Source organism: Xyrauchen texanus, chromosome 36 (assembly GCF_025860055.1).
Source record: "Xyrauchen texanus isolate HMW12.3.18 chromosome 36, RBS_HiC_50CHRs, whole genome shotgun sequence".
Classification (NCBI taxonomy): domain Eukaryota; kingdom Metazoa; phylum Chordata; class Actinopteri; order Cypriniformes; family Catostomidae; genus Xyrauchen; species Xyrauchen texanus.
This window is the reverse complement of record NC_068311.1, coordinates 30,636,868-30,758,763: the sequence shown is the minus strand read 5'-3', so window position 1 is coordinate 30,758,763 and position 121,896 is coordinate 30,636,868. Positions and strand designations below refer to the sequence as shown.

At 39.6% G+C, this 121,896-nt stretch overlaps 3 protein-coding genes across 7 annotated transcripts; 1 reads left to right on the top strand and 2 right to left on the bottom strand.

Moving 5' to 3' along the window:
- Positions 1–13,028: 13,028 nt before the first annotated feature.
- On the bottom strand, positions 13,029–66,713 carry LOC127629867 (E3 ubiquitin-protein ligase rififylin-like). 2 transcript variants are annotated; one of them, XM_052107145.1, is made up of 8 exons: positions 66,485–66,713; positions 65,348–65,419; positions 44,588–44,776; positions 34,917–35,297; positions 32,512–32,583; positions 28,154–28,364; positions 18,800–18,823; positions 13,029–18,578 (listed from the first exon to the last, which is right to left on the bottom strand). In XM_052107145.1, the coding sequence occupies exons 3-8, from the start codon at positions 44,762–44,764 to the stop codon at positions 18,397–18,399; spliced, it is 1,047 nt and encodes a 348-aa protein (XP_051963105.1). In that variant the 5' UTR covers positions 44,765–44,776; positions 65,348–65,419; positions 66,485–66,713; the 3' UTR covers positions 13,029–18,396. The 2 variants fall into 2 exon arrangements, with proteins under 2 accessions (XP_051963105.1, XP_051963106.1); XM_052107146.1 differs by lacking the exon at positions 32,512–32,583.
- Positions 66,714–75,323: 8,610 nt separating this feature from the next.
- On the bottom strand, positions 75,324–95,676 carry LOC127630024 (eukaryotic translation initiation factor 4H-like). Of its 4 annotated transcripts, XM_052107396.1 has the most exons (8): positions 95,580–95,676; positions 84,568–84,755; positions 84,402–84,466; positions 83,157–83,250; positions 81,787–81,882; positions 79,303–79,449; positions 77,429–77,544; positions 75,324–76,447 (listed from the first exon to the last, which is right to left on the bottom strand). In XM_052107396.1, exons 1-8 carry the CDS (start codon positions 95,642–95,644, stop codon positions 76,442–76,444), a joined length of 777 nt encoding a protein of 258 aa, XP_051963356.1. In that variant the 5' UTR covers positions 95,645–95,676; the 3' UTR covers positions 75,324–76,441. The 4 variants fall into 4 exon arrangements, with proteins under 4 accessions (XP_051963356.1, XP_051963354.1, XP_051963355.1 ...); XM_052107394.1 differs by having other exon boundaries at positions 75,324–77,544; XM_052107395.1 differs by having other exon boundaries at positions 75,324–77,544; positions 81,805–81,882.
- Positions 95,677–114,909: 19,233 nt separating this feature from the next.
- On the top strand, positions 114,910–118,049 carry LOC127630293 (uncharacterized protein C11orf87 homolog). Its single transcript, XM_052107799.1, has 2 exons — positions 114,910–115,158; positions 115,687–118,049. Exon 2 carries the CDS (start codon positions 115,826–115,828, stop codon positions 116,273–116,275), a length of 450 nt encoding a protein of 149 aa, XP_051963759.1. The 5' UTR covers positions 114,910–115,158; positions 115,687–115,825; the 3' UTR covers positions 116,276–118,049.
- The last annotated feature ends 3,847 nt before the right edge of the window (positions 118,050–121,896 follow it).

Sequence of the window (121,896 nt, the reverse complement as noted above, 5' to 3'; positions counted from 1 at the left end):
AATGCAAGTGAATGGTGACCAAAATTTTGAAGCTCCAAAAAAAATGCATAAAGGCAGCATAACAGTAATTAGCCCATCTGGCACCAACAATCATGCTACAGTCTAAATCGCCACGGTCTAAATTGCCCCATACTGATGGTTGATGTGAACATTAACTGAAGCTCCTGACCCATATCTGCTTGATTTTATACATTACAATGCTGCCACACGATTGGCTGATTAGATAATCGCATGAATAAATTGATGTACAGGTGTATGTTTAAAACAATTATAATCTAAACAAGAGTGAAATTAACACAAACCATTCCAATATTTACTGAATTTTTCAAAATTTACTACCGTCCAACAGTTGTGGCGTCATTATTCTCAGGAATTCTATCTAATCTGTAACAAGATTCCTCATGATGGAAAGCATCTTGATCCTCAGATGTCTTCGATATAATGCCAAAATGGCATTCAGACAATGTGTGACTTGCAGTGAACTAATCCAGAAAAAAGAATTGGATAAAGTAGGTCACATCACATTCACAAAAAGTTTATGATGTGTTTATTTTCGTTACATGTAAAACCATGTTCTACTGATAGTGTTGTACTTGGGATGCAAAGGACTGGTTTATATCAAAACACCACAAAATGGCATGGTTGCTTTAGCAATTGTGTTTTTCATCTTTCTTTTTACTTTTGCAAGATACATACCCTCTGCTCCCAATGAAACTACATTAAACAAACTCTTTGATGGTAAGCGTTATTATGCAGGTGCAAAAGCTTTACAGTTCATGCTACTGTTACCTAGTTATCTGCAAGGGAGGAACAATTAAGACAGGAAGTGAGATGAGACGAGAGACACCCCAACAGATATGTGCAAACAAAAAGACAGAAATAGTTTTTGTAATGGTCTACATTACCTGTCCTATTAAGAACAGCATAATGGCACAAATGCTAGTATACTGTACAGTATAGATGCATAAAAATAGACCAACTCACATTTCACCACTATCATTGCATGTAATGCTATAAATATATTCATGGGATTATGGTAATGTGTAAATATAAGATAATGATATTTATGTCATACCTAACCCCAAATTTAGACCATCTATCATGGTAAAAAGCATTTGGATTTTTAAGACACACTTAAAATGCTTGACTTGTGTTGCATTGGACAATATAATATACATAAACATGGCTAAGAAAAGTCAAGTTAGAAGTTTCAGACATTCAGGCAAATAATTTGGGCCCACTGTATTGACATTAGATAGATTTGGTTCAAAAACAGCCATATATTATGTGTGCGGGTGCCATTTATTTGGCTAAACAAAAAATGATTTAGATATAATTTGAAGCTTAATTTAAATAGGTTAATTTTCTTGAAAACTGTTCTGTGTTTGTGTTGAGAGACCCGCTTAGGGACTATCTCTTTGTTTGATTATCGGTATATGGGGGCGTATTCCTAATGCTGTAAACACATTTTTTGTTTGTTTGTTTTGTTTCTTGCCATTTCGTTTGGTAGCGCTAGTGGTGCAGAAATGACATACTTCAGGTTTAAATTAAATTTGACAATTTAAGAGGGGACAATTCAATCCAGTCAACAGCAAGGGTAATTAATTATGTCAAAAAAAGTTGCTGAACTGCAGAAGCTAAATATCATATCAGAAATATTTCATAAAATCAAAAACGTTTTTTTTTATATACTTCCTGTTACATCCTTTAGAATTTAATGAACATTTAACTTTTGATTATGAAATGATTTCTTGAAGGGTTGCTTTTCATCAGAACAGAATAAACTATCCATGTATGGTAGATAAAAAAAAAAAAAAAAGATATGCATACACAAATAATTTACATACTTGATGATGCTTATCCATACTAAATACGTTAAAAGATATTTGCATCATTGATTAGATTTAAATTTCGAAATAAATTTGGGCAAAATGGGTTAATGAGCAAGAGACAAGGGATAGTTCACCCCAAAATGTAAATCATTTACTCATCTTCGTGCCATCCAAGATGTGTATGACTTTCTTTTTCTGCTGAACAAAAACAAAGATTTTTAGAAGAATATCTCAGCTCTGTAGGTCCTCACAATACAATTGAATGGTGGCAAGAACATTGAACGTCCAAAAATATTTAAAGGCAGCATAAAAGTGATCCATAAGACTCCAGTTGTTAAATCAATATCTTCAGAAGTGATTGGTGTGGGTAAGAAATAAATCAATGTTTAAGTCAATGTTTTAAGTTTTTACTATAATTCTCCACATTCACTTCCACATTCTTCTTTTGTTTTTGCCAATTCACATTCTTCGTGCGTATCGCCACCTACTGGGCAGGGAGGAGGATTTATAGGAAAAAGGACTTAAATATTGAACTGTTCCTAACCCAAAACAATCACTTCTGAAGATCTTGATTTAACCACTGGAGTCTTATGGATCACTTATATGCTGCCTTTATATGCTTTTTAGTCCTTCTGGGAGTTCTGGCCACAATTAACTTGCATTGCATGGACCAACAGAGCTGAGATATTCTTCTAAAATCTTAGTTTGTGTTCAGGAGAAGAAAGTCATACACATCTGGGATGGCACGAGGGTGAGTAAATGATGAGAGAATTTTTGTTTTTAGGTGAACAATCCCTTTAACATTTAACTGAACTTTTGCTTCTTAAATGTGGCCTTGGTTGAAGTTAGATGTATTGTATTTTTGGTAAATGCATATTTTACCAAAATATAATACAAATAATATAAAAAAAAGTTTGAAATCAAACAATAATTGGTATATCTCTAAAGGGTTACGAACTCCCTGTTTAAGAACCTTTGGTAGATAATATATTTCCACAGAAATATTATTTGACACCTATTTTTTTGTTTTGTTTGAGACCTACATATAATAAATAGAAAATTATTAAACATAGATATAGGGATTAAAAAAATAAATAAAATATATATATATTCATCTCTTATACACTGGGGGTCACTGTTGACTAATAAGCCAGGAATATTTTTCACAGAATCTGAAAAAGTATGTATGAATGTTATAGAGCTAGATATACTTCCTGGCCAAAAAAAGTTGCTGTTTGGATTTAAATAAGCAGATCGAAGAGTCTATGATTGGATCATTATTGCAGTGATTAATATGTTTCAGCTGGCAACAATTCTTTTTACCCTAACTGATGCAGTGTGTAGCTCCTCATTTCTTAAACAACCATGTCAGAAAATATATCCCATGGTCGAGTAAAAGATGTTACTGTGTTTCAGAAGGGGCAACTTATTGGCCTGCATCAAGGACACAACTAAGGAGATTGGTGAAATTCCTGGAGTTGGGTTAAGAACTGTCCAACACATTATTAAAACCTGGAAGGATAGCGGTGAACTGTCAGCTTTGCAGAAGAAATGTGGTCGAAAAAAATCTTGAACGATCGTGACCGGAGATCAAAAAAAAGTGCTTTGTCACATGGTAAAAAATCTAAGTAGAACTCACAGCTATGTTTAATAGTGAAAGTAAGAGCATTTCCACATGCACAATGCAAAAAGAACTTACAGCATTGGGACTAAACAGCTGTGTAGCCACAAGAAAGCCACTTGCTATTGAGGCTAATCGGAAAAAAACCGACTTCAGTTTGCTAGGGAGCATAAAGATTGGACTTTTGAGCAATGGAAAAAGGTCATGTGGTCTGATGAGTCCAAAGCGATGGGCATGTCAGGTTAAGTAGGGAAGCTCATGAAGCGATGCATCCGTCATGCATAGTACCCATTGTACAAGTCTCTGGAGAAAGTGATCTGGGGTTGCTTCAATTGATCAGGTCTAGGCTCAGCAACTATGCTGCAATAAAATGAAGTCAGCTGACTACCTTAATGTACTGAATGACCAGGTTCTCCCATTAATGGATTTTTTCTTCTCTGATGGCACGGTTATATTCTAGAATGACAATGCCAAGATTCACTGGGCTGAAATTGTGAATGAGTAGTTCAGGAAGCACGAGGAATCGTTTTCACTCATAAATTGGCCACCACAGATTCCTGATCTTTACCCCATTGAAAGTCTGGGATGTGCTGGAGAAGACTTTACGGAGTGGTTCGACTATCCTGTCATCAGTATAAGATCTCGGCCAAAAATGTATGCAACTCATGATGGAAATAAATGTTGTGACGGTGCATAAAGTTGTTGAAACAATGTCACGACAAACTGCACCGTAATTAAAACTAAAGGCGGTCCAATGAAATATTAGAGTATGCAGTTTTTTTTGGTACATGCGTGTTCATAAAATAACATGACTAAAGTGACAAATCTCTTAAAGTACCATTCAATGTCAGGGTTTCCCGCAGAAAATGAGTTAGTTAAGGTGGGGGTGGGGGGTGGGCGGGACGGGGGTGTATTTGGAATTGCATAACTCCTGACACAAATTAAGACAAATACTGGAACTTGAGTCATATCTTTTTAATGATGTATTAGTTTGTCAAGGTAATAACATTACATCTAATAGTCCGTCAAAATGTGCAAAGCTTATTACAATCACTGCTTATGGCAGAGCTGACACCTAGCATCGCTACAGGCTATCCTCCTTGGTTTAGAAAAAAACAATTCAAGGGCCCTTCGGTAATTGCACTCTTTTACGAGTGGACCATTTATGCATATTTTGATGCAGGCTGTCAGACTGTTCCCCTGCAGTCTGTTCCGCAAGTCTGTCTTGATCTATACATGGAAAGTGAATGAAGTTTAGATTAGCGTCGAGTCGCTCCTTTACTGTCGAGTCGCTCTGCTAAAATTCGCGCTGTGAACATAAAGCCCGCCTACTTTGATTTGATTGGTCATCTCAAATATTCTGACATTGACGAGCAGTGACAGACCAATGAGGCTCAGATGAACACACACACGCTCGGCGCCGCTGCGGAAGAACGCGCTGATAACAAAACTGAAGCGAACACGAAGGCTTATCACATATTTAAAGATGGAAAGGGAGAAAATAGGACAGAGTAACACGGCGAATATCGCTCATATATATTTTTTTGACGACGTAGTTAAGGTGGCAGGCGTGTGTTGCTTAGGCGGCCGCCTTAGTTTCAAAGTGCTGCGGGAAACCCTGAATGTAGTTGCCGGATGCCAGACTGAGCTAACAATGGATGACATTGAGAAGATGGAGGATGTTCTGAGACAAAACACAACAAAGCTGGGAGATCTTCGAGCCAAAGCACTGGACACACAGTTCAACAAGGAGTCCTTTGAAAAAAACTAAGACAAGACAATGTTCTACACGGGGCTCCCCAACTTCTTAGTTTTAATTCAGATTTTTGAGCTGTGCAAACCCTACATCAGCTGTGGTCCTATGTCTGTGCTGTCTAAATTTGAACAGTTCATTTTAGTTTTGATGAAGCTGAGACTAAATCTCCCGCTGAAAGATTTAGCTTTCAGGTTCAAGATCTCTCTGCCAACTGCTTCTAGAGTTTGGCATAAAGTAATTGACATACTTCATGAAAGGTTGGAATTTCAAATTGAGTGGCCAGAGCGACATGTTTAAACTACAAGCATCACCATACTGTAAAAGTTCTGATTGGTGTTGCACCCCAAGGCTATGTCACTTACATATCTTGTGCCTGGGGAGGGAGAGTCAGCGATAAACAGATCACAATAGAGAGTGGCCTCCCAAAAAACCTGTTACCTGGAGATATTGTCCTAGCAGACCGTGGGTTCAATATTGGTGATAGTGTGGGATTTTACTGTGCTTCACTACAGATACCTGCATTTACCAAGGGGAGAAAACAGCTGTCAGCGTATGAGGTGGCAGACACAAGAAAAATAGCGAATTTGCGTATTCATGTTGAGAGAGTTATCGGTTTAGTCAGAAGAAAATATCAGATTCTGCAAAGCAGGGCTATGCCCATAGAGCACATGGCAACAAAACAAGGTGAGGCACTAGCATTGATTGACAAGATTGGGGTTATTTGCTGTGTCTTGTCTAATCTTTCGGAGTCTATTGTCCCATTGGAGTAAGGAGGAGGGAGGGATAGGGATAATAATCAGTCAGTCCAGTACCTGATCCCTCACATATGTAGTGTCCAATACCTGATCCCTACTTCTTGGCTCTGATGATGATAAGTAAGAGGACATGGAGTAGTAGTACCTGAGCCCCGACCCATATCAGTCTGTTAATATGTTTTCAACAAGTGTAATACTTTTTTATCCACTAGTCCAATTGTACTGGCTATATGTATTATATGTAATGAAATGGATTCTAATCTGTTATTGCACACCATGTTCTTGTTATTATAACAATTGTTGAAAAATCTAATCTTGTAAATAAACCACCATGTATAATTCTGTCTTCTCAATGGCATTTAATCTTTTCATTTAAATTATACAACAGCCAGAACTCACAAAGACCACACTCATAACAATAGTCAAAATGTAATCTTGTCTCATACAACCGTATTGATATAACAGCAATATCACACAGCCCACTTTCAAGAGTGCCTGGATCCTTTCATTACATTACACATGTGAGTTTGTAACTTGCTGTCCCAGAATTTCTGGAAGTATACCGTTTCTAAAAAAGCACTCAACTTTAGGGATAACATTATCCCAAAGTTCAAGATCAGGCAAAATCCTTTCAACAAAAATGTCATTGTGGTTCCACACAACAAAATCACAGTACTCAGCGTCTACAATGTGAAGCTGTCCCCAGGGGCGTAGCACCAAATTTTGGGCCCTGGGTACAAACCATCTTGCTGGGCCCCCGTACCAAATATGTATGTATAGAAAACTGACTTCTAAGGGGCCCCCCCTGCCTCGGGCCCTGGGTACTCGGTACCCTTTACCCCCCCAGTCCGACGCCCCTGACTGTCCCTGAACTTGGTAGTAGTAGTCATGAGTCCGGTCCAGCATGACATTATCCCCATCATTGATGAGGCAGAAGCCCTTTTCCTCAGCACACAAGCGCAGATTGGCTTCATCTTGGTGAGAGTGTGGACACTAAAATCACAGAGAGAAGGACACGTGAACAATAGATTAACAAATATATTTTCTGCCTTTTTGCTCAGTTTAGGACTTGAGACACGACTCAGACTCGAGATTTAGGGACTTTACTACAACAGAGACTGTAATATTACCTTAATCTCGCAGATGCCAGTTCCGTGACAGTCACAAGCAACAATCCCGTCACGTCCAACATATGCGTTTACTAAATCCTTGTATCTATTTCTTGAAACTGGTTCTAAATTCGTACAATACGGACTCTCCGCAACGGTTTCCTCCACAGACGTATTCTCCATGTTTACTTCCTGCCCTCCATCTGAAAGCGCTCCGCCTTCGCGCGTCATCATAATCACGTGACTGAAACCCAAGAATTCACTTTATCTCACATGTGGAGTCACATGTACAGTGCCAATGCAAAAATGATACCTTGGGAAATTCTTGTTCACCTCAGAATTCCCATAGCTACCATTTAACTACTTGTTAGCATAACGACCCAAAACAGACACATGTAAGCTGACAAGATGCTGTTAAAATTATAGTTTATAAAATTATAGGTGCTGTTATATTTAAATTAAGGCAGTGAGAGACAGACTTGCTGTTTCTTCAATGACATGCACTAGATAAAGCTATCACAAAGCTCCTAGAACACATCTGATTTACAACTTACAAGTTGAGTTTTTTTTGTCTACCAAAACTTGCATATTATAACATAAACACTGTTATTAAAAAAACATTTTCTCATTCTAAGGTTGCAGAAGACTGCTGGCGTGATGGCTCACTTTCTACATTTGAAGCCAGCTTGTCCAATTATGAGTACAGTGTTCAATTATTTTTGAAAATGGAATTGCTGAAAATGTACCAACATATTATATTCATATTGTAAAGGTTGTAGAAGGCTGCTATTAGATATGCTTATTTACTCTAGGTGAGATTTTCCCAGGATGTGGAATTATACATATACAGTATTCAACTGTTTTTTTTAATAATAATAATAATAAAACAACAACATCAAAACAATGTAAGTTAGTCATTCACACACTGGCAGCCTGCTAGAACCTTTGTAATGTCCATCCATCCATCCATCGTCAACCGCTTATCCTGTGTACAGGGTCGCGGGGGGCTGGAGCCTATCCCAGCTAACATTGGGCGAAAGGCGGGGGACACCCTGAACAGGTCGCCAGTCCATCGCAGGGCCCCTTTGTAATGTAAAAATTACATTTTTAGTGGTGTTTTTTCAAAAATATTTGAATACTGTATCCATATAATTAGACTTGGAAAATCTATCCATTGGCAGCAACCTGAACCTTTATCATTTTGATAAAATCTTTTTAAACAGTATTTTTTTTTTTTTTAAAGTTAATTGAAAGAATGCTTAAACACCACCAACATTTTAGTGCAGTTTGATAAACCACAAGACCATACATGAACATCATACCTAAAAAGACATTTTCCCGCTCAATGTTTTTACTCTGTGTTTTAAAGTTCCAGAGAGAGAAAACACTCCAAAATGATTTCGTTTTTCAGTCAGTGACCTTTTGGCATGGATTTTGATATAATCAGTGAACCAATCCTGAAGAAAGTACTAGGTCTCACTCACACAGCCAGTCAGGTGAGAAGCTATGGTACTGTCATGTTCATTGGTGTCTTTTGTCTTCGTGCTTTTATTTTGAAGTTCAGTTTAGTCCTTGTTTCCTGGTTCCTGTTTCCTGTTTGGTTTCTGTCATGTTCATTGGTGTCTTTTGTTGTTGTGCTCTTATGTTGAAGTTTAGTTTAGCCCCTGTTTCCTGGTTCCTGTTTGGTTTTTTGTAGTCCTTTGTAGTTTGTTATTATGATTGGTGTTCCCTTGATTGTTTCTTCCAGGTGTCCCTCATTCCCTTGTTTGTTCCTCTTGTATTTAAACCCTGGTTTCTTGTTCAGTCCTTGTCGATCGTTGTTTGATGTATGTGCATGAATGTTTGCTGCCCTAGTTCTCTGTTTATTTTTGCCCTGGTTCTCCGTTTAAGTTTATTTCACCCTTGTGGGTTTTTCCTTTGTTTATTCGTTTGTTCATTTAATAAAAGTCTAAACTGCATTTGGATCCTCTCTCCTCGTCTGCCTTGCTGCTCAAACGTAACAGAACGATCGACCGCATATGGATCCAGCAGTACTACAGGCGAACTTCAGAATCCTCTGCCTGAAACAAGAGGACAGTCCTGTGGAGGACCACATCCGCGACTTCCTCGAGCTGGCGAGTGTCGCGGACTTCCCCGACTCCTCCCTGGTGGCTTTCTTCAGGGGCAATCTGAACAGTTCGCTTAAGGAGCGGTTGCCACCGCCGACGCGCGGCTGGACTCTCCTGGAATTCGTGGAGGAGACTTTGCTGGTCTGCGGCTCGTCACTCACTGTGGGCGTTGTTGAGGAGGACCCTGCCTCTCCTCCCGCAGTGGTGACCCTCCAGTCGTCCATGGCTCGTCCTTTCGCGCCTGCCCCACCTGCCAGCAAGCCAACCTCCTGCCTTAATCCACGAACCAGCATCGCCAGCTTGGTCCGCTCCAGAGCCGGTGTGCCCAGCTTCCTCTGCTCCTGCGCCAGCGCGCTCAACCTCGTCAGCCCGAAGGAGGAGGAGGAGGGCAGAAGCTTCTGCTCGCTACGCCACACCTTCCACAGCCAGCGAGCCAGAGCCCACGGTGAGCGAGCCAGAGCCCTCGTCAGCCACGGTCAACCAGCCAGAGCCCTTAGCCCCAGAGGTCAGTGAGCCAGAGCCTGTCGCTTCAGAGGTCAGTGAGCCAGCGCCTGTCGCCTCAGAGGTCAGTGAGCCAGCGCCTGTCGCCTCTGATGTCAGTGAGCCTGCGCCTGTCGCCTCCGATGTCAGTGAGCCTGCGCCTGTCGCCTCCGATGTCAGTGAGCCAGCGCCTGTCGCCTCCGATGTCAGTGAGCCAGCGCCTGTCGCCTCCGATGTCCCTGAGCCAGCGCCTGTCGCCTCCGATGTCCCTGAGCCAGCGCCTGTCGCCTCCGATGTCCCTGAGCCAGCGCCTGTCGCCTCCGATGTCCATGAGCCAGTACCTCCCGAGCTTCCCAGAGCTCCGCCTCCGGAGCTTCCCAGGGCTCCGCCTCCTGAGCCTTCCATGGCTCCGCCTCCCAAGTCTCTCGTCTTCCAGGGCTCCTCCTCCCGAGCCTCCCAGGGCTCCGCCTCCTGAGCCTTCCATGGCTCCGCCTCCCAAGTCTCTCGTCTTCCAGGGCTCCTCCTCCCGAGCCTCCTGGGGCTCCGCCCCTCAAGTCTCTCGAGCCTCCCAAGGCTCCACCCCTCAAGTCTCTCGAGCCTCCCAGGGCTCCGCCTCTCGAGCCTTCCAGGACTCCGCCTCTCGAGCATTCCAGGGCTCCGCCTCTCGAGCCTTCCAGGGCTCTGCCCCTCAAGTCTCTCGAGCCTCCCAAGGCTCCACCCCTCAAGTCTCTCGAGCCTCCCAAGGCTCCACCCCTCAATTCACTTGAGCCTTCCAGGGCTCCGCCTCTCGAGCCTTCCAGGGCTCCGCCTCTCGAGCCTTCCAGGGCTTCGCCTCTCGAGTCTTCCAGGGCTCCTCCTCCCGAGCCTCCCAAGGCTCCACCCCTCAAGTCACTTGAGCCTTACAGGGCTCCGCCTCTCGAGTCTTCCAGGGCTCCTCCTCCCGAGCCTCCCAGGGCTCCGCCCCTCAAGTCTCTCGAGCCTCCCAAGGCTCCACCCTTCAAGTCACTCGAGCCTTCCAGGGCTCCGCCTCTCGAGCCTTCCAGGGCTCTGCCTCTCGAGCCTTCCAGGGCTCCTCCTCCTGAGCCTCCCAAGGCTCCACCCCTCAAGTCACTTGAGCCTTCCTGGGCTCCACCTCTCGAGCCTTCCTGGGCTCCACCTCCCGAGCCTCCCAGGGCTCTGCCCCTCAAGTCTCTCGAGCCTCCCAGGGCTCTGCCCCTCAAGTCTCTCGAGCCTCCCAAGGCTCCACCCCTCAAGTCACTTGAGCCTTCCAGGGCTCCGCCCCTTGAGCCTTCCAGGGCTCCGCCCCTCGAGCCTTCCAGGGCTCTGCCTCTCACGCCTCTCGAGCCACCCAGGGCTCTGCCCCCAGAGCCTCCTACGGCTCTGCCTCCCGAGCCTCCTACGGCTCTGCTCCCAGAGACTCCAGAGCCTTCCAGGGCTCCGCCTCTGAAACCTCCTACGGCGCCACCTCCCTCGGCTCCGCCTCCTGAGGTACCCTTAGCTGCACCTCCTGAACTTCCCTTGGCTCCGCCTTCAGAGCCTCCTTCAGTTCCACCTCCTGAACCTTCCTCGGCTCCGCCTCCAGTGGCTCCCCCAGCTCTGCCATCGCCTCCCTTGGCTCCGCCCAACGCTGATTCGCCGCCTTCGGCGCCGCCACCCAAGGCCATGACTGCTCCGCCTCAGAAGTCCACCTTGGCTCCACCAGCTTCCCCAGTGGCCACTCCTTCTCCCAGGCCCCCTGAACCGGTCTTTGCCTTGTGGACGCCTCCCTGGCCTCCTAAGCTTGTCCCTACCCAGTGGATGTCCCCCAGGCCACCTGACCCTGGCCCCTTGACACACCCCCATAGACTGCTTGCCTGCCCTCTCGGCCTCCCTGGTCTGCCTGTCTTCCCTCTCCACCTCCCTGGACTGCCTAATTGCCCCCGTGGACTGTCTCTGTGCCCCTTGTACCCCCGTGAACTGTCTCTGTGCCCCTTGTGCCCCCTTGAACTGTCTGTTTGCCCCTGGTGCCCTCATTTTGTTTTTTCTTTGTGGGTCTTTTTGTCTTTTTGTTTTTTTTTTGTTTTGGATCGTCTGGAATCCGATCCTTTGAGGGGGGGTTCTGTCATGTTCATTGGTGTCTTTTGTCTTCGTGCTTTTATTTTGAAGTTCAGTTTAGTCCTTGTTTCCTGGTTCCTGTTTGGTTTCTGTCATGTTCATTGGTGTCTTTTGTTGTTGTGCTCTTATGTTGAAGTTTAGTTTAGCCCCTGTTTCCTGTTTGGTTTTTTTGTAGTCCTTTGTAGTTTGTTATTATGATTGGTGTTCCCTTGATTGTTTCTTCCAGGTGTCCCTCATTCCCTTGTTTGTTCCTCTTGTATTTAAACCCTGGTTTCTTGTTCAGTCCTTGTCGATCGTTGTTTGATGTATGTGCATGAATGTTTGCTGCCCTGGTTCTTAAGTTTATTTCCCCCTTGTGGGTTTTTCCTTTGTTTATTCGTTTGTTCATTTAATAAAAGTCTAAACTGCATTTGGATCCTCTCTCCTCGTCTGCCTCGCTGCTCAAACGTAATGTACCTAGCCTTTCCGTTTCGACTGAATTGCCGTTTTCTGATTTATTGATGTGTTTCTGGATTGCTCTTGTCTTTGCCGTTGTTTTTCGATTTGTTGTTTTGTTTTGCACTTTATGGCCACCGTAAAAAACACTTAAAACATGTGTACAGCACATTGAAGAGCTATCCCTCACAGCCTCGTTGTAATGCTCGCCAAAATTCAAAGATGGCGCTTCTGTGAATAAAGGTCTATAAAATCAATTATACAACAGCTTGATCCGGCACCAATTTGACTGGAAAAGCCGTTCGTAGAATGTCTGAATTGTCATTTAATCGACTTTATCATGACTATAACTGGTGTATACTATGTGTACAACATCACACAAGTGCTAATGTGCTGAACAGGCTATATGTGTTACTTGCTAAGGCCCTATATGGGGACTCAATGTACAATATGTAAAGATCTTTTCTTTTTTAAGTTGTGTAACTGCTGTTATCAAATAGCAATGTCATGCTTCCCTTTATAAAATGTTTATTTGCTTTATTATGAAATGGGAGTTTGAACCCAGGAGAGGAACGGTCAATTGTCTGGGGGAATGAGCTAACAATAACCTGTAACTCAGTAACAATACTCCACCCTCATGAGAATACTTTGTTCTTTACAAATTAGACAATCTGATCGGTTTAACGCACTCTGAACTAGCAGCACACGCACTTGCACGCGAACCAGCAGAACTTGTTTAACCGCCTCACGGATGTCTTTGAACTATTAACATACTGTTCTTAAAACAAACACAATCAAACACAAACATTGTAAATATATTTTAATACAAAAATTCCTAAACAACAAAGCACACCAATCTAGTTTGGTGTCAGTACAGATTTGATCAAATCTTTAAAATATATTGGATCTGGTTAAGAAAATAAGTCATTTGGTTCACACTGTTACCATTCAAACTTGAAAATGAAAGCATTCACTCTTCATATTTTATACATCAAATACCATCAGGAGATGACATTGTTGTTTGCTGATACATTAAATAACTTCCAAAGATACGCTGTTATACAGTTTCACAGTTACATTAAATCAATTAAGTAATCCAGTGTTTAATGTAAGCTCGTCAGTCTGCATTAAAAACATTGTGTTAATCATGAAAATAATTGAGAATTGAAAGTAAAACATTCCTATGCATTACGGTTATAACAACTGGGTGAAAATAAGCTTGGTGGTCAAGAAAATAACAGCATTTTCATATTGCTACGGACCACTGATATTGAACGTTTCATTCGGAAGAAAAAAACACTCTCTGATTGGATGCCTTTTCTCGAATGTGAAATATTGCTTGGGTAGAGGAAAAAATGTCTATGCAATCCTTAAGCGTGGATTGTTGTGCATGTGCACCTGGTGTGTTGGTAAAAGAAGCCTCTGTTGTATGACAGTCATTCAGTCAAAGTGCTGTCAGACTTATAGGCCTTGAACAACACTGTGTTAGCATTTAAGACAACCAATGATCAGTTTCAAGGTGTTGTTACAGTGCAGCCTATGGTAGACCTCCTGCAGGAATTGTATTAGCACCACTTTAGCCTTCTGTTCCCGTTAATGGAGGAAATATCAGGTGAACATGCCTGAACACTCATGCTATATTTATGTGGTGCCTCACAGATCATAGGACGAGTAAAGGCCTGTTTTTTACTGCAGCTCCTCCCTCCCCTCAAGCCTTCACAATTCAGTTAGCATTGACTCGCTCCTAACTATTCTTAGAAAACAGTGTGGATGGATAGCATAACATAAGGGAAAAAAAACCTTGGAACATTCTACTAATGAGAAAGCAGAGCAATAGGCCAAAATAAATGTAAATAGTTATTCACTTAAAGACAAATTCTAGGTTCAATACAAGTTAAACTCAAACATCATTTGTGGCATAATATTGAGTACAACAAAAAAAAATATTTGACTTGACCTTCCTTAAAAAAAAAAGAGAGAAAAAAAAAGAATCTGGGTTCCAGTGAGGCACTTACAATGGAAGTGAATGGGGCCAATCCGTACACATTAAAATACTCACTATTTAAAGAAATATAGTCACAAAATGTAAACAATATGAGTATTAACATGATTTTAGTATGATACAATCACTTCCTAACCTTTTCTGTGTTAAGTTAAAGGCAATTGTACAACTTTGTAAAAAAAAAAAAATGAAATGACTGGAAAAACGACGATTTAAACAACTTTAAAGCTGAAATAAATAAGTTTTAACATAAGAATTCATTTAAGTGCTTTTATAAAACTATACGGTCACACTTCTGCCTTCTTAAACCATCCAAAAATCCCCATTCACCTCCACTGTAAGTGTCTCACTGTAACCTCGATTTCGGCTTCGAGGGAAAAAATGTTTTGCTGTAATAAACAATATGCTGTCGGCTAAGCTTAATTTGTACTGAACATGGAGTATTCCTTTAACATGTACCTAAAAGGGGAGTTCGGATATTCTGCCTGAAATGAAAATAATACAGGGTTTGATGACCGAGGGTGGATAAAATATGAACATTTTGGGGTGAAATATTTTTTTATAAAAAAGGGACAATAGTTTGAGAATGCAAAAGGGGTTGTTCAGAACTCCAGTGTATCGAAACACACTTTTTAAATTTGACTTTCTTCTTAACTTGACATGGCCTGTAAATAATGCGGCACTGCACTGGTCATAAACGTCCCTCTAGTCTAGCTCATGTTTCTATTGGAATAACTGCACAGATGGATGCAAAAACTCATTTTGGTGTGAATAGCCCCTTAGTTCTCTTTGGACAATTTCTTGTTTTTTTCACAAAAAATCTTGACATCTGCAGTCTCCTTGGAGTGTTCATAAGAGAAGCTTGTTCACACTTCTTTATGCATGCAAAGAGCATGTACAGCACGTGTAAATGTGCATTAATGCTGCCTTAATGTCCTTTTTGGAGCTTAACATTTTTGGACCCCATTGATTTGCACTGGATGGAGAAAAACTCTTCATATATCCTCCGATATCTCTTTGTGTTCCACAGAAGAAAAAAGTAATATGACGTTGAGACTACATAAGGGTGTTTAAATGATGAGAGACAGATCATTTTTCGGTGGCCAACCGGTTTTGAGATTCATCCTGTAATCTTCCCAACTTCTAAACAGAGGGAAGGAAGCTCATGCCATTTTTATTTGCTAAACAAAGAGAAATCATTTAGATTAGTTGAGCTAAATGAGCCTTTAGTCAAAGTAATAAAGGCATGATGGTGGTATTAACTGCGGTCTGTGCACACAAGCCGGATGGTAGTACAAACACAAGTGCTTTTTGTTGGCGGTGAAGTTAGACAAAGCTGTAATGAGAGTTTGCTTAAAATGAAGTTACACCCTTAACTGTCTTGAGGTTATGCATGTGCTGTTTCTCAGCAGTTTACACTATTTGCAGTTTCTCATGTGAGATGAATCAACAAAAGGGAGCAATTCCGGTTTGAAAATTTGTCAGCCTGGTTGGTGATGGAATCTTATAATTTATCCAGAATACACACACACACACACACCAAAAGTTTGGAATAATGTACAGATTTAACTCTTTATGGAACGAAATTGGTACTTTTATTCACCAAAGTGACATTCAACAGATTTAAATGTATAGTCAGGACATTAACAACATGAAAAATTACTATTACAATTTGAAAAAAATTCAGAACTTCTTAACTACTTCAAAGAGTTTTTATCAACAAATCTTCCACGTGCAGCAATGACAGCTTTGCAGATCCTTGTTATTCTAGCTGTCAGTTTGTCCAGATACTCAGGTGACATTTCACTCCATACTTCCTGTAACACTTGCCATAGATGTGGCTGTCTTGCCTGGCACTTCTCACGCACCTTACTGTCTAGCTGATCCCACAAAAGCTTAATGGGGTTAAGATCCATAACACTCTTTTCCAATTATCTGTTGTCAAATGCCAAAAGTTCAAAAATGGCTTTTTCTTTGCAATTCTTCCCATAAGGCCTGAACCCCTGAGTCTTCTCTTTACTGTTGTACATGAAACTGGTGTCGAGCAGGTAGAATTCAATGAAGCTGTCAGCTGAGGACATGTGAGGCATCCATTTCTCAAACTAGAGACTCTGATGTACTTATCCTCTTGTTTAGTTGTACATCTGGCCTTCCACATCTCTTTCTGCCCTTGTTAGAGCCAGTTGTTCTGCATAACTATATATTATTTATTAAAAACAGCCTTACATAAAAGAACAGGTTTTTGTGTTGATAAAGAGTAATAATAATAATAATAATAAAAACATTCAGTCCAAATGTTATATAACAAAGAGAGATAAGCTACTATTCTTTTTTAAATGGCTTACTCAAAGTAATACTGGATTTTGAGGGTGACAAAGCAGCAGACCCAAAAGGGCAACCAAGGCAAATATACCAGAGGACTACATATAAGGCACTTGAAGACCCGTAAAAGCATGTGACCTCAAAATGGCTCAAAAACAGTAGAAAAATAATCAGATGGCTTCCAGACTTACTGGATGGCATCACTGTCAGATTCAACAGAGGCACAGGAATAATCATTTCATAATGTCTCAGAAAGCAGTGATAAAGGAGCAGTCAGTAACTTCCAAAGGACCTTTTATTACTTCAACAGTAGCAAAAGAATGGCAAAATACTATAAGGCTGTAATGATACTATAGAGAGGAGATTAGGTATGCACCCAGGTGCGGGAGCTTTATTCAAAGAGTACAGGACAACTGGGCAAACAGGATACAGTCTTTAGAATAGTTCATAAGTTTAACAGGCATGTCCACAGGAGATTCTCAAAAGTCAACTCAGCATTCATCCATAACAGTCATCAAGGTAATTTCAGGAACCAGTAGGTAAACCAAAACTCATGATAGGTAAGTATTCACTGGCTAGTATCATCAACATCTCCTCGGATTAGAACAGAACTCAGGACAGGCAAGCATCACTGGTAAGCATAACATTTCTTCAGAAGCAGGGATAACGAAAACCTAAAATGAGGAATGAATCTCAAACAGATATTCATACTCAGGCTAGGTACTCTGTGGGTCTCTTTGCCCACAACTGAAATGGATGGTCCACTAACAAGCATCTGGTGTGGCTCTTTAATGCTCTGGAAAGCGAGCAAGCAAACGAGGTTGATGTTTCCAATTTATGCAAGGAATACAAAAGCCCTGACATGGAGTGGATAGATTTAGTAGAAAGATATATAGAGAGAAAATTACCCCTCAAAAAAGTCAGTAAGAAGATTTCTCTTCTCAACTGCAAGTGGAGGTTTATTATTATCCATTTTATAGCTAAAGTTAGTTTCACCGGAGCGGCGCCAAGCAAGCAGTCATGTCAATGATGTTATGTGCTTAGCGGCCTTTAGATGTGGGGCGGGGCATTTACATTTTAAAGAGACATGACAACTAGCCTATAAACAAACTTAATATAAATTATTGTAAATAATTAATTCACTAAATTCGCCGTATCCACTGCATGAATTTAATCAGCTTGGGGACCCCCCTAAGTCTATTTTTTACTTCTTATGGGGGGTCCCTAATGCCTTATGGGGGTCCCAGATCCCCCCAGCCCCCCTCAATTTGAGCAATGATTGCATGCCACTTTGGTGAATTAAAGTACCAATTTCCTTCCAGAAGATGTCACTGTGATATATATAATATATATTTAATTTATATATAGAAAAATAAAAGTTTGAGAGAAAGGAACCATTACAGTTACAGGCAAGGCACAGTTATCCACCTTAAGAAGATCCTGTCTGTATTTATTACAACACTACACACAGCATGTGTGCATTAATAAAGTTATCTCTAAACATATGTCGACATACGTTTACTAATACGGGCACAAAAAAATTGTTTATGATGTGATGACTTGGCGTCATTGGCATTGTCAACAGAACATTCCATGATCAAAACATTCCATGATCAAAAATAAGTCTCCACTTCTGGCAATTTCAGAAGGCACACTTTGAAAAGTTATTTCGGTAAGATATACCGGATACCAGTACTGTTATTGCTTAGAGATTTTAGCGTCTCTGACATTGTTTTAATTGCCACAAGATAATTGTGCAAGAATTACAGGCCACCTGACTGTTCTAGTTTTATTGTATATTAATTCCATTGTTTGGGGTAAGGACTATATAATCTGAGAGATGTTGGTCATGAGAACAAGCTTTGTAGATAGAAAATGCCATTCAGGATCTGAACACGTGCACTGCCCGCACCACATACTGTCGGCAGATGGGACATTCATTCATGCGCTTGCCACACTTGGTGCATGTGACCATGTGTCCGCACTCCAAAAGAACACAGTCAATGGGTGAGTCCATACAGATCTTACAGAGATTCTCCTCTACGGCTGTCCCAGAGCCAGTGTCTGTATGCAACACAGAAAAGAAACATAATTCACACTTTACACATATAATGTTAGCGAATTACACCAGCAAGTTTGACAGACATGTGAATTCATGGTAGACACTTGCCAGAAAGCTACTTTAACATCTTTGAAGCGCTATTATTTAGTGTCATAATGAAAAATAGAATTTTGGACATTTCAAAAAGGTAAGGTTAGTGTATAAGTCATAAGCTTAAACTCACCTGTACCCTCTGTGGTGCTTGTCACTGTAAAATACAATTATAGTTCATGTTAGTGATGTATGTGTGATGTATGTGATCAACATGCACAATATATTAGGTTTTAACATTTTCTGAAGATATTGTAAGTAGAGATGTTCAAAACGAAACGATTTTCATAATTGACTAGTCAGTTGGTTGTATGAACGACTAGTTGACTATTCGGACTTAAGGATAATAATGTATAATTAGGCTCCGTAAGAGGGATATACAGGTGTAAAGTAAAGCACTTTAACATGGTAACTAATGGATATTCAACAAATAAATTGGCTACATTAAAACTACCACCACTAAAAATGTTAATAATAGTCAACCCTACTAATCGAATAGTCAGTTGTAAGACAACTAGTCGATTACCCTGGAACATCCCCGAGTGCAAGTAGCCCATGCCAGTGCAAACGTCTCTAACCTCAATGCCAGGGTTTTGCTACATGGTTGTTAAGATGTTGTGAGTTGTTTTACCACATTGTTATGATGTGAGTGGTTCTCTTACGAGAGGTTCTCTCGTATTGCGTAAGCTAGCTTACGCTACGGGAAAGATGAATCTTTTCTGAGATATTGAAGCCAAAAAATTATCCTTAATTTTGTATCATTTGTCAACGCAGTGCAGCAACTGCAGACCTTGAGCGGGCTAGCTAGCGAGCTCATTGGTTGCTCTGCGGCAACTGCTGCAGCCTATAGACGAACTTGGGCGAACTCTTGTCCAATGAGAGGCGTCCGCGCGCTTACTGCATCAAAGCCCTCAAAAAGGGCGTGACTAGAGTGCATATAAGCGTAGTTCGTAGGCTGGAACCCTGATTTTCATCTCTTTAGCGAAGATCTTCGCATCTCTGAACTGGAAGCCGCGTCGCCATTCGAGGGGCATCTAGCAAGCTTGGACAGCTCTCGAAGAAGCCGGCCGTCTCGGCCACCTTCAGCCATCCTGCGAGCTACGCCATCCGGCGACGTATCCTTTTAGAGCAAGCTAGTTCTTAACGTCACAAAAGCGAGCCTCTTTTTAAGACGCCTCGCACCACTTGCGCTTCATGCGCGCCCCTCTCAGCGCCGGAGACCGCCACATCATCTGCGCTCTCTGCCTGGGACTGGGGCATGCAGAACTCGCCCTCGCTGAAGGCGGATGCGACCTCTGCGAGGAGCTTCGATGTCGACCCTGCGGGCTCGACTCGGCGCTCAGAACCGAAGCCGCCAGCGCCTTCAGTTCCGCCGCGCAGGAAAAAGCGCCGCTCCCAAAAGCTGCCAGAACCGGTGATAGAAGCGACTTCCTCGCCGGAGCCTCTCCCTCGAGCATCGCTCTCACCCTCCCCGCCCCCCCGGGACGCGCAGTTGCTGCCCAGCGGCCGCACTGCGGCCATCTCGGAGGACGAGGCGGAGGATAAGGGCTGTTCCATCATTCGGACAGCGAGGAGTGGTCAGGCTCCCACGCCTCCTCCTCGGCCCAGGAATCCAGCAGGACCCGCGCCGGAGTCGAAGGGGAACTAACACGCCTCCTCACACAGGCTTTCTTCAGAGCCGTCGCCGCGCAACACCCGCGGCCCGGGCCACTCCCTTCCTGCCGGAACTCCACACTGAGCTTGCAAAGTCGTGGAACGCGCCTTTCTCGGCCAGGATCCGTTCCCACGTCTCCACCCCTCTCGATTCGGTGGACCGCGCCACCAAGAAGGGCTACTCCTCCATCCCCCCGGTCGAGGATTCGGTAGCAGCACACCTTTGCCCGCCCTCCGCGAGATGGCGGTCTAAGCCAGTGCTCCCGTCTAAGGCCTGCAGAGCGACTTCCGCCTATGTTGGCCGCGCCTATTCCGCCGCCGGCCAAGCCGCATCTGCTCTGCACTCCATGGCCGTCTTACAGATCCTCCAAGCGGACCTTCTTCGGGAGTGGGATGAGAAGGCAGGCACCCAGAGGCTGTTACAGATCTAAGAAGCGCGACGGACCTCGCCCTTCACGCCACCAAAGCTGCAGCCCAAGCTCTAGGGAAGTGCATGGCCTTGCTGATTGTGACCGAGAGACACCTGTGGCTAACGCTAGCCAACATGGGAGAAGCAGAGCGCTCCACGTTCCTCAACGCACCGCTCTCTCCGACCGGTCTCTTCGGCTCCGCGGTGAGTGGCATTGTTGACCGCTTTTCAGAAGTCCAGAAAGCCACCCAAGCCATGAACCTCTTCCTGCCGCGTCGCGCTAAGCTCCTCTGCAGGCCGCCCACGTGACCAGCCTCCTGCACGAGCCTCTTCACAGCGCCCAGCTCAACAAAGTCAGACTTCTCAGCGTCGACAGGGCGGCCGCCCTCGATCAGCGCTCAGACGGCCGCCGCAGACCGCCGCCCCAGCGGGCCTCAGTCTAAGGTTGCGCTGAAACCTGAGCAACAGAAGTCCTCCTAGCCTTGTTGAAAAAGCGGCGGCTCAGTCCGCCGCGGCGGACCACCGTCAAAGCTTAGCCCCCTGTCAGTCCCCCTCTCTCAGGCTACTACAGTGGTGGATTCAGCAGCCAACAAGCCGGTGATACTGCCCGCTTGCCTGCACTCAAACGCCGTTTTCACGGCGACCCAAAGAAATCTTGTAAAGAGCAAACATGCCTTATGTGTAGAAAATGTGCCCGCAATCCAGTGTTCACCCCTACACACTCACATAAAGCGGACACAGCCCGCTCGAGTGTTAGAGTCAATAAACGCGCCCACGAATCCATGCGCGCGTCCCTTCTCTGGCCGCTCTGTCACACGACAAGCCTTATGTGTAGAAAATGTGCCCACAATCCAGTGTTCACCTCTACACACAAGCATTACACTTCCCGTGTCCCGATCAGAGCCCACTCACATAAAGCGGACACAGCCAGCTCGAGTGTTAGAGTCAATAAGCGCGCTCACGAATACGTCGCGTGCCCATTCTCTGCCAGCTCTGTCACACGGCCAGCAAACACTTCTCTGTATGTAAGTCCCGTGCCCGTGACTATGCTTGCGCATCACTTAACAGATGTGACTCTTTCCCCATTCACCTCAATCGGAAGTCACTCACAGAACAGCCTGTCCCTGCTGTCTGTGAGCAGTCATGCATAAGCACAGTAAGCGCTCACACATTCTGTTCAGCGGCTGTGTGCAGCAATCAGGGCGATTTGGCCATTCACCCTCTAGAGTTACGCTTCAAAGCGTGGGAAGCTATCCCAGGGATATCCAAATGGGTGTTAAGCACAATAAAACAGGGCTATTTGCTACAGTTCGATCGCCGCCCTCCCGCTTCAGAGCTGGCTCGAAACTATTGTGAACACGGAAGCAGCCTGCATGCTTCGTTCAGAAATAGCAAACCTTCTGTGCAAAAGGGCCATAGAGAAATGCCGCCTTCAGCTGAGCGAGTCGGGGTTTTACAGCCGTTATTTTCTTGTTCCCAAGAAAGGCGGCGACCTCAGACCAATATTAGATCTCAAGGGTTTGAACAAGGTGCTTGCAAAAGACCGTTCAAAATGCTTAAAATCAGGAAACTCCTCGCGCATACGCGCCAGGGGACTGGTTTATCTCTCTCGATCTGAAAGATGCCTACTTTCAGATTCAGATAAATCCCGTCACAGGCCATTCTTGAGATTAGCCTCGGCGGCCAGGTTTATCAATACACCGTCCTTCCGTTCGGCCTGTCTTTAGCACCCGTACTTTCACGAAGTGCATGGATGCAGCGCTCGCACCCCTCGCGGAGTCAGGGCTTGCAATTCTGAACTATTTGGACGACTGGCTGATTATGGCACAGTCACATACGGAGCTTCTGTCTCACAGAACAGTTCTCCTCAGCCATCTGAACAGTTTGGGTCTTGCAGTCAATTGGACCAAGAGCTCACTACAGCCCAGTCAGGCAATTTCCTTCCTTGGAATAGAACTAGACTCCGTGGCAATGGCGGCTTGCTTATCTACATAGCCGCGCCGTGTTCAGCGACTAGCCGCGTCCTTTCAGATGAACAGCCTCACGCCTCTGAAAAAATTTCAGAGAGTGCTAGGTTACATGGCCTCAGCCGCAGCAGTACTTCAGCTGGGTTTACTGCGCATCGCCCGCTTCAGCATTGGCTAAACACCGCGCGTCTCGCCGGGCTTGGGCCATGAGCCGCCAGCCGATCAAGGTGACTCAGACCTGTATTTCAGCTCTGCAGCCCTGGACAGTGGCCGAATGGTATCAGCGGGGAGTGGCGATGGGAGCTGTATCTCGCCGAAAAGTCATCTCGACAGGCGCGTCCAACACAGGTTGGGGCGCGGTGTCGCGAGGGCTCTCTGGTTTTTGGCCTATGGTCAGTTCAGGAAAAGCTCCTTCACATAAATTGTCTGGAAATGATAGCGGTCGAGTGCGGCGCATGCGCTTCTCCCGGTCATTCAGGGTCACCACGTCCTGGTCCGTTCGGACAACAGATCTGTGGTATCCTACCTAAACCGTCAGGGCGGTGTCAGATCCAGGAACCTCTTCCATCTGACGAAACGCATACTGAGTTGGTCCCAGTGCCACCTGCGCTCGCTGAGGGCGATGCACGTGCCAGGCCACCTGAACGACGGCCCAGACAGACTGTCCAGAGACAATATTCCTCCAGGGGAATGGTCCCTGCACGCTCAAACAGTCCAGAAGTTATGGCGCATATTCGGCAGAGCAGAGATAGACCTCTTTGCGTCAGAAGAGAACTCTCACTGCCCAATATTTTTCTCGAGAAGCGAGAACGCGCTGGCCCAGCACTGGCCCAACCGCCCGCTTTACGCCTTCCCTCCTGTCTCGCTATTGCCACAGGTAATGCAGAGGATCAGGGAAACGTGTCACTCGGTGCTCCTCATAGCCCCGCGTTGGGAGAATCAGACATGGTTCCAGGAGCTTACGCAGCTGTCACTGACAGCGCCGTGACCCATCCCAGTGAGAGCAGATCTCCTCTCTCAAGCTTGCGGCACGATCTGGCATCCCCACCCAGAGCGCTGGGCGCTGCACGCGTGGGTGATCAATGACTACCCGTCGCTCTGCAGAGTAGTAAGGGGTAATAAACACCATCATACACGCTAGAGCCCCTTCCACGAGAAGACTCTATGCGTCAAAATGGTCTGTGTTTTCAAAATGGTGCACTGACAGAGACCTGGACCCACGGACATGTGGGGTGTCGTCGCTGCTCGTGTTTTTACAAGAGCTGCTGGATAAGGGCAGATCCCCATCTACGTTCAAAGTGTATGTGGCGGCCGTCGCGGCGTTCGCTGAGTCAGTCACTGGGAAAAAACGAGCTGGTCATCCGCTTCCTCAAGGGAGCTAGAAGGATGAACCCCCCGCGCCCCCCATCGGTTCCTATCTGGGATCTTTCTATAGTTCTCGAAACTATGAAAGCCCCCCCTTTCGAACCGCTTCTATCCGTGGATTTGAAATACCTTTCACTCAAAACCGTTTTTCTGACTGCCCTGTCATCAGTCTAACGTGTGGGAGACCTTCACGCGCTGTCTGTCAGCGCTGCGTGTCTTGAGTTTGGACCAAGTGACTCCAAGGTCATTTTAAAGCCTAGACACGGCTATGTTCCCAAGGTGATCAGTACTCCTTTCAGAGCACAGGTCATTTCCCTATCGGCGCTGCCAGCATCCGATAGCGAACGCGACGCCAATCTCCTTTGCCCAGTCAGAGCACTGAGATTGTATACTGTGCGCTCCGCCTCTTTCAGATGCGCTGAGCAGCTTTTCGTTTCGTTCGGAGGGCGCACCAAAGGTCTCGCCGCCTCGAAACAGACACTGTCTAGATGGATGGTGGACGCTATTGCTGCCGCATACGCGTCAAAAGACCTGCCATGCCCGTTGGGCATTAGGGCTCACTCCACTAGAGGCATGGCCTCATCGTGGGCATGGTCCAGCGGGATTTCCATTCACGACATGTGTGGCAGCGGGCTGGGCTTCCCCCTCCACCTTTGTCAGATTTTACAATCTGGAAGTGCCCGCCCTGCAGGCAAAACTACTAGCAGTTTAATACGCTACAGCTCCCCTGGTGAGCTGCACTGATGGGACTCATTCCACACAGACCGGCACCGCCGCTCTGTCATTCCCTTCCCACTATGTGCTTATGTATTACACACACACTGGCCCACACTCTTGCCGGTCAAATATTATTTCCCCACTCACAAGGGCTCCCCCGGGTCCCCCCACCCCCGGGGCTCATGCAGTGGATGCTTGGCGCCGCGGCGTTGACAATGGGTTCCCGTAGCGTAAGCTAGTTTACGCAATACGAGAGAACCTCTCGTAAGAGAACGATCGGTTACCTAACGTAACCTCGGTTCTCTCTAGATGAGGGAACGAGTATTGCGTAACGGCCGTGCTTCACGCCACTAGTGACTTTCAGCTTCATTCAATGAAAACCAGGGTTCCAGCCTCACGAACTACGCTTATATGCACTCTAGCCAGGCCCATTTTGGCGGGCTTTGATGCAGTAGCGCGGACGCTTCCTCATTGGACGCGAGTTCGTCCAAGTTCGTCTATAAGCTGCAGCAGTTGCCGCAGAGCAACCAATGAGCTCGCTAGCTAGCCCGCTCAAGGTCTACAGTTGCTGCACTGCGTTGACAAATGATACAAAATTAAGGATAATTTTTTGGCTTCAATATCTCAGAAAAGATTAATCTTTCCCATAGCGTAAGCTAGCTTACGCAATACTCGTTCCCTCATCTAGAGAGAACCGAGGTTACGTTAGGTAACCAATTCGTTTTGCCAAATTGGTATGTTATGGGTGGTTTTAGCACATAGTGGTTTCTAGTCAACAGTGTCCACCCCAAACCTTTATGATATAGAGTGCAATGGTCTGGTTCTGGAAGTAAAAATCTCATTCATTTTCTCAAGATAATTAATTGATCATTTATAAAACTTATAGAGAGAGTTACCGTGAGCTCTGAGGTTGTAAATCGATGGTATATGCTTCTTTTGAAGCCATCAGTCAACATTAATTTAACTTCATTTAAAAAAAAAAAAAAAAAGTATGTTTACTTGAGTAATTTCTGGTGAAGAATAACAATACCCATGAATCCTGAAAAGAACAATCCACCAATCAAAGAACTGCCACCAACAAAGGGCACCAAACAAACCCGGCAGTGACCTCCCTTCCAATGACACACTTTGTTAATGACGCAATAAAGTCAGTTTCTCTATACTAAAAAGCTACTTGAATATTTGCTAAATACTTTAAATATATTAATACTATACTTACAATCAACAGTTTTATTTCCAGTGTTTTAAATTCAATTAGGTCATTGGCAATCCTTCATGGAATTGTAGTCGATGCCCTCATTAAAGAGAAAGTACTTGTACCTTTGTCTTTTTGTCTGATTTTCAAATACTTTTTTACTTTTATGTTGTGATTCACATTTTTATCATGGCTTAGAATTCTTTTATGAAGAATTTATGAAATCCCAATGAATTGGGAAAAATACTCAAGAACGGCTGAAAAAGTGGACAGGCACTGTTGCGCTCTATTTTGGTACCTAGATAGGGCCCTTACTGTAATCTATGGGATTTTTGGCCCATTTTATATTGTATCATTAAACCAGATCGCTTATAAAAGAAATACCACACCTCAACAAAAACTTTGAAAAAACAAAACAAAAACGAACTTACACGTGAACAAAATAAATAGTGATGCATACCTCGGCAAATACTAAGAATTAATGCTCATTTGTAGGGTTGCAACGGTATGAGATTTTCACACTATGATAACCATCTCAATAAATATCATAGTTTCATGGTATCACATTATATGGTATTACAAAAGTATTATCATCAGTTACAATGACCCTTTTTTTTGCTTGAGCAAACACTCGAAACAAATGTTTAAAAAACACATTTGAAACCATTTTTTAAATTGAAGTATGTGTAAAAAAGACTCTCTTTTGAAAATAAAATAAATAGAATAAATAAGAAAGCTAACAGAATTGTAATAAACCAAATTATAAACATAATAAAAAATTGCATGTAACTATAACATGATATATAACTAAAGCATGTTAGTTTACATGTTAGCATAACATGTTAAAATAACTACTAAATGAAAAATAACATCTGTGTCAGCTTTTAAAGTAATGTCCTCTGATTATTAATAATTAGCATATACTGTAGGTGGGTGACTGCTCCTGTCTGTACCTTTAACTCAGTTGTTCTCAACTGGTTTTGCTTCAGGACCCAGATTGGAAATCAAGTGGCAACCCACCATAGTAAAAACATAACCTGTATTTAATGTATCCTGGGTTGCATTTCATTTTATGTTGCATAGATTTTTCATGGTTTTCAAATACAAGGACATGCATCAATGGCATTATTTTTGTTGTTAATGTCAACAACAAAAGCTACAGGAAGTATTCTCTCCCCCTTTTTAAAAATTGAAGAGCACATTTACTTATATGAGCCCATTATTATCCAGTTTTTTTCTAATTTCAAAAATAATTCATACAGAACACACATATTACACAGGAGGAAAGGCTCCTCGTTACCACAGTTAGGTCAGTGTAGCTATTATAACAATATAGTAAAGGTGATGATGTGTAGTTATACATTTTTTTGGTGCATTTCACAGTGTTGCTTTTTTCCTCAGTGCTGTTTGGCAAGTCAGGGCTGCCTACTGTTTGAGAGGTTCGATTTAATTTCCTCCGTAACACTTTAAACTAGAGAAATCTCACTAGAATTGAAATTGGTCCCTCCGCATCCCAGTCCGAATATAACTATGACCCACCAGTTGAGAAAGACTGCTTTAACTCACACATACACACACACACACACACACACACACACACACACACACACACACACACACACACACGTCAGACCCCCTCGCTTAGCTTCTCTCTGACATTTTCTACACTGTGTGTGTGGGACAGTAGAGGAGGAAAGGAGATGCGCACGTATCTGTCTCGTTGAATTTATTTTCAATACCATAGATTAGCAAATGTACATGGTATGATAACCGTACATTTTCAAACCGTGATATACCGTTGCAACCCTACCCATGTGGAAATTCACAACCATCCATTTCCCACCCATAGCTTACTTTTTTGCTCCACTTAAATAGTCTGATTCTCATTTTGCTAATTTTCATTGGTAAGGTCTTTTTTTGCACGTCAAAAAAAGGCACCAAGCTAAAATGGCAAAAAAAAAGAAAGAAAAAAAAAAAGAAAAAAAAAAAAGGGCCATTGAAAACCACTCACAAACAAAATTACCCCTAATGAGCATGATTAAAGAAATGGCACCATCCACACAATAAACTTCAGCAACAGCACAGAATGAGGCTAATTTAAGCTTATGCTTATAGCATATGACTAGATACATAAGCAACGTATTAAGGGCTGAATTCACTCAATCAATTAAAAATGTTTACCCATGTTCTGCAGGTCCTTCTGGTCATGATACAGGCGCGTTACTCTCTCCATCAGCTCCCATTTTTCACAGCAGCCCTTATAGTTGACAAAGTTCCTTGCCAGGATCTCCTTTAGCTGCCGGACGCTCAGAGCCTCAATATCCTCTACTGATCTGAGGTCTGAGAGAGACGCCCGCCGCCCAGGGGCCAACACCTCCTCAGAGTCTGACAACTGACATAAAGAGACAGAAAGAAAGTATGCAAACAATTGTTGCATCAGTGCATCTCTTCATAAACCTTTTGGAATCCCCAGAGTTCAGTATGCAAGACATTTGGCATGCAAACACAAGCAGATCAAGTTCCACTGAAAGTGAAAGCAAACTTTAGAAAAAAAGAATCTGGCAAATCATGAGGTCAACAGACATAGAAAATGAAAGAGTGCCAAAGTCTTTTACTTTCCATTTACTGATTGGGAGCATGATTATCGAAATCTAGTTTTGAACTCACCAAAAGCCCCAACCACAACTAGATTAGGTTAGCCAGGAAAAGTTTGGCCAGTGTCATGCAAGATTCAAACCTCCGCAGAATTCAATCCCCCTTGTACACCAAGGTGTAGCTGTTTGTAATGCCTGGTAAGAGGTGTCTGCCATTTTTTATGTTGTTGCCAATCATGTTAATGGCAAAGAAGGAACAGAGCACGTTGTTAAATCATTCACTCTCCCAGAGAATGTTAAACCAGGAAAAAATGAATTGCTAAGCAGCCTCTTTTTAAATCTGTTAAAAAGAAGCTTTGCCTTAAAATGATATACTTGTCCATTTTGAATATTCAGTGTAGCTGTGTATGAAGCACCACCCACACAGAGGTAACTGCCAAACCAAGCAAGTTCCTATTGGTCAACACGGCGAACTTCACCTGTCAAAGTTCAGCAAACTTGAATTACACGCAAAATTAACGTGTGGATTCCCATTGAGATGACTGCATTTCGCCCCTGGATTTTTGCAGTGCGAAGTAAATTTGATCATGCTTTAATTCACGGTCTTGGAAAATAAATAATTGTTTACCATATCCATTGGTAAATATCCATTTACATAAAAAAAAAATTCATTGGGCAGATGCTTTTATCCAAAGCGACTCATCTTAAGGAAACAGTGGTACGAAAAAAAAACATGTTACAAAGTTTCACTAGCATCAGAAGAGTATATCCTTTTATCATCTAGCATGAAATGTAATGTTTTAATATGATTACGTAATGTAACTTGTGCTTTATATGTTCGCTAAGCAGGCGTATTGATTAGCATGCTAACTGTAGTATTATTGAGTTTCCCCATGTAATCCTGTCCTACTTCGACTCTTGAGTGATTTATTTGGGGGGTGGGGGTATTCTATTCAGTGCTTGTTTGAAAATCCTAAAGTATTACATAATATAATATGTAATGCTAATCATGAAAACACTTAAATTAAATTAATACAAGATATATATGATATTACATGATTAAACCAAAGCAGCAAATGGTTGAATAAAACATTTCTCTTTCCATTTTCAGTTAGCAAGCCTGACATGCTAGCATTCCATTATGCAATCAATGCATCAAAACGTTATTTTTGTTGCTATATTGTGAATCAATGGATATGGTAATACTGTATTTACTATCTGTATTTACATGATAAGCTACAACAGGAATAAGTAGCAGACATTTATGGAATCAGGCATTATAAACAACTACCCAAGAGGGACAGGATTTCATGTGTGAACTCAATCAGTTAGCATGCTAGCTGAAAACACAAAGTGAAAATGAAATGTTTAATTTGACAATGTGTTGCTACGGTTATTGACAGTAATTGACACTTCCATTGTTAAAATTACATAAATCAAATTATATTGAAGGATTTCTGATCAGGCACCAAATAAAAGACACAAGTTCTTTTAACCAATGGAATTATTTTGGGGTCCAAGAGGGATCAAATAATTGCACAACACCGGCATAGCTCAAACATACTCATGACATCACACGCAACATGTGACATGGAGAGATAGATTCAAAGGGAGATAAGAAAGGTTTTAGATTATGAATTGGAGCAAAACACTCTGCCTAACTCTACATTCTGTATTGGCCATCCTCTGTTGTTATTCAAATATAATATCCTACTGGTAGGGTACAGGACACTGAGTGGTTCATTAACATCTAGGGCAGTGTTTCCCAAGCTGGGGTACGTGAGGTGACAATGGGGTACCCGAATGACATTCTGAGATTTACCGTTCTTTCAATTTCATCACAGTCTAAAATAACATTCAAACCCAGTTCATATATTTGTCACTGACAAAAAATATTTTGTGTGCCCTCTAGTGTAGAAACACCAAAATGGTTGTGTCATAAAGGTCAGAAAAATAGGTAATGAAAAAAACAGATAATTTGCGGTTAAAAAAATGCTTCTACTAATGTGTCGTGGATCACACAAGTATCTTTTTTCATCAGCCCAGCCCAATGCTAGGTGACGTAGCTTAGTGATAGCAAGTAAAATACTTCACTGTTTTACCAGACTCACACATGTTAGTCGTCCACGATTTTAGTTTATTTATTTTTTCGCAGTTAAAAACGTAATTTGTATTCAAGGTTAGATGCATAGGGAGTTTTAATTCTGATGGTATAAGTTCATAAGCTTTGATGACAGGTGTCAGATATTCAGCAGCACAAAATAATTTTCCATATTCACACGCAGTACTTTTCAATCACATTTGTTTGCATGGTAGAGACCTGTGTTTACTTTGTTGCATGATGTTTTTTCAGCAAATGAGCTAAACCTTGCTAACAGTGTCAAATGTGATATAAAAAGCCCCTTGAGCTGACTGTGCAATTGCCCAGTTTCCCACAATGCTCGAATTCGGCCATCAATGCCGTACCTGGAATGATGCGCAATTCCAGGCACAGATCCAAATGCTATTCTTGCATACCGCGACATGATGAGGGGGGAGTTTTCAAGTTATGAAGTTATATCATATCTAGCATTCCCATCTCAATCGGTAAGCCATTTATTCAGTATACGTATATGATTAATATAAAATGTACAAAACATGTACAAATATAACATGTTTAATATAAGGGAGTTGTTTTACAAAGATAATTGTGTTAAATAGACATTTTCAAATTACCTTGTGTGAATTGTATCTATGCGTTAGAAAGGGGTACGCGAAAGGATGTAAAATGTTTGAAGAGGTACACCACTGTAAAAAGTTTGGGAGCCACTGATCTAAGGTTTAAAGGTCATGTTTAGATGATAACACTTTAGCCTACTTTACTATGCAAAGGTGCAGTTGCATGTGTCATAATGTTGGCATTCTACCAAATGTTCAAACTGCACCCAAATCGGACACCTGGACATACCTGGACATCCCTACATAAAATAATACAAAAACATGTTCACCTTGAACCTAAAATTGAGTTCAATTTCATTTTCTTTAGGCGGTATTAATGAAAAGCAATACAAACATAAATTCAATAAGAACACAGTGGAAATTATTATGCAGCATTAATTGGGGAACACAAGGGAATTTATTAAGTTTACACCAAATAGGAAAAATTGTGTTTTCTATTTGTTTACAGACTAATTACAGTCTAAGTGAAGTAAAAAACTATTGTAGCTGTTTTATGCAAGTAGAAATTGTGGGTTGTGTTGAACTTTCTAGAGGTAATGGTTTATTTATATTTCAATATTATTATTATCATCATTATTTTGCTTACATTTATAGTTGTCTTTAGATCTTAATTTGTATTAGCAATTTTGCACCCGTTACCATAGACGGATACTTTCATGAAGGAAAACGTTGTTAAACTGTTAAAGCAAAATCAATAAAGCAAAAATAATCACCAATCCCTTGGCAGTGTGGTTGACAAAAATATTTCTTGCATATTCCCCGACCCTACAGGAATTATTCAAGCCGCACACCAAAAAGACCTGACTGAACAATAGACGACACAGCAAAAAGGCAAAATTCTCATTTAAATGCAAAAACTGTAGCCATACCATGCCTTCAACAAGCAAATTTGGGATCAGATTCAAGATAGATTGATGTGATAAGTGTATTTGGCAAAAGACTTTAACAAAGCAGTGCTTCATCACAGCTTGTAGCAAAGCTTTTTAACAGACACAAAGAGGACATTCTCCAAGCAGATTACAGAGAACTGAATCAATTCCAGAGACCATATTGTCTCATTACAACAAGAAGACTGAAAAACAAAGATTCTCAAACATTATCAAGCAAGACAGATTAAGTCATACTGCTATCACCTTATTTGCTTTCCATACATCCCTTTGCCCATATTTAACACTGGCAATATTATAGCAGCAGAAAAAAGGAGAGGTGAGTAACATCAGAAGATACCTGCAAGTCTTGCTCCACCTGTAGGTCTGTGTCCATCTCGCTTTCAGCTGTCGGTTCTGCCACTGACAAGCTCTAGAGGTCATAGGTTACACCACCAATTTAAGGTTAACAGCTGAGCACCTGATCTGCTTTACCTCAAGGAATAACTACTATCTCACATTCTTTTGTCTACTTAAGAGATAGTCCATGTCAGAAGTGAGTTACACAGAGCTCTATGTGAGCGAAATGGAGAAGATAAGTACTACCCTCAAGGTGATGTTAGCATTGATAAATGACTAGAAAATTGTTTGATTAATGGTGCTGTATGTATTTTATTTTCATGATAAAATACTTTCTCCTATCCCAGTTTAATGTGCAGACAAATATAAATCAAATATATATTCAACTCTGTGGTTTGGTGGCACTTTCAAAACATTACTTTATTTTAGTCCATTGAGATGCCAACTACTGGTTTAACCAATGCTGTGAGTTTGGTGTGGGCCTACCTGTTTGTTCAACCAATGGCAGATGGGGGGGGTTTACACACTTGATCTCAAAGGTCAAAGTATAGTCTGTTTATCGTGTTCTAGTAAATCTCACACACAGCGCGCATGATGCAACTTTATCATTATTGCACGTTCTTACCGTCTGATGTATTTAGCACTAAATTGTAAAGCGCTTTCTCAATCCACGCAGCGTAAATCTGATTAGCTGGTTAGATGAAACTTCTGCAAGTAAAAGGACTTTTTATCAATCACCTTTTAAGTTAGACAGCTCTTCCTGTCTAAATGGGCATTCTTGGCCAATTTAAGCTGCTATATGGCCCAGACCTTTTGCATTTTAGACAAAGGTCTGGCTGTGAGACACTAAGGGTGCTTTTATTCTTGGCTCGATTGCTTGGACCGAACCAGGGTTCATTTCTTCCCCTCCCGCTGGTCTCTGTACACATCATATTATTTGGGTCCGAACCACGGCCCGATTGCATCATCATTGTGAGTACAAGCGGCAACAGTTTACCACTGTAACTAGGTAAAAACTCTAGAAGACGTCAATGTGTTAAGTGAAGTATTGAAATTTGTCTCTTTGGATTTACCAGGAAAACACCACTTGTGTTTGTTTGCCGTGGATGCATTGAATAATAGCATTATACCACAGTAATTGCGATCGCGAGCCTGCAAAGTCAGGAATTATACATCATCACAAGTGGTTCACTTCCGCAGTTTGGTACAGCTGCGTTCATATCAGCAGCAAACTGTACCAGAGTTCAAATGAACCGTACCCCAGACCACCATTTCAAGCGGACCCGGGAGCGGTCTGTATGGGCTCGTGGTCAAAAAAGTACACTTTAAAAGGCTGAGCTCTAGACCGTGCGTGAGAGGGAACGGCATGCGGAAAAACAAATTATACCCTAGCCTTTAGGCACAAACCATACACTTCATGTAAGCAAGTAGCTATGCAAGCTTAATGTTACATAACGTAGCAATCTTAAAGGAGCAATATGTAACATTGTCATCAAGCGTTTAAAATGGTACTGCAGTCCAAATTCTAAATATTTGAGATAGTTGTCTACCCCGCCCCCTCCTCCCGAGACAAGAAGCTCATTCAGGTTGCCAGGCTGATGACACGCGACAGGAACGAGCAAACTGACGATGGCAAGCAACGAGCCTTACACTGTAATTTGATCAGCCAATTTATATGTTTGCAATGTTTTTATTGTTTGCAAATTATAAACCAGCTCATGTGGATTTTTTATAACTCTGTCAATGTTAGCTAGATGTAATGCTGGCTTCCATGGCTACAGTGTGCTGTGCCTGCTTGCCTGCTAATTTGTTTCAAATCTGGCAACCCAGGGTGTCAAAAATTGGGAAATGGGCAGTGGGTGTGATCACACAGGCCAAAACACAAACAGAAATTCCGGCCCGGAACCGACATTTCAAAGTAGAATATATTGGCTGTAACACTGTTTTCGGAGAAGCCAGTATTTCAACTTTGCATGTTTCCTAAATCTCTGATAACATATTATGATAATTTTATGCTTTAGTACAGTAAATATATTACATATTGCACCTTTAAATCTGTCATAAACTGACACCAACATAACGGTCTTCTACAGTCAGTTTTCTCTTTCAGGTTAACAGGAGCAACAGTTTGAAGACAATCTTTCTGAGCAAGTTAAACTGTCATCATGTTAATTGCTAGCTACCTGAATAACAGAATTGCTTTTAATAGTGCAAACATTTGAAGGCAACTCTATCACCCCCTTTGAGTACTGAAGTTTGTTACCACCACAGCAATGCAATTTGCATCTGCGTTTGCGTATTTGCATCGATCATGTTTCTGGCCTCAATTTGACTGAAGGTGCTTAACCAAAGGGGGTGACAACTGGCATATAAAAAGCAAATATGAACCTTGATTTTTATTTATACCTGTTCATCCTCCATTGCTTGAGTCTGGGGTCCCAGATCTAAAGCAGCATTGTTCTCTGAGGGGCTCGCTGTTATGATTGGAGTGTTAGGGGCTTCCTGGTCTGTGTCTGTGTTCATTGGGGGTGAAATGTGCGTTTCAGATGTAGGTGTCTGCTGGCCAAGAACCAGCTCGACCAGCTCCTCCTTCTCACGGCACGTCTGAGTGGGGACCCCATGCAGGTGGAGGTAATCCCTCAGGTCCTTCACCTTAAGCTTCATCAGCTCTGCTGGTGCAAATAAAATGCCTTGGAAACGCTGGCAAGTATGGCACAGCCATGGCTGGAGGTCCTGCTGAGTCGAGCACTGGCTGCAGTAACTTTTCTTGCAGTCCATGCACATGTACTGCAATGCAAGATAGGAGGGAGTTTAGCCAAAAATGAAAATTCGTCATAATTTAATCATCCTCATTTTGTTCCAAACCATTATGACTTACTCTCTACTGTGGGACACAAAAAATGCTGGGCACTTTTAGATTGGAACACAATGTCTAATCTGGCAAGTAAAGTTTGTTAATCCATTAAGAAAGCGGTATATTTAGCAGATATGGTCTAAAATGAAAAAGATTATCTAGGTGTAAACTTAACTCAATTAATCATGCAGCATTAACAGATATCATACCATGTCTCAAAAGTCAAAGTCTGTGGATTGCAGATGGTTTAGGAAAACATGTTGAAAATGCACTATAAACTTATTTATCAACACAATCTTTTACAATAAAGGCTCTTATGACTCAACATAGAATACTGTACTGCAGTGGTTCTCAAAGGGTGTGCCGCAGCACACTGGTGTACCGTGGCAGGTGTGCCGGTGTGCCATGGAATTTGCAGAGCATGAAAATTACTGTGTGCGAATTTGGACAATTATTTGGATGCAGCGGTGCGAGTTATGAACTTATTATTGCAACCTACAATCAGATGGAAAAACTCCCTGATGAATCTTGCATCATATACCAATTACTTTTGAAAGAGGCACATTAGTTAATTTTGCATTCAAAGGGCCATTTTCTCAGTCTCACATGGCTGTGAGTGCTATCCTCTTCTCTCTTTCACGTGAATGCATAGACAGAGAGAAAGTGAAGATATACAACGTCAAGTCAAGTGGTTTTTATTGTCGTTCAACCATATAGAGTTAGTACAGTACACAGTGAAATGAGACATCATTCCTCCAGGACCATGGTGCTACACAAAAACAACATAGGACAAACACAGAACCACATGAGACTACACAGACTAAATAACATACATATACTTCCTTTAAAAAAGGACTATCAGATTTTCTGCCGGTCCGTTGCACATGTTGACCCCTTTATTATAAATTAATATTTAATTTATCTCTGCTCTAGTTGCTTTTTTTTTTTCTCTCTCTCTCGATAACAACTTGATGCCTTTACTATAGATTATATTTCACTAATTGTTTATATACCGACACTGTCTATTTTATTGCCCAGAAAACTTGTATTTTACTTAAAATTTTGTTCCTTGTGTATTTAATGTTTAATTTGTATAATTTCATGTGTAACTATTTGTATGTCTTGCACCTTCGCTTTATCTTGGCCAGGTTGCCGTTTCAATTGAGAATGTGTTCTCTACGTGCTCACCTGGTTAAATAAAGGTAAAATAAAATAAATATAAAGTGCACATGCAAATGTGTGCAAAAAGTACGGGACAGTACAATAAATTACCAAAAATTAACAGGACAATGGGCACAGTGAGAGACCAGTACACTTTAGTGCAAGAAACTGGCAAATGTAAACATAACATACTATGAGATAGTGTTCTATGCACATAGCAGTTATTGAGGTAGCAGCCAGGTATAAAGTGACAATAAATAAAGTGCAACTCAGGACAAGTGTGTGTGTTTGTGTGTGTGTGTGTGTGTGTGTGTGTGTGTGTGTGTCAGTCCAGTCTCTGAGTACTGAGGAGTCTGATGGCTTGAGGGAAGAATCTGTTACACAGTCTGGCCATGAGGGCCAGAATACTTCGGTACCTTTTGCCAGACGACAGGAGGGTGAAAAGTTTGTCTGAGGGGTGTGTGGGGTCATCCACAATGCTGGGTACTTTGCGGATGCAGTGTTTTTTGTAAATGTCTTTGATGAAGGGAAGAGAGACCCCGATGATTTTCTCAGCTGTCCTCACTATCCTCTGCAGGGCTTTGCGGTCCGAAACGGTGCAAGTCCCAAACCAGGCAGTGATGCAGCTGCTCAGGATGCTCTCAATAGTCCCTCTATAGAATGTAGTGAGGATGGGGGGTGGGAGATGTGCATTCCTCAGCCTTCGAAGAAAGTAGAGACACTGCTGGGCTTTCTTAGTAATAGTGCTGGTGTTGAGGGACCAAGTGAGGTTCTCCGCCAGGTGAACACCTAGGAATTTGGTGCTTTTGAAGATCTCCACAGAGGAGCCATCAATGTTCAGTGGAGAGCAGTCACTCTGTGTACTCCTAAAGTCAACAACCACCTCTTTTGTTTGTTCACAGTCAGAGACAGGTTGTTGGCTCTACACCAGTCCGTTAGCCTCTGCACCTCCTCTCTGTATGCTGACACGTCGTTCTTGCTGATGAGACCCACCACAGTCATGTCATCAGCAAACTTAATGATGTGGTTCGAGCTGTGCATTGCTGCACAGTCGTGAGTCAGCAGAGTGAACAGCCCTGTGGGGCCCCAGTGCTCAGTGTGGTGGTGGTGGAGATGCTGTTCCCGATCCGGACTGACTGAGGTCTCCCAGTCAGGAAGTCCAGGGTCCAGTTGCAGATGGAGGTATCCAGGGCCAGCAGGTTCAGCTTTCCAATCAGGTGCTGAGGAATTATTGTGTTGACTGCTGAGCTGAAGTCTATGAACAGCATTCGAACGTATGAGTCCTTTTTATCTAGGTGGGTGAGGGCCAGATGGAGGGTGGTGGCGATGGCATCGTCTGTTGAACGGTTTGGACGATACGCAAACTGCAGTGGGTCTAGTGAGGGGGCAGCTGGGTCTTAATGTGCCTCATGACGAGCCTCTCCAAGCACTTCATGATGATGGGTGTGAGTGCGAAGGGACGGTAGTTGTTGAGGCAGGACACTGAAGACTTCTTTGGCATGGGGACGATGGTGGTGGCCTTGAAGCACGTTGGAACGACGCCGTTGCTCAGAGAGATGTTGAAGATGTCGGTAAGAACATCTGCCAGCTGGTCTGCGCACTGAGCACTCTGCCAGGAATGTTGTCTGGTCCAGCAGCCTTCCGTGGGTTGTCTCTATGTAGAGTTTTCCTCACATCAGCCGTGGTAAGACAGAGCACCTGGTTGTTGGGAGGAGGGGTGGTCTTCATCGCCACCACATCATTCTGTGCTTCAAACCTAGTGTAGAAGTCGTTCAGCGCATCTGGAAGGGAGGCATCTTTGTCACAGGCAACTGATGTTGTCCTGTAGTTGGTGATGGCCTGGATGCCCTGCCACATGTGCCGCCGCTGTCCTGGAAGTGACTGTGGATTCTCTTTGCCTCTCTGATGGCCTGGGACAGTTTGGCCCTCGCTGTTCTTAGGGCAGCCTTGTCGCCTGCTCTGAAGGCGGAGTCTCGGGTCCTCAGCAGTGCACGCTACTCCGCAGTCATCCATGGCTTCTGGTTGGAGCGTGTGGTGATGGTCTTGGAGAAGGTGACATCATCAATGTACTTGCTGATGTAGCTGGTCACAGATGCTGTGTATTCCTCCAAGTTGGTAGAGTCACCATATGTTGCAGCCTCCCTGAATGTGAGAATGGTTTAAGTGGAGATTCTTGCTTGTAGGCCTATCTGTCAAAATGAAGGACAGCATTTGAATAAATAATTGTTAATGGATTATGTCTTAACCTTGCACTCAAACGCAAGTTTCTGAGAAAAATAGCGAGTAAAATAAAAATGCACAAATCCATAAAAAGCTGATACCAGTAAACAGCATGTCAGCATCCTCGTCTAACTCAACGTGACAAGCAAAATCTCAAACATAAACAAATAACCATGAAATGTCACTCTAACAATAAGAGCCTCTTTGCACAAATGGAGAGGGTGACAGCACACCAAACTTACAGTATTCTGCTTCTAACGGAGGTGTGCATTGTAACATAACCACGCACTGCCAGACTGCAAAAACCTATTAAAACTGCATATCCTGTTCAAATGTTCACACTTTATAATGAGACTACCAAGCAGCTGCCTGGCATTGTGCTTATGCACATTCCAGGTCAATGCACATTCCAATAAATAATTAAACAAAAATAGTTTTATAATCATCATATTATTTTTATCTGTCATTATTCTTTTGCATTTTTTTTTCATAAATAAAAATGTTTGTGTAGAGCCCTGATTTGTCCTTACAACCTAAATAACCTTTTTCAAATATTCCATGAAATTTGTGTTTTTTCCACAGATATAATTGACATAGTTTCAAGTCCATTTTACATTTTTGAATAGTGTTTCAGAGGCAGCATAAAATTTAATACAGTTTATTTCACATACACTCACCTAAAGGATTATTAGGAACACCATACTAATACTGTGTTTGACCCCCTTTCGCCTTCAGAACTGCCTTAATTCTACGTGGAATTGATTCAACAAGGTGCTGAAAGTATTCTTTAGAAATGTTGGCCCATATTGATAGGATAGCATCTTGCAGTTGATGGAGATTTGTGGAATGCACATCCAGGGCACAAAGCTCCCGTTCCACCACATCCCAAAGATGCTCTATTGGGTTGAGATCTGGTGACTGTGGGGGCCATTTTAGTACAGTGAACTCATTGTCATGTTCAAGAAACCAATTTGAAATGATTCAAGCTTTGTGACATGGTGCATTATCCTGCTGGAAGCAGCCACCAGAGGATGGGTACATGGTGGCCATAAAGGGATGGACATGGTCAGAAACAATGCTCAGGTAGGCCGTGGCATTTAAACGATGCCCAATTGGCACTAAGGGGCCTAAAGTGTGCCAAGAAAACATCCCCCACACCATTACACCACCACCACCAGACTGCACAGTGGTAACAAGGCATGATGGATCCATGTTCTCATTCTATTTACGCCAAATTCTGACTCTACCATCTGAATGTCTCAACAGAAATCGAGACTCATCAGACCAGGCAACATTTTTCCAGTCTTCAACTGTCCAATTTTGGTGAGCTCTTGCAAATTGTAGCCTCTTTTTCCTATTTGTAGTGGAGATGAGTGGTACCCGGTGGGGTCTTCTTCTGTTGTAGCCCATCCGCCTCGAGGTTGTGCGTGTTGTGGCTTCACAAATGCTTTGCTGCATACCTCGGTTGTAACGAGTGGTTATTTCAGGCAAAGTTGCTCTTCTATCAGCTTGAATCAGTTGGCCCATTCTCCTCTGACCTCTAGCATCAACAAGGCATTTTCGCCCACAGGACTGCCGCATACTGGATGTTTTTCCCTTTTCACACGATTCTTTGTAAACCCTAGAAATGGTTGTGCGTGAAAATCCCAGTAACTGAGCAGATGAAATACTCAGACCGGCCCGTCTGGCACCAACAACCATGCCACACTCAAAATTGCTTAAATCACCTTTCTTTCCCATTCTGACATTCAGTTTGGAGTTCAGGAGATTGTCTTGACCAGGACCACACCCCTAAATGCATTGAAGCAACTGCCATGTGATTGGTTGATTAGATAATTGCATTAATGAGAAATTGAACAGGTGTTCCTAATAATCCTTTAGGCGGGTGTATATGAGGATGTACGCATCATTGTATTTTGAGAAAAAAAAAAATGGTGTGCTTTAGAAATTTAATATTTACAAAGATGAGCCTTGGTACAAAAAAGCTTGAGAACCACTGCTGTACAGAACTACTCACACATTGACTAAAAAGACATCCTGCAAGCAAAACATGCAGTAACAGGCACACAGCACTTTCCTCATGTAAATTAGATTTCACAATGGTTAAGTTTATAATAGTTCTCAATTACACACTCTCAATAAACATCTCATTACTTATGTCCATTATGACAGGAAAAACTCAATATAGAAAACCAGAAATAATTGTATTTTCTATATAGTGCTGCAACTCTCAATATAGATGCGATGGAAATTCAATACGCATCTCCCGCTAACTGCTGAAATCTTGTAGCACTAAGTAGTCACACTTAAACGGGCCCAAGTTTAACAATAATGAAACTGTATGTGACAGGGCGGAGGGCGGGGCTGGGTTGTGATTATACACACCCGGTCCCTTATCAGGCTAATTAAGCCTCAGAGAGGGATAAAGGCAGATTGCGGACGGTGGTGCAATGAGAGAGAGATCGTTTACGGACATGTCCATCATGTGTGTGTGTTTGTCTTTTGTTTAAGTTAATCATTAAAATATTGTTTATATCGCCAGGCCGGTTCTCGCCTCCTCCTTTCCATTGAACTGCTTTACACTGTTATTAATAGTTCTGTTGCAATATCAAAATGCCATTGTGGTATACTGACAACCAGTAAAAACCATGAAAGCATCACACACCGCAGAGATACATTCAGTGGAGTCATTCAGGTTCCTGGGCACTACCATCTCACAGGACCTGAAGTGGGAGATACACATCGACTCCATTGTGAAAAAGGCCCAGCAGAGGTTGTACTTCCTTCGCCAGCTGAGGAAGTTCAACCTGCCACCAGTGCTGCTGAAACAGTTCTACTCAGCAGTCACTGAGTCTGTCCTCTGCACTTCAATAACTGTCTGGTTTGGTGCAGCTACGAAATCAGACATCAGAAGACTACAAAGGACAGTTCGGTCTGCTGAGAGGATTATTGGTTGCCCCCTGCCCCCCTTCAAGATCTATACACTTCCAGAGTGAGGAAAAAGGCTGGTAAAATCACTCTGGACACCACTCACCCTGCCCACTACCTTTTTGAACTATTGCCTTCTGGCCGGCGCTTCAGAGCTCTGAACACCAGAACCGTCAGACACAGGAACAGTTTTTTCCCCTCAGGCCTTCCATCTAATGAACAATTAAATTGCCCCATTGAGCAATAATGATGTGCAATACACAGTTTAATTTTAATTTTAATTTATATTATCCAACATATCCACTTCTGCCATTACTTACATTGCTCTGTACATAATATACTGTTTTTTTGTTCTTTATATACAGATTGTATTAGATTTGCACTACGTGTGTGTATGTGGGTATGTATGAAGGTGAGTGTAAGTACGTATTTGTATAATTATTTATTTTTTATTCTTTTTTGTTTTAATTACCTATGTCTTGCTGCTGTTTTTGGTATTGTTTGTATTGTTGTAGACTGGAAGCTCCTGTCACCAAGACAAATTCCTTGTATGTGTAAGCATACTTGGCAATAAAGCTGATTCCGATTCTGAAATATATTCATAAAAAGCTCTAAAACTGCTCCAGTGAGAACTCATTAATATCTATGGTCTGTTTACTGTCTTTGCATTTTACTGTAACACAAATCACTAATTATTAAGCAAATGCATGAAGACGCGGTGTCGTTATTGAAGTTTAAACCGTTATATTTATTATTAGTGGTATTGTGACCAACATTAATCTGATTTAAATTGGGAAGAGTGACTAATGAGATATTGAGAGCACTTGAAGAGTGCATGTCTTTGATTGACACAGAGAGCGCGCATGTTAAAGAGAGTAAAGATAAAAGCGCTCATGATTGCTCAGTCTCTATCATTCAACACAACGTCTGATTGTCACAACTCACGTATTTGCAGGTTTATTTGTTGTTTAATTTGTTTATAAACCTGTTAGCAGCCTCTATATCCTCTTCCTGTTCACTGTGTAACAAGTCTGAATAACTACCATAATGACTCTAGAAAATGGGCAAATTAATATTCATACAAAAGGTAATTTACTAATTTTTAAAAACAAACCGGCATATTCATCTCAATTACATCGTGACTGAAAGTTTAAATTCGTGAATGCTTAGAACTGCCAACAACTCACCCACCACAGGCCATTCTGTCATGCTTCAAGGGCTGAGAAAGCATTCATTCATTAGAGGAGCAGTCTGTGTGTGATTGCCTGCATGCTTCAAAAAAGATTGGCCCTAAATCTAGGCACGATCAGCCGATAAGCATTCACGGATTTAAGACGAATATTTTGATCGATGGCCGATCTATCGGGGCATATCGATAGATGGGCAGTGGTGGCTCAGCGGTTGAGGCTCAGTGTTACTGACCAGAAGATCAGGGGTTCAAGCCCCAGCACCACCAAGGTGGCACTTGAGCAAGGCCCTTACCCTCCAGGGGTGCTGTATCATGGCTGACCCTGCACACTGACCCCAGCTCAGCTGGGATATGTGAAAACTAATACATTTCACTGTATACATGCAAAAACCTGTGTGTATAATGTGTGACCAAAATAAAGCACACCCAAATATTAGACAAAACAGTCCCGACTTATCCCACCATATTGGATACATGTTTATATCCAAAAGCTTTTCGCATTGCACTGTTATCCATGAAGGAAACATAGTGCTGCCTTAGAATGTGGTCAAAATTAGGTATCTTAGATGGCAGCATGTATTCGCCATCTACTGTTTAGAACAACCTTCATTTCAGATGCCTATAATGCCTTTAAAATGCTGTCCAAGTAGCTTTTGTGCATCCGAGTTTATTGTAGTTCAACAGGTAATTTTTATCTGTAGATTAAGACATTTAGCTAGTCAGCATGTGTCCTATAACATCCCAATGTGCGATGAGATTAAATGCCAAGGATTCTCCACCTTCTTTTCACAATTGGTGGGACAACCTGGAAGTGTGCTGCCTTAAAAGCAACATATCTAGATGGAACTGGAATAAACTTGACAAAACATCCTGAGAACCTTCACATACAACATTTAGTCTGTTTAATCAGCAAGCATAGAAACCAAATATCTGTTTAAAGGAACAATAATCCCCCTTCAGTTATACTGCACCACTTTTAAACTCTAGGCTGGAATAGGGATTGAATTCACCTTTTAGAAAATTACAAATACACTTTCATTAAGTATACTATAAGAGTATACGAAGAGGGCTCTCACACTTATAGACTAACAATTTTTCATAAACTTTCTAGTAATTTGTGATAATTGATAAGGGATTTTAAAAATCATTCAAATTAAGGCCACATTCACACTAATCTGTTTTCATTTGAAAACTCCACATTAAGTTTCCTGACATGATCGATTTCCAAAGTGTGTTTTCGAAATGCTCAATTTTGTTGGTGGAGGAACATGCTGTTTCAGTGTGGATGAGAGGCATAAATGTGAAATCAATGTGTTTTCAAAATGGAAACATATTCGTTACCGAATCACTAAAACTTATTTATGAATTGGTTCAACAGTTTCACTGGAAAGAACCAACTCAAAAGTATGATTCAATCACAAATCATACATCGCTAAGGTCAGCAGACAGGTTCTACTCAACTCATAAGCAATATATATATTTTAAATTCTATTATAGAAAAGTATTATTTTTCATGAGTTTTCTGCATCTTTAAAACACAATTTGAAATTCCCTGATTTTCCATGAAACCATGTACTATCCAAAAGGTCCAAGCCTGTGTAAGTTAACAGTTGTTCGTCTACATTTCACATCATTGTTTTTTATGCTTCTGTTAGCTAAACATTACATGAGGGAATTTTAAGTGAGCTCTGTCTAAACCAGTAAGTCATGTGAAATGTAATTTACCTTCCTGGCCAGGCTGTCAAAGCGACCACCGCATGCCTTGCATGTGTGATCAGGAGCCGGGGGAGATGGGTAGCTGTTGAAGCCAGAGTTAGTGAAGGCCTGATGACGTGAGCTACTTCTGGTGTCCTCCACTGTGGAATCATCCAGACAGAGCAAGCCACAGCAGCTGGCCCACATGCTCCACACCAGCTGCGAGAGGTTGAGAAAGAGACTTACATTAGTAAGTGTTCAAAGTATAACAAATGGAATATAGATTAAATCACCTTAGTCCTAAAAGGAGGATGTACTTTCTTAAAAAGTGGATTAGACTCCTCTAAACAATACACCTGGAACTGAATTAGGAGTATGTTCTTCCTAGCATCAGTCAAGGTGGTTAATAAGCTTTCAGCAGGAGCCTCTTGGCTGAAGAAGTAGAACATGCATCATTTATTCAAAGCCTGTGTGCCATCTAAACCACAGGAGCTCTGCGACACTCCTACTGATGACACTGTATCTTCCTTTTTCTCTTACACATACCCAAACACACACCCCCTCATAGCACTAGCCTGATCCGGTAACACTGCCATGGTTACACCTCTCAAGGCTTGGGCACATGGTTTGAATAAACTGATATAGACAAATCATTCAGAATTGGTTGCCACAGTCAAAACTGGATTGGACAAGGGCAACTCCCTCAACAAGCAATTGTTAAAAGTATACTGGCCAGTGTATGCCACAGGATTTTGTGAGACTGTGGTGGGTGGACATTGGACGCTCTATTTGGGTGCGGGGGCACAGTCCCCTCGGAAGAAAAGTTTGCACATTTTAAAGTTAAATGCATCAATCTGTTGCACTTTGAGAGCAAAATAAAGAGGCTAGATCTATGAAGAACTTTGTGCTCTTATAAATACATTTGTGCTCTAGGAGTAATTTAATCATAAACATATTGGTTGTATAGATATAAATGGTGATGACACAGCAAGATGGTGGAATACTTCAGGACCATGTGATATTTCAGTTTTTCTTTTTTAATAAATGTGCAAAAATGTCAACAATTCTGTGTTTTTCTGTCAATATGGGGTGCTGTGTGTACAATAATGAGGAAAAAAAAATGAACTTAAATGATTTTAGCAAATGGCTTCAATATAACAAACAGTGAAAAATTTAAGGGGGTCTGAATACTTTCCGTACCCACTGTATATTTATAATCATCTGGAAAATGTTCCAATTATCGATATGTGAAAAAGGCATCAATCCTAAGCCTTCTTGTGAGCCAGCTCTTTAGAATCTACAGCAGGGTTTCTCAGCCACTGGGACGTGACTCAAAAGTGGGTCGCGGACCATTGTCTGCTGGGTCATGAGATCTTTTCTGTCCCGAGTACAAATTACAAATTAGAAGGATAGAACTGTACATTTGCAATGTTTTGTGTAACATTGACCTCTATTGTAGAATTGTGTTAATACCTCCAGGTTTACATAAATAAGTAAGAGGCTTCGATTCTCTGTCGTTAATTATTAGCTGTCTAATCACAATAATCCATCAATGCTATGAATTAGGGCTGAACGATTTGGTCAAAAAATCTAATTGCGATTATTTAGCAAAAGAATTGTGATTGTGATTTGAACTGCGATATGATAAACACAACAAAAAACATGTGTGATTCCTTTTAACCAAAATTAAACCATGTTTTTCCCATGCTTTAATGCCGAACAGAAATACTGTTCTAGAAAGGGTGTTCACACTTGAGTCCTCTAAAATGAACCAAACTAAATAGTTAAATAAAACAGTGAAACAGGGTGGGGTAAAGTATCATAATCACATAGCATCGGTCAGCTTTGTAAAAAAAAAAAAATGTGTCCAATTTGTGAAAGGGTCATTCCACTTTTCATAATTATTTTTTAAATCCAGTCAACTTGAGTATTATATTATTGCAATAATAATAATGCTAAGAAATATGTTATTGTATAGCCTAATAATAATCATCATTATAACTATTATATTATTATTATTACCAGGCTTCCTAAACAACCAATTGGCCCATTTGCTAGGGTGGGTAGAGTCACGTTGGGGTAACCTCCTCGTGGTCCCTATAATGTGGTCCCTCTCGGTGGAGTGTGTGGTGAGTTGTGCGTGGACGCAGCAGAGAATAGTGTGCTGTCTCTGCAGTAACACGCTCAACAAGCCACGTGATAAGATGCACGGATTAACTGTCTCAGACGCTGAGGCAACTGAGATTCGTCCTCTGCCACCCGGATTGAGGCGAGTTATAAAGCCACCATGAGGACCTATAGTGCACTGGGAATTGGGCATGCCCAAAAAAAATAAAAAAAATAAAAAAAATAAAAATAATGCGCTCAGATCACGATAGTACACCAAACCAAACTTAGAGCACAACTGTCACTCAGGTCACCAGATAGTTTGTGAGTATGGAGCACAGAATCACATATGTGTAATACAATGATCCCATTGTATTTAAGAAAGCAATCCACACTACAGACAAAACAGCCACACACATAGGCGCAACATAGCGGCCAGTGCGTTGAGACTATTTATTTATTTAATTAAATCGCAGCCCTCACGGTTTGAAAATCGCACTGGGTCATATTGCGATTTCAGTTAATCGTACAGCCCTACTACAATTCATACTTTTTGGACAAGGTCTCTTTATGTAGCATTGAATTCGCTAGCTACATGCATAACGTGCTAGTCTTAAAGCAATCCAATCATCATTTCAGAGCGGCAGTCCCAAGTAGGGTTGCCACACATCCTGTAAAATTTGTGATCGTCTGTATTTAAAAATGAAATTATGTGTCACGTATCGAATCAATATGGGATGCGATTCGTCCCATATTTAAGATGGTCTAATGGGGTCACCGCTAAATTGTTCAAGATCATTCATTTAAACTTGATATTCATTGGAAATGGTGTGTAAGGGATTGTCTGACAGCAGCAAAGCTACAAATATTGGGCTATAGATATTAGGCAGCTATATTATACGCATATAAACATAAGATTAGTGGTGGTGGCGTAGTGGGCTAACGCACATAACTGTTAATCATAAGGTTGCTGGTTGGATCCCCACGGCCACCACCATTGTGTCCTTGAGCAAGGCACTTAACTCCAGGATGCTCCGGGGGGATTGTCCCTGTAATAAGTACACTGTAAGCTACTTTGGATAAAAGTGTCTGCCAAATGCATAAATGTAAATGATCTGCACTTATATAGCGCCTTTTTAAGCCTTAACGGTATTCAAAGCGCTTTACACTGCATCTCGTTCACACACACACACACACATTCATACACCAATGGTGGCAGAGCTGCTATGTAAGGTGCTAGCCTGCCATTGGGAGCAACTTGGGGTTCAGTGTCTTACCAAGGACACTTCAGCATGTGGGGTCGTGTGGGCTGGGATTCGAACCACCAACCCTGCGATTAGTGGACAACCTGCTCTACCAACTGAGCCACAGCCGATTTAAGTGGGATGACAGTTGTAATGACTGGCTTGCTGATTATGTCATAACACTGAACCCACTGCGCTGCCATATTGCTATGCCCAAACATTCCAGTGTGCCTATTGACTTAACAGGAAGTCATCACATTTCAAAGAGTAAACATTAGTCATTCAAATCACCACTTGTATATCTGAAATTTGCCTGTAAAGCCTTACAATGCAAATTTCCAACACAGGGCCTGAAATTAATTTCTGAATCAGAGAGATGGAGATGAGCGGTGTAACATGTGTTAAAGAGTTCTCTTACGAGAGGTTCTCTCGTATTGCGTAAGCTAGCTTACGCTACGGGAAAGATTCATCTTTTCTGAGATATTGACGCCAAAAAATTATCCTTAATTTTTGTATCCATTGTCAACGCAGTGCGGCAGCTGCAGACCTTGAGCGGGCTAGCTAGCGAGCTCATAGGTTGCTCTGCGGCAACTGCTGCAGCCTATAGACGAGCTTGGGCGAACTCGCGATCCAATGAGAGGCGTCCGCGCTCACTGCAACAAAGCCCGCCAAAATGGGCGTGACTAGAGTACATATAAGCGTAGTTCGTAGGCTGGAACCCTGATTTTCATCTCTTCAGCGAAGCTCTTCGCATCTCTGAACTGGAAGCCGCGTCGCCGTTCGAGGGGCATCAAGCAAGCGTGGACAGCGCTCGAAGAAGCCGGCCGTCTTCGCCACCTTCAGCCGTCCTGCGAGCTACGCCATCCGGCGACATATCCTTTTTTAAAGCAAGCTAGTTCTTATGAACTTCACAAAAGAGTACGAGCGTCTTTTTAAAGATGCCTCGCTCCACTTGCGCCTCATGCCGCGCCCTCTCAGCACCGGAGACCGCCACGCCATCTGGCGCTCTCTGCCTGGGACTGGGGCATGCAGAGCTCGCCCCGCTGAAGGCGGATGCGATCTCTGCGAGGAGCTTCCGATGTCGACCCTGCGGGCTCGACTCGAGCGCTCAGGACCGAAGCCGCCGCGCCTTCCATTCAGCCGCGCAGTAAAAAGCGGCGCCTCAAAGGCTGGCGGAACCAGTGGTAGAAGCGATTGCCTCGCCGGAGCCCCTCCCTCGAAGCATCGCCTTCACCCTCCCCGCCCACCCGGACGCCGCAGTTGCCGCCGAGCGGCTGCTCTGCTGCCATCTCGGACGAAGAAGCAGAGGATAAGGGCTGTTCCATCATGGCTTCGGACAGCGAGGAGTGGTCAGGCTCACACGCCTCCTCCTCGCCCAGGAATACAGCAGGACCCGCCGAGTCGAGGGGAACTAACGCCTCCTCACACTGGCCGTCGACCGCCTCGGGCTCGAGTGGTCACCGCCCCTGAGCAGGCTCCCAACAGACTCCACGCCGTACCTTTGCCCGCCCTCGCGAGATGGCGGTCTAAGCTGGTGCTCCCGCCTAAGGCCTGCAGAACTACTTCCGCCTGTGTTGGCCGCGCCTATACCGCCACCGGCCAAGCCGCATTTGCTCTGCATTCCATGGCCGTCTTACAGACAGAGGCTGTTTCAGATCTGACTAGCCGACTTGGGAGAAGCTGAACGCACTACGCGCCGCTCTCTCTGTCCGGTCTCTTCGGTTCCGCGGTGAGTGGCATTGTTGACCGTTTCTCGAAGCCCAAGCCATGAATCTCTTTCTGCCTCGTCGCGCTAGCTCCTCTGCAGGCCGCCCACGTGACCAGCCACCTGCACGAGCCTCTTCACAGCGCCCAGCTCAACAAGCCAGACTTCTCAGCGTCGACAGGGCGGCCACCCTCGATCGCGCTCATACAGCCGCCGCAGACCGCCGCCCCCCTGCGGGCCTCGGCCTATGATTGTATTGAAACCTGAGCAACCGAAGTCCTCCTAGCTTTTTTGAGAAAACGACGGCTCAGTCCCGCCACGGCCGGACCACCTTCAAAGCTTCGCCCCCTGTCAGTCCCCTTCTCTCAGGCTACTACTGCTGAATCCACCACTGCAGTAGCCTTCTCTCAGGCTACTGCAGTGGTGGATTCAGCAGCCAACAAGCCGGTGATATTACCCGTTTGCCTGCACTCAAACGCCGTTTTCACGGCGACCCAAAGAAATCTTGTAAAGAGTAAACATGCCTTATGTGTAGAAAATGTGCCCACAATTCAGTGTTCACCTCTACACACAAGCATTACACGTTCTGTGTCCCCATCAGAGCACACTCAAAAGCGGTTACGAACCACTCGAATGTTAGAGTCAATAAATGCGCTCACGAATACGTGCGCGCCCATTCTCTGCCCGCTCTGTCACACGGCCAGCAAACACTTCTCTGTATGTAAGTCCCGTGCCCGTGGCTATGCTTGCGCATCACTTAACAGACGTGACTCTTTCCCCATTCACCTCAATCGGAAGTCACTCACAGAACAGCTTGTCCATGCTGTCTGCGAGCAGTCCAGCATAAGCACAGTAAGCGCTCACACATTCTGTTCAGCTGCTGTGCGGCAATCAGAGCGATTTGGCCATTCACCCTCTAACATTACGCTTCAAAGCGTGGGAAGATATTCCAGGGATATCCGAATGGGTGTTAAGCACAATAAAACAGGGCTATTTGCTACAGTTCGATCGCCGTCCTCCTTGCTTCAGAGCTGCTCGAAACTACTTTTGAACACGGAAGCAGCGTGCATGCTTCGCTCAGAAATAGCAAACCTTCTGTGCAAAAGGGCCATAGAGAGAGTGCCGCCCCCTGAGCGAAGTCGGGGTTTTACAGCCGTTATTTTCTTGTCCCCAAGAAAGACGGCAGCCTCAGACCAATATTAGATCTCAGGGTTTTGAACAAAGCGCTTGCAAAAGACCGCTCAAAATGCTTACAACCAGCAAACTCCTCGCGCATGTGCGCCAGGGGACTGGTTTATTTCTCTCGATCTGAAAAATGCATACTTTCAGATTCAGATAAATCCCCGTCACAGGCCATTCTTGAGATTCGCCGACGGCCAGGTTTATCAATACACCGTCCTTCCGTTCGGCCTGTCCTTAGCACCCGTACCTTCACGAAGTGCATGGACGCTGGCGCCGCACCCCTCGCGGAGTCAGGGTTTGCGAATTCTGAACTATTTGGACGATTGGCTGATTTTGGCACAATCACATACGGAGCTTCTGTCTCAGAGGACAGTTCTCCTCAGTCATCTGAACAGTTTGGGCCTTGCAGTCAATTGGACCAAGAGCTCACTACAGCACAGTCAGGCAATTTCCTTCCTTGGAATAGAACTAGACTCAGTGGCAATGACGGCTCGCTTATCTACACAGCTGCAGCCGTGTGCAGCTGACTAGCCAGCGTCATTTCAGATGAACAGCCTCACACCTCTGAAGAAATTTCAGAGAGTGCTAGGCTACATGGCCTCAGCCGCAGCAGTACTTCAGCTGGGTTTACTGCACATGCGCCCGCTTCAGCATTGGCTAAACACCTGCGCGTCTCGCCGGGCTTGGGCCACAGGCCGCCAGCCCATCAAGGTGACTCAGACCTGTATTTCAGCTCTGCAGCCCTGGACAGTGGCCGAATGGTATCAGCGGTGAGTGACAATGGGAGCTGTATCTCGCCGAAAAGTCATCTCGACAGACGCGTCCAACACGGGTTGGGGCCTATGGTCAGTTCAGGAAAAGCTCCTTCACATAAATTGTCTGGAAATGATAGCGGTCGAGTACGCGCTCGTGCGCTTTCTCCCGGTCATTCAGGGTCACCACGTCCTGGTCCGTTCGGACAACAGATCTGTGGTATCCTACCTAAACCGCCAGGGCGGTGTCAGATCCAGGAACCTCTTCCATCTGACTAAACGCATACTGAGTTGGTCCCAGTGCCACCTGAGCTCGCTGAGGGCGACGCGACGTGCCAGGCCACCTGAACGACGGCCCGGACAGACTGTCCAGAGACAATATTCCCCAGGAGAATGGTCCCTGCACGCCAAACAGTCCAGACGTTATGGCACCTATTCGGCAGAGCAGAGATAGACCTCTTTAGCGCCCAAAGAGAACTCTCACTGCCCAATATTTTTCTCGAAGCGAGGACGCCGCTGGCCCAGGACTGGCCCAGACGCCCGCTTACGCCTTCCCTCCCGCCTCGCTATTGCCACAGGTAATGCAGAGGATCAGGGAACGCGCTACTCGGTGCTCCTCATAGCCCCGCTGGGGAGAATCAGACATGGTTCCCGGAGCTTACGCAGCTGTCACTGACAGCCGTGGCCCATCCCAGTGAGAGCAGATTTCCTCTCTCAAGCTCGCGGCACGATCTGGCATCCCCACCCAGAGTGCTGGGCTGCATGCGTGGGTGATCAACGACTACCCGTCGCTCTGCCAGAAGGAGTAATAAACACCATCATACACGCTAGAGCCCCTTCCACGAGAAGATTCTATGCGCCAAAATGGTCTGTGTTCTCAAAATGGTGCACCGACCGAGACCTGGACCCGCGGACATGTGGGGTGTCGTCGCTGCTCAGTATTTCTACAAGAGCTGCTGGATAAGGGCAGATCCCCATCCACGCCAAAGTGTATGTGGCGGCCGTTGCGGCGCTCGCTGAACCCCTGCACGGCCAGTCATGGGGTAAAACGAGCTGGTCATCCGCTTCCTCAGGGAGCTAGAAGGATGAACCCCCAGCGCTCCATCGGTTCCTATCTGGGATCTTTCTATAGTTCTCGAAACTATGAAAGCCCCCTTTCGAACCACTTCAATCCGTGGATTTGAAATACCTTTCACTCAAAACCGCTTTTCTGACTGCCCTGTCATCAGTCAAACGTGTGGGAGACCTTCACTGTCTGTCAGCGCTGCGTGTCTTGAGTTTGGACCAAGTGACTCCAAGGTCATTTTAAAGCCTAGACACGGCTATGTTCCCAAGGTGATCGGTACTCCTTTCAGAGCACAGGTCATTTCCTATCGGCGCTGCCAGCACCGATAGCTGAACGCGACGCCAATCTCCTTTGCCGGTCAGAGCACTGAGATTGTATACTGCGCGCTCCGCCGCTTTCAGACGCTCTGAGCAGCTTTTCTTTTCGTTCGAAGGGCACACCAAAGGTCTCGCCGCCTCGAAACAGACACTATCTAGATGGATAGTGGACGCTATTGCTGCTGCATACGCGTCAAAAGACCTGCCATGCCCGTTGGGCATTAGGGCTCACTCCACTAGAGGCATGGCATCCTCGTGGGCATGGTCCAGCTGGATTTCCATTCACGACATATGTGTGGCAGCGGGATGGACTTCCCCTCCACCTTTGTCAGATTTTACAATATGGAAGTGCCCGCTCTGCAGGCAAAACTACTAGCGGTTTAATACGCTACAGCTCCCCTGGTGAGCTGCACTGATGGGACACATTCCACACAGACCGGCACCGCCGCTCTGTCGCTCCCTTCCCACTATGTGCTTATGTATTACACAATCAATGACCCGCATTCTTGCCGGCCAAATATTATTTCCCCACTCATAAGGGCTCCCCGGGTCCCCCCTTAATTCCCTGGGGCTCATAAAGTGGATGCTTGACGCGCACGGCGTTGACAATGGGTTCCCGTGCGTAAGCTAGCTTACGCTAATACGAGAGAACCTCTCGTAAGAGAACGTATCGGTTACCTAACGTAACCTCGGTTCTCTCTAGATGAGGGAACGAGTATTGCGTAGCCGGCCGTGCTCGCGCCACGAGCAACTTTTCGCTTCAGTCAATGAAAACCAGGGTTCCAGCCTACGAACTACGCTTATATGCACTCTAGTCACGCCCATTTTGGCGGGCTTTGTTACAGTGAGCGCCGGACGCCTCTCATTGGATGCGAGTTCAGCCCAAGCTCGTCTATAGGCTGCAGCAGTTGCCGCAGAGCAACCTATGAGCTCGCTAGCTAGCCCGCTCAAGGTCTGCAGCTGCCGCACTGCGTTGACAATGGATACAAAAATTAAGGATAATTTTTTGGCTTCAATATCTCAGAAAAGATGAATCTTTCCCGTAGCGTAAGCTAGCTTACGCAATACTCGTTCCCTCATCTAGAGAGAACCGAGGTTACGTTAGGTAACCGATACGTTACTCTTCATCCTGCAAAGTTGTTTTGTAAAGTAGCTTTACACAAAGCATCTTTGCTACTTCTGCCTTTCTTGTTGAATTTGAGTTGCGTGCAAAGTGACTGTGCTGTATTATGAGGAGCGCCAGAATGTCACAAGGCAAAACTAGATATTGCCAATGACGCGCACTGGCGATGTAGACAGCCTTGCTGATTATAAACAGGCGCGATAGTATTATCACATCACTTGCTTACAGAGACACAGTTTAACACAATTTGAATGGCGAATTAACAGGTATATGAAGTGCATATTTACTGAACTTAAGATGTTACATATGTACTGTATACGGTCCCTTATCAGATTAATCAAGCCTCCGAGAGGGATAAAGGCTGACTGCGGATGGTGGTGCGAGAGAGAGAACGTTTACGGATTTCCCACTATTCTCTGCAGCATCCACACACAACTCATCACACACCCCACCGAGAGCTAACCACATTATATTGACCACAAGGAGGTTACCCCATGTGACTCTCCCCTCCCTATCAACCAGGGAAATATGGTTGCTTAGGAGACCTGGTTGGAGTCCCTCAGCATGCTCTGAATTCAAACTCAAGACACCATGGACATTGTATTAAAAACATAAGATAGGTAAAAAATAGACATATTTTTTTTAAAGCCATGATGGTAAAAACAGCTATTTGTATTTTTGTGTTGGGCCAGTGAAAATGTTGCCAAGGACAGTAAAAATCTGAAGCACTGACCCAACCAGGCCAGTAGAAAAATCCTTAGCATTGAGTCTTGAAAAATAAAAGCAATCAGAAGAGGAGGATTTGCAATTTGCGATGCCTATCGTAGGTTCCGACCTGAAAGTGAATCGCCATGGCCCTGTTCAAGCTGGCAACCTGCACCAAGTAGCGGGGGAAACGTTTGGTCTTAGTATAAGGACAATCCATCGAAGTGTATATGCTGTGTGCACAGCTTTTAAAGAAAAAATTATGCATTGTAATATCAGGGTTTACATATATTCCTGATATTCAATAGGCTATTTTGAACAATCATCTAAAGCATCGCCATCACAACTGCATTATGTCCCGCACATTTGTCCAGCAACTTTTAATGACCAACTGAACTTGACTGACATCTCAAATACATTTTTGTGCCATAATGCAATTTACATTTTCTGAAGAAGCTCAGCAAATGCGATCCAAGGTAAAGAGGGTTAGATTTAAAACATTTAAACATTTTATAATGTTCAAAAGCTTGTTTTCTGAAAGTTAAATCAGCATTGGACAAATAGATCTGTTTTTTGTCTTGAAAAGTGTAGTACATTCTGAGAATGTCATTCAGCTGACTTTTTTTGTCTACACAACAGGGTAAAGCTAATTTAAGTTTATGAAAAGAAAAGGCCTAAAAATATAATTTTTTTCGTTTGGATATTTATTATTTCAATTGAATGCTTTTTTTGTTTGGTCATTTCTATAATTTCATACAGGGAATTTTTTCAAAAGTAAACTAAACAATAATTTAACAGAATTGGGCTATGTTAGTGTTCCAAAAAAGCACACTGATGTTTTCCCCCTAGTATTGTGTATTTATTTGTAATTTAAAACATCATTGTACACAGAAATTATATGTTTTTTGTTTTGTGGGCTACTTCCGTGACTGCCGTCTATTATTTTTAATGGTGTGTAAAAGCAACTTTAATAAATAAACTGATGGCGACCGCGATTAAATTAATCACAAAGAGTGGCCATTCATTTGTTCTCTGTGCACTTGTCGATATGCATGTTTGCAGTATCAGATCTATATGCCATTAAGATCGATCCATAATCACATACAATAAATTAGCTTGCAAGGATTTATACTGTCGTCATGATTAACACAGGCTAACTTTTGGGTTTTTCGCAACATTTGAAGTATCGACATAGTTTATAGGATAGTGTTAAATGGAAAAATATTCACACACACACACACACACACACACTTGTGAAATTTTTTACGTTACCATCGCTTTATTTTGATGCGCTAAAACTTTTTCGCAAAAAATCCTTGGGTGTATACGTAGTTATAGACGATACTTTTCTTGCACAAAAAAAATTATTTAGAAAACAGAAACAAAGAAAGTGAGAGAAACTTTAACATGCGCGTGTTCCACACAACTGCATGCCTCTGTACAAACAGCGTGTCATACATGTGCATAGATGGCAGGCAAATTATTTGTAATATTAATTTGATAATAATAATAGCCTAATAATAACAATATTAATAATAATAATTTAATACATTAATGGTAAGATGAGCCAAAAATCGGCTTGACATCGTCAAGGCACACTTGATCTGGTGTGCAAGGCATCAAATGTTGCACACCAGATCAAGACCCTGTCATGGCAAACCCAATCTCCAGACCTGAACCCCCCTGAAAACCTCTAGAGGAGGATGGATGCAGCTTTTCATGCCAAGACACACGAAAGCTGCAATTGGAAATCAGGGTTATTCCACCAAATACTGATTTCAGAACTCTTCCTAAGCAAAAACATTTGTATTGTGCTTAGGGATGTCCTGATCAGCTTTTTTGGCCCCCCGATCCCGATCCGATATTTAAATATTAAATATCTGCCGATACAGAGTTCCGATCCGATACTTGTATTTGCATAGATAATAGTGCTGCAGACTGTTTTTTGTTTGTTTACAAAAATAACTAAGTAAACAAAGTAACTAAAAGATGTCTTCATCTTAATGCATTTAACTTAGGGCAGCTAGCATTTTTATAAAACTAACATATAAAATCAATTCTACTTATAAAGGGTGTAAAAGCTTATTTTAACTTTAATATTCAGGTACAAAGATAAGTCACAAATCCACTGAGATCTGTATGGATGAATATAAATCTTACATACATTTACAAATGGTGTAAACAGCTTGACTTGAATAGTCACAAAAAGTTAATTCTATAAAAAAAACTCATTAAAATTTTTACAATTCCACTTAAATGTAGCGTTAACAGTTACACTTGAACGGGCCCAAGTTCAACAATAACGAAACTGTTATTAATAGTTCTGTTGCCAATATCAAAATGCCATTGTGACATACTGACAACCAGTAAAAACCATGAAAGCATCACACACCCAGAGATACATTCAAATATAAGAAAAATAGATTCATAACCAGCTCTAAAACTGCTCCAGTGAGAACTCATAATCTATGGTCTTTGTATATAATAATAATATCAGTTACTGTCTTTGCATTTTACTGCAACACAAATCACCAATTATTAAATACATGCATGAAGACGCGGTGTCCTTATTGAAGTTTAAACCGTTATATTTATTATTAGTGGTATTGTGACCAACATTAATCTGATTTAAATTGGGAGGAGTGACTAATGAGATATTGAGAGCACTTGAAGAGTGCATGTCTTTGATTGACACAGAGAGCGCTCATGTTAAAGAGAGTAAAGTTAAAAGTGTTCATGATTGCTCAGTCTCTCTCATTCAACACAACGTCTGATTGTCTGTCACGATCTGGGTAATCAGGAGAAGGGAGACGGCAGAAGCGGATCCAAACGCAGTTTTTATTCATATATGTACACAGATGAAAAAGCACGGGAACAAAAGAAACGTCCTCGAGGGGAATATAAACTCAAAGTCAAACTAACACACGAATGAAAAGAACACAAACATTGGGATAAATCAAAAGTCCACTATGGGAAAAGTGCCTTCAAAAACACAGTTACTCACGGGTGAACACAAGTTGACAAACATCCACGAAGGGGAACGAACACGAATTAACATCAGGGAGCAAGAACAGCAAAACATGAAACGATCCATACATCCATTCACAAACAACGACCGACAGCAACTGAACAAACAGATAGGGTATAAATACATGGACATGGGAAAACAGGGGCCAATGAACAGACAGAACTCAAACAAGATGACAGGGTAATAAACAGAAACCAATGGCAAACTAACGAGGGACAGGTGAAAGCAATGACGGAAAACACCAGCGCTAACAAAGAGACTATGGCGTTACATAAGGGACAAAAGTGAAAAACAAAGGGCAACAGTGAAACAAGACAAGGTAATAAAAGAAACTACAAAAGGACTACAAAAACCAAAACAGGAAACAGGAGCTAAACTAAGCTTCAACATAAAAGCACAAAACAAAAGACAACAGAGAACATGACATTGTCACAACTCACGTATTTGCATGTTTATTTGTTGTTTAATTTGTTTATAAACCTGTTAGCAGCCTCTATATCCTCTTCCTGTTCACTGTGTAACAAGTCTGAATAACTACCATAATGACTGTAGAAAATGGGCAAATTAATATTCATACAAAAGGTAATTTACTAATTTTTAAAAACAAACCAGCATATTCATCTCAATTACATCGTGACTGAAAGTTTAAATTCGTGAATGCTTAGAATTGCCAACAACTCACCCTCCATAGGCCATTCTGTCATGCTTCAAGGGCTGAGAAAGCATGCATTCATTCATTAGAGGAGCAGTGCAATCTAGGCACGATCGGCCGATCGCGGATTTTATCGGCAACTGATCGATCGAGACATCTCTAATTGTGCCGTTTAAAAATTAATATGAACTTGTTTTCTTTTAAATTATTCGAGGTCTGAAAACACTGCATCTTTTTTGTTATTTTGACCAGTTGTTATTTTCTGCAAATAAATGCTCTAAACAACAATATTTTTATTTGGAATTTGAGAGAAATTTTGTCAGTAGTTTATAGAATAAAACTAAATGCTCATTTTACTTAAAGACATACCTATAAATAGTAAATCCAGAGAAATTGATAATTTTGCAGTGGCCTCTTAATTTTTTCCAGACCTGTGTGTATGTATGTATATATATATATATATATATATATATATATATATATATATATATATACACACAAATTTTAATCTAATTAATTACATGGTGTCCCGATTAATTAATCGCAATTAATTGCATATACAAATATTTGGTGAGAAAGCCCTCATATAACAATAATTCAATATATAATGATGAAAGAATTATACATAGTTATCTTTAAATATTTAACAATTTTATATATATATATATATATATATATATATATATATATATATATATATATATATATTATTGTTAAATATTTATATATATGTATATATATATATGAACATATTCTTAATATGCATTATGAACATAATTAAAATGCATTACATTCTTGTGGCAGAAGAGTTAATCATTAATAAGACAATACAAAAAGCGGCTTTAGAATACAATGTATAGTTTACTACCATATTACGCACACACCTGCGTTAGACATGCTTGTGTAGCGTCTCGGGTGCGTTGCATCTTAAACATAACATTTTTAGGTCACTGTGTCAAGTTAAATATAGTTTAATACTCAATCTTTAAACTAGGGCTGCACGATTTGGGGAAAATGTCATATTGCGATTATTGAGACTAATATTGCGATATCGATATAGTAAACAAATGGTATCATGAGTCAACTTGCTTGGTTATCAAGTAAAATGCACAAATAGATTACTGATAATGCTGAAATGTGTATTTCTCAACTCAAACAAACAAACTAGCAACAACAGCGACTATAAATGCATAGTGTTTTCAAATTAAAATATTTTTACAAAATTAAATAATAACATCTTTGCATTACTGCAAACTTGTTATTTTCTCAATATTAGACCTAAATAAAATAGAACAATAAATAAGAACATACAAATGTTCATGAAAATAAGATTGTCCAAACAAACAGGGACATTTAATCAGGATGTAACATGTACTTTCTATAAACTCTTTAGAAAAGGAAACTGGATATAAAAGTGTGGTTCACTCAAAACACTTAAAACTGTTGTTGTTGTTGCTGTTGTGTTTTTTTTTTTTTTAAATTACCAACTGGTATTTCCAAATCCTCTTTCTAAAAAGTTCTACTTATTGCTGGTACCTCTTGTCAAGTGTGTGGATCATTTTCTGAAATCCCACTTTGCTAACGATGCATCATGTCTGTTTATTCACATTTATCTTTAATTAAGGATGAAATAAAGATATATTGCCAAGCTATGATCTGTCTTTTTTTTTCTGGCCACCAGTTCAGTGTCGGTCTACTCGGCGTCCATTTTCACCTGATTTCCACGCTGCACACCGGAAACTCACATGACATGACCACACATGCCACTCCCTAAACTGAGACTGACTGGTCATCTTTATTAGCGGTGTAGAAAATGGGCAAACAGCTCTCAGAGAGAATGGGCTGTCACGTCCACACATGCACTTATTTATTTAATATAATCGTAGCATTTTGCAGTAATATAATCGCACAGGCTGACGTCGCGATTGTGATTGCGATATGATTTATCGTGCAGCACTATTTTAAACAAATCTTGAGATCACTTAGTTCGGATTTGCGCTCCATCAAGTGTTTTGAATGCAAGAACGTACCGTGTTTTCTTCACTGTATAAACTGCGCGTTTTCATACAGCTGAAGTATCACTTACGGCCCTCTGGAGTAAACAGGTGGTACTACAAGCTTGCATTTCTCAGGAGTCTTCCTTATAAGTGGGCATGTGATTAATCGCACTGAATTAACGTGTTAAATCGACAGCCCTAATATATATATATATTTTCGGAGATACTGAATTTGGGATTTTCATTAGTTGTCAGTTTTAATCATCACAATTAAATGAAATAAACATTTGAAATATATCAGTCTGTGTGTAATGAATGAATATAATATCCAAGTTTCACTTTTTGAATGGAATTACTGAAATAAATCAACTTTTTGATGATATTCTAATTATATGACCAGCACCTGTATATATATATATATATATATATATATATATATATATATATATATAAACAGAAGACAACACACTACTATATGTAATTATCTGTAATGAAGATTCTGAAGAGCAGTACTAAAAAAAAAATATTTTATCTCTTATATTTGTATGAATTATAAAAAGGGTGTGAACATTTATGAGACAAAAGGGAATGCAAACTTATGTTTGTGTATATGTTTATTAAACCTCAGATGAATGGGTTATCAGCTGTCTTCCTTTTCTTCGGCTTTCTATCTTGTTTCGGAAAAGCAATCTATATCAAGCAATTCTGTGATTTGGTGACAAAAAACAGCCATTTGGCTCCTTAATGTTTCAGTTTAGGAGCCAATGGCTCCTAAGACATTTTATAGTCTGGAGCCCTGTAAGGTTGATCTAAGTTGAGTGTTTACCACTACGCATTACCACATTGTTATTTAATACATAAAACCTTTTTTCATCTTATTGAAAAGATAACTGTCATATACCATCACCATGAAATAAAATTGTTCATATTGTGGCACACCACTGTAAAGAGGTGCATTCCAGTCATTGTATGCGTGAAAATTCATTTTTAATATAAAATATTAAATTACTTTTTATAGTTCGAACACTGTACAGATTTCTTTAAAAAGAAAATCTAAACTTATTCATGGTGACAAAAAACTACTCCACAAACAAAAAAAAAATCATATTTCTTTGTGTCAGCAAACATGGCAGCATGTGTCCACGTTCTCCAACTGACAAAATGTAGTCACTGCTGGGCCCACCAGTCAATAGTGCCAGTACACCCAAACCAATAGCTGCATTGTGACTAGACAATATACATGGAGACAAGGCTCTCAACAGCAGAAGGGCACTTGCAATGCCTGGAGTCACAGGTCATACAGTTAGGGACAGAGTGTATTTATGAATGACTCATTAGGTTGGCCACATGGTAAGGTATTTTACATGTGAAAAGACAGGAATGCATTGAAAAGCCTTATAACATTTCAGTGTCAAGAGTATTCACCCTCGTATAGATAACATAACCGTTTGAAATCTCATTTACTGGTAATACAACATTGGATCTGAGTTTAACAGTTGATGTTTGATAGCCAAAACAAACTAGATTTGCATTTCCTGAGGGAAATACCATTGATTGGAGAACAAAGACAGAGGAATGGGTGGCATAGAACAGACCCGGTTGACATCAGCAGCTGAAGCAGCCAGCCATTATGACATTATCAGAGGCCTGTCTTACGAAGACGGTTTTAGTGGCTTCTGAGGTAATTTTGAGATTAGTCTGAACAAACCCTGGTTTTTGGACTCAAGAATGTGGGTCGTTTTTTTACGTTGTAATTTAATTTATGCTGCATGGATTATCTACTCCGAAGCAAGTTTTATTCTGGGTAACAGATCGCAAACAGATGTCTGATGCAATAAAAAAACTCCCCCTGTATCTCTCAATCAGAATTAAAGCAAGCTTTTCAGGGATATATATATATATTTAATGATTTAAATGTATATAATAAGATTTACTATATTTTATATATTATAAAATTACTTATTTGAGAGATCGGGGAACCTTGTATCTTTTGAGCAGCACATTAAAAATGTTTGAGTTACAGCCAGAGATGGGAAAGTGCAGAGCTGATCACTTTATATCACGGCTGGTCACAAGGCTTACCCTGATATTGTGACAGACTTTCGAGACAAAATTTCGAGTTTAAAGCACTAGCAAGGAAGTTAAACCTCTCAAAGAGGTGGACAGCCCTGACTTTCTATTCAGCACTGACAATGAAAAAATGACACATCACCCTTGCTTACATTTATCATGACTTTACAGCAGTGACAGTAACAGTGGTATTTTGACATAAATGTTATTGTTTTGAATAATTTATTATACATTTTTACTACAACTGTGGTAGGTGTTAAAAAAGACTATTTACATTGACCTGACAACAGTGATGATCCCTTGAACAATGAAATATATTCTGGAGTGGGAAACTGTTACGGTGTGTGTGGGAAGCAGGAGAAGGCAGACGGGGGGGTGCGGATCCAAACGCGGTTTTTATTAACAAAGTGCAAATAAACAGACAGGAACAAAAGAAACTACCACGATGGGTAAACAGAAACTAAAACACGAACACATTCAAGGGCACACGAAACAGAAAACATGGCTGAAATGAACACGGGAAGACAGGCAACGAAGAAAACTTCGGAACAGGGAGACATCAAAACAGTTGAAACATCCATAACCTTATGCAATGAAACACAAACAACGACCGACAAGGGAATGGAGGAACAAACAGAGTTTAAATACACAAGGACACAATAAAGACTAAACGAGACACAGGTGAGAACAATGATGAGTGCAGGCAGTGAGGGAGGCCGGGAATTGTGGGAATTGTAGTTTTCTACAAGGACAGTGAGACTCGGGGCGGACAACAAGGAAAACATGACATGAAATGTGATCAGTGAAGGGTGAAACGGAAAACACGGGGCAGACAACAAGGAATCATGACATAAACAAACATATTCACTTGCTATGTCCCAATTCAGTAAAGTGTCAGAATACAATGTGTCAGAATACAATGAGCAGTCCTATAGAAATATGTTTGTTTTTTTTATATAAAAAAAAAGTAAATAATTTTTTTTGTTTACATAGCATCTTAAAGTAAACTTCAGTGTCATATTCAAAAGGTTCCAGATGCTAAGACAATGCAAATAGTACAAATGATGCATAAAAACAATAAATATGTAACAAATATATATATATATATATATATATATATATATATATATATATATATATATGCAATAAAATATTTAATTTATAATATATTATTAGAGGTGCCAGAATTATCACGTTAACGCATGCTATTCATTTCAAAAGTTTAACGCGTTAATTTTTCTTAATCACGATTAACGCATTTACCGTTAATAAAGCATAAACACTTGTGTGAAGGGCAGAACCTTTGTAATGTGTCCGCCCGGAGTCATTACACTGACAGACATAGGCATTCTTGGGAGGAACTGTCTTAACATGCTAGTTGACCACTACGCTCTCTCCTATGAAAGAGCCGTGGAGGTTATCTCAGTACATAAAATATTCTCTCACAGCGCTTCCCTGTCAGTAATAAAATGATGGAGAAATGACATCTTAACACTATTTTATATACAAAACAAACCCAGATGGGACTTGTAATAGAAATCAAGTATTTTTTCAGCCTATGTAAGGCACGTTTGAATTACCACAGAAGCACACTAAATATTAACCAACAAATACAGAATGAGACATTATTTGCAAGCGCTTTCATGGTGAGTCCAAAGCGGCACACAACGCTAGCGTTGCCGCTTTGATGCGAGTCATGAACCCAGCTTCACGACTGCCGTAACAAGGCGGATAGCCACAGTCTACCAGCAGACTAATAATGTGGAGGATGACATTTAAGGGATTTAATGCCCATTGCAATAAATATGCAACACATGTTAATGTTACTTGAATTGGTGATATTATTGTGCATTGTCTTTGTCGAAGGCTTTGTTTGGAATATGTTAATAAAGCATTATATTGCAACATATTGTTTTTTCTTTCTTTCCTAAGATGGAAATAAATGCATTTTGACAAGAAAAGAGGTATATACAGTCAGGTCCATAAATATTGGGACATCGACACAATTCTAATCTTTTTGGCTCTATACACCACCACAATGGATTTGAAATGAAACGAACAAGATGTGCTTTAACTGCAGACTTTCAGCTTTAATTTGAGGGTATTTACATCCAAATCAGGTGAACGGTGTAGGAATTACAACAGTTTGTATATGTGCCTCCCACTTTTTAAGGGACCAAAAGTAATGGGACAATTGGCTGCACAGCTGTTCCATGGCCAGGTGTGTGTTATTCCCTCATTATCCCATTTACAAGGAGCAGATAAAAGGTCCAGAGTTCATTTCAAGTGTGCTATTTGCATTTGGAATCTGTTGCTGTCAACTCTCAATATGAGATCCAAAGAGCTGTCACTATCAGTGATGCAAGCCATCATTAGGCTGAAAAATCTAAACAAACCCATCAGAGAGATAGCAAAAACATTAGGTGTGGCCAAATCAACTGTTTGGAACATTCTTAAAAAGAAAGAACGCACCGGTGAGCTCAGCAACACCAAAAGACCCGGAAGACCACGGAAAACAACTCTGGTCGATGACCGAAGAATTCTTTCCCTGGTGAAGAAAACACCCTTCACAACAGTTGGCCAGATCAAGAACACTTTCCAGGAGGTAGGTGTATGTGTGTCAAAGCCAACAATCAAGAGAAGACTTCACCAGAGTGAATACAGAGGGTTCACCACAAGATGTAAACCATTGGTGAGCCTCAAGTGGTTCCCACTTAATTAATTGCTGAATATTACAGAGAAGCATCAAACTAGGAATTCCGATACAGTGCTGCCTTGCAAGCACCACTTAAACAACATAAATAAGCCATTTCAGAAACTATAACTTTAAAAGACATACTTGCCTTGAAAGGGAATCAGTGACAGTGAGGTTCAGGGACAGACTGCCTGGGATATAAAATTCAAGCCATTGACATCTATAAAGAGAAAAAGTACATAGTAACAAATGTATAAGTAACATTTACTGCAATTGCTGGGACTGCATTCTTTACACAAGAAGCAATCCCGAATGAAACGCGTTGAATGTGAGGATCTGGCCATTACTCTGATCATATCTTCCTCCCTGTTTGCGAATCAACCACACATTTCAATGCTCACACGATGACTTTGCAACCTCAAACATCCGTGTTTCAGTTCTCAAACTTCCTCTTTACCACAGGCAAATTTTTGTGCACCTAGACCGACCAATCATGTTGAACAAATCGCCCTGACTAACATTAACAAAACACACACTTAAAAACTATGTATAATTTTTATATACACACACTTATCAATACAGTATCAGGATTAACACACCACAGTATATGTAGTAATAAATATTTGCCAATAGCATAAATTAAATGTGTATAATCCTTAATCTATACTTGAAGTATCAGGATTACAATTATAAACACTTCATTGTATTGAATCAGAATTAAATACACACATATTACATAATTTCTGAATTTTATACACACAGTTCACAGTCTAGTATCAAAGTTACAGTAGCCTACATAGTATCAAATTATTACAGAATAGATTTTTAAATGCAACAGTGTAGTGTCGAAGTATCACAGTGTAGTATCAGGACTATTTACACTTTATTGTATATAATTAGGACTATTTACACATTTAAAGTACAGTATCAGGATTTTACAGCATACACATTTAAATGTATATATAAAGTTAGCATTATCGAAGCGTTTTAAACCGTAGTCTCAGTACTATATATACACACACAGTTCACTATACGTTATCACAGTAACACAATATAAAATAGTATCGGGATTATTCTCATTGCATCACAGTACTTCAGAATATCACGCGACACGGTCGAGCTTCAAAATTCATAACATCGCCAACGTTGAACGACGAAAAAAAGTTTGTAATTTTACGTTCAAAACCTTCAAGAGACATATTCATTGAGACAAACGTAAAGTACATCCAGTGTTTGTTTTCTATTGACGGTGTTTCTTCAGTCTAAATGACGTTATCAAACTTACCTCGATTTAAAAGAAAAGAAGCGATTGGAAACCGCAGCCACAAATGTTCAAAGTCTGAAGGCTTCAGAAGACTTTATTAAAAACACCCACAATGAAACAGATTTTCAACAAACCGTCCAGTTTTCACTGTATAGTTAATCTGGGACGAATTTACACACATTTGGTATCCTGAATTGTTAGAATTTCGTTACTGACGCTTAGACTTGTGAGATAGTTTGAGGTGCGCGCACGTCAGCTCTTTCACTATAGGAGAACGTGCACGTCGACCATAAACGCGTCGCGTCTGACGTGCTTCAGATATTCTTTGATAGAAAGGTTCTGTGTGATTCTTGCTCTAACAGTATAAATACATATTAAATAAAAATAATCAGGACATGATTGTTTGTAAATGTTGTGAATTTCCGATAAAAATATGGGAATATTTAATTAAGTCGCATCAGGACGTTTTTGTCTTATTTGAGATATTAAGGCATTATAAAGTATAATAGTTTACAAGTAAATATATTCCAAGACCTGGTGTCCGACAAACTAAAACTAGCCACAGTAACCTATTTTAATTTTGTAATGTTCCCTGTTTTGTAATGTAAATATTCAATAAGAATATATATATATAATGTTAAAAAAACTTTGTAAAATATCTAAATAATAGCCCTATTATTCAAAATAGAAATAAAAAACGGGTGTGATTAGTCCATCCTGACCAGCGCTGAGAAAAGTATTTTGTGCCACGTAATAACACCGTAGGCTATAATTTATAAATGAATAACAACATTAAAAATCAACTGAGTTGGTAATACACAGTAAAGACTTAAAATTGAAGAGTTATTTTAGACCCATCGTAACAAAACAACGTCCACTCATTGTTTTTGTACGGTCTGAAATTGAACAATAAACACAAGTTGGACAGCAGCGCCCTCCGCTGGAATAAGGTTGCATGTGCAAAAGTTCTGTAACGAAGCTATAGAAGTTATTGTGTGCAGGAAAAACATCTGATGGAAAAACTTCCTTATTTTTGGCCTTTTTGCTAAGAGGGTTATTTTAACATCTTTTATTGTTCATTAAAATTCATATAACTACTATTCAGTGCTGGGTAGATTATCTTGCATCTGGCACTGATTACAAATTACTAACAGCAAGACTAAAATTGTAATCAGTAATGTTATCTCTTGGATTAAATATTTTAGGTAATCTAATCAAATTACCTTCTAATTACTTTTGACCTAACTCTTGTTTATATGATGTCACGTACCTTTTAGTAGGATCGTTTTGTACCATTTTCACACAAAAATACACAGAGGAAGAAAATACAGTTGAAGTCAGACGTTTAAATAAACTTAGTTTGAAGGCATTAAAACACATTTTTTAACCACTCCACAGATTTCATATTGGCAAACTATAGTTTTGGCAAGTCCTTTAGGACATCTACTTTGTGCATGATACAAGTAATTTTTCCAACAATTGTTTACAGACAGATTGTTTCACTTTTATTTGACTATATCACAATTCCAGTGGGTCAGAATTTTACATACACTAAGTTAACTGTGCCTTTAAGCAGCTTGGAAAATTCCAGAAAATGATGTCAAGCCTTTAGGCAATAAGCCAATTAGCTTCTGGTAGGCTAATTGGCTAATTTGAGGCGTACCTGTGGATGTATTTTATGGCCTTCCTTCAAACTCAGTGCATCTTTGCTTGACATCATGGGAAAATCAAAAGAAATCAGCCAAATTTTTTTGTGAACCCCACAAGTCTGGTTAATCCAAGGTATGCAAGTATATACAACATTGGACCACACAGCCATCATACCGTTCATTCTGTCTCTTAGAGATGAATGTAGTTTGGTGCGAAAAGGGCAAATCAATCCCATAACAACAGCAAAGGACCTTGTGAAGATGCTGGAGGAAACATGTAGACAAGTATCTATATCCACAGTAAAATGAGTCCTATATCGACATATCCTGAAAGGTTGCTCAGTAAGGAAGGAGCCACTACTCCAGAACCACCATAAAAAAGCCAGAGAAATTGCAAGTGCACATGGGGACAAAGATCTTCCTTTTGAAGAAATAGCCTCTGGTTTGATGAATAAAAAATGTTTGGCCATAATGGCCATAGTTATGTTTGAAAAAAAAAAAAAGGGTGAGGCTTGCAAGCCAAAGAACACCATCCCAACCATGAAGCATGAGGGTGGCAGCATAATGTTGTGGGGGTGCTTTGCTACATTAGGGACTGGTGCACTTCAAAAAATAGATGGCATCATGAGGAAGGAAAATTATGAGTATATATTGAAGCAACATCTCATGACATCAGCAAGGAAGTTAAAGCTCAGTCACACATGGGACTTCCAAATGGACAATGACCCCAAGTATACCTCCAATGTTGTGGCAAAATGGCTTAAGGACAACAAAGTCAAGGTATTAAGAGTGGCCACCACAAAGCCCTGACCTCATTCCGATATTTGTGGGCAGAACTGAATAAGCATGTGTAAACAAGGAGGCCTACAAACCTGACTCAGTTACACCAGTTCTGTCTCGAGGAATGGGCCAAAATTCCAGCAACTTATTGTGAGAAGCTTGTGGAAAGCTACCCAAAAGATTTGACCCAATTTAAACAATATGCCATTTGCAATTTCCAATTAAAAAATGCACTTCCTGTTTAAAATTTTTAGCCATCATTTTATTACTTGGCCATGGCGGCACCATTAAAAATATCAAAAATCTGTTTGCAATTTAGCATCTACAAAGTCATGGCATGATGCTGTACAAATTTGGTGCCAGTCACATGAATTCCCTAGGAAGACTATTTAAAAGTTCAGAGCTTACGATTTCCAGAAAATCCAAAATGGCCTACTTCCTATTGGTGAAGCTAATTACTATAATTATGAAGTTGTATATATGTACCAATTTTGGTGACCTTAGGTGAAAATGGGGGTGCTTCAGAGGCCATCTTACATGACCATTTTAAAGGGGGTGCTACAGAGCCTCCCACTACACACCCATCCCCCCTGCAACTGTTGCCCAGTCCTAACTGCCGATGAATCTGATGTATGTGCAAAATTTCTGAAATTTTAAGCATGCCAAGTGCCTCAAAAACACCCAAATATAGGAAGAAAATTAATAATAACAATGAATGTGTTGCCGTGGCAACAGTATTTAAGATATCAAATATCCCTTTATTATTTTACATCAACATTGTTCTAAAGAACTTTGAAGCAATTCATGTAAACACAAGAGGGCTATTTTGAAGTCTGTTAAACGTGTTACACTTTGCTTCCAGTTGGTGGTGCTATCACCATGACCCATAATAGCTGCATCAATGTGATCAGCCTCCATTCCCAAACATAGAGCTGAATTTTCATCAAAATCATACAATGCACACAAAAGATATAAAGCACTTCCTTTTTACCATTTTTCGGCATAAATTTATTGTTTCGCCATGGTGACATTTAAAATATTAAAAATAAATTAGCAATTTAGCATCTACGATATTTTGGCATGATGTTGCCTAAGTTTGGTGCCAGTCAGATGAATTCCCTATGAGGAGTATTTCATTTTCAAACAATCCAAAATGGCTGACTTCCTGTTGGGTGGAGCTAATGACTGTGAGTATGAAAATTGTTTGGCTTGATGAGAACTATATACATACCAGTTATGGTGAGTCTAGATAAAAATGGGCATGGTCATTTTTGCCCATTTTCAAGGGGGAGCTACAGAGTCTCCCCTGCATGCCACCCCTCCCTGCAACTTTGCCCAGTTCTAATGGCCGAGGACTCTGATGTGTGTGCAAAATTTCAAGTTTTCACACATGCTAAGTACCTAAAAAGTACTGAAAACCTTGAAAAGAATAATAATAATAAATATAGCTGCAAACAGAAATCAAGCATTGTAGGCCCAGCGTCTCCTAGAAGCTTTAGTAAAACAATGCATCATTTGTGTAAATGTAAATTTATTTTCCAAAGACTGTTGTGAGGGCCACACTTCTTGCTGCCAGTTGGTGGCACTACAACCGTGACCCACAGTAGATACATCAATGTGATCAGTCCTCAAGGCCAAACATGCGGGTCAATTTTGATGTGAATCACATGATGCTCGCAGAAGATATGAGACAATTCTTCCTATTTTTTTTGTTACTTTATCGCGTCGCCATGGAGACACCATTTGAGACATAAAAAATCCTTTCACAATTTAGCATCTTCAATGTTTTGGCATGATATTGCCTAAGTTTGGTGCCAGTCAGATGAATTCCCTATGAGGAGCATTTCAATTCCAAAGCATACCATTTTCAAACAATCCAAAATGGCTGACTTCCTGTTTGATGGAGCTAATGTCTGTGGTGTGAAAATTGTCTGGCTTGATGAGATCTACATACATGTTCAAAGTTTGGTGACTGTAGCTGAAAAGGAATGTGCTACAGAATCCCTGAACTATTTGGCACTACAGAGCCCCCTCTACACACCCATGAATGAATCTTTGCCCAGCCCTAATGGCCGACGATTCTGATGTGTGTGCAAAAGATCATAAATATTCAAGCATGCCAAGTACCTCGAAAACATATGAATATACATAAAAAGGAATAGTGCTTAATGCGTGGCCATGGCAACAGTAGTTAAGATATCGATTTTTTTTTTTTTTAAATCTGTACTGTTTTGACATTATTATAAACAAATTTGAAGCAGTTAAGATAAAAATAAGAGTGCTATTCCAAAGTCTGTAAACGTTCCACACTTCCTGCTGCCAGTTGGTGGCGCTATGATAGTGCCCCACAATAGCTACAGCCATGTGATCAGCCCCCAATTCCAAACATAAATTTTGATCTAAATCGTACAATGCATGCCGAAGATATGAGCACTTCCTCTTTTTCATTTGTTGCCATTATTTATCGCCTCGCCATGGCAACACCCTTTAAAATATAAAAAATCTGTTAACAATTTAGCATCTTCAAAGTCTTTGAAAACAAATTTTAAAACTTTGTTTTATATCAAAACCTTCATCAATGTTCAGAAACTTGGAATCAAATTGAAGCTTAAAAACTCAACTTTCATTTTCTGCATTCTATTGTGCAATTAGAACATTATGGTGAAAACATTTAAAAATGTTAACATGAGATGAGTGCATTTTTAAAACATGCGACATGTGAACAAGAGTACATATGTTTAATGTTCTCAGCTTGATCAGATCCAATGTTTGAAGAAAAAACATTGCGTGTCCACTGATGAAAATGCAACAACCACATCAGATTGGTTAAGTATCATTAATACCTTCTAGTTGAAGTTCTGTTAATATTTTGCATCTGTGATTATTTAGCTTTAATCACCTGAAATGTCTGCTAACATTATGCCAAATGTTTTTAACTGAAGTGTATTATACAGGATAAGCTTTTATGCAAGTAAATATGTTTGATCCTATTTGTTAAAATACATTTAAATACATAATATACACTGACAGCCAAAAGTTTGGAATAATGTATAGATTTTGCTCTTATGGAAAGAAATTGGTACATTTATTCACATTCAACTGATCACAATGTATAGTAAGGACATTAATAATGTGAAAAATTACTATTAGAATTTGAAAAAAAAAAAAAAAGTCTTAAACTCAGTTCTCAACAAAAAATCCTCCACGTGCAGCAATAACAGCTTTGCAGATCCATGGCATTCTAGCTGTAAGTTTGTCCAGATACTCTGACATTTCACCACACACTTCCTGTAGCACTTGCCATAGATGTGGCTGTCTTGTCGGGCACCTCTCACGCACCGTACAGTCTAGCTGAACCCACAAATGCTCAGTGAGGTTAATATCCATAATACTCTTTTACAATTATCTGTTGTACATTTTTTGTTTATTTGCCCACTCTAACATTTTCTTTTTGTTTTTCTGTTTCAAAAGTGGCTTTTTCTTTGCAATTCTTCCCATAAGACCTGCATCCCTGAGTCTTCTCTTTACTGTTGCACATGAAACTAGTGTTGAGCGGGTAGAATTCAATGAAGCTGTCAGCAGAGGATATGTGTGGTGTTTATTTCTCAAACTAGAGACTCTGATGTTCTTATCCTCTTGTTTAGTTGTACATCAGGACTTCCACATCTCTTTCTGTACTTGTTAGAGCCAGTTGTCCTTTGTCTTTGAAGACTGTAGTATACACCTTTGTACTAAATCTTCAGTTTTCTTTGGCAATTTCAAGCATTGTAGCCTTCTTTCCTCAAAACAATAACTGACTGATGAGTTTCTAGAGAAAGCTGTTTCTTTTTTTTTGCTAATATTGACCTTAATACATGCCAGTCTATTGCATACTGTGGCAACTCAAAAACAAACTAATTTATCGAACCAAATAGCTTTTAACTGTGCTTGATATAACAGGATTTTTTTTCTACTACCAAATTAGCAATTTAGCATGATTATTTAAGGATAATGTGTAGGAGTGATGGCTGCTAGAAAGGGGGTTTGTCTGCTGTTTTTACATCAGTAATGTCCTGACTATACTTTGTGATCAGTTGAATGCCACTTGTTGAATTAAAGTACCAATTTCCTTCCGAAACAGCAAAATCTGTACATTATTCCAGTCACGGGTCAGTAGCTTCCGTTAATGTTCACATCACCCTTCAGAATGGGGAAAAAATGTGATCTCCGTGATTTTTGGTGCAAAACAGTTTCAGTATTTCTGTTACTGCTGATCTACTGGGATCACACACAACAGTCACTATAGTTTATTCAGAATTATGTAAATAACAAATAATAAAAAAAGAGTGCACACCCTTAAACTAATACTTTGTTGAAGCACCTTTTGTTATTATTACAGCACTCAGTCTTTTTGGGTAGGAGTCTATTACTATTAGCATGGCACATCTTGAAGTGGCAATATTTGCCCACTCTTCTTTGCAAAAGCGCTCCAAGATTGCGAGGACATCTCCTGTGCACCACCCTCTTCAGATCACCCCACATATGTTCAATTGGATTCAGGTCTGGGCTCTGGCTGGGCCATTCCAAAACGTTAATCTTCTTCTGGTGAAGCCATGCTTTCGTGGATTTGGATGTGCGTTTTGGGTTATTGTCATGCTGAAAGGTGAACTTCCTCTTCATCTTTCTAACGGACACCTGAAGGTTTTGTGCCAAAATTGCCTGGTATTTGGAACTGTTAATTCCCTCCACCCAGACTAAGGCCCCAGTTCCAGCTGAAGAAAAACAGCCCCCAAGTATGATGCTGCCACCACCATGCTTCAATGTGGGTATGGTGTTCTTTGGGTGATGTGCAGTGTTGTTTTTGCGCCAAACATAACTTTTGGAATTACGGCCAAAAAGTTCAACCTTGGTTTCATCAGACCATAACACATTTTCCCACGTGCTTTTGGGAGACTTGATGTTTGTTTTTGCAAACTTCAGCTGGGCTTGGATGTTTTTCTTTGTAAGAAAAGGCTTCCGTCTTGCCACCCTACCCCATTCATATGAAGAATACGGGAGATTACTGTCACATGTAGCAAACAGCCAGTACTTCCACAGAAATTCCTGCAGTTCCTTTAATGTTGCTGTAGGCCTCTTGGAAGCCTCCCTGACCAGTTTTCTTCTCGTCTTTTCATACATTTTGGAGGGATGTCCAGTTCTTGGTAATGTCTCTGTTGTGCCATATTTTCTCCACTTGATGACAGTCTTCACTATGTTCCATGATATATCTAATGCTCTGGAAAATATGTTGTACCCTTCACCTGACTGATATCTTTCAACAATGAGATCCCTCTGATGCTTTGGAAGCTCTTGTGGACCATGGCTTTTGCTCTGAGATGCAACTAAGAAAATGTCAGGAAAATCCTACTAGAACAGCTGAACTTTATTTGTGATTTATCAGTCACTTTAAATGATGGCAGGTGTGTTATGACTTGTATTTAACATGAGTTCGAATGTGATTGGTTAATTCTGAACACAGCCACATCCCCAGTTATAAGAGGGTGTGCACACTTATGCAACCAGGTTATTGTAAGGTTTTTAGTTTTCATTTTGCCCCCACAAAGATTTCAGTTTGTTTTTCAATTGAATTGTTCACATATAGGTCACATTAAAAGTGGAAAAAGTTCTTACATGATTTATCTTTGTCTCATTCTTTTACATCACAAAAACCTGGCATTTTAACAGGGGTGTGTAGACTTTTCATATCCACTGTATATACATGTGATTTTTTTCATTTTTAATAAATTTGCAAAGATTTCAAACACATTCTATCACATTGTCATTATGGGGTATTGTTTGTAGAATTTTGAGGAAAACAATTAATTTAATCCATTTTGGAATTCACATAACAAAATGTGGAAAAAGTGAAGTGCTGTGAATTCTTTCCGGATGCACTGTGTGTATATAAATAATTATAAAAAATAACTACATTTGGAATCAACCTGATTACTTTTTCAAGGCACTGTATGTGTGTGTGTGTATATATATATATACACACATACATACAGGATAGTGTGGTGATATTTTACCAGGATATTACTTCACAATATTCACCTCCAAATTAGTCCTGGTTTCCATATACAGAATACCTCTAAATCCTTATATATTATGCATCCCTTTTCCCAAAATCACATAATAAATACCTTTTATTTAGAGCATTTGGCACCCCAAAATCAGGGTCTCCTCTTTAAATCTTTTATTCTTTACATTTGCAGGATACTAGCTCATGTTTCTGATGATGAGAATGACTACCTCCTGTGTCTTACTCAAGTGTACAGACCATTGTTGTCCCAACAAGTATAAGACAGTGTGTGTGTTGCTTTAACAAGACCTATGTCCTTGTTCTAGAGAAGATTGCAACACAACTCCTGAAGCTCTTGTGATAAACCAACTACAATAATTCAGAGGGCAAGTTTTGGTAAAGTAACCTTTTCTTTAAATGTCTCCAGCAATCACCATATAGTTTCACAGGACAGAGAATAAATTCATCCTGTTGTCTCAACACATCCATTTCAAACACTGTAAGATGATACAATTTATTGCCATAAACAGTGTAGGAAAATGAAAAGAAAATAATAAAAACAGCCAACCTCTATAGTACAGTAAAAAAGCAGTGTTGAACTTCCTCATTTTTATGCAGTAAAATGGAAAACAAAAATTGCATCATGGATTTCCCATGAGGATTCTACAATTGATCCATTAGATGATGAAACTACAGTGCCTGTTGTCACCTCAATTGGTAATTTGCGAGCGGTTCATTTTTGTTTAATAAGCTTCACACGGAAAGGCAGTACAACTGATGGTGTTAAAAAATGGATTGTAGTTTAAAATGCCTTTGTTTTCTTGAAAGAATTACATTGCCATCAAGCTGTGAATTTTGCTGTAGACCCAAAGTGTCTCCAACCAAATCAATCATGCATACGTGTTGCTCTTCAAAATGAATGGTGTGGCACATTGTTCCTGAAAGCATTTCTCACCTGGATTGGCCTGACTTAGTCTAAAATCTTTCATAAAGAATTAAAAACAAATTCAAAAGCTCTCTTCGCTTTGAAGTCGTTTAATTAAGAATCAAGCTCAAGTTTTTAATTTTCAAACACAGTAAAGAAATGTAAAGAGCAAAATATAAAAGGACACAGCAGGTTTTACTCCTACGTGTCTACAAATTCCAAATGGCTGGTTTAAACACAAAGATACTTTGGAAAGGGAGAATATACATCATAAAGTCCTTAAACACAATGAAATCAACCTGGAGATGCTGTCCTCCATGTTTTGGCTCTTTCAGGTGTGTGGGAGGAGTTTGTGAGGACAGACAAGGGCAGAGTAAAGACTACGCCCCACACCCTTTTCTAGAGGCCCCACCTCCACATGCTTTCTAAGCCAATCGGATGAGGGTTCGTTTAGGATTCGGGAGGAGACCAGCACCTCGTGCCCCTGCCTGCTTGAAGTCTTTGAAAGATTTTTTTTTTTTGGAGATCAAAGCCGGTAGAATCCAGTATAGCCTTCCAGAATAATGCAGCCACACTGATACATATTAATTCTTAAGAGAACGGAAACAAAACAAAAAAAGAACAAAATGGTTACACAGGGTCCATTCTAAAGTGTTGACATTTGCACATGAACATTATGACAAAGCAATATTAGAATCAGTTCAACACAAACGCTGCAGTAGGTGGAACTGCCGTCGATCTACCGAAATTAACATTGTTAAATGACCTTTTCACAGCTCAAAATATGAACACTGACTGTACAACTGGACTACACTGTGCTTAAACACGGCAATTTACAGACACCATCAGGACAGGCGAAAAAACAAGCACCACATGTATAATCCAGTGTGCATTCCAATGTTATTGTGTTTAAATTGGTGGAAAAATGTAAAGGGGCGATGCTTTGAAATAAATGTAGTTACGTCTAGGTGTAGTTCAGCAAAAATCCAGAGAACAAAATAAAATGTTGTATTAGCAATCCAATAAACCTCTAATACTGCTTCATGCGAATGCCGATCGAATGTCAACTGTGGAGACATTGTTTATCGCATGATGAAAGGGCTTAATGTGTATAGTTTAATCTACAAAAAACTCTTTGAAGAACAAAAAACTCTTCAAAGAACATTCCCCTGATGAAAACTACAGTACAGAGCAGGGACTAATTACATGGAAGCAAAAGTGGACATTAAACCATTGTTAAACAGTTTGCCATGCATTCATGAACTGCTCGTTGGTGTGCGCAGGTGTCATGATGATCGATGTGGGCGTGGCCTTTTGTGTATTTTGTTTTCCCATTGAATAAATATATAGTTGCGCAATCTGAATTCAGAAGTAGGGGCTCCTCTGTTCATCTCAAACAGGTAGGAATTATGACTGAGGCCTTATCACATTCCTATTGGCATCGATACGTTTTTTTTCCTTTTTTATCCAGGGGCCTCCCCCCTCCCCGTACAACCCTCCCCCTCTTTTTCGCTCCCTTTTGGAGTGCAGAGGGAGGCTGCAGTCTCTTAGTGTTTGTCTTTGGGAATTACCTCCTCCCTAGGTTTGGCACCCCCAAAGATGGCCGAGTTGGGGTTGGCCACTTGGTTAAGGGGAGCTGCCACCGTACGGGGCTTCAACTGTAGCCTTGGCCTCTGTGCTCTTTCCTCTGTGAAAAGGAAATGAAAATGATTGAGAATTATACTTTTTATTATTGTATATAATATATAATAATCAAAACTTCAAGGTCAACATGAAATGGAATTCACCACCCAATTTTACTTACGTAATATGACTTATTTCAAAGTGCAATAGATATTCAATGAAACAAAATTCTGGGTGGTACTATCCTATCCATTGGGAATGCATTGAATGCGGGTGTTCTATACCAGAATGGAGCCAGACCGAAAAGCAAGCTTGCAGTGAATTGTGGAGGACTACTCCCACTGGCACCCTCACATGGGGGCTTAAGGTCAAGTGTAATGCTATTGGTAAAGTCTATTGTTATTTCTTCACCATTATTGCCTTGTGCTTAAACGTGTATACACATATATATATATATATATACACACACACACACATACATACATACATACATACATACATACACACACACACAATTTCTGTGCTCACTATTGGAATGATTTTAAAAAGGCTGCAATACATACAACAGCAGCCTATAACCATGCCTTTTGAGTAGGGCTGTCACAATTATGAAATTTGGCTGATTAACTGTCAAACAAATAATTGCAATTATGATGATTAATTGTCAGTTTCAGGGTTTAAACAGTAATGAGTAATGATTTCTATTTTAGGGCTTTTACAATTTTGATGATTAACTGTCATGCAAACTTTCATACTTTTAAGGCGTGTGTGCGCTTCATACACCTTAAAACATTTATTCAACCTGGAATCATATAAAACAGGGATTTATGACTTCCATGAAGGCTTTAAAAACTTGACTTGGAAAAATATTTTAAATATTAAATTTTCCAAATACTTAAAATGTGTCATTTTGTTATACATTAGTCTTGGTCCATTTTTAGCTGTCTGCTGTGGTTTGTTGATGTCTCTACAGCTGCATGTTGCCAGTAGAGCTGGAGTTGCGCTTACTGCCCGCTGCTGCCTGGGACTCGTAGGAAAATTCCTTATTACAGTATGGGGGATTGTGTAAACGCTTTAGTTCTTATAATTAATTGCACTGAATTATTGCGCATGAACAAAGACCTTTGAGATTTGATGAGATTTTGAAAATGTTACTTTATTCAAAGCAGCCGTATCTTCAGTGTCACTGCGAGACATTAACACTGCATGTATAAACCCGCACTAATTGAGATAATTTGACATTACGCAAACATCACATTCAAGTGAAACAGGACGCTTTGCGATACCAATCAAAATCCTTGCCCAGAAGTTTGGCATCGACCTCCACATGTGGTTCAGGAGCTGCTTTGAATGTGGTCCGCAATGCAAATCAGTGGGACGGTCAGTCTATTTGGAGCGCTCACATGATGCAACAACACCGGATAATGAGGCAAAAACACACCGTCCATGTCATTTCCATATTCGCTTAAAATGGCCTTTAGATAGTAAAATGTGATTCACATTTGAAGTGCACAATAAACCACAGTTCTCGTATATAATCTCGATATAATCGCAATCAGGTGAATATTTAATAACTGCAACAGGCCTACTTTTGTGCTATTAGTTAACATTTTCCCCACCCATGCGGACTCTGTGATGTCAGCCAAAAAATATATTTTTCCCAAGGAAGGGAGTTATTACATATTGATGCTCTAATGAATCATGCACTATAAGACCAAAAGCATGTATTAGGAAAGTAAATGGGGTCCATTTTATTTTATGTTGACTTTCAAGTCTGTATACAAGGTATCTGCTTTTTCAAAGAAATTTTAAATTGCGACACCATCTGAGGGTTCTCTGAAGTCTGTCTGGCCTACGCGAGGAGGTCCATCTCTGAAGCGCCCCATGCCTCCACCTCCACCTCCCCTTCTGTCACCAGGGCGACCGCCTCCTCGACTCCTCCCACCCATGAAGTCATCTTCTCTATATCCTGTGGAAAAAGAAAGGTTGTGACTAACTGGTCCATCAAGCTCTCAATGCACTGCAAAATTGTACAGAATAAATAATCCAGGATAGGTTAAGGACTCATCTGGAAGGAGATTCTGATCCTAGATCAGTATTTCTAGACAACTTTAATTATACCCCAGCAGGGAGACTCCTGTGACAACATGACTGATGGCGATGAGATGAATTCTGAGAATTCATGAATATGTAAAAAAAAAAAAAAAATTATAATTACATAAATCTATGAAAAGGTAATTCAATGAACATACATATAAATGTGCCCTGTTGATCATAAAATCCCTTGTATCACAGAAGTAAAATGAATCTTCTGTGTTGTTTTAAGGTCTATGGTCAGTATCTGTGACATGCTGTTAACTTAGCCACATCATTTTGAATGTTCCCTCAGTTTGCAAAAATTCAAAATCATTTATGTGAAGCTCACAAATGGGCACTTGCAAAGTGTAGTCTGGCTTTTTTATGGTGGTTTTGAAGCATTGGCTTCTTCCTTGCGGAGTAGCATTTCAGGTTATGTAGATATAGGACTGGTTTCACTGTGGATATAGATACTTATCTACCCATTTCCTCCAGCACAAGGCCCTTTGCTCTTGTTCTGGGATATATTTATATATGGTGTTTATACTTGCTTACTATTGTTTGTACAGATGAACGTGGTACATTTAGGTGTTTGGAAATTGCTCCCAAGGATGAACCAGACTTGTGGAGGTCCACAATTTGTTTTTCTGAGGTCTTGGTTGATTTCATTTGATTTTCCCCATGTCGTCAAGCAAAGAGGCACTAAGTTTGAAGGTAGGCCTAAAAATTCATCCACAGGTACACCTCCAATTCAGTACACCTCCTATCAGAAGCTAATTGTCTAAAGGCTTTACATCATCTTCTGGAATTTTCCAAGCTGCTTAAAGGCACAGTTAACTCAAGTTGTGATAGTCAATTATAAGTGAAACAATCTGTAAACAATTGTTGGAAAAATTACTTGTTTCATGTACAAAGTAGATTTCCTAAACGACTTGCTAAAACTATAGTTTGCAAATATGAAATCTGTGGAGTGGTTAGATTATTTGGAATTACTTCAACCTAGTGTATGTAAACTTCTGACTTTAGATTATATATAAAATTATTTTTATTTATTTATTATTATTTTATTAAATCAGAGGTGCTGGAATGACATTCCGAACCATCAATCCCCAATTTAACCCCGATTCTATCTGAAATATACCCAAATGAATTGAAATCCAATTGGAAAGGAATCACAAGCTTGTGAAACAGATTTTAATCATGAAGTCTGTATCAATAGCCAACACTACAAACATGCAACTTATTTTTTGTTGTTTTTATGAGACATTGTATTGTGCAGCCATACAATTGAGTGAACAGGGAAATTAAAGTCTGACTCATTGTGAAATCTGATTTATACAAGTGAATCAGAGTGTCTTCTTTGCTTTAGCAAATCAGTTCGTTCAGATAGTTCCTTTTATTTAATTGGAGCAAATAAATCTATATTTAAATTGTCTTATTTTTTTAATTTGTTTTAAGTATGCTAGTTCAAGTTCGATGCAAGTGTCTTGAAGCTCGGTGATCTACAGTTTTAAAGTAGCTTCCCAACACTCGTATTAATACGATTTGACAGTTGCATAATTAAAATGTTTATTTGCAATGCTACCCACTTTCCTGCTTGGCTTTCGTTACATGTAAATACTGTAAAGAAAATTTACGTTTCTTTTTTTACAAACTGAGGAAAACAATGAAATTGTCTGTGGTAATGAGTGCAACAGTCTGGTTCCGAAAGAAAAAATCCCAATAACTGATTTTTAATGATAACTAACCTTTAGATATAGACCCTAACCCTACCCATGATCCTGGGGGAGACAATCCACTAGTCCAAAATGGCAGCAAAAGAGCCCAGCACCAATGGCACACTCCCATACTCCCATGATGCACTGTAAATGACACAATCAAGTCTTCCTCCCTACACTCTCCAACTTCTATTTGTATGTATCTGAAGTTTTATTTTTATTGCTAAACATTAACAAATCAATACTTTTATATTTTTCCACTTAATTTAATTATCCAGTGCTTCATGGGATTGTAGCTCATTCCCTCATTAAAGTGTTTCACCTCAGAGCTGGTTGGTTTGGTTCATGGCTTATGAAATACTTAACTCCTATGAAATACATTATGAAATTACTACTGAGAAAATAAATTAGAAAAATCTTTCAGGAAAAAATACATCTGAGGAAGTGGTGCTAATGTCAGCATGTCACAGACATGGTCCTAAAGTTATTAGCTGATTATCTAGAGATCTTGCCCAATTCACTCTCCGCACCTCCTCCACCTCCAGAGTTGTCGTAGTCGTCTCTGGGGTCACGTCCCCCTCCTCTGGGCCCACGTGAGCCACCACGGCCTGAAAGGGACAGGGGGGGGGTTCTCTGTTTAATTATGCTGCAATTCAAAACTAAGTGTAGGGTGAAGAAGAGGCCCACCAGATACCTGTTCTAGTGAACCAATCAGACTGCCAACACTGCTTACAAGAAGAAACCAGTGACACAGAGAAGTTAAGTCAATAGAAAAGCACTCCATTTGTTAGAGGGGAAAGAAGGGGAGCTAATAAGATTTAAGCATGAAAAACAGAAAAGAATAAAAGATCTGAAGATGAAATGTGCACACATGAAAAATTATTAAGGTATGACAGAGAAGTCAACGGGTTTAATTTCTATGTTAACAAATGTAAACTTTTTGTTCAGTATAATTAGTGCATGTAATTTTTAGCTTCATAAACAATATAATTTTCTATAGCAAAACAGGTCAGAATGAGAAGACAAAAATCAGAGTTCAAAATGATTCTACATTAATTAGGGGTGGATGGTATGACCAAAATTTGAATCAGAATACAAATAATTTAATATAATTATAATAATATATACACCAGCCTAAATATTTTAGCAGGGAATTCAGCAAAAAGAGTTAATATAGTAAATAACCATTTGATAGCAAGTGTTTGTGAATACTCCAGCTAAATACATCACAAACGAAAGGTATTTCATCTCATTTGATTATTTTCTTTTATTTGGAACTTGATGCATGCAAGAAATAAATGATTAAAAAATTATAATTTCTGCAAATAGTTGCTTTACAATAACAATTGAGTTAAAGGCAAAAGACTCAAAACAGGAAAGTTAAAATTATAACTGTTTGTTTGCAAATTAATTGCATATTTCATCATCAGCACAGCCTGATCACACACTGCCCAAGTTTTCTTGACCAAGAATTCGACTGGTTGAGCCAAATTCAAAGGCATTGAATATAATATAGTCGATATACCAACACATGTAAACACCTGCAAAAAATATATATTTTAATGAGTCAATTTGCGACATTGCAACTATAAATTCACCTTTGCGTTGTGACCAACAATTACCAACAATGTATTTCCTTATCTCAACTTGTTTGAGTCATCTTTTGCATTACTCCATTTCTTGTTGCTGATAGCCATGCCATAGATGTTTGATAGCCATGTTACTGTATTAACGACACAATTCTACCATTGCGAAGCAAGCCTCTATACAGTCATACCACCCAGCCCTAACACCATTTTATCCTTAAAAATATAATCAAACAGCTTTTAAAAGACTTTTAAAATGTGTTTTAAATAACCCAATATACTGGCAGACACAGTACCTCTGTCGTCTTTCCGGAAGCCAAAGCCTCCGGCTCCACGTTCTTGTTTTCGGCCTTCTGCGATATCCACCCTCAATGATCGATCCCCTAGAAGCTGTTAAAGAAACACTGTAATTAATAATCTTTATATAAATAAATCATAATCTGTATTAGCCTAAAGGTCCATTTATACTTCTGCATCGAACCTATGCCGTAGACTTGTTTTGCATTATAGTTCTGCATTTGTGTCTGTAAATAAACAGCCAAGTACTAGTATATGGAGAAAAATTATACATTTCATAAATAAACAAAAGCAATGCAATTTGTGGATTCTAAATTATTTCTTATTATTGCATTAAAAATGTATTCATGTTGAGACTATATATATATTACATTATTTATTAAACATGTTTTCCATGCAGATAGAAAATAAACTAGGTATTTACTGTATGCTTGCTCTTGAATCAATTGAATAATAATAAATTAATATTTTGGCATACTTTTGATAAAATGTGCTGATTTATTTTTGAAATTTAAAACAGCCAATTTGCTTGACAGACACATAATGGGTGTCATTTTAAAGCTGGACATTACAGTGCATATAAGCAATATAACCAACTCTAAACAGGTGCTTTTAACGTGTACACAAAGCATTGTTTAATTTTTGGAGAGGTACATGTCAGGCAATGGTGTAGACAATGCCATAATTGCTGTAGATACATGTAGCCTATGCCGTAGGATCAACGCAGATGTATAAAGCTAACCCAGCTTTTAATATGTCTGAGCATTGGTCTGAGCTGGCCAATAATGAAAGCAGATAATATTAGTATACTCCTTTTTTTTTTATACCAGGTTACTAAAGTATTAAATTGTTTTCAATCTTTACTACTGTATATTGTTCTGGATGCATGATTTAACAGAGAATTATTGGAATTTGACCATTTCTATACCAGTATATCCCATATTCAAAATGACACCGCTATTGAAATACTAATATATCAGCAAGGACAATTAATCCGCAAATATTGTGACATTTTGAATACGGGATATACTGACAACTGAATAACAACTGAAATGTTAATGTTGGAGTATAAATGTCTTGTTTTCAAATATTTTGAGTGAATCGCATGTTGTGTAAGATGAAACTCTTTGTTTAGATGTCAGCTATTGAAAAAAAAGGATTGTCGACCACTAGGCGAGTAACATTATTGCCGACTAGTATAATAGTAACAACATAGTAACTTCCAGGTAATTTTAAACACTTACAGCACCATCATACGTCAAAGCCTCTTTTAGAGATTCCAAATCGTCAAACTCTACATAACAGAAACCTTGAGTGTGAAAAGAAAAAAAACAAAAAAAACAATTCAGGGTTACATGAATACTAAATCCTCATTATTCAAAATGTGTTGTTTTGTGCATGGCAGCCCACCTTTGAACTTGTCTGTCTCTTTGTCTCTAACTAATCGCACACTCCTGACGCTGAGGTCTTTGAAAATGGCGTCTATGTCTCCTTGCACCGTGTTGAAAGGCAGGTTGCCAACATAAGCTGTGTAGGGCGGCTCTGTGGGGAGTTCCTTCTGCTTTCGGGGGCCGCTTGAGCCGCCACCACCTCTGGGTCTGTGGTCGAACAAACAAACACCTATATCAGCTCTACAACCCCCAAAATAAACAATTGTCAGATAACTATTTTCTTGCATAAATAAGAGGTAAAACATAAAACAGTGATAAACTGATATTTAAACATTTTGAAATTTTTTGCCATGGACCAAATACAGCGTCTCATTTGCAGAAGTAGTTTGCCCTTTGAGGACGTTCCAAAAACAGCCTTGGCAAATGAATAAACATTTGTTTTTAAATTTATTGAGTTAAATTGCAAATTTTGTTGGTCTAATTTTTTTATCATTAAGTTCTCTTATACTGTACAATGAATATCATGGTCAGTGATGACACTAGAAAAATAGTGTCACACCAAATATGATCTTTCTGAGCTGTATTCTTGAATATTTTGCTCTAGCACTGAACACGCTTTATTTATGCCCTGTACACAGTCTCTTTTCCCCGCATGCGAGTATGAGGCGCCGCATAAGTTAAAGTGGTTCCAAAGTGCCTTTAGACCATAACTTTTTTCCTTCAAAATTTTGCTTCATTAATCAGCGCATGAGCCTTTAATAACGATCTAATGTTCTAATTTGGGCTAATTAATTACATCTCTGGCATGGTTGACAAGGAAAGGCTATAAAACTACTAGTTTGTAGCTTGGTCTTTCTTTCTTTAATGAAAATATAAAATGGCCCATTCAGACTTATACATTTTCTCTCGGGGGATACCCCTGAACCCCTGTACAGTATCACTCCTCAGCCACAGGGGCTTCAATGCCCCGTACTTGAGTATATGAATGTAAAGAAATATATAATTTGAATGTAAAAATATTCAAACAAATACTGCACTGCTGTCATTATGCTTCAAAACGAACAGATGACCTTTTAACATTCATATCCAACGGCACTCGATTGATAAACTCTACTAAATATTTTAATATTTTGGAGGAAGATCCCTCAGACCACAATGCTTTGGCTGTCTCTGGGCCCCCAATTCAGTTATGTACACACCATTTTGACTGTTTACGAATATGATTTTTTTCTTCTGCAAACTTATTTGCAATGTGCAAATATTAAGGTATATCGTGATAAATATAGATATTGCACGTTAATTGCCAAGCCATACTTGCCAGTGTGAGAGAACCAATGCCTGCATTAAAAGTGTGCGAGAGAATCTGCACAGACAATGCAAGTTTACAGATGATTGTCCATTATTAAACTACATTGCATAATGCAGAATGTAATATATAATGCAATGGGGGAATATTTGATGGTCCTGATAATGCTAAATGTAATGCCTTCACCAGTAAATGTATTGTGCATTTATAAAATGTTTTTACTGGATAAGCTTACAATGCCATTAAAAAGTATTTTTGAAAAGGATATTTTAGAAATGTCATTACTGACAATTTTTTAAAACTTACATTTTAAATATTTTAATTTAATATTGTATGTAATCAGTGAGAGTGTGCAAGTATATGTATCTAACATAATTAAGTATTTTCAGCTTGGCAGAATTAATAATATTTATATTCTGATGTGACACTATTGCCAGTGGTGGGCTGGTTTTAAGTCCTAGTCCATCCCTGATGGATCATTTTGCACTTTAATGAACTGTACTTATGTTCTACAAGTAAAGAAAAGGAACCGTTTGGCAAATGTTTTAAAAGTCATTAAAAACATTCAAACTTAAACATTTCTTGACTCATGCGTTCTTTGAAGTATGGTGATAGTATTGTCTAGTACATTTTGTATTGTGAAACAAACAGAATCGTTAGACCCTTAATATTTAGTGTTTCTAAATAAAAATATAGGAAATACAATTTTGCTTTTAATCAGATCAAAGAAATAATCAGACTAATTATCAAAATAATCATTAATTGCACCCCTAACATCAGCATTATATCAGCTGTGTTCAACTAAGATATTGGTATCAGCAACTGAAAAATAATCTTAATATAAAGATTGCGTATTTATACAACAGTTTCTAGCCTAGAAAGCTTTTTAGACTAAAAAGCTCTCCCACCACCAAAAAACAAAATATGGTCCCATTGTAATACCATGTTTTTGGACTCATACCATGATATTCTTTGAAATACCATTGAAATTTCCATGGTACATGAATATGGTATCATTTAATACCATTTGATACCACTGTACCATGATACCACCAAAGTGTTTTTGTAGGTGTCTTTAAGAGTCAACAAAGACAATTTGGCACTTCAATACCTTTAAAGTTTTAATGAAAGAATACCACTTTAAAGGTGCTCTCGGTAACTTATCTTTGTGTCACCTTGGACTTAAACTGACACCTATCGGCTTGGATGAAGCATAATTTAAAATCAATAGTTTGCCGTTTGAGATGCCATTGCAGAAATCAATGAGGGAAATTGTCAAATAACAGTGCGGTTACTGACAATAATAGAGTAGTATTCGGCTGGTCATGTGATTCTAATGTGGCAGCCCCCATGTGCGGACCCTCTCCATGTAGAATAAAACAGCTTTCATAAGGTGACTGAAATGACTGGAGTCTTCAATTTAATGTGTGGTCATGTTTTCCTACATATATTGCAAAATTATAATTCATGTCTTGTTAAACTTTGATGAAAAACATTACCGAGTGCACCTTTAAGTGGTGAACATTGTTCACTAAATAAGTGCAAAAAAGCCTCACATTCTGAAAGAACGGATAAGAGAGTTCTTTGTTGCCGAACTGTGGTGGTGGAGGCAGTAGGAAAGATGAGGAGTTTCTCCTCTTCAATTCTGCACTTGCCCTGAATGTTTGAATCAGATATTTGAACAATACAAGGAGAGCTTACTTTAATCTGCTGTACAAAACATGGTGCTGCCTCTGCTTTTGACATTCATTCTTGTTAAGCCGGCACCACACTAGCCAATTGCAGTGATTGCAGTGATTTAAATTGCAGTAATCTGTAGCCACCAGGTTAGAAACTAAGCTCGCATTTGCTTCTGCCAGCAGCCGTCAGCCTCCCTGCTGAGTTAATGGTTCCAGCAATGGGAAAAAAGGATCCAGTATGACAGGAAAAAATTATTCTGTTGCCGAGGAGGGCTTGTGTTCTCTTCAAGTGACCAATGAGCTTCTTTATACTGAAGAACTGACAAGATGTCAAGGTGATCTAAAGGTTTTCGTTGCACTAAGCTGCATATCATCACAAATGCTGATTGTAATCCATTGTGATTCTATCACCAAGCGTTTTCCCCCTAAACTAAAAGAACTAATGAAATCTGAAAGCGGAGTCTCTTTACTTACTGAGCTTCAATGTCAAGAAAAAGTATGTGAACCCTTTGGAAATAGCTGGTTTTCTGCATTAATTGGTCATAAAATGTGATCTCATCTTCATTAAAGTCACAAGTACACAAACACAATGTGCTTCAGCGAACAATACACAAGCAATTATAATCTTACATGTCTTTATTGAACACAACCCATTAACATTCAAACTACTTTGGAAAATGTAAACCACAGGATTTAATAAAAAGTCAATCCTCCTTTGGCAAAAATAACCTCAACAAACCATTTCCGAAAGCCACAGATTAGACCAGCACAAGGTTCAGAAAGAATTTTAGACCATTCTTCCTATCAGAACTGCTTCAGCTCAGCCATTTTCTTAGGATGTCTGATGGAGATGCACCAATCTGATAACTGGATCGGTATCGGCTCCGATGCTAAAGCTTTTAGACGGATCGGGTATCAGTCCAACGAGCCTGATCCAAATCCGATACTGAGTGTTAGTCATGTTTGTTGCTGTCAAGCTCCAAAAATGACATAAAAGAACCATAAAAACACAATTAAAGCGGTTCATATGACTCATGCATTTTATTGTGTAGTTAGTGGTTTGTGTTTCTATACATAATAAAGAGTACTCCAAATTAATTCCACACAATTTTCTTTTTTTAAAGCCATTCTGATGCTCCCTCCACTGTACTTCACAGTTGGGATGACTTTTTTTTGCCATACGGAGTGCTGCGTTCGTTCCAAACATTCAACCTTAGTTTCACCAGTCCACAAAACCTTTTCCTAGCATTGTGGAGTGTCAAGGTGGTCTTTGGTAAACTACAAGAGCAAAGCAATGTTTTTGTTGGAAAGCAAAAAAATCCTATTGTTATCAACTGTTTTTGTCTTGTTTTCCATTTAAAATGGTCTAAAAATCCTTTAAACAAGATACATTTACTTGAGAAGCAACATATAAGATATTTAGATGAACTTTAAATGAATGTATCTTAAAATAAGCATTTTTTCATTTTGTTAAACTTCTGCAAGTGCAGTAAAGACAAATATACTTCTATTCAAATCTATTCTCTAAAAGAAAGTTTAAATATCTTGTATGCTACTTCTCAGGTGAAAGCAACTTTTTCGAAGGATTTTTAGAGGAGGCCGTTTTCCAAGCAGCATTTATGCGCCCTTGAAGGGCACGCTACTTGAAAGGTTGTTCCAAACAAAAGAAAGTTAATTATTTCACAAAGGTCCCTTTCACAAGACTATATTTAAACTGTGATGCCATGCTCCCTTCAGAGTGCCCACATCAAGAGCTCTGTCTATCGTAGTTATTAGGGCATAGGGATGATCACTTTGATTGGAGTTTGAGTGTGCATCAGCCGGGTGCTGTTTTAATCTCTCTTCCCCTTAGATCGGGACACTTCACTCAACTCACATAAGAGGTGCTGACAGCAAAGAGAAATGCCAGTTTCGGAGTTTGTAGTTATTTACAAGACTTGCTTTCTTATTATTTGAACTTTAATAACGGATGCATTAAATATATAATGGTGAGGGGTTTCCTTTAAAAGATGCTCTGACTTGCAAGTTTTGCTTCAGTGGAACAGCAGCTCTGGCTCCACTATATTTCACCATGAGAGTGCTTCTGTACTTAGTTATTTTGTATAATTCCCTCATACTTTGCAATCTACATCACCTGATGCTGTTTGGAAAGTTTAGAGTGCATCTGTACTGTGCGTGGTGTAATTCTTCCTCTCCTCATTCAGGCGCGAGCTGCAGTGCTACTCTCATGTGTCAGAGTTTCATATGATCTCATGTTACGTTAAATGAGATCAAACGACTATTCGACAATGGAAATCGTGTCGACAATATTTTTTATTGTCAACATTTTCGATAATGTTGACTAATCGCTTCTGCCCTATTTCTGAGATCTCTTATTTGCGAGGCATTGTCCACGTCAGCAGATGCTTCTTGTGAAAAGTACATTTCAAATGTTGTAGTGCTTTATAGAAGTCAAAGTAGTTCTAATCCAATCTTGTTGCCAGGTTTGCCAGCTCCAGACAGTAATTAACTTTTGTTGACGTCATTGACGCCTAGTGGTTCACATACTTTTTCCAACCTATATGTGAATGTTTGAATGATGTTCAATATAAGAACAATACAACCATTTGTGTGTTATTAGATAACAGATTGTGTTTGTTCATTATTGTAACTTAGATGAAGATCAAACTAGATTTTAAGATAAATTTATACATGAACGCAGGCAATTCTAAAGTGTTTACATACTTTTTATTGCCACGTTATAAGGCTATATGAAATTATATTTCCGCTTGTAAAATCACAAGTTAAATATTTTTATGCAAACATTTTTTAAATGTTTTTTTTTAAATGGCCAACACAATATCTAGAGAGCAGTGTGACCAATATAATACAGATATATGAATTCATGATGGCAAATGAGAAATACAGAATTGCTGATATCAAACAAACACATGTTTTTGGCCAATGCTGGTTTTCAAAAACTGTCTAAATAACAGGCAATTAATTGGCCTGGGCAATGTAAATATAGACTACCAATTTAAGTCTAATAACCAGCTACTAAAAGAGAGCAATACCAATAGTTAATCATTGGCTTTGGACAAAGATTGCAGAAAGAATATTTGCAGTCTTTTCAGTTATTTTCTTTCTGTACTAGTAGTTTAAGTCTGTGCAAAGCAATGCTGAGAGCTCCTGATGGGATCCAATATGCAAGAACATTCCTCTGGTGTCAGATTGATATGAATACCATGCAGAGACACTCACTGATGCAGAGATGTGTACAGCGTGACATGTTACTCCTTGGCAGAGCATGTCTGACATCTACAGATCTGTGCTGTCCACACTGAATGATATATTACTGATACTAGGTACTCCGAGTAACAGAAGGCACATGAAGGAGCTCAAGAAGGTTTGTCATCAACCCAAATACCTAATATATATATATATACACACACATATATATACACATACACACACAGTACTGTGCAAAGGGTTTAGGCACTTGTGAAAAATGTTCCATAATTAGGAGGTCTTAAAAATGAATGCCATAAATAGTTTTCATTTATCACTTAATGTCATACAAAGTCCAGTAAACATAAAGCTAAATCAATATTCGGTGTGACCACCTTTGCCTTTAAAACAGCACCAATTGTCCTTGGTACACCTGGACACAGTTTTTCTAGGTTGTTGGCATATAGGATGTTCCAAGTTTCTTGGAGAATTCGCCATAGATCTATTTAATCTCAATTGCTTCTGTCTCTTCATGTAATTTCAGACTGACAAAATGTTCAGTGGGGGGGCTTTGTGGGGGCCGTGACATCTGTTGCAGGGCTCCCTGTTCTAATCTTTTCTATTTGCAAAATATGCTAATAATGTTTCTGAGTCTAACATTTATATTTCCTATTGACACACTAAAACTGAAGATATAAATAACTATCTTAAGACAAAAGCTTTTGTGAAACATCTCACTTTTGCACAGTACTGTGTAATAACACACACACACACACACACACACACACACACACACACACAGTTGAAATCAGATGTTTACATACACTAAGTGAACTGTGCCTTTAAGTAGTTTGGAAAATTAGACCAAAATGATATCAAGCCTTTAGTCAAGCAGTCAATTAGCTTCTGATAGGCTAATTGGATTCAATTAGAGGTGCACCTGTGGCTGTATTTTAAGGCTCGGTGTCTCTTTGCTTATTTCTTTAGATTTTCCCATGATATCAATCAAAGACCTCCCAAATTGCAGACCTCCACAAGTCTGCTTCATCGCTGGTAACAATTTCCAAATGCCTGATTGTACCACATTCATCTGTACAAACAATAGTATGAAAGTATAAACACCATGTGACCATGCAGCCATCATACTGCTCAGGAAGGAGACATATTCTGTCTCCTAGAGATGAACGTAGTTTGGTGCGAAAAGTGCAAATCAATCCCAGAACAACAACAAAGGACCTGCAGAAATCAGGTTAACAAATATGTATATCCACAGTAAAAAGAGACCTAAAACGACATAACCTGAAAGGTTGCTCTGCAAGGAGGACCCACTGCTCCAAAACTGCCATAAAAAAGCCAGACTACATTTTGCAAGAGCACATGGGGACAAAGTTCTTACTTGGAGAAATTTCCTCTGGTCTGATGAAACAAAAATGGCCATAATGGCCATCGTTATGTTGGGAAGAAAAAGGGTGAGGCTTGCAAGCCGAAGATCACATCCTAACCGTGAAGCATGGGGGTGGCAACGTCATGTTGTGGGGGTGTTTTGCTGCAGGAGGGACTGCCGCACTTTACAAAATAAATGGCATCATGAGGAACATCTCAAGACATCAGCCATGAGTTAAAGCTGGGTCTCAAATGGGTCTTCCAAATGGACAATGACCCCAAACATACCTCTAAAGTTGTAGCAAAATGGCTTAAGGACAACAAAGTCAAGGTATTGGAGTGGCCATCACAAAGACCTTAATCTAATAGAAAATTTGTGGGCAGAACTGAAAAAGTGTGTGCGAGCAAGGAGGCCTACAAACCTGATTCAGTTACACCAGTTCTGTCTGGAGGAATGGGCCAAAATTCCAGCAACTTATTGTGAAAAGCTTGTTGAAGGCTACCTAAAAAGTTTGACACAAGTTAAACAATTTAAAGGCAATGCTACCAAATACTAACAAAGTGAATGTAAACTTCTGACTTCAACTGATATATACATATATTAGGGATGCACCGAAATTTCAGCCACCGAAAATTTTCGGCCGAAAATGGCACTTTCGGTTTTTGGCCGAAAGAGAAAAAAGGCCAAAAATATGAGCCGAAAATACCTCCTCGCCCCGCCAATCAGTGCTCTGATTTCGCTCTGGATCGATCTAGCCCTTATCACAGCGCTACCAAACAAAGGCCGATCATGTCAGCGGTGTGGAAATTCTTCAAAGTTTCTGATAAGGACATCAAATTTGCGATCTGCAGTGTTTATTCAGAAGAAATGTCAAGATATATATATATATATATACACACACACACACACACACACACACACACACTACAGCAAGAGATTCTACAGGAAAGTGTCACAACTAGCGCAGCTACAACACAACTTGAGGCGTATCTAGCTGAACTACCCATTGCCAGAAGCGACAATCCCCTTGACTACGGTAGCATAAACAAAGACCGCTTTCCTTGGCTTGCGCGGATTGCGCACAGGTATTTATCTGCCCAAGCACCAGCACAGAGAGTGAGAGACTGTTCAGTGCAGCATCTCATGTTCTTGATGAGCTTTCTGACAGGAGACACTGTCAGAAAGTTTAGCAATTTTTGTTCTTTAGGAGAAACCGGTCACTTGTAGTTAAATAGAAAGCGGTCCAATATGATGTGTATAGCAATTACATTACCCTTGTTCTTCACTTGAGGATACATCTGTCGTTTACAGTAGAGGTTGGATTTAGTTCAATTACTGTTGTTTTGCACAATAATGCTCACTTAAAGTGTACATACGTTTACATAAACAGAATAGAGCACTGATCTATATCTATATAATTATATATTATAGTTATATATAGATCAGTGGAACAGAGGCCCTCTGCCATTCTGTGTTCTGCCTTTTGTTTTAATTAAAATTACTGTTGCATATTTAAACTTTTTGAAAGTTGCTAGCTAAGTTCATTACTTGACTGTTGTTTTTCATATAATAGTTTTCTAAAACTTTACAATATTTGGATAATTGTTAATACAATCTGTAAAATTAGATTTTTACAGAAATGAAAGAAGAATATTTAATATAGTTTTAATATATTTTTTTGTCCAATTTTGGTGTTACTTTAAATAAAAGTGTGATTTATTTTATTGGTTTGTAGTTTTTCAATTCAGATTCATTAAATTCATGAAATTAATGAAAAAGTATAAAATTAATACAATTATACACACCATTTTTAATTTTTTTTTAAATATATATATATATATATATATAGGGATGCACCGGAATGACAATTCTGGGCCGAAACCGAAATATATATATATTAGTGCTGCACGATTAATCAAATCGCACTGTCAGCCTGTGCGATTATATGACGGCAAAATGCTGCAATTATATTAAATAAGTGCATGTGTGGACGTGACAGGCCATTCTCTCTGAGAGCTGTTTGTCCATTTTCTACAATATGACTAAATGTTACTAAAATATTACTAAAATATCAACAGTTTTCATTGACTACATTAAAAAGCCCAGTAAGCCAAACAAAACAAAGCACAATTACAGATGTGTTTGCGAGTGTCACGCCATATGACAAGTCTTCACAGAGATATAAACAGACATGATGCATCGTTAGCAAAGTGGGATTTCAGAAAATGATCCTCACACTGGACAAGAGGTACCAGCAATAAGTAGAACTTTTTAGAAAGAGGATTTGGAAATACCAGTTGGTCATTTAAAAAAAAAAAAAAACACAACAGCAACAACAACAATTTTAGTGGTTTGAGTGAACCACACTTTTATATCCAGTTTCCTTTTCTAAAGAGTTTATAGTAAGTACATGTTACATCCTGATTAAATGTCCCTGTTTGTTTGGACAATCTTATTTTCATGAAAATATTTATTATTTCAGCATTATCAGTAATCTATTTTTGCATTTTCCTTGATAACCAAGCAAGTTGATTCATGATACCATTTGTTTACTATATCGAATTAGCCTCAATAATCACAAATTGACATTTTCCCCAAATCATGCAGCCCTAATATATATATATATATATATATATATATATATATATATATATATATATATACACACATACACCCACAATGTATATACACCATGGTACTACTGAATAATTACCAAATTTATATACCATGGTATTTACATGATGTTCCAACGCATTTAAATGAATACCACTTTACCATTATATATGTATGACACCGGTCCAAAAACGTGGCAGTACTATGATACTCATTTTGACATGCTTACAAACAGCAAAGGAATGCTTGCTTTCTGTTTCTATTCTCAATAACTGAAATAACTCTCACATATCTGTGAGAGACATTGTGCACGCATGCATACAAAGCCATCTGGAGGGGAGATTTCATGAAGACCAAAAGTGTATGCCATCAGATTGACCTGTTGATCGATAATGTCAACAAAACTTTGTGATGAGTACGCCAGACTAGATCAAAAATCAAACACTACATATATGATCAATAAAACACTTAATACATTAGATTTAACTGGCTTTTGATTCAAGGCCCATTGCATATCTTCAATTCGTGCTATATCCATGCAGAACGCAGTCGAACTAATCAAATACAGCAATTATGATTGCAATAATCATGTTTACTACAGAGAAGATATGGGGTGGCTTTACATAACGTGCACAGGCACTAAAATGCTGACTATGCCGTGAGACATTCAGTCCATGTGGGCTGAGTTTCGTGCCCGGCCTTCCATTCATCATCGCGGGAGAGCGCGACGCTAGCGTGGCCTACACCCGCTTGATCCCACACAAACTCCGCGCTCACACGCACCCACCCGCTGCCTCCCTTCTTACGCACTCAGATGCATGCTCTACCACGGGATTTCTTACCCCCTTCCACCGCCAAAGCTCCCGTAAGCCCGATCCCGGTCATCGTATTGATCGTAGTCCGCCATTGCCGAACGATGCTGTTCAGAGAAAGCAGCAGTCTGACGCCGAAGGACCCCAAAATATACGGCTGTGAGAATTTGCTGGCCTGTGCGTGCCTGAATCACGACACTTGTGTGATTATATAATAAATATACATATTGATGAACTAAACTTACTCCAACTTTTTAAATACAACTTTCTTATGTTTATTGTGGAGTTCGTATGCAAATACATATTTTTTAAAGTCGACATTGCTAGTTTTTTAAGTTAGGCAATGGCGTGTAGAGTCGAGATGTGAGCTAATGGGGAGAAGCATGCTGAATATTGATTTGTATAGACTTACATAAGAACTGTTTACATACACTACAAGTGAAAAGTTTGCACACACTTGACTGAATTTATGTTTTTCTTGATATTATATCTTTTTGTATACATAATTTTTTGCTTGTAATTATAAAAAAAAATTTGTTGACAAATATAAAGTGTGCCAGAGATTATTTAGCAGAGATGGGCCACTTCAATTAAAATGAATAGGCGAAATTGGAACGCCCAACCGTCTTTCAGGGAAAAAAGCCAATCACCTTTTAGATACAGACATCGGTTGTCAATCATATCGAGATAGCGCATGCGCATTAGCTATAAAAGCAAGGGAACATTGCGTTTTTTAAAGCATAATCGGAGGAAAGAAGCACAATTTATGATACCAGTGTTGTCAGATTTGACTGTTAATTGTAAATATGCTCTTTAATCGTAATTTTGACCAACCGTTTTGGAGATTTTGATCTTTTCTCATTCAAATAGATATGAGCTGCGTTTGTATGGCACTTGTTTACATTGAAAAATATCTGCCCAGGTGATTGTGCCTAGGTATGAAATCAAATTTTATTCATTTATTTGTTTGTTTGTTGGACCGAATTGTGAAGAAAAAAAAAACAGCCAACACGTTTCCAGTATTCGTAACGTCAAATCAACCAAATTTCCGAAACTTTCAGAAACATCTTACATTTTTTATTTGTTAACATGTTTTGTGAAGATAGATAAACATAAGACGAAGAAAGGCAAAATATTAAATCCCAAGGATCCATATTTACTGAGTAATCAGTTATTTTCTAGATGGGTCAACATGACAGTTTTTGACTATGATTTTGGAGCAAACTTACAGGTCAAAAAATAACAAAAAAAGGTGGTGTTATTATTGTATTATTTTGCACAGACATAAGGTAGGTATATTACTAAAATCAGTTTACTTTAGCATTAATTGCTGCATTGTATGCCAATGGTGTCCAAACAAAAACAAAGTTACACGTTTTTATGTTGTTTTACCAAAATTGGAGTGCTGTAACTCCAGAAGTATAAAAGAAACGTTCTTTTTGTAACTTAAATTTAAAGTCCCTATATGGTTAAATCCCATAGATTTTGGGGCTCTGCTCCATGTGAAAATTGTGAACATAACTTGACAGTTCCCAAAAGCAGTCAGGCAATAGTTTTATCTTCCAAAACAGTTTTGTGGGCTACTTTCAAACATTTATACTGTATAAGTGGTCTGTAGAACATGGGGACTTAGAACAGTGTCCAAATTATAAAAGAATGAAATGTTGAATCAGATGTGTGCACAAAATGTTCAAATCATATAAGAATAAAATGTTAATCAGATATGTGAACAAAATTATCCACATTTCTGAAATTAAATGAAATTAAACATAAAACATTAAACAGAGAAACATTTAAAAAAAAATAAACACTATAAAACAAAGAACAATGGGAGAGAGAGGCAAAGCCTATTTCAAGCAGATGAGATGAGAGCCAACAGAGCCCAGAGGGGCCTATAGAGAACATATACAACACATACAGTATAGCAGTCTGGAGCAGACTGCTATAGGGTCAACAATGCAGTTCATATGATGTTTAAGTATGGAGTAAAAATATCTTAAAAATGTGTCAAATTAGTTCCACTTTTTTAAATATTGATTGACTTACAAATGGCATCAGTGGTTTGCGTCAGACAAAGGTATGATAGACATTAAACTACCACTGGATGGAGACAGAGTCATCTGTTATATTTGTCATAGCACAGACAGATACAAGTAAAAGAGACAGACATAGGATTTGGGTGGAGAAAAGCTGCTCACATTCTTATACTCTTTAATCTTTACACTGGCAGTTAAATAAATAAAGTCTGTTAAATAACAGAGCAAACTAGAGTGGTGAAATACCTGACTCTGTGTTTAAAGGACATGCTTTGAAACAGATTTCATAGGATGAAATTGTTGTCGTCTTAGTCTTTTTATGCTAGCGGTTCAAGATAAGTCTCTTTTAGGGTTTTGCAAATTTATTGTTTCCTCCTCTGTAACTGATACAGAACCTTGAACACTCAGTGTGAGCTTAAACCATTTTATTAGTATGCAATATAGATGTATGATTGATTTATGTGGAAACAGGTTAGAGAAGCGCTGAAAGCCTTTCGCATAATTTGAATGTGCATGATTGATGAGACAAGCTAACAGCACCAGGCAGAGAATGCTAAAGGAATGATGTCTTGAGGAGAGGCCTTGCATGAATAGATACAGTATGGTTTGCTTGGATTGGTGAACATAATCTTGACTTGAACTCCTTAAATAATTGGCAAAGTTATTGAAATGAAAAGCTGTTCTTAATTAGATTTATATCAATCAAAATGCTGACAACTTTAAAGACAGATTCAACCCCTGAACAATATATATGGTTGGGTTTTTCTTATTTAATAGAAACATTTTCATTCAAAATTGTCAGCATGATAATGTGAAAGGTTTACATTAATTTACATTAAATTAAATGCAACTTTTACTTTAATAAAATGATGCGCTCAAGCTGGCATGAACTCCAGAAATTTATGCAACACCTGTTAATCTGTTATCCCAAGTGATTTTGCAATGCCCCATGGAGAATCTTGAAGAAATCTGTCATTTTGTAAAAAAAGAAGGGGCCTAGAAATAGTGCAGAATCTGAAATATTTCCTCTTTCTGAAATCATTTACCTTTATTTCCAGACATTTGGACCCCACTGTATTATGAAAAGCCCATTTCAAGTTTTGTTTCATTATATTCAAGGCAGATTCTCATATATTATACAGAGGACCTTGGAAGTACAAATGTAATTGTTATTGCAGTAGTCCATACCCAAGGTGCCAGTAACCAGTTGGTTTATGTTAATTAAGAAGCATTAGTACTATTAAGGATTGTGTCAACCTTTGTCTCTTCTAAAAGACTGACTTTAAAGTTCCATTTATATCATGATAAAATAATGTCATGTTCTATTGTAGAACGTTTTAAATAATGTCATTAAGTAATCTTGTTAACGAAGGACTTTTAAATGTTCCAATGATGACATAAGAAAAACATAAAGAGCTTTTAGTATTCTGAAGCTATCACACGACTGAGCTGTTGAATTAGCCACGACCCCTCATTCCAAAACCCTGCCCTCCAAACATAATTTTGAGACCAAAACTGAGCAAAACTGTTTGTTCCTGTTGCTGTCAGATTCAACAGTGACACAATAGTGCCCTCAACTGACAAACATTATGAATCATAGCCTCAGTGAACCACTTCAAATACAACACTATGAGAATGGGCAAAATAATTGACCAGTGAATATCATCAATGTCCACAGTCTACAGACACATTTTTGTCTACAGCTGTCACAGAGCTGGTACAATATCTGTCTAAGGGAATAGGAAAATTGTTTGCATACTTTCATACTTTCCATGAAAAAATCGGTTACATCTTTTAAAGTTCCTCTGATGTCATAACAGGATCTCATTAAGTTCCTAGTATATTGCCACAGGAGTACATTTAAATTGTGATGTCAGCTAGCTGGTCACCAACATCACAGCAGATTTAGCTTTATCATGTCCATCTGGATGATAGTAAAGTTCTCATGTCCTTGAAGTCTGATAATTATTCCTTTTTGGGCAGAAGTCCTAGGATTGATCCAGTCTGACCACGACTGTCTGTCATGTTGTACAGAATGTAAGTAAGATGCTTTTAGCTTGTGCTCTCCCACACAAACTGATGCCAAAGTTCTGTCAACAGGTGAAGAGATCCTCTAAATGTCAAGACACCAAATTATAATAGCAACTAGATCTCAATCTTAAGATTTATTTAATTTCCTAATGAAAATGTGAGTGGTACTTACACATACAAAAAAACGATGCTAGTGTGTTGTGGGTTGTTGCCAGGGCATTGCTTTGTGTTTTGGCTGGTTGCTGACTAGCCCAAGTTAAAAGAGTTATTCTGGTCCCTATATATGGCTCATGTCCCTCCATCAATGTAAGATGTTTTTTAAATTTGTTTTTAATCTTAAGTCCGATCCTCAGTAAACAGCATGATTTGAGGTATCACTCATGTTTGCAGCACAAATGATATAAGTTACATGCTGAAGTTTAATCATTAGGGGTTTGTTCATATCCTTAACCTTACACTCTAAAAATATTTAACCTTATCAACTAAAACAACTGAGGCAACAATCTGCATGCATTTTTCCCCCGTAAATGTAATATGATATACTAAGTTGTTAAACTTATTTATATTAAGTAACTGTAACATTTTTATTTTTAGTTGAGGTGGAATGTTAAGTAAAACTAACATCAAAATTTACTTTCTTGTACAAAGAAAACTCATTTATTAAATCTAAATCTAAATAAACTTTTTTTTTCAGATAGGTTATAATATTAAGTAAAACCAACAGAAATATTTATATAAATGTGACTATTTTATATATATTTAAGGTAATCTAACTAAACATTTTATTTTCAAAAATGTTACCATTTTAAGTAAATCTAGATTGAAAAGTTTGTGGACAAACTTTAGGTTGGCTTGAAAAAGCCTAGTCTAAAAGTTTATTGATAGAGAGAGAATACTTTGCTAAGCATTGCTAACAATTTTTAGCATGTTGCTAGCATGTATTAGCACTTAGCCAGCATTGCTAGCATGCTCCTAGTGTGGTTTATCACTTAGCTAGGCATTGCTAGCATGTTGCTAGCATATTTTAGCATTTAGCTTGGTATTGCTAGCACGTTTTAGCATGTTACTTGCATGTATTAGCACTTAGCTAGACATTGCTAACATGTTTTAACATGCTGCTATCATGTATTAGCAATTAGCTAGGCATTGCTAGCATGTTGCTATGAATTGGACTCAAGATGGCGCCGAGTATGGCTGCTGCGTTGCGAGCTCCGTTACAACACTGCGGTTTATTGTTTGTTTTGTTTACAGTTCTTTGTTTTTTAGTCTTGGATGTTGTCTGCCTTATTGTTTACGACAGCCAAACACTTTTGGACATTGGTTCTACAATTTCACATCGAAAACCGGACATCAAATTCCTTAATGCCGACCCGCTGTTTACAAACACGCCGGCGGAGCCCTTTGTCTGGGCTGCTCGGCCGCGGAAACGCAGAAGGAAAAGAGGAAAACGAGCCGGCGTTCTCATCAGAGTAAGATGTCGTGCAAATCGACCCCCGCTACCCAGTATACTACTGGCAAATGTTCAGTCTCTGGACAACAAGCTCTGCGAGCTGAGAGCGTGGATCTCTTTCCAACGAGAGATGAGAGAGTGCTGTGTTATCTGCCTTACTGAAACCTGGCTGGCTGCGGAGATTCCAGACTCGGCGATCGAAATCACGGGCTTCTCCGTGCACCGAGCGGACAGAGCGAAAGACCTCTCCGGTAAAAGCAGAGGTGGTGGTGTATGTTTTATGATCAACAAATCATGGTGTGATCAGAGGAACGTACATTTCATCAAGTCTTTCTGCTGTCCTGATCTGGAATATCTCATGCTTATGTGTCGACCATTCTGGCTACCGAGGGAAATCACAGCTGTGTACATCCCCCCACAAGCCGACACAGACCGGGCACTCAGGGAACTGTATGGGAGTATAAGTGAGCAGGAAACCACGCACCCTGAGGCTACGTTCATTGTTACCGGGGACTTTAACAAAGCCAACTTCAAAACAATCGCTCCAAAATACCACCAACACATAAAGTTCAACACACGAGGGGACCGGGTTTTAGATCATTGTTACTCTCCTTTCCGGGATGGCTACAAATCCCTCCCCCGGCCCCATTTGGCAAATCGGACCATTCTTCCGTTCTGCTTTTGCCCGCTTACAAGCAGAAGCTGAAACGGGAAGCACCCACCCTCAGAACGATCCAGTGCTGGTCGGACCAATCAGACTCTGCGCTACAAGACTGTTTTGATCACGCGGACTGGGAGATGTTCCAGTCCGCCTCTGATGACGACGTCGAGGTTTACGCTGACAGCGTAACGTGTTTCATCAGGAAGTGCGTAGAGGATGTTGTTCCGACCAAAACAATACGGATATACCCCAACCAGAAACCATGGGTAAACGGCGAGGTTCACGCGGCACTCAATGCGCGGTCCTCCGCTTTTAATTCTTCTAACACGGAGGAGCCTAAACAAGCCAGTTATGCCCTCCGTAACACCATCAGTGAAGCCAAACGCCAGTACAGGCACAAACTTGAAGGTCAGTTCAACACCACTGACTCTAGAAGTATGTGGCAGGGAATTAATACCATCACGGACTACAAACGGAATAAAGACTCCGATGTGAACACCGCTGCATCTCTCCCGGACGAACTTAATACATTTTATGCTCGTTTTGAGGACAACACCACCGCCCTCGCGGAGAGAGTATTCGCGGCTGACGCTACAGAGGTTGGTTCACTCTCCGTCTCTGTTGTGGATGTAACCCGATCCTTCCGACGGGTGAACATCCGTAAAGCCGCGGGTCCAGACGGCATTCCGGGCCGCATCATCAGAGCGTGCGCGAATCAACTGGCTGGTGTTTTTACGGACATTTTCAATCTGTCCCTCTCCCTGTCTGTAGTCCCCACATGCTTCAAAACATCAACCATTGTGCCTGTACCGAAACAAGCCACAATCACTTGCTTAAATGACTGGCGTCCTGTTGCTCTGACCCCCATCATCAGCAAATGCTTTGAGAGGTTAATCAGAGATTACATCTGCTCTGTTCTGCCCACCTCTTTGGACCCATTGCAGTTTGCCTACCGCAACAACCGCTCCACTGATGATGCCATTGCATCTACACTACACACTGCTCTCTCCCATCTGGAAAAAAGGAACACATATGTGAGAATGCTGTTTGTAGACTACAGCTCAGCATTCAACACCATAGTGCCCTCCAAGCTTGATATGAAACTCCGGGCTCTGGGCTTAAACGGCTCGCTGTGCAGCTGGATCCTGAATTTCCTGTCAGGCAGACGTCAGGTGGTTAGAATGGGCAGCAACATCTCCTCATCACTGACCCTCAACACTGGAGCCCCGCAGGGCTGTGTTCTCAGCCCCCTACTGTATTCACTGTACACACATGACTGTGTGGCAACACATAGCTCCAATGCCATCATTAAGTTTGCTGACGATACGACGGTGGTAGGTCTGATCACTGACAATGATGAAAGAGCCTACAGAGAGGAGGTGCACACTCTGACACGCTGGTGTCAGGAGCACAACCTCTCCCTCAACGTCAGTAAAACCAAGGAGCTTGTGGTGGATTTCAGGAGGAAAGACAGAGAACACAGCCCCATCACCATCAATGGAGCACCTGTGGAGAGAGTCAGCAGTTTCAAGTTCCTCGGTGTCCACATCACTGAAGAACTCGCATGGTCCGGCCCACACTGAGGCCGCTGTGAAGAAGGCTCACCAGCCTCTTCTTCCTGAGACGGCTGAGGAAGTTTGGAATGAACCAACACATCCTCACACGGTTCTACACCAGCACTGTAGAGAGCATCCTGACTGGCTGCATCACCGCCTGGTACGGCAATAGCACCGCGCACAACCGCAAAGCCCTGCAAAGGGTGGTGCGAACTGCCAGGAACATCATCGGAGGTGAGCTTCCCTCCCTCCAGGACATATACACTAGGCGGTGTGTGAAAAAGCTCGGAGGATCATCAGAGACTCCAGCCACCCGAGTCATGGTCTGTTCTCACTGCTACTATCAGGCAGGCGGTATCGCAGCATCAGTACCCGCACCAGCCGACTACATGACAGCTTCTTTCCCCAAGCAGTCAGACTGTTGAACACTTGATCTATCACGATCAATAATTAGCACTGCACTTTATTTTTCTATAATCTCACACTGGACTGTCAACATATTCTCCTCAATATACTACTTCATATTCATATATATATATATATATATATATATATATATATATAAATATATATATATATATATATATATATATTTCATATACTCCTACTTATTGTATTGTATATTGTGTATTGTTTACTGCACATTGTATATAATTATTGTGTTGTGTAAGTATGTGTACATTTGATATGTAAATTGTGTTGTGTAAGTATGTTGTTTATTGTAATTGGTATATGTCTCGTCACTGTCATGACTGCTATGTTGCTCGGAACTGCACACAAGAATTTCACCTACTGTTGCACTTGTGTACATGGTAGTGTGACAATAAAGTGATTTGATGTGATTTGATTTGATTTGATTTGATGTTGCTAGTATTTTTATCAATTAGCTAGGCATCGCTAATAGGTTTAATCACACGTGAGTTCAAGTCCCAGCCAGGGCTGGACTGGTAATCTGGCATACCGGGCATTTTCCCGGTGGGCCGGCGCACTTTGGGCCCGATCATGGGCGGACTGGTCATCTGGAGAAACGAGCGGGCCGATGGGTTGGCTGCGAAACGTGCCGAATGGCCGCGATATGCAGAAAACAGCGAACACCCACCCAACATCTTTTGGGCCAGTTACTATGCAAAATCCCGGGCCGATTTCTCTTCCCAGTCCAGCCTTGGTACCAGCTCAAGGACCTTTCCCGACCTCATTTCTCCTCTCCTCTGTCCTTCCTCTTTCCCACTTTCATAAAAAAAAGAAAATGTATGGCTTCTAACTGGACATAAAGTAAGTTAAATAACTAATTACATCCAGTATTTCCTGACAGTGAATGTTAAGAACAACAATACTTTAAAATTGTTAGCGACTTATCAAATAAATCTGTAATTATCTTCTCTTCTGTAGATATTGTAGCAAGATCCACAGGTCTGCATGTCATCCTTTGTAAGTTAAGTGCACATCCTTGGTAACCAACTTAATTAATTTGGGCCAACTCAATTTTAATAAATAATAAATACTTAATAAATATTAATTAAGTTGATAACTTAGAAATTACAGAATATCTAACAACTTGTGAATTTTTTAGGGTCTTTTTGCAAGCATCACTAATTATGTTCGCTCGTAATGGTGTTAAATTTGCTTTATTACAGTCAATTTTGCATCTGCCTCCTGGTGCACATGGATTAAAAAAAAATCTGAGTTTTTTGTGTCTTCTAGATACAATTTGGAGTTTAATTGCTTGCCAAGGCCTTGTATTTAGTCCATTGGTATTGCTTAATGCAACATGATCACATTAACTTAAGGCAAGGTCACACATGCCTTCGCATGGTGAAATTCCAGGGGTTAAGATGCCGTGGGCAGATGCTGATCTTGTGTAAAACCAACAAAAATACAATTCTCAAGCAGCCTCTTTTTTAATACTGCACTTTATACTCTGTGAGACTTAAAGTAATAAGTAACTCACAGCTAAAATGATATCCTTGTCCATTGTGAATATTCAGTGTAGCTGTGTATGAAGCACCACCCACACAGAAGACATTGCCAAACCAAGCAAATTCACCTATCAAAGTTCAACAAACTTTAACTCCATACAAAATCCACGAGGGAAAATTCTACACCACAAAAAGTCCATCATGTGAATCACGATTGCATGGATTCTCATGGTGACTGTACTTCATGGAATTTCGCCATCCATAGTTATATGTGACCACACCTTTATGCATCCAGTGTAGACAGCATCATTGATTATAATGGGAGTGATTTGCTTTCGTTGGGTTGTGCCACGGTACATAATACATTTTTACTCCACTGACGGTTAGGTTTATGCTGCGTTCCATTCTAAGTTAAATGTGGGCTATTCCATCTTGAAATCTATGATCTCCAAACATAAAGGCATTCTATTTCCCGATGAACTGTCAGAAAAATTTAAAAAATTTGTACCTTTAGGGGTGTAAATGCACTTTGTACCATATGAATTTGTACTCAATAAATCATATTAAAAACTGCCAACTTGATGTTTAATTACATTTATCTAATAAATGCCTGCCTCTGGTCCACAGTCCAAGGCCCACCTCCATCCCTACGACTCCACCTTGGCTCCACCCCTCGATCCTCTCATGCCCCCCCCATACTCTACCTTGATCCCATGCCCCACGCCCTATCTCGCCACATTCCACCCCTCAAGACTCCCACCCCCCCCAGCTCCCTACAGAACACTGAACTCAGAGGAGGGATTTGTCATGTTTATTCTGTTGGTTCCTGTTTTTTGTGTCTTTTATTTTGAAAAGTTAGTCTTGTTCATGTCTTCAGGTCCTTCATTTTGAAATTTGTTCACTTCCTTGTCTAGTCATATGATTATTCTGTTCCCGCCATGTTTCATGTGTTTTTTTCTCATTGGTCTTATTCTTAGTCTTAGTCTTAGTCTTGTCTTGTTACTGGTTCATGTTTCATTTTCTTGTTATTTTGTTTTTAGTTTTGTATTTTCAGTGGTGGTCTTGTTAACGTGTTACCATGTCAATGTATTTTAGCCCTCATGTTTGCCATTGTCCTTTGTGGAGTATTGTTAATGTAACTTTGTTGTTGTTTTGCTTAAGACAAGTCAAGTCAAGCCAAGCCAAGCCAAGCCAAGTCAAGATTTAGTCAAGTCATGTTTTGTTTGTGTCAAGTCTAGTTTAGTCATGTTTATGTTAGTTCATGTTTTCATATTTCTAGTTAGGGTTTTTGGATCTCACTTTTGTTTAATAAACTGCAGTTGTGTTCATCTCTCCATCGTCATCGTCTTCATCCTTGCCAGCAACGTTGACCATTGCCTACTTATTTATTACTTAAGTTTATTACTTATTTATTTGTGGTGGTTCTTGCAAATTGATAACACAATTGCAACAATTTACTTAATGAAAATGTTTGCAACTTTTAATTTAATGGAAATAAAGCATTTTCAAGAGATTTGTAACTTGTGCATTATAATTTATTTACACAGCAATAATAATAGTACCAATAATAATAGGATGGTTAAAGCAACATTTTGGCCCCCCCAAAAAATAATTTTATAACCCAATTTATTGGGTAAAACTTGCTACCCAATGCATTGGGTTAAAATAACCCAACAATGGGTCGGTGCTATATCAACCCACCATTGGGCTATGTGTTGGGTCATTTTGAACATTAGTGAGTGGGGAAGCAAAAGTGTAATAAATCAACAATGTCTTTTAACACTGGCATCTTTCCAACTGTAATCGTGCATATTAAAAATGATATTATTGCTCATGGATGGAAATTAATCAGAGCTGATACACACATGATGTAGCCTACACCCAATGCACCAGCTCTCTGGCATGGTGAGTGACATTGAGTGGATTTCTTCCGCACCAGTAGATACTGTACATACCATAACATGCTCAATACGTGGTGCAAGCAGTTCGACAGACTGTGTTTAAATTAAGGAAACATGACAAAAAAAACGTCTTGAGGGGTAGTAGCTTTGGTATAAGCAGAATGATTGTCTCGAACATCGAATTAATGAAAATGTATGCAAACCTGAGGCGTAATGGCCACAACGTGATCAGTATATAGGTGTGCAATAATTGTCAATAATTTGATGGTTAATTATTCTGTATTAAACTGAAGTAGGAAAACAATATGTTGTCTTTCTCAAGCCTGTATAATTAAATAAGTATTTTGGCGGGAGAGCAAATATGGTTAGCATGTGAACACGTCAACGGCCCTGTCAACAAAAATTACTACCTACAAACACATAACAATTGAACAAATACACGAAATACCAATTGTAACAATACTTAAAAAAGCAGTATAATTTACCATATTTTGAACATCTTTTCTCTGCAAACGTTTGCTAAACTGGCTTTATTATCATATAATGTAGGAACTTTGACTCATTGATGAGAATTATTTTATAAAAGTTAATGTTTATCATTAACTTTGTACATTTACCTGAGTGACGACATGTTTGCGTGACATCATTCACCCTCATCTCAGCAACATCAGAGTTGACGGAAACTGGAGCTCACATGTGACTTTTGGGGGCAGTGCATCGGATTTCAAAAAACAGAGTGAGTTTGGCTCAAGAAAAGTCAACCTAATTCAGAATTCTGGTTAATACACTTAGTGAAAGCATAGCAACTGAAATCTACAACATATCTGCTTATTACCCTCCTAAAAACTTAGTTATTGTAGTTATTGTATTAGATAAATGTACTTTAATGATCCCAGAGTCGAAATTCAGTATTGATATATTGACTATCTCCATTAACTATAGGTATTAGTAAAGAACTTTCAGAAGTTGAGGTACATTGCCATTTAAAACACATTTACTGTTAGTTTTATTAGTTCTATAAGTTTTATAAGTGTATTAAAAACTACAGAAACCAGTATCATGGTGACCTTGCCCACAACTTGACCACTGATAGAGGCTATCAGATCCTGAAAGATTTTGAAAGATTAATCGATGAAAAGTGCTGAGCGGTTGGAGCGATAATGGAGGTCACTTTGTGCATCTAGTGAGCATAGTACAAATGATGTAGTAATTAATCTCTTAGGGCATTGGGTAGGCAGCCTACGGAATAAATTAGTGGCACAATTAAAATATGCCGTGTCTTTAGTAGTACATGAAGGATGGTCATGTATTAGGTTGCGTTGGGTTTCATTAACAAACTTTAACGTGATGGGTACAACGCATATTCTTGTATCTCAGCATATTGAATGTGAGGGGCCCCAAGGGCTAATACATTTATTTTACATTAGTAGAATGTTGGAACAAACATTTGATTAGCAACATGCTTGGGAGAATCTGTAGGGCATATTTATCAGATATTGAAAATTTCTAGGATAAAATTCATAGTCCAACTTTGTGTATTGCATTAGCAGTAACATTTTATATGATCTCATCTTCATCAATTTCACAGACTTTCTGCAGGAAAACACTTTGTGTCACATACACTATTTATACAGGATTTGTGCTAATGAAATGCATATAACAACATGGCTGTGTTTAATGGGGAGCTAGAAACATTTTTGACGCCCCTGGATGGATACCAAAACGATCAAAGTGGGACTAATTTTAGATCTACAGAAGAGTATGTATGACACAGGTCTCACATGTTTAATGTAATACTGACACCTCTGTCTAAGATTATATTTTTGCCCAGCAGATTTATCTCTAGAATGTAATAAATCTCTATTTGAGGGCTACAGGTATGGATCAGATTCCGGTATCATCCTGAAAGCTGTGGCAAAGGTCTCATGGAGTTTTGGTTCTACTCTTTAAACCTTGACAGAATAACATATTATTAAATTGGATGAAATGGAGGACTGTAATATAATTTGATAGATTTGCACACTTTTTTAAAACCCATTCTTAAGAATCAATGAATAGCATGCAACCCTATGCCCATAGAGACCATGTGAATGGGGTTCATCACACAAAGAAATCAGAGATTCTGTGTCTGTTGTATATTGTAGGGGTCAAAAGTCCAAATACACAAATGTGCCAGGTAGATTATGTCTGAAATGTAATGCAGTACTGATATACCCAGCATACTCACTGCAAAGTTTTTCCTTTTTCTCAGAGTCAAAAGAAGTACTTTTGATGATTCCTTTCATCAAGGATGCATTAAATTGATCAAAAGTTTATTGTTTTAGAGAGATGAAGACTATTCCTTACATTACTGTTTTGAAAAATGAATCTCTAACCATGATAGAGAGTGAAGTGGACGGCCCAGATGCACAACAAAAAGACAAGTAAATCACAGTCTCTAGTTTGAGAAACAGACTCCTCACAGGTCTTAAGACCTGCATTGCTGCAAGGGGATTATTGGATAAATGGAAAATGTAAAGAATACAACATTTAATTAAATAGAAATAACTATTTAAATCATTCTAAATCATCTCAAAACTACATAATGTGCATTGTGACTGAAACACATTCCTATTTGAGGTTTATTTTCTTACACATATTTCAGAGTATTTTGGCTATTAAGTATAATGTACAAAACTAATGTAATGCAATATCATAGAGGAAATTTATCCTCTATGATATTGCAGCAAATATCCAGATATGGAATGAAATTATTAAGCAAACTGTTATCAACACCACAATAAAATAAGTCAAAAATAAAAATGTTAGTGTTTAGCGAGAGATATGATTGATTCATACAATAAAAGTGGTTGGTTGTATTATTGTATTACAGTTTTAATAATAAAGTCTTAATTAACATTATGGTTATTTCAAATATTGATTTATTATTATTATTATTAAGTAAATTATAGCATTTGGTTACATTATGTTTTGTGATTTGTCATACCTTCTTTATATAACATCCATCCCTTGTGCACTTTTGGCCTCTAGCGTGTGAGGTTTTTCAGACAGATAAACAGCAGCACAGGACAGGACAGGGAAGTACAGTAGAGCACCGTGAGCGAGAGTGATACTCACTAGGACAGTTTATTTTGAACATGAAGGCCACCGGTTACGGAATTTAACACGGGAGTACAATACCAAACTGATGCGGATTGATAGATGCGCATGCGATGGTGCAAGGAACCGGATAGTGGGAAAAAATCAATGGACTGGATTAAACTGTCCTTATCGTACCTTATTAGGTAATGAAATGTATAATGGAATTAGTCGTGTTTCGACAACCATTATAAATTAGATAAATAACAAATAACTAGATTATTTGTCTTAATAGATTCTCCACCATTGAAATAGTAATACAACGTCTAGTTGTATCAGCTCACAATTTCTACTGTAAGGAATTTGCTTTAATAAGTGAATTGTGATTAATTCACTTATTGGAGTGATATTATTCTCATGGCTTGTTGAAAATAATATCACATATTAAGGTACAGCTTTGAAGCGAATTTTTTCAGAAACAGGGATGAGATTATTTATCAAAATATACCACAGTCAAGTCGACTTTGAACACAGACAAACTTTATTATTATTCTAAACATAAATCTAATCTAATACATATATACATAAGAAGGTTGGTGAAAAGAGTGACAGAATGTGAAATAAATGATCAGTACAGTGAAGATTAACTTTACAGAGTCTATTGACAATACCTTAAGAACCATTTCATCCTTTGAGTCTACATTGATTTGCTATCAGATTACCCAAATTATTACATTAACACACCAGCACTATGAGCACAATATTGGAGATGTACTTGCGTTCTTTGTGTGGCTTGGTTCTTGGTCAAAAGTTGTTCCATCTATATTTTGACTTCTGTATGGTCAAAGTTTATTTTCTGTATGAATTAGGTTAATTGTGAAGCGAGGCCTTCTCACTCCTTCTCAGGACGTCGAGTCCCGAGTTCCCTTGGATCTCACATGGGCACATGCAGGCAGAAGAGCGAAGAGCCAAAGAGGAGAGGGTGAAGAGAAGAGACGAAGCTGAAGAAGAGCTGAAGAGAGCGTTCTTCTTGTTTCGAACTATTTGAACTGAAATTGGCCACATCCCCAAAGGTGTCCTGCGCCAATCAGATGGTCAACTGGGTTGTCTTTTCCGACAGTTGAGATATGGTTCTTTGTTTTAGACTCTTAAAAATGTTCCACTCAAAAATAGTGCATATTTAATCATGAGCTTTTATATCATGAGAATGGTACAAGAAACATGATATTCTTTGTCATCAGATTTTTCTTCATACCCCATATGCTTATATACTAAACATGACATTTTTTTATGGCTGTTATACGTGTAGGTAACAAAACATGACAATACCTGGTTACAAAATCATATTGGTTTTACACATCATTGCATTTTATTAAGTTAAGCCTTATAGTTACCATTCTTAGAAGAATAAGATGAATCATACAAAATTCAAGATTATATTTATCAATTATAGGTGCTTGATCACTACACACATTTTAAAGAGTTCCATCAGTCTATAATCATTAATTGTCAGGTACAAAGGTTACCACAGTTCAAAGAGAGTTTCAGCATTATCTAGCAAGGCTAGATTAAGATTAAATGTCTTAGAGTTCTTAGTGGTCCTTGTAACCTTACAAAAGAGAAGTCTGCTTTAACTGGGTGGGGGTTTCTTGTTGAAGGCCGGTGATTTACGCCATTGAAACATTCCAAACTGAAAGGCCGGTTTTATCTCGTTTCAAAACATTTTGGTGGAATTCTTCTGCATATATAATCTTACAATATTAAACTACATTGTGTTAATGTTTGACACAGTTAAAACATTGCCTACCTTGGGGGCCTGGGTAGCTCAGTAGCTCACTGGCTACCACCCCTGGAGTTTCCGAGTTTGAATCCCAGGACATGCTGAGTGACTCCAGCCAGGTCTCCTAATCAACCAAATTGGCTTGGTTGTTAGGGAGGGTAGAGACCTCCTTGTAGGCGGTGGGCCGAGTCCGTCTATCTCGTTTAGTTTTTGATTTGATAGTTACCCAGCAGCTGCCTGGCTCATTTTTTTATTTGTCTGTATGAATAATTCACAAAAAGATTACCGATTGTTTCCAACGCCAATTGTTGCACATTAAAGTATAAAAATAGATTTAATTTCGCTAGCTGATCACAAACGTTGGCCGGAGTGAGATCCAATCAACGCTTGTGTTGTTACCTTGTTGAATTGATTTGGCCAATCATGTTATTCGTTGAACCGGCGTCGCGTGACTCGCGTCAGTCTGAAGCCAAATGAGGCTACAACCCAACCTGGAGAGACCGGTGTGTCTCGGCAAGACAACGTCAAGGTAAGATTTGTTTTACAATGATTATACACCCCTATATCTTAATGCTTTTCATATAAGTTGTATTTAAGACTGCAAGCTATACTTCGTCGTGAATATATGCGTTGTCGTTGATGAGAACAGTAGCCACGAAAGAATGTTGGTAGTGGAGCAGTAAAGCTAGGTCTAACGGTATGTTGCTTAGACTAATCCAAATCATTCGGTACATACACAATGAACTAAGCAAAGATTATTCAAATACGGGATAATTACGGGTAAATATTTAAATGGGAAGACCGTAGGAAATTATTTGACCGGTATGTCAAGGTTGGATTGGTTTATAGCAAGCTACCTAGGCTACAAGTAAGCTAGACTAATTATCAGCTAAAAAGAGTGCAAAGCAAAACAAAGAAATTATTTCAAATCAACTTTATAGTGGTAGTCATGGAGTTATATAAGCCATTTATGGTTGATTGTCACAGTTTATACAATGACACAATTCTGTGCATGGTAGCTTATGCACATATGGTGGAAAAATATTTTATTTAAAGATGGCTGTTTTTGAGCTATTTAACAAAATTATTTGTGGTCAGAACTGCAGTAGTCTTGTCAAGCTTGTTTAAGATGGTTAGCATCTTAATACAAATGTCAAGATGAAAAATGTGATTTAAAATTACCTGATCCGGGATCAGGAACATTTTTTGCATAGTTTACAGCACCTTTTAAGATGGGATGTTAATTCTTTTTCAATAAATATAATTATCATAAGGTAAAGATTGTATTGCTGATTTATTTTCCCCTATCTTTCTTCGAAAACCAAGAAATTTCTACTTTGTTATATGAGGAACAGGACTGCGTCTTTCTTCAATGTATGTAGTGCTACCTGGCTAAGCCACATGTATATCAGACTCTGACTCAGACAGCTATTTAAAAATGTAGGAACATAATCATAAAATACTCCACCAGTAATCCATTCAAGTATCGGATTATGTACATTATAAAATGTAATGTTATTCAATTACAAGTACTTGTTTTTTTTAAAAACTGATTACATAATCCTGATTACATGTAATCTGTTACTACCAGCACTGCATAATTGTAAAAAAAAAATGTTTGGACCAGAGGTTTTGAATGTTGGTTGCAAACACTTTGTTTAAAACCCTGTTACGTAACAATAATTTTTGCAAATTTTGTTCTCCAGATTAAAAATACAATACAATCTGATTAAGTGAACATAATAAAAGCACACTTTAGTACATTAAGGCAGGCCCAATTAAGCAATTAATGTAGATTCTAACCAAAACTTTAAACCTTGTTCTCAGGACAATGTCAGGTTCAGGGAATTTGTCACATGTGTTTTCAATGTCATAAGTTTACACAATTGACTAATTGACAATATTGTTATATTGTTGATACTTTTGTAAGTGAGATGTCATACCTTATTTTTTGCTGTTTCATGAGTTGTTTGTTTAAATTGTGCTGAAAAGCTAATAGTCTATTTATTGGCAGATTCATTTGTGACAACTACACTCACTGAGCACTTTATTAGGAACACCTGTACACCTAATTATTCATGCGATTATCTAATCAGCCAATCATAAGGCAGCAGTGTAATGCATAAAATCATTCAAATATGGGTCAGGCACTTCAGTAAAAGTTCACATCAACCATCAGAATGGGGAAAAATGTGATCTCAGTGATTTCGACCGTGGCATGATTGTTGGTGCCAGACAGGCTGGTTAGAGTATTTCTGTAATTGCTGATCTCCTGTGTTTTTCTCACACAACAGTCTCTATAGAGTTTACTCAGAATGATGAAAAAAATCCAGTGTGTGGCATTTCTGCAGCCGGAAATGTCTTGTTGATGAGGTCAACAGAGAATGGCCAGACTGGTTCGAGCTAACAGAAAGGCTCTGGTAACTCAGATATCCCCTCTGTAAAATTTTTGCGAGCAGAATGGCATCTCAGAATGCACAACACGTCGAACCTTGAGGTGGATGGGCTACAACAGCATATTACTGTTCCTAATAAAGTGCTCAGTGAGTGTATCATTTAAAGTTGTGTGTATATGGAAATTTATGATTTAAACAGCAAAATGAAATGTATTATTAAAAACAACACCAACACCAGTTTATTTTTACCAATTTATTTTTATGTCATTCAGTTCAAATTCCTCTTCCTTGATTTCATAAAATAGCAACTGTCCTTAAGCATGAGTAGCTCTAATGGTCAAAATGATTATCTGTGAAAATAAACTGACAACAATATCTGCACATTCACCATCACGTATAAGTAATTACGCTTTCTTTCATTATTGAAACATTCTGTTGAAAACGCTTCACCTTTGTAAAGATTAGGCTGTAAAGTTTTCGCTTCTCATTCCCGTTAATTGTGCATGTAAAGTTCACGAGAAGATGCGGGTGCTGCACTCAAAGACAAGGGAGGGGAGGTTTGTTGACATCATTTCACAGATAGCCTTTATTTTACCCCCATACATTTGAATAACAAACCTTGGATTGTCATCTAGAGACAATCAAGTCTGAGTGAGGTTGCTGGAGCGCTTGGATTATCAAAGGCGATACGTCATTGCGAGCTGAAGCGATTGGCTAGATTCCGCTCCTTTTTCTCCAGAATTTGCAACCAGCACTCGCCAGGTCTTCGCCTCCGGAGCAGCGAGATCCCTACAGTAAAGACAGGTAAACCAACGGTTTTAACGTAGGCTATATCTTAGATTATTCATTTAATTGATGCATCTTGACATTGCAAGGCACCAGGTATCCTTCGGTGGATAATTTATTGTCTACTTTATTGTTTTCTTAAATCAGTAATTGATGAACAGCACTGGTTGGTGGCTGATCTGAAGGAATGCCGCAGTTGAGAAATTAATACTGAACCAAAATTCCTTTTTGTAATTGTAAGAGAATCGCTTCGCCGAATAGAGGAAGAGCGGAGCGATTTAACGCGACATTATTTGCGCACAAATGCCGCAAACTTCATGAGCAGCGCGCCTTTCTGAGGTTTACGAATCAGATTGATTTTTATTTATTTATTTATTTAACCAGTAGGATAGATTGTGTATGCGTCAAAGGTCTGGATTTGAAAGAGTTTTAAAGGGGGGTTTGTGCGATTTTAGCCAACTAAATCTGTAACGTGACTAGAAATGTAATGCGCTAAAACCTGCATACTTTTGTCTAACGCTGGATTCCTCATTGGATCTATTTTAGGTGGACTCCCCTGGGACATATTTCATTTGAAAGAAATGAACGCAATATAGTGCACACATTCGTCGGGGTGGAAATTTCTATTCGCTTTCATCTCCTCAATTTCTCCCCTGCAATAGAGACACTAACCGAACCGGAATAAATGAGTACCCGGACCTTGGAGAGACTGGCGCTTTCCATTCCACATTGTGCCTTTAACGGAACCGCTCGGACCAACAATGACACCTGCTTTGACCGGGTGGATCAGCTGTTCCAGGCGTTCTCATCCACCGCCGTGCTTTCCGTGCTCATCGTGATGATAATTGGGATAATATTCGTCTCCATCACGACCTTCCACTTTCACAAAAGCAAGATGAAAAAGCGCAAGATCCAGAAAGCCCAAGAGGAATACGAGCGCGACAACTGCAGTCCTAAAGCGGCCAAAGGCAAGCCGGTGGTCCGACAGTGTAAAATGGTGAGACCCCCCACGGCGGTGCGGAAGAGTGATCCAAACACTGACAATCTTGGCATGACACCTGTGATCCCAGAGGACACGACACACACGGGACAAATGAAGGACGATAACTTGTTGGAATCGGTCGCAGTGTCTTGATAACGCAGTTTCAGCCTTTGATGGACACTGTAAATGCAACAACCTCTGTATTCATATGATATTGCCTACGGAATATATAAATCCTTTGTATAAGCTAGAGAGTTAATAAGTTTTCATTTTAATGCTTGAGGAGCCTGTGGAAGAAATCTATGAACGGTCTTCAAGCTAACTGCTTTTTGAGGAGAAAAGACTCCTCAAAAATCCTAAAGGAATGCTAATGGAATTGTTCTCATAATTTGGAGCCAATCCTAATGGAATCAAATAAGAATCCAATAAGAATCATATAACATTCTCCAGACGGATTGTATGGAATGCTGATGGAATTTATATCATAATTTGGAACCAGTCCTAATAGTTTCAGATAAGAATCCTCTATGAATCAAATAACATCTTACTAGAATAGCCATAAATCTGGATACCCCCAGTAGCACTGAATGCTTGCAGTATTGCATGTTAATGTAATATTATCATAATTTGGAGCAATTCCCAATAGAATGAAATTATCCTGAAATGAGTTACTACTGGATCATTTGAAATTCTGGAGCTCATTAATCAATTAATCCAGACTGTATTGAATGCTAATGGGATAAATCCTTATGGAATCAAATAAGAATCATCTAATCCAAGACTAGGAATACATTCAGAATATCTTCAATTCTGGAAATAGAATTAATAATTTTATCCAGAATGTTACACTAATGGTTTTTCTATCCTAAATTTGTGTCAAAATGGGATCAAGCCGGAAATCCCAGAAGAATCAAATAGGATCATATTGGATAGATCTAAAAGCCTTATTTATTTATCGAATGTCTTTTCATCCAATTTATTCTTACTTCTTTGTTACAAGTCTTTAGGTTTGGCTCGTCGTTTTGATAGAAATTCCATTAGCATTCCTTTAGGATCTTTTGACACGGGGATTGTCTTGTCCACTCTTAGTCACATTGTCCAAGAGGAACAATTATAAACAGGTCTATTGTTTGATGAATTATGGACCTACTGGCAGAATAGAGTTAGATATTACTGAATGATATTTTGTAGGATATTGGGATGTAAGGGATATAGTGAAGTTCCTCAAAGTTTAAGGGACTTGTATAAATCCTGTACAGTCGCTGTCCAGTGCTGCGGTGCTGAAATAAGAACGGAAACATTCGTCTTCATCGTGTAGAATCTCAACACAACTCACAATACGTTTTGAGTTTTAATGACTCTTAGGTGTCACTCTTTTAGACAACATTGTGGTTTATTTTGACAAATATATTTCTTAATTGGGATTTTCTTTTTCATTCATCTTAGTGGCTTTTTGAAGATAGAGGCTCAATTCGTGCCATTCTGGCTCGGCATTAATACGTTTTGTGTTTGAACCCCTTTATTCCTGAGACTAGTAAAGTGCAATTGCAGCTGCTAGTGGTAGTATAGCCTATATATTTGTTTGTTTATAGCACTGTATAACCATAGTAAAAATTATGTATCCTAAAGCATTTCGGTTTTGTGTTACAGCTCTGTATTAATGCTTTTCCTTTTGCATTTTTGCTCTAGATTAATATAACAGCAATGATTAAGTATTATGTTTTAAACTTAGGATACTAAAATAGTGTATCAATAAAGCTACAAATTATAAGATAACATTTTAGAAGTCATTTTATGTATTTCCTTGACGTTGTGTTGAATTGGAAATTGGAGTTATAGGCAGAAATCACGTTATGTAACAGACCAAAAGTTTTACGTTTGCTTTTATTTTGTTCAATGCATACAATTTTTAATTACCAATAAAGTATTGTGCAAATGAGTTTATGTGTCATATTTTTAATAAACATATTATAAATAAATAAATAAATTGGTAAGACTTTACATTACTGTTCCCTTTGTTAAGGGTTTATAAAGGGGTTAATTAATGACTTATAATTAATTTACAAATGCATTATAAATAATGTATATGCATTTATAACAACATGCAGAAAAAGGGTGTCTTTCAATACCTGCCAAATAGCAAACCATTTTTCCACATATGTACTTATCACCTCAATATCTAATAAAAATGATTCAATATAAGTAACCCATAAAAATGTACTTTAATGTAAAGTGTATATATATATATATATATATATATATATATATGAAGGAGTGGCCAACATTACGAACATTACCTATTTACGAAAAGTTAATTATGGTTTAATGGTCATCAACCTTTATCATGTGATATATGCTGTGAATGACCATGAAGATCTGAAATGTGCTTTTGCAGAAGAATTTAGGTAACTAGGATTAGGTAAGTTGGGACACCAATCGTGGTAGCACCATTCTTTTAACATCAACATAACAAGGAATGTTCTTTCTGTTTGATCGGCCAGCTTATGTAAATAAACTGGTTAAAATAAATTATTTCCTTATATTTAGCGCTGGGAACTCCAATTCATTAAATTAAAATTGTAATTCATGTAAATTAACTAATTCACATTAACTTGAATCCCTGAAGGGACATTAAAGGGACATTGCCTCTTTTTTTTAGATAAAAATATTGCAACCTAGTCTCATAAAACAAACGTTACTATAACAACATTTTTTAGTTTTACGTAGCCTGTTCCATGTTTCCCCGCAGTTTCATGGTGGAATTAACACTAAAGGCCTACAACTGCGTTTTATTCTCTTTCACACAAATCATGAGTACAATGTCTAATTATGACTTTATAAAGTCACACACTGCTATGCTATGACATCGAAACACTTTTACTCTAACACATAATTAAAAATAATTTGACATTTTAATGCTTGTATTACAGACCCCCTTTTGTATTAGCTCACCTGATATAGTCTTGGACTGTGGACTTGGAAGACAAAGGCTCAAGTTTAGCCAAGCACGTAAGCTAACAAGTGAACCAAAAGTATCATAGAAGCAATGTGAAAATGTGCTTTTCATGTTGCATTTGCTTTTAGGAAAATATCGGGTTAGGTTTAGGTGTTGGTTTAGGGTAAGGTTGTTTTGTTCACCTCTCATTTGCTTTTAGCACACTATTGGCTAGGTTGAAGTTTTGGGTATGGGAAGTACATATTACTCATTAAACAAAAATCTAATATTCACCTTAAAAACCTCAACATTTTACTCGCTTTTGGCGCCCCTCACTGGACATTTCACATGGAAACTGTAATAAAGTCACATTATTATTTTAGATCAAGCTGACATTTTTAGTTAACTGCTGCTGTTTATCACATTATTTCAATTCAGTTACTGTGGCTAGGAAAAGTATGTGAACCCTTTGGAATTAAATGATTTTCTTTTAAACAGTCATAAAATATCTTCATCAAAGTCACAAGAATAGACAAACTCAATGTGCTTAAGCTAACAACAACCAAACAATACTAATCTTTAAGTCTGCTAGACTTTATTGTGTATATCCATTAAATATTCACAGTGCTGTGTATAAAGTTAGCCTTGGATTTAGTATCTGGTTGATCCTTCTTTGGCAACAATAACCTCAACCAAGCATTTCCAGCTGCGATTTAGTCCTGCACAATGTTCACAAGGAATTTTGGACCATTCTTCCTTACAGAACTGCTTCAGCTCAGCCATATTCTTAGGATGTCTGGTGTGAATGGCTCTTTTGAGGTCATTCCACAGCATCTCTATTGAGTTAAGGTCTGGGCTCTGACTGGGCCACTCCAAAAGGTGGATTTTCTTTTTTTAAAGCCATTCTTTATCGGATTTACATCGATGTTTAGGGTTATTATCACCCAACTTCTACTTAGCTTCAGCTGGTGAATAGCCACTCTGACATGATCCTGTAGAATATCTTGAAACATTTTTATAAATTTTTCCCTTGATGATGGCACTCCAGGCTGCAAAGCAGCCCCAAATCATGAAGCTCACTCCACCGTACTTCACTAACCATATGTAGTGCAAACAATTCAACCGTAGTTTCATGAGTCCCTTTTCCCATTAGCATTGTGTAGTGTCAAGGTGGTCTTCACTGCAAACTTCAGGCATGCAGCAATGTTTTTGTTGGAAAGCAGCAGCTTCCTTTGTGGTGTCCTGCCATGGACACCATGCCTGTTTAATGTTTATGTATAGTATACTATAACTGATGTTAACCAGTTCCAATGATTCCTTTGAGTGTTTAACTGTTACTCTAGGGTTCTTTTTTACCACACAGAGAATTCTGCGGTGTGCCCTTTGAGTCATCTTAGCTAGACGGCCACTTCTAGGGAGAGTAGCAACAGTACTAAATCATCTACTAAACAACTGTGCACAGGTGAATCAGGGGCGAAAATTTCATCAAAATGTTGGGGGGGACAATAAACATAAAAATTCTCAAGAGCAATTTTTGAAGGGGTTTTTTGTTGTTGCCCCATTTGCATTTGTATTATTTTATTTCTTAAACAATTATTTTAAGAATATATAATTATATTATTTACAATACACATATTTTTATGATATTTTAGGGGGACAACCCTCAGATGGGGGTCCTGACCCCCCCCACCCGCGATTTCCGCCTATGAGGTGAATATCTAAGCTCGGGTTGATAACTTTGTAGCCATTTCCAGTTTATATGCAAAGCAACAATTCTTGATCATAGGTCTTCTGAGATCTCTCTTTTTTCTTTTCTTTTGCAAGACATGGTCCACGTCAGCAGATGCTATTTTGATAGCAAACTCAAAATGTTTGAGTGCTTTATAAAAGTCAAAGTAGCGTTAACCCACACCTCCATTCTGGTTACATTAATTGGATGCCAGGTTTGCCAAATCCTAACTCTAATTAGCTTTTGTTCTAGCATTAGCCTAGGGGGTTCACATACATTTTCCAATCTACACTGTGACTGTTTGAATGATGTATTCAATATGTATTTATGCTAAATTTTATGCAGTCACCCTATGTTTAACCCTTATGAAAATTAACCATGGTTTCACTGTAGCAATATTGTAGTGTTACTTTAGTAACCATGTTTTTTGTTGTTAAAAATTGACAAATTTTATTATGTACTTGCTCAACCGTTATTGAGCAAGTACATAACAAAAACCAGTGTTCAAAACACTGACCTCGTCAGCAATTATTTATATTTTGAGCTGCTGAATCAGATTTGACTCGAAATTGCAGGCTTATGTCATTCGTCCTTGCTTGTTTACTTCCTGTCCGTAAGCACAAAAAAGAAGGGCTGGCTTTGCTGCGTGTGTCTGCTGGGAAAGCTGCAGCCGTATTAGTAGTGGCAGGACACCAGTCTGGATGAATATTTTACTTTTAACTGTTTGGCAAAGTTGTTTACTTGCTATAATGCTTGGATATGATTTTTAGAGTTGTTGAAGCTTAAATTGGTTGCACATATATAACACTTAGTGTTACTGCTATGGCTGTACTGTTTGTGTTGGGGAGATTGCATTTTCTCAACTCATTCACATCATCAAATCCAACGCAAATAAGCTTTACAGTAAACTGTATGGTGGAACTTTCTATAATCTGTTATTGTTTTAAACATTTACATAACTTATTGCGCAAAAAACATTTATTTCGTTACAACATTGTCCTTTAAGCATTTGACAATTATAAATAATTTTACTCAGATTCTTAACCTTTAGATTTAGAAATGTTGGACTATATACTCCAAATAAAACGTGCATCTAGTTATTTTTTGCAA

Coding starts and splice junctions, on each gene's coding strand:
- LOC127630024 (XM_052107394.1), bottom strand. CDS start 95,644: ATGGCGGACTACGATCAATACGATGACCGGGATCGGGCTTACGGGAGC. Junction 84,467..84,567: donor AGAGACAGACAAGTTCAAAG/GTGGGCTGCCAT, acceptor TTCACACTCAAG/GTTTCTGTTATGTAGAGTTT. Junction 77,545..79,302: donor CTTCAGAGAACCCTCAGATG/GTGTCGCAATTT, acceptor TCCTTTTCACAG/AGGAAAGAGCACAGAGGCCA.
- LOC127630293 (XM_052107799.1), top strand. CDS start 115,826: ATGAGTACCCGGACCTTGGAGAGACTGGCGCTTTCCATTCCACATTGT.
- LOC127629867 (XM_052107145.1), bottom strand. CDS start 44,764: ATGTGGGCCAGCTGCTGTGGCTTGCTCTGTCTGGATGATTCCACAGTG. Junction 35,298..44,587: donor TTGACAGCCTGGCCAGGAAG/GTAAATTACATT, acceptor CTTGCATTGCAG/TACATGTGCATGGACTGCAA. Junction 28,365..32,511: donor AGGTGGAGCAAGACTTGCAG/GTATCTTCTGAT, acceptor TCTTTATGTCAG/TTGTCAGACTCTGAGGAGGT.